Source organism: Populus trichocarpa, chromosome 11 (genome assembly GCF_000002775.5).
Source record: "Populus trichocarpa isolate Nisqually-1 chromosome 11, P.trichocarpa_v4.1, whole genome shotgun sequence".
Lineage (NCBI taxonomy): Eukaryota > Viridiplantae > Streptophyta > Magnoliopsida > Malpighiales > Salicaceae > Populus > Populus trichocarpa.
Genome location: NC_037295.2, coordinates 2,384,404 through 2,501,271, shown reverse-complemented (window position 1 = coordinate 2,501,271; position 116,868 = coordinate 2,384,404). Strand labels below are relative to the sequence as shown.

Below are 116,868 nucleotides of genomic sequence, written 5' to 3'. Positions count from 1 at the left end.
TTTGAGTCTAGAGTCTTCATGTAGATACTGCAGGCCCCTTGCTGTTCCTGATATAATATTTGCACGCTTTGGCCAGTCGAGTTCCCTACTTTTCTCTGGATCTGTCTTCACAAAGGAAATGACAAGGAAACTCCATTCGGTGGTAGAAGTGGATGCATATATTTAGAAAAAAATGGGAAAACTATGAGAGGGATAGAAAGCAAACCAAACAGGAAGGCATCAAGGCTTGTGTTTGCCAGGTACTCATAGACAAGAACCTTTTCATCTCCTTCCAAGCAATATCCCAACAGCCTTACAAGATTTTTGTGCTGAAGTTTAGCGATGACCATCACTTCATTTCTAAATTCTTCAAGACCTTGTTTTGATACCATGGAAAGCCTTTTGACTGCTATTTCTTCTCCAGCAGGAAGAATTCCCTGAAGTTTTGAAGTTCTATTAATAACATTTAGTATTGAGTACTAGAAGATTACAAGAGAAAAATATTGGGATCTGAACCTTGTAAACTGGGCCAAAACCTCCTTCTCCAAGCTTATTTTCGTCAGAGAAATTGTTTGTAGCTAACCTTATGGTCGTCAAATTGAAGTAATGCATTTGTTCACCATTGTCATAACCGGTAATAGGCAATTCTCCTTCATTCAGATAGCAGTGATTTGAATTTCCTCGTAATAGAATTTCTTGGCTTCTTTCCTCCTCTTGATTAACAAGTCAATTTGACACCAAAGATTAAATTAAAATCTTCATTAGTTACACATACATCGTTTAATGACAATTTCATACATTAATCTAATGACAATTTCACACCAAAGATTAAATTAAAAGCTTAATTAGTTACCCATATATTGTTTATCTACCTGTTCGTCTTGGCCCTTTCCAGCATGAAAAATACCAGAACAGCAAGAGAGCAACAGCTACAGCTAATGATGATACAACAGTAGCAATCACAATCATAGTTGTATTGTTCCCTCCATTTCCTCCTGAAATTGCATGATATTATCATTAATAACTAATAACCGACAAAAGGAATGTATTCCTATCATATGAAATAGGAACAGCTAGCTAGTCAATAGCCTATCAGAGTTTCTGATAAAGTGATGTCTATGCTTTGCTGCTGCTGCTAGATATATCTATCCGATTTCCTGGAGCAATGTCTATCTACAAAATTCCAGACCTGAGATATATCTATTAAAATCAACACCACAAATCATAACATAATTTTGGTGTCAGAATTGCAGCCATTATCAGTAGTAAGAACATAGGAAAATTGCAACAGACCATATTAAGAGAAATATCCAGCTCACAGCTGTATTTTTTAGAGGCAGAATTATGCAATGATTGTAAAGAGCAGCGAGTATACATGAACAAATTGTAGAATTCCATCAAAAAGGAATAGCATTATCACTGAATATAATTGCAGTAGATGCCGAACGAGAAAGTTGTTGAAAGTAAACTGATATTTGAAAATTAGTTGAACCGGTCGACTGGTTAGAAATGGTCAACTGATTGAGACATAGCAACCGGATGGAATAAGTTGAAATAGTTGATCGGTTCAGTCTATATAATACAATTGCTATTCAGATTAGGATTTTCTTGTATTAGTTTAATTCCTTGGTTGTCTAGGATTCTACGCCTATAAAAAGACTTGTGATTCAACATTATTAAGAAGTACAAAAGAGAAAGAATAGCTAAAAGAGTTATAATTGCAAAGGTAACCACGACACATAATATAATATTCTTGCTAAACATAAAAATGAATGTGCCTAAATGCCTAAATGTATGTGTGAAGGATGAAACTTGGCTTTGACACATGAGATTTTGGTATGTAAACTTTGATAGCTTGAAGATGATGGCACAAGAGGAGATGTTGAAGGGTCTACCATCCATTATACATCCAAATCAGTTGTGTGGAGGATGTTTAGTAGACAAGCAATTTACAAAGAGCTTTTCGAAAGACTCAACATTAAGAGCATATCAATCCCTATAAGAAATACATGTCAATGTTTGTATCAAACCATGTTTGTTTGGTAAAAATTTATATTTTCTACTTTTTATTGAAGATTATAGTAGAAAAACTTGGATATACTTCTTAAAAAAAAAGTCTAATATGTTTAGTTGTTTTATGAAGTTTAAGGAATTAGTTGAAAAATGTTATTCTATAAAATCACTTGGGATGGATAAGGGAGTGAATTTTGTTATACTAATTTTAATGAGTTTGTGAAGATCATGGTATAAAGAGACTCCTAACAGTGTCTGCCTAGATCCCACAACAAAACAGCATGGTAGAGAGAGAAAGAATAGAAGTATCCTCAACATGACAAGAAGTATGCTCAAAACCAAGAAGATGTCTAAAGAGTTTTGGGTTGAAGTTGTAGATTGTGCTATCTACTTGTCAAATAGGTGTCATATTAAAGGCTTAAATGATATGACTACACAAGAAGCATGAAGTGAAAAAAAGCCAAGTGTCTCTTACTTGCATGTAGATGATCAAGTAAGGACCAAGTTAGATGGTAAAAGCAAAATGATGATCTTTGTAGGCTATAATCAAAAGTCAAAAGGATACAAACTTTACAACCCTAATGAAGAAAAAATGGTGATTAATAGAGATGTTGAGTTCAATGAAGAAGGAGCATGAGATTGGTAGGTAGATGATGATGAGAAATATGACTTCCTACCAATTTTTGATGAAAAAGATGAAAGATATGAAGATCATCAAGAACCTATAGTTACATCTCCACAAACACTAATGAGCTCATCTTCTCCTTTTTCAACTTCTTCTTCTTCTTCTTCTTCTTCTAATTCTTCTTCTTTTTCTAGTGGAAGCTCAAGTAGTGGCACTCCATCGAGTCCACTAAGAAAGATGAGGATTCTCAATGATTTATGTAAGGTAACTAATTCAATTAATAATGATGTAATATTATATTGTCACCTTGCTACATGTGATCCTATAGTGTTTGGAGAAGCAATAATGGATGTCAAATGGAGAATTGTTATGGATAAGGAGATTGCATCAATTGAGAATAATGACACATGAAGATTGGTTCATAGACTAAATGGAAAGAAGACAATTGGTGTCAGGTGAATCTACAAAGAAAAAAAGAATGTGAAATGAAAGGTGGAAAGATAGAAGGCAAGGTTAGTGATAAAAGTCTATAATCAAAAGTATGAGATTGACTATGATGAAGTGTTTGCTCCAGTTGTAAAATTGGAGACCATTCGATTAATCATTGTCATAACTGCCCAACATAGACGAAGAATCCATCAAATGGGTGTCAAATAAGCTTTTCTAAATGGTTTTCTTGAAGAAGAGGTCTACATTAAGCAACCTATGAGATATGAAGTGAAGAGACATGAAGACAAGGTATTAAGGTTGAACAAAGCCTCGTATTGATTGAAGCAAGCCCAGGGGCTTGGTACAGTCACATTGATGGATATTTCTTAAAGAATATATTTGTTAAATGCCCTCATGAATATGCTATATATGTAAAGATCAAAGAGAGTGGTGATACTCTTATTGTATGTATGTATGTATGTGGATGACTTGATTTTTACATGAAATAATCCAAATATGTTTGGAGACTTTAAGCAAACAATGATCAAGGATTTTGAGATGAAGGATATTGGTCTCATGTCCTACTACTTAGGGATTGAGATCAAATAAGGAGAAAATAAAATCTTTAGAATCAAGAGAAGTTTGCAAAGGATGTTCTCCAGAAGTTTAATATGGAGGATTGTGTAAGAGTAAATACTCTGGTTGAATGTGGAGTAAAGATGTCAAAGAATGATGAAGGAGAGAAGATAACCTCTACAACTTTCAAAAGCTTGGTTTAGAGTTTTAGATATTTGACATGCATTCGTTCAAAAAACAATTTAGAGTGGGACTTGTAAGTTGATTTATGGAGACACCTTCTAGACATTGAAGCAAATTCTTTGGTATATCAAAGGTATAGGTTATTTTGGCTTATTCTATGGTTATTCTAATAGCTTTGAACTTGTGGGTTATAATGATAGTGATTTGGCTAAGATGTATGAATGATAGAAAGAGCGTTACGATTTTTGTTTTCTATATGGGAGATGCAACATTCACATGGAGTTCAAATAAGCAATTTATAGTCACTTTTTCAACATGAGAAACTGAATATGTAGCTAGTACATCATGTGTTTGTCATTTCATATGACTAAGAAGATTACTGAAGGAATTGTGAATACCACAAGAGAAGCCTACTGAAATTTATATGGACAACTCATCAGTCATTGCATTAGCAAAGAATCCAATATTTCATGATAGAAGTAAGCATATTGACACAAGATTTCATTATTTACGAGATTGCATTGCAAACAAAGAAGTTGAAGTCAAGTATGCTAAGACACAACACCAAGTTGCAGATATATTCACAAAGTCACTCAAATATGATGTTTTTATTAAGATGAGAGATGTGTTGGGAGTTATGAAGAAATTAAATTTAAGGGGGGATATTGAAAGTAAACTGATTTCTGAAAATTAGTTGAACCGGTCAACTGGTTATAAACGGTCGACTAGTTGAGACAGAGCAACTAGGTGGAATAAGTTGAAACAGTCAATCGGTTTAGTCGGCATAATACAATTCCTATTCAGATTATGATTTTTTTATATTAATTTAATTTATTGATTGTCTAAAACTCTATGCTTATAAAAAAGCTTCTAATTCAGTATTATTAGAAGTACAAAAAAAGAGACTAACTAAGAGAACTTGGAGAGAAACACTTAATAAAAAAATACCCTGCTCAATAATCTTATTCTTGAATTTTTTATTTTATATTACTATTTTTTATCTTCTACCCCACACCACACCCATCATTCTTCCAATAAAAGTATGCAGCTTCTTAAACAGTAAATTATCATAGCCTAACATCATTAGATTTTTTGAAACCACTCAGGATGAATTTAGTCTTCCTTCTTAAAAAGATCTATCCATTTCATTGTACATAATAATTCAGTGGATTAGTTACTCCTAGGTGATGCTAGCTTATGTCCAAAGCTAGCCTGCTAAATTTGAAACAAATAGAGAGAAAAATAGCCTAAACTACCTATTCACCTAATTCTATTTAAACCAGGGTAAGTGTAATACAGTTCAAACGAGAAAAAAAATCTTTCAAATTTTCACAACACGTGAATGGACCAGCAATCTAATTTCTTACCAACAAAGTTTTCGTATTTGACTCACCGGGCACTGGCTCTGGCACTTGGGCAGAAGGAACCGGTACCGGCGTTGATGGCACTGATGGCAGCTGATAGAATGGATATTCCTCATACCTTAAACTACAACTTGGGGCGAAAATACGCCAACCTCTCTTAGCTTGGCAACACTGTGTCACAGCATCCCTTAAGGTTCCCAAACAAGAACTACAATCACCACTATTTATATCTCTACTACACTGCGCCAAAGCATATCTTTTTTGAGACCCATCATGACTCGCTGATTGATTAGTCCCGAACATCATATCTGTATATGGAACAATATCTTCTATCAGCGTGTATATCAAACTGAGCGCACCAAAATTCTGTTCATCTGGTGATGTAGTATTCTCGTTATTCCACATGAACAATCTTGGATAAGTCTGATAAACTCCATGAAAGTTTTTATTCGAGTAACGTAGCATGCACTGATCATCGTACCAAATGATTGCAGTTCCATTAGAAGCACATCGCCGTTGGATTTCTCGAGTAGCATTGTTAATGCAGGTTTGACAGGTATTGCTTGAAACATCACCCCTGCAAAGGTATAGACTGTAAATACCATTAGAACTGTCTGCATAGAAGCTGTTCAGGGAGGCCTTGGAGGATAAAGAACTCAATAGGGCGCTAAGGTTTGAAGTGTAACTAGCATTTTCTGTGATATTTTGAGGATCTGAACAGAAGGGGTAAGTGTTAGCTGGTTGGCTAGCAATTGAGCTTATAAGGGTAATAATTGTGATCAGAACTGAAAGAAAGGATGTGGGATTGAGTAGAAGAAACATAATTTTCATCAGGATTAACTTGAGAGAAAATGGTGAGGCGAGGATCGATATGGTTATGGAATGTATTTGATGAAGTAAAGACAAGATTTTTTTGTTTTCTTTAGATTGGGCCATGGAGGTTAGAAATGAAACATCATCAGTTATTAGTAATATATATTGCAAAAGGTAGATACAACTACCCTTGACAGCTTCCGGCCTTAAAGAGTTTCAAAATTCTGACTAAATACGTAAAGCAGCATGTTGGTGACTTTTCTCCTTGTTGAAATTTTCTTTGCAATATGATGGACTCACATATTGTACTACTATTCAGTTACGTGTTAAACTTCTCCTCCGAGCTAGAAACTTGGCAAAAAAAAATTCACAACTTTTTTTCTTTTATCCAATAATTAGAGATTTTATTGTTGATTAATTAATTCACTTAATTTTTTCCTTTAGCATTTTTTTATATAACAGCATGCATATATCTAAAAACTATATTTGATATGATATGGTAGATATTAAAAGAAAAACAAATTCAGCGTTCATTACCTAATAAAACTAAAATACCTGAAAAAGATCATGGAGCTTCACTGTGAAGAGTAAAACATCTTTTTTATTTTATTTTTCTCAATTCATCCCCTCCCCCCTTTTATTTTCTTTTTTATCCTCTTTTTTTTTTAAAAAAAAATTATCCTTTTTTTTCTCTCTTAATTTCATACTCAAAATGTTTTAATAATTTGTTATTGAACTAACTAAGTTGATTTGATCACGATATGATACATTCGGTACTTCGATACGATTGAACTCAATCTTGGAATTTTTTAATTATCATATGCTTTTCTATTCCTAGGCAGCTTGATTTCCAACCTTTAAACCAAGTCTTGAATGTTTCTTTTGTGTTTTCGAGGTTGCTCATTATATTTCTGTCTAAGTTTCATTTTTTTTTATCAGAAAAGATCAACAGTTAGACCCATTTTTATTAATATTTTACTTTTATCATATTTTTAAATGTTTATGTTTTGGTTTTTAAGCCTAAATTCACACACATATGCATATTTATTTGATTTGTAAAATTACTTTGTGCTTGTTTTTGTGCTTTGGCTTGAGAAGTGTTCCCTTCGTCTAAGTTCATGCTTTTTTTTCTTCTTCTTATATTTAAAAATATATATATATATAAAAAACATAAAATGAAAGGATATGCGTCTCGAACTTGTTTTGTGTGTGTATCTCCTTTGTCTTGCTTTACATTATTGTGTGTTTCAGTCTAGGGTGACTCAAGGACATCAATATTCTAATGAAGGTGAATTTATTTGTTCTTGTTTCTTGTTTATGCGTGTTTTAAGCTTTTTATAGAATGACTTGATTTTTTACAAGTTAATATGAGTTTCGGTGTTAATTATGTTTCTTCTGTTCCATGATCGGAGGATGCTTTCAGAGGGCCTGAGGATTGTTTTCGAGACCATTTATTTGGTTAGATGCAATACATTAATTTTGACCATTTATGTCTATGACTTGATCGGAGGTCCTGATGAATTGATGAGTGATTGTTTTGTAATAAGGTTTGAGGCTTTTTTTATGCATTATCCTTGGGCTAAAGACATGAAGACCTTTTCGGAGCTTGGACCCAACTAATAAGATTTGAGGCCTTTTTATACATTTGCATACATGTTTAGGAAAATTGATATTTTATGACACAATTCCAAATCTATTCATCTTCGGTGATTAATTTTTCTTTAAATATATTCAACACTCAAATGGGACTAGAACCAGATGGATTAATTAGGCTTGTTTAAAGCAAAAAGGATAGAAATGAGATTTCTTAATTTTAAAAGGTAGTTTCTCTACTCATCAAAATCAATTTTAAAATGGATTTTTAATCTTAATAAAAATTCATTTCTTAGAAGATAATATAATTAAATAATGATTTAAACAATCATTAAATCCAATTTTTTTAAAACATTACCAATTTTCATTTATTTTTTTTCTATGTCTATTTTAATTATTATATTAATCTTTCAATAATGATATTTATGTTCTTTCATAATATGAAAAATCTCACTCATTTGGAAAAAAAAAAAAAACTGTATATACATTTTAATAAAAATTACTCTTTAGTTAATTAATTATTCAATTCATAAAAAAATATTTACTCTAATTCATTTATTTTTTAATTATTATAAATTATTAAATTGTATAAAAAAAGTATTTTAAAAAATTTACACACACAAAATTTTGTGTGTGTTATAAAACATAGTTGAAAATCAGTAAAATAAAAAATAGATCAAAATTATAAAATGATTAAAGAGATATTTATAGAAAAAGAAAAAAAATTAACTTGAACCCCGTTTATTTGCTGGAAAATAGTTTACTTTTGGAAAGTAATTTTCTCGGAAAGTGAATTCATGTAAAGTGAATTATTTTTCGATGTTTGACAATGTCATGAAAAATAAATTGAAAAACACCTTCTAGTGTTTGGTTATATTATAGAGAATGAACTAGAAAATAACTTATTAATATTTTTTTCTTTTCAAGTTTATTAAAACAATGAGGAACAAATCTTACAAATTAAAAAGTTGAATGAGAATGAAATTAAAAAAAATCTAATTTCATAAATTATCTCAAATAAAATATATAATAATCAAAATAATAGAAATTAAATCTAACAAATAAAAAAATTGAAAGATGATGAAATTAAAATAATAATAATTACAATTTCATTAATTATTTAAAAAAAGATCAAAATTGATAGATAAAAAATTTCAATTAAAAAAATAATAAGAGAAAAGCAAATAACAATTATAAAAATAAGGACCAAAGTTAATATAAAAATCAAATTAAATCAAATTCTAAGGGATGAAATTGAAAAACAAATTCAAAACAAAATATATAGCAATCAAAAGTTTGAAAATTAAATTTGATATAATCGGCAAATAATATGATATTTCTAAATTTTTCATAATTTCTGGAAAGTTTTTTCCGCCCAAAATAAAAGGAAAATAATTTCTTAGAAATTACCAAGCTAAATTTTTATTTGACTGAAAAATATTTTTTTTGTTGACTAATTTTTCTAATATTAAACAAACACAGGAAAGTTTATAAAAAAATAACAAATAAAACCTTGATTTTGTCTTTTTTTCATGTGAGGACAAAAAAATAGCTAAAAACTTTATAAGAGAGATTAAAAAAACCTTTGTCTGCACAACTAAACACGTATTTATTTTAGTTATCTTTGTTTTTTATACTTCAAGATAGATAATAATCAAATATTATTTAAGATTACAATTCTAAATTATAGAGAAAACTACTAATTTATTCTGAAAAGTCAATATAATTCATGACTTTTGAAATTCTCTGAAAAATAACACAACAATTATCTATATAGTAGGAAAAAAATGGCATAGCTTATATAGAGAAAAAAAAAAAACCGAAACTCACTCGGAAAAATACGTAAAATATAAAAACAACAAAACTGGGTCTATTGTATCTCCTGGAAAAACTTAAGCATAATTCACCAGTCGAATAGAAAATTATTACTACTTTTATTAGACTAAATATTGGACACATTTAAACTTTTTATTGGGCTTTGCTTTTTCTATCCAGTTCATAAGCACATTATCAAGACACTTCGATTCATTGCGTTAGGTCTTTCATATTCGCCCAAATGTTTATGTAAATAGTTGAGCCTGGACTTTAAGTTTTATGGTGGATGACTCTTTCTCAAGTTTATACATTGTTCATCAATGCTCCTCACTTGTAGCCCGTCTCTTGGCCTCTGTCAAGTGACTTGGGCTTCAGAATATTTGCTAGGCCATGAGAACTCATGAAGTTTTGATATCATATTAAAATTAATTATTTATTTTAAATTCCATCCAAACAAAAACTTAAACCTTACTATGGGCGTTCCATTTAAACTTAAACCTCACATTGGCTAGTTTTGTTTGACTTCAATTTTTATATTGCTAAGCATATCCATATGGAGCTTAATTAAGAAAATGATTTCATCCACATCCATTTTCTATTGCTAAGCAAATATGACAAGAACAAGTACAACTAGGTTTCATTGACTTCAATTTTGTAGTGCTAAACAAATATATAATAATGCTTTAACGATATATGAACAAGTACAGCTGGTTTCATTGTCTTCAATCATGTAGTGCTAAACAAATTCTACACGGCATGATTACATTCCACAAAGGCAACGATTTGATAGTTTTGATTATGATATGAACATAAATACAGAACATATCCCATTCATGACCTCTGCCCTTCGTTTCCCTTGGACTCAAAGTATGGAATTGTTAATATTCATTATATTTTCAACTTTTCTGCTGTTATCTAGCCCTTGCCATGCTGACAGTAATTCCGATCCCGGTTCGCAATGTACTGAAGTTGATAATGCTACCAATAGCAGTGAATACCAAGCCAATCTGAGCGAGCTGCAGAATTCACTTGTTGCTAATGCGCCTATCCAAAATGGCTTCTACACGACCGCAGCAGGTAAAGGTGCTAACAAGATTTATGGCCTTACACAATGCAGAGGTGATATTTCTGCCACAGACTGTGCAGCCTGCATCAAGAATGTTACCGTAGTACAAGGCTGCTCAAACAGTAAAAATGCGACGCGTTGGTTTAAGTGGTGTTTCCTAAGGTATTCAGACCGGAGCTTTTTCGGTGAATTGGATCAATCAGGAATGGTGGCAACTTACAATGACACCACTTTTGAAGATGCAAAAGTGGTTTCTGAAGGACTTAACTTCACAAAAACGCTTGCTTCTACAACTCCTAACCAGCCTTCGATGTTCTATACCGCAGTATTGGATGTTGGACAGAGTGGGAAGAGGTATGGCATGGCTCAATGCACTAGAGATCTCAGCAAGAGTGATTGTGGCAAGTGCTTGGATTTCCAATTGGCGACATATTTAAATATTATTGGAAATAAGAGAAGTTGGGATATTTATGGATCTAGTTGTAGCATGTGGTACTATGACTACCAGTTCTACTTCAACTTTTCAACACCTGCAGCAAAGGGAGGTGAGTTTTGTGAATTATTCAAATTGTTGATCTCTGTGTCTCTTTGTTTGTTTGAAATTTGATATTTATTTATATATCTATATTTTTTTGGGAATTGTCAGTCCAATTCCTGATTTGATCGTAAATTGGCATTCAAATATACTTGTCACTTGGCAAAATTGCAGGTTCCACAAGATCCTCACCACATCGAGTTGCAATTGGCATGGCCTTTCCAGTGCTAGTGTTTCTGTTAGTTCTTTAATATGATTTTGAATACCTTTTTTTGTTCATGGAGAAATGGAGATGTTGTTCGTGTTAAAATATGTATTCATTTAACTGTACATTAAATATTATACAGTATTTCTTTCCCTTTTCATTTTTTTTTGGATGAGTTACACTATATGAGTCAGTGAGTTATTATTATTATTATTATTTTAAATTGTGTTTGGTTTTAGATTAACGAGGGATATAGATTAAGCTTCTCTAACCTTGTTTGGTACATTTTTAATCTTTTTTTAAACAATATGAATAAATATAATTACAAAGACAACGATAACGATAACATGAAAATGAGATTATTTTAATACAGTTAAATTACTAAACAACTTATTATTAAATAACTCAAGTCTTCTTAAATGGCAGGATATATATAAATCTTCTCTGTCTACTGAGAGAGAGAGAGAGAGAGAGAGAGAGAGAGAGGAATATATTTTTCACTGCGTTGGTGCGAGAATCTATCGCATCCTTCCCATGATCGAACGAAATAGAGCACAGGCCTTTATCATCGACCATATGATATAAACAACAAAAGTTCACATCACATGAGCAGGTTGGTGATAATCATAGAAACTTAGGGATGGATGTCAGATGTGTTGCAAACAAACCAAGGATTGCACAATCTAATGATTTGTAGTCCAAGAAACAAGAACATGTAAATTCATGATAAACAAAGAGGATTGTGGAGCTTTATAATTATAAATATTGTTCTAGGCTTACAGCCTCCGATCTAGTCCCATGTTAAATGAAAAAACCAACAATTTATGAATTCATCAACAATAGCAGACGTTGATGGACAGCTTTCAACCGGTTGTATAGTCTCCCAGTAGTAGCTCACAGCTTAGGACGCTTGGGGTAGATGTCAGGAGTGAATTTCTGCGCAGCACTCAAACTACCCTTGATCTTCAATGCACCCCTGCAAGCATCAAATGAATCAGTTGAAGTACGCAAATGAAGAACAGACTATGAATTGAATTCGGGCAGTGATAGAATAGAACAGCTAAAGTTTTTAAATTGACAATGGGAGTTTTTTTCTCGGCATATCGGAGTTAGCCTAAGGAGGAGCTTGGTTTGAAGATCTCTTTGGATATGGAAAAGTCGATGATAGTTGGAAAGATTTAGTAATAATTTAAATCAGAATTGAGATAGTTCTTTGGTTTTATGGAGTTTTCCCTTGGATTTTTAGCTTGGTAGTTTAGCTTGGCAGTTCTGTTTGTGTGGAGGCAAAGCTGCATCCTATCGTTGCAGCTCTGTTTTGTGGTTTTCCTCTTCATTTGTTTGATTTGCTAAACCTGAGTGTTATGCAGACTTGTATCTTCTCCTTCCCGCCATCTTTTGGCGTTTTAATGCAATACTTTAGTTATAAGAAAAAAATGGGAGTTTTTTATATTTATAACAAAAGTCATGCTTTTTCTAAGCTTTTTTCCAAGGGTTCATTGAGTTTTTCTAATAAATAGCAGAAAATTGTTGATGGTTACTTACATCTAAAAATGTATGTTTAATAGTATTTTTAAAAAACAAGCTTTCATTTTATTATATTTTTTACAAATCATAAGAAAAAAATTGAATATTTTTAGAGAATCCTTATTTTGTTTTTAAAAAAACTCCTAGTATCTTTGTATAATCTCAAAAGTGTGTTTGCCGTAGTCTAATTAATGACATCTAGTTTTTTCTAATTGATAGAAAATAATAAATATTTAAAGATAGTGTTGTTAACAAAAGATAAATATGGATTGAAAAAACTATAAATCAAGATTTATTGGTATTGTTTATTGAAATAATATAATGATGTATTTGTCCCTTTTATCAAATAACTTAAACCTAATTATTAGAGATTTAAAGTGTTTTTACATTACACATTAGTTATTACCAAAATGATTAGGGGTTAATGTCTTTTTGCATTTCAAAAGTATAGGGAAAAGACTAAAATACCCTTAAAAGCAAAATCTTCAATGTTGTTGTTAAAAGGCAATTTGGTATTTTCAAAATGGTTTTTTGTTATTATCATATAAGATAAGAGACAATTTTTTACTTGACCAAATATAAAATATAATAAAAAAAATCAAAAGCATAGGAAAATTACCAAAATTCCCTTGAAAATAAAAAAAAATGGCTACAAAAGGCTTTTTTGTCTTTTTAAAAAGGCTTTTTCTTGATTATCAAGCCATCTTAAGGGCAATTAAGTCTTTTCATAAAGATAAAAAATAAAAAAATAACAAAAAAGGTTGGGGCACATGAAGCACACTTGTAGGCGCGTGGGAGGCGCCTATGTAGTTCGGGCAACGGCACTCGGCATCCAAAAAATATCTTTCTGCTATGTTATTAGAAGCGTCATCGTGTTCTTAATTTCCTAGTTATGTGGTTCGTATCATTGGTTGTGGTCTGGTTTGTTGCTAGTATGTTTTTTTTTTTTATATCTCCTTCAAAATTTATAGTTTGACTTTTTTGTTGTTGGTAATTTTCTTTCAGTCTTTATTCTTTTGGTTTATAGTTTTTTTTTTCTTTGTCTTTTTATAGAAATTTTATTTGTTTTCAACTTCTTCTTTTAATTTCAATTTACCAAATATTATATTCTCCAATTTAGTTCTTATTCTTTTAAATTTTTAGGCCTTTTGTGAAATTGATTTTTTTTCAATTTCACATTTCAATAAAAAATTTGTTTTTATTTTTTATTTTAATTTTGATTTTCAATATTTTGATTCTTTTTTGGGTTCTTTTATTCAATTGATTTTTCTTTTCAAATACACCTTTCAATCAAAAATAAAATTTGTTTTATATTGCAATTTTGATTCTTGTTTTTTTAATTGTCATTTATTTTTTGTTTTGGATCCTTTTATGCAATTGATATTCTTTTTCCAAGTTCCTTTTATGCAATTGATATTCTTTTTCCAAGTTAATCCTTTACTATTTAATTGGTTGAGAACTGCGTTTCGTAGTTGTTTTAGATAAGATGTTTTTGATCTAATTCTCCGGGTCACGAGTTTGAAAAGTTAATGGATATTGACTTTTTTTATTTTTCTTTTTAGCTTTGTGAATTTTTATGTTTTCTTATCTACCAACTATTTTTTAATCAATAAAACCAATTGCTACGTAGGTTTTCTTTTAATTAACAATTTTAACCCATAATGATTAGTGGAAAGGTGTATAAAATTGCTTCAGCACATCATGCTCTATCATCTCCTTTCTGCAGCAGTTCAAAATTATACCAAAATTCTATAACATGCCTGTAATTAATTAATTAACGGCCTGGTACTGCTTCTCCAACTTTCAATGCTTTAAATTTCCAACAGATTGTAGGTGATAATCTTGTAGGTCCGATTTATCTCAGGAAGTCGACTATTCTAAGTTTCTCCATAAATACACAGCTAGATTTGGCTTTAAGGTCTTGTTGAAGATGCGTTCAAAAGTCTTTAAACCAAACATAGGAGACTGAACCAATTGCCTTTTCTGCCAGGAAAAATGTGTTCAAAAATCCTTTGCAGACTTCTGGGTATGACCGTTCTTATAAATCTAAATTAACGATTGAAAGTGGAGATAATGTGAACGTCCAGATTTTCCAGCAAAGTGGTTGATAAATTTATTTTTCCAACGAAAGCACTCACAAAGTGGGCCGCCAGAAATTTAAGCAATATTCCACAGACTGATACTGCCCATTTCCCACCTACTTGTAGAGCTATAAAAATGGAAGGCAGGCTATTTTCAAAAACACAACATCACAAAGAGAAAACTGAGTTGCTGCAATGGCAATGTTACCATCAAAATTGCTGTTCTTTTTTAGTCCAGTTTTCATTCACCTCCTCGTTCTCACTATGGCACAAACAAATCTGCTTCAGCACTTTTGTATAGAAAATCATGGTAACTTCAGTGCTAATAGTGACTACAAATCAAACCTCGATCGCCTTATCTCCTCCTTCTCTTCTGATACAAATAATGATTATGGATTTTACACTGGCTCCTTTGGCGAAAACATCGACAAAGCTTATGCAATTTCGCTTTGTAGAGGAGATAAAAAGCCTGAAACCTGCCGTAGTTGCATTAAAAATTCCAGCCAAGTGCTCTCACAACTTTGTCCGAACCAAAAGGAGGCCTATATTTGGTATGATGATTGTATGTTGAGGTATGCAAACCATACCATTTTTAACAGTATGGAATTCGGTCCGTACTTTTGGATGTACAACCCGGTTAATGTTACCGACGAAAATGAGTTCAATGAGGTGCTAAATGCCTTGTTAGGCAGACTGATAAATTTTGCAGCGTTAGGTGATTCACGAAGAAAATTTGCAGCAGGAAATGCGACCGCAGAAAAGTCTCAACAAACGATGTATGCACTTGTTCAGTGCACTCCTGATTTGACTCAGCAGCAATGCAGCGATTGCCTGAATCAAGCTATCAAATTGATTCCAACATGCTGTTCTAAGAGGCAAGGAGGGAGGGTGGTTTCACCTAGCTGTCACTTTCGATACGAAAAGGACCCTTTCTATGACCTTGCAAGCACTTCGCCACTGCCACCATAGGCAACAGAACCAGCATTTCCACACCAACATCGTGAGGAAAATAGGTATTTCAGATTTTTTATCAGAATATATTCTGTAAACAAATATGGTAATTTTTTATGTGCTTTCAAATTAATTCAGGAATGATTACGTTGTCTAATCACATATTATGATTTTATGATCCTTTTTGCAGATAAAACACAACCTTAAATAGTTCGAACTGCCATCGCGAATGCCTTGCTAGTGTTATTGTGGTCCTTGCAACATGTGTGAGCCGCCTGACCGCTAGCCCTCTACCTATATAATGTCACTTTTCTTGTTTACAGCACTCAGATTTCTTTGAAAACAATAAATTAAAATAGCTATGATCTGTATGGACATCTATTTCCTCTGAATCTATTTAATAATAGGAGCAGTTTGGACACTATTTTAATTACATATTTGTTCAATGAATATCTCTCTGTTATGAATTTTGATATTATAGTTTCAATAATTGTGCTGTCAAGATATTAAATCAAAGAAATTTGTCTTCATCATAGTGTTCTGGGAATTTATGCCTCTTTTATGCGGAAAATAAAGAGTGTAATAATATTTTTTAAATCACTTTCTCTTTGTTATTTATTTGGAATATCCAGTGTAATTGCTACCTCTCTCAATGGCCTTACTCTTCATTTCCACGATTCTAATTAACATAAAAAAAAAAAAGAGTTTGGATATTTAATTACCCCGCCATGCTTTGTGACAAATGCCAAAAACAGGGCCTAATAATTTTTATGGTTCTTAATACTTAATGTGACTATAGAATATACTAGGATGGTCAAAGATTACATCATATAATTAATTTATTTGATTACTAATGATTTTGTAGGTAAACAAATAAAATGGAAGAAAGGAAAACGTCCTTTCATTTCAATAATTACCAAGTAAAAGTTTCAAAATCTATGTTTAATTTTTCATGATCTAATATGGTGAGCTTCTATTCTATGTGAAAAATAGGGAAAGTATTTTTAAATATTTCCATGAAGAATTTATAAGAAGAGAAGTATTCATCTTATTGCTCCATTACGTTTTCAAGTGATGTATATCAGATGCCTTGAGATGTGCTTGTTAGTTACAGATGCAGATTTGAAAAGATTTAAACATGGCTAACTTTATACTCCTGGATTGATGAGACTTTTCGAGAATATGCATTCGAGAGAGAGAAAGAGAAACGAGGATCCAATTGTGAATAAATTTGAGAAAAAGGGACTGAACTGAATTATATGTACAAAATTGGACTTAAAATACTAGGGTAGACTTCGCCATTGACCAGAGACTCCATTTATTCCATGTTTTGAATTTTCAACTCTGCTGTGGGTCATCTTGTACGTAGTTCCAATTTTTCTGAGGAATTGGACAGGCAATTTTGTGTCTCTCCGTGAATATTAATTCAGGTCGCCAAGTCTTCAAACCAAACAAGGAGTTCCAAGCGACCCAAGTGACATGCGAGTAGAAAAATGCAAACCTACACTACAAGTTAGCTTTGAAAAGTATGTGAAACATTAAAGGCATAGGATGGGCTAATTAGGGAGACATGCAGAGTAAGTTTATTAATTAATATTTAATGTTGCAAGAGGATATACTAGGATGGCCAAAGATTATATCATTTAATTTATTTGATTACTAAATATTGTTGAGGTAGAAGTAAAAGAAGAAATGACCTATAATTTTTAATGATCTAATGGTGAGCTTATATTCCGATAAAATAATTTTGGGCAATCATTACCAGAAATTCGCTAAATACCAACGGATTTACCGACCGATAAAATAATTTTGGGCAATCACTACTAGAAATTCGCTAAATACCAACGGATTTACCGACGGAATATTTCTGTCGGTAATTTGAGGTCGAAATTACCGACGGAAACTTTTCCGTCCGTAATTCAGTCGGTAACTACCGACGGACTATTTTCCGTCTGTAATTCAGTCGGCAACTACCGACGGAAATTTTCCGTCGGTAGTTACCGACTGAATTACGGACGGAAAAGTTTTCGAATTAAAAAAAAAGGCGGGTCGCTTTTCTATCGGTAGTTACCGACTGAATTACGGACGGAAAAGTTTTCGAATTAAAAAAAAAGGCGGGTCGCTGACGTGGAGGTTTTGGCGGGTTATTTTGTTTCCGACGGAATCACCGACGGATTCAAAATGACAGCCCATACAGTGCCCGTACAGTGACGTGACCGGTTCGCCTTTTAAATTACCGACGGACTCTCCGAGGGATTTGAAATGGCAGATCCGTACGGTGACGTGTCTATGTTTCCGTCAGAATCACCGACGTAATCACCGACGGAATGTCCGTCGGTGAAACCGTCGGAAAAAGTTAATATATGACAACTCTGGCGACCCTCTCCTCCCCTATTTCTCCTTCTTCTTCCTAATCCCAACTCTCCCCATCTGCAAACAACCAGCCCCCCCTCCCCCCCCCCAAAAATAAATCTTCCTCATATCAGCACAACAAATTATATTTCTTGAAGTTTTGTGGTCACAGCATCCGTGTTCTGATTTACCGACGGATTTTATCAATTTTTGTAAGTAATTCTATCTTTTTAAATTTTAACAATGAATTAAATGTCAATTTTATTGTTTTTTTAGTATATGTATTTTGGTATTAGATGTACATGTTTTATTGTTATTTCTCAAACAAACTTGTAGTATATGAATGTATAATTCTATACCTGTTATGGTTTGTTTTAGATTTTGTAAGATTGTATTTGTTTGTATATTGTTAAAACTTTATGGAACTACCGAAGTACATGTGCTATTTTGAAATAATTAATAGCTTGCTTAATGGGTCCGTTTAAAGTTTTATCAATGGTATTGCGGAGTGGTAATTTCTGTAAATTTATATATTTTAATTCGTATGGACGTTGATAAATGATAATGAATATTTAATATTTATGAAAAGTTGTGATTGGTTTGTTGGATAATCTCGAGGTAAAGTAATATTTTTGCAAGTTTATTTACCTAACTTAGTTAATTAATACATGATGTCATCATAATTTTATAGAGGTTCGATATAAGTCATGGATGATCGTTCATGGATGTATCGAGATTCACCCCAAGGATTGCGGAGGATGGATTATTGTAACGGGGTTCAGGGTTTTATTAATTTCGCAACATCTATTCCTAGAAATTTTACTGGAGGCGGTATTAGGTGTCCATGCAGGAAGTGTGAAAATAAAAAGTATCTGCATCCAGATGTTGTAATGATGCATCTTCTACACAAAGGGTTTATGGAGAATTACCAGTGTTGGTATGCACATGGAGAAGTATTTGTTAGCGAGAGTGAGAGGAGAATGGAAGAAACGGTGGTTGGGTCTACTTCTAGTGCTAGCAACGTGCATGAAGCGGCAAATAACAACACTAATCCTTACAGAAATATGGTTATGGATGCAATGAGAATGAATCAAGGTAATGACAGTCAATGTCCAATCGTAGAAGAAGAACCTAATGCAGATGCAGCTAGGTTTTTTGATTTGTTGAAAGATTCTGACGAACCATTATGGGATGGCTGCACGAACCACAGTAAATTATCGGCTGTAGCACAGGTGTTCACCATCAAGTCAGATCACGGGTTGAGTGAGGCCGGGTATGACAAGATTATTGAATGGGCAAGAAGCATTTTACCTGAAGGGAACAGGCTGAAAGAGAACTTCTATGCTGCGAAGTCCATGATGAAACCCCTCGGTTTAGGATACCAAAAAATTGACATGTGCCCTAACTTCTGCATGTTATACTACCTTGAAAATGTTGAGATGACCGAGTGCATGACATGCAGGCATTCCCGTTACAAACCTAGAACTGACAGGGGAAAGACTCTAGTGGCATATAAAAAACTTAGATACTTCCCGATCACACCTAGACTGCAGAGGTTATTCATGTCACCAAGGACTGCTGAGCACATGACATGGCACCAAGCACACCATGCGGTTGATGGAGTGATGGTTCATCCTTCTGACTGCGAAGCGTGGAAACGCTTTAACAGTGTTCATCCTCACTTTTCAGCTGAATCAAGGAATGTGCGTCTTGGGTTGTGTACAGACGGATTCAACCCATTTGGGTCATTTGCTGCTCATTCTTGTTGGCCGGTCATACTCACAGTTTATAACTTGCCACCGGGAATGTGTATGAGACCGGAGTTCATGTTTTTATCTACTGTCATACCCGGTCCAAGAAGCCCAGGGCGGAATATAGATGTTTGTCTTCGACCGTTGATTGATGAGTTGTCGCAGTTGTGGTCCTCCGGAGCTTTGACTTATGATATATCGAGGAAACAAAATTTCCTTATGAGGGCGGCATTGATGTGGACTATCAATGATTTTCCAGCTTATGGAATGCTTTCTGGTTGAAGCACGCATGGGAAACTCGCATATCCATACTGCATGGAAAACAACAAGGCATTCACGCTAGCAAACGGAGGTAAAGCTTCTTTTTTTTACTGTCACCGTTGCTTCTTGCCACTTCATCACAGGTACAGAAAGAACAGAAAAGATTTCTTTGTTGGCAGAGTTGAAAAAGATGTTGCATCCCCGCGTCTTTCTGGTAAAGAATTGCATGATGTTGTCTCAGAGTACGGTGACATTGTGTTTGGCCTTCAATCAGGTAAGCAAAAGTTTCCTGGTTTTGGTTTGACCCATAATTGGGTAAAGCGAAGTATCTTTTTTGAGCTTCCTTATTGGAAGACCAATCTGCTCCGCCATAACCTTGACGTCATGCACATCGAAAAGAACATGTTTGAGAACATTTTCAACACCGTCATGGATGTGAAGGGGAAGACAAAGGACAACATCAAGGCTAGATTGGATATAGCTTTATACTATAACCGTAAAAATATGGAGTTGGTTTATGATGAGTCACGGGTTGCAAAACCAAGAGCAAGCTTCATGTTAGAGAAAAACGCACAACTGCTAGTCTACAAATGGCTTAAGAGTCTGCGTTTTCCGGATGGACATGCATCAAACATATCAAGGCTGGTTAATATAGAGGACTGCAGATTGTATGGAATGAAGAGTCATGACTGCCACGTGTTTATGCAAACACTCATCCCATTAGCTTTTCGTGATTTGTTGCCAAAGGGAATATGGGATGCACTCACGGAGATCAGTCATTTCTTCAGAGATATATGCTCTAGCAAGTTGAATGTTGATCACATTGAGAGGCTTCAAACGAATATCGTCGAGACACTATGCAAACTTGAGATGATATTCCCTCCATCATTTTTTGACTCAATGGAGCATCTCCCTATACATCTACCGTTCGAGGCAAAAGCTGGAGGACCGGTCCAATATAGATGGATGTACCCATTCGAACGGTTAGATATTACAGTTGCAATGTAATTCATATATAAAAGTATTTTATATGTTTTTCTTAATTGAAAATACTTGATTAATATTTCAATGCAGGTACTTGTTTAATCTCAAGAAAAAGGTTAAGAACAAGGCGCATGTTGAGGCTTCGATATGTGAGGCCTATATTGTTGAGGAGATCTCAACATTTATCTCGTACTATTTCGAACCTCATCTGAGAACAAGAATCAATCGCGTTCCACGTCATGATGATGGCGGTGAAGTGCCTTCCAGTGGGAACTTGTCAATATTCTCCAATACTGGACGACCCACACCTAAAAATGTCGTAAGAGGAAGATATTTGTCGGAAATAGAGTTCAAACAAGCACACAACTATGTTCTATTTAACTGTGATGAGCTGAGACCTTTTATTCAGTAAGTTTATACTAATTAAACTTTGTTAGTAATATACTGTTAATTATATATTGTAATATCATACACTCATTATCACTTGCAGGCAACATCGTCAATATTTGCTATCCAATAACTCACAGTTGATCGAATCTCAGATCTTTCAATTACAAGATGAGCAGTTTGCCACGTGGTTCAGAACACATGTAAGCACTATCACAAACTCATTCTAACTTGCAAAATTACTGTATGTATGCATGTCATTACAAGATTCTCGTTCATTTACTGTTTATTGATGTACATTACATACAAGGTTTATCAAATGGGAAGGAGTGCACCTAAGTCATTGTCTTCACTAAGCCTGGGGCCTGAAAGAAAATGTAAGTGCTACAACGGGTATTTTGTCAATGGATATGTTTTCCATACTGAAGAATACGGGCAAGGAAGAAAGACATACAACAACGGTGTTTGTGTTAAGGGATCCACTAGTAGTGAGTTAGAAGTTGACTACTATGGTAGATTAGAAGAGGTCGTCGAACTGCAATATCATAACGAGCAGAATATAATGTTTTTATTCAAATGCTATTGGTATGACACGACTGACAGAGGAATCAGAGTTGATCCGCACTATGGTCTGGTCGAAATCAACTCAAAAGCTAGACTCCGCAACATAAACGATGTCTTTGTTTTCGCAAAGCAATGTCAACAAGTTTATTACACATACACCCCTTCATTTAGAAAGGATCGATCAAGAGTGGATTGGTTGTCCGTTTTAAAAATGAAACCCCGGGGTCGTGTTGAGGTTGTTCAGGATGAGAACGAAGACACAAGTATGCGAGATGAAGTCTTTCAAGTTAGTGAGGTGGTTGAACCATATCGAGTTGCTCCTTCGATTGAATTGGAAGAAAATTCAAATTTTTGTGTTTTCGATGATAGTCTTGTTGATGTTGACGCAGAGGAGTTGAATTTTGTTTTGAGCTCTAGCGGACAAGCAAATGTCGATGAAGAAGATGATATTCATATTGAAGATTGCGATGAAGGTGATGACAATTCAATTGATGATGAAGAAGAAGAAAATTCTGACTAACTACCAAAATGAAGCCCTATGTAAAACCCTTTTTTTCATGTAATTTAGATTATGGATGATATATTTTGAAACACAAAATATTTATTACTTGAAATAATTATTTGAAATGCCACAATTACAAAATAATTACTTGAAATGCCACCACATCACCGACGGCCACACTGACGGACGTCCGTCGGCATTTCACAGAGAGTTCGAAAACAATTACTGGTAATGCCACCAAATCCCCGACAGCCACACCGACGGACTTAAGTCCGTCGAAATGTCACAGAGAGTTCGAAAACAATTACTGGTAATGCCACAAACTCCCCGACTGCCACACCGACGAACTTAAGTCCGTCGGCATTTCACAGAGAGTTCGAAAACAATTACTGGTAATGCCACCAAATCACCGACGGCCACACCGACGAACGTAAGTCCGTCGGCATTTCACAGAGAGTTCGAAAACAATTACTGGTAATGCCACCAAATCACCGACGGCCACACCGACGAATTTATAGCCATCGGTAATGTGTCAATTTTACCGACACAATTACCGACAGACTGCGCGAATATCAAAGGGTTGTGCATTAAATGCATCTCTGACCGCGTCATCTTACCGACGGATTTCGAAAAATATGGAGCGCCATTAAAAAATTTGGTACGAAATTCAAAAATTACCGACGGATTTTTAACACCTCACCGACGGAATAAATTAAAATAATAATTAATTTTATATCCATCGGTAAAACTAGCTTTTAACCTACCCCGACCGCCTCTTCAGTTCATTTTCTCTTCTCCTCAGTTTTTCACCATTCTTTTCCTCTCCGTTCTTCACTCCGTTCTTCACTCCGTTCTTCACTCCGATCTCAAGCTCTTTTTATCGTGAATCTCCATCAGATTAAAAGGTTAGTGTTTCCTCTATTTCATTTTACTTTAATGGTTTTTTTTTGCTATTTTTTTGGTTTTTTTTTTGTTTTGGTGTATTTTTTGTAATGTAGATAATTAAAGTCTATAGTTTTTTTTTTTGCATAATTCATTGCTAGAGTCTATAGTTTTTTTTTTGAATTTATTGAATATTTTTTATTGTTGTATTGGCATAATTATTATTAGTTAATTTGTTGAATATTTATTGTTAATGTTGAATTTACCATAGAATTAGTAATTGAATATGTTGGAATAATTATTAATTTTACTTTATTATTGCATGATTTGTGTTTAATTTTTTCCATTTATTTTGATTGTTATTCTAGAGTTTTTTTTTTTAATTTATTGTTTTGTTGTATTGGCATAATTATTGAATAATTACTTGAATTGTAATTCTTAATGTTGAATTTACCTTAGGATTAGTAATTGAATATATTGGAATAATTAGTATAGATTGGGTAAATTGGTTGTGGCTATTGTTAATATGTGCAGGTTTGTGGATTTGGGTAGTATCCGGTATAGGGGAGGTGCTGTCAAATTTTTTTTTTACATTTGAATTTAATTATATAATTATTTGTATCAAATTGTGTAGATGCGTAGAACGAAAACTAGAGCTGGTCGCTCAAGTGCGGTCGCAGCTAGTTCGTCTAGCAGCGAGGATGATATTTCCTTAGGTGCCTCTCAAGAAGAGGCACCTACACCACCTGCGCCGTCAACCGATGCTGCCTCTTCCAGCGGTACTTCACAGCGCAGAGGCGGCGTGCCTTCGCAACGGAATCAATTTACCCGTAAGTACGAGGCACAGTGGAAGGACGACCTTTCAATGTAATTTTGTTAAGGTTTTAGTTTTTTTTTTAAAAAAATTACAACATAATTTATGAAGTAATCACTATTGAATTTATTTCATTTATTTTCAGGTTCACAAACATTGAAGCCGCCCAAGTAATATCATCGGCGTTTAAATCGTCGATGGAGATTCCATTGTTTCAATGGAGTCAGATATCCAAGCATCCTGAATGGATGCCTCAAATCAATGCATGGTTTAACAGGTTTGAGGTTGGTATTAATTTATAATTTTCAGCTTATTAATATAATTGTAAATAACTTATTATTTTTATTTAAACTTGTTTATTTATACACAGCACAAATTCTGCTGGGACATTGAGCATAACACTGTTGTGAGGAGGGTGTGGGAAAATCACGCGGCAACTAGGTAAGATCGAAAACAATACAGGATTTTTTTTAGACAAAAATTTATGTTTCGAAATGTAATTTTTGGTTGCGTGAAGTAGGTTGCGTGATTTTTGGTATGAAGCACATAAAAAGGCAAAAAAAACCGCGAGGGATAGGGGTTTCCAAGGCTGGAACGATGTTGCGGTTTGGAGGGATTTCAAACCGATATACATCCCGGAAGATATATGGCCGCACTATCTTGAGCACGTGACGTCTGAGCGGTTCACACGACGCTCACAGTCCGGTGCTGGCAACCGGAATCGGCCAATTCATGGCGGGGTGACAACGCACACTGGCGGCTCCGTTCCGTTTGCTGCACATGCAAAACGGATGGTAAGATTAATTTAAATGAAATATATCGTTAAATTCAGTTGTTGTTAATATATCTTTTTTCATTATAGGCTGCGTCTCTTGGACGTGAGCCGAGCCCGATGGAGCTGTTTGTGGAGACGCACGTGCGGAGTCAAGACCGCCAGAAGGGGGCGCAACAGTTCGTTGATAACCGTGCTCAGCATTTCATGGTATGTTTGTTCAACCATTTTATTTTGTAAGTTATTATGTTTATTGTATTGAATATGATGATTACTTTTTTTTTTATTTTCAGGAGACCTATAATAATCGGTTGAGGGAGAGATACGGGGACGATATTTTGACCCATCCGGAATTCGATCCGGATTTGTGGATGGAGGTTGGCTCGTCAGGTGGACCCGATAAAAATCGGGTTTACGGGCTCTCCAACACTACGGCCGACAACTTGCGGTCGACCCGTAGTGTTTCAACCGTTGGGAGCTCCCAATCAATATCGAGCTCTCAATCTAAGAAGTTCGTGGCCTTGCAGCAACACACGGCTCAGCTCACCGAGAAATACGATAACCTAAAAGCGGAGTACGCAGAACTCAAAGCGTCTCATGCACAACAAAGAGCGGAACAAAGAGCGGAGTCTGAGCAACTCAAATCGTCTCAAGCACAACAAAAAGCGGAGTATGAAGCGGCTCATGAACAACAAAAAGCGGCTTATGAACAACTTCACGCAATGATTATGAACTTGTCAAATAGTGGAACATGTGCGCCTAATCCTTTTTGGCTGTATAACCACCAGCCTCCGCCAGGATCTCCTCCTCCTCCTCTAGCTCCATCATCTTTATATTAATTTGTAATCAACATTATTTACCTTTAAAACTTCATCTAATATTTTTCTTAAAACATATTCAGTTTGTAATGAATATTATTTAACTTTGTTTTTTTTTTTTATGTTTAATATAAATTTTATTTGCATAATTGGTTTGTATTACAATTAATTTATATAGTTTTATATTATATATCCTAAATAATTTTTTAAAAACAAATTAAGAAAAAAACTATTACCAAGGATTTTACCGACGGATGAATTCGGTCGGTATTTTAAACACTCACCGACAGACTTACCGACGGAATTAATCCGTCGGCATTTAACAGTAGCTTCCACAATTACCGACGAATTTACAAACGGACATATTCTATTGGTATTTCACACACTCACCGACAGATTTACCGACGGTTATTTTCCGTCGGTCAATCACAATATACCGACAGACTAAACATCCGTCGGTATATTTCAAGCGGGAATCTTTTTTTTTTGCGCGCAAATTCCGTCTGTAAAACCATCGGCAAATGGTTTTTTTGTTTTTCCGACCGATATAGCGACGGAAGGGGGAATCACCGACGAAGGGAAAGCCGACGAACGTAATCCGTCGGTGATGATGTCGGTAAAAAAATCATCGACGAACTTCTAATCACACACCGACGGAATTTTTCTGTCGGTAAAACTGTGAAATCTTGTAGTGAATCTTGTCGTTCCAATTTTTTTTCTGAGGAAGTGGACCACCAATTCTGTGTTCCATGTGAACGAGCCTATAGTCTTTATTGTGAAAGGCAATGTGTACATGTCTTCCACAGTCTTTGCAGAGTATTTGAAAAATCCAGATTTTTCTGAAAAAATGTGTACTTTTACCATTTTTTCCATAGAAATTAAGCAGTCAACAAATACACCAACAGAAAATTGCAACTGATTTTCTTTTTTGTCCATTTCCTGACGAAAAAAACATAGGTCGATAGAGTAAAAAGCCAATCTGAAAACTTCTTGGTACAAGAGTCCCACTTGTATTTACTTACGGTATACTTCGTTTTATATTAACAAGTCTCATGAAGTTGATCCTTGAAATGTTTCCACAATTCCACACACTTGTGAAGGAAGGAATATTATTCTAAAACTCATAGTTTTTTTTTTAATATTTGTTTTTTGAAAATATATTAAAATAATATTTATTTAATTTTTAAAAATTTATTTTTAATATCAGTATATTAAAATAATCTAAAAATATAAAAAATATTAAATTTAAAGCAAATATTTTTTAAAAAAATTGCACCACGAATGATTATATCATTTGATTTAATGATATAATCATTTGCATATGATTTAGTAATATACTTGACTTAAAAAAAAAACAATGACGGTAAATTAATTATATCATATGATTTAGTGTTTTTATTTAGAAATGACTTAATTGAAAAATAATAAAAGCATAGAGGAAACATAATTTAACTTTTACATTAAAATAAATTTTTAAACAATTAATTCAAATGGCCTTGAAATAAATCGATATGTATCATAGATATTTTTATTATTGTAAATTCAATAAAAACAAATATGCAATATATATATAATGAAATTTTAAAATACAATATTTCATTTGATATGATAAAAAAAATGTATTGTATAAATATATTTATTCTGGAAAAAAAAATCCAGAATATTGGTGGTCCATTTATTCAATGACTCGGCCAATTCTGTTCAAACCTAGATGTTGACAGCCACCCCAGGTTGGTCGTTCTTTTTTTCTATTCTCTAGTTAAGACTATATGCTCACTCCGCTATTACTTGGACTATCTCGTTCAATAATAAGGAAGATCATTTCCTGATTGCCAAAGTCAAGCAAGGAATTAAATCACCACCAATCCTTGGAAGTGAATCGTCTTCCATTAGTCCATATAAATCTGAATGCGGCTGTAAGTACAATCCTGCATATCATTCTACCAGATACAGAGGCTGGAAACAGAACCCATGGCTTCTTCAAGATTCCTTTTTTCAGTCTGTCTTCTTTTCATGAAAGTTCTGGCTATGGCACAGCAGCCATCAGACCAGCCTGTAATGTTATATAAAGACTGTGTAGGAAAGGGCAACTACACCACTAACAGTACTTACCAGGCAAATCTCAATCAACTCCTCACCTCTATCTACACCAACACTGAAATAAACAATGGCTTTTACAATTTTTCCTACGGCCAAGACGCCGACACAGTGTATTCAATTGCACTTTGTAGACCGGATATCAGTCCTGATGTCTGCCGTGTTTGCATAAGAAATGCTAGTGATTTCTTGGTAAGACTCTGTCCAAACTTTGTGGAGGCAATCGGAGGGTTAGATAACTGTATGGTACGCTACACAAACCGCTCCATATTTAATCGCATGGAGAAAGGACCTTATTTTTGGGTGTATGATGATCGAGTTAATGTCTCTGATGTAGTCGGGTTCAATCAGTCACGGATGACTTTGTTAGGTAGGCTGAGCGATCAAGCAGCCGCAGGTGATTCTCGTTACAAGTATGCAATGGATCAAATAGATGTCCCGAAGAACTTTCAAAAAATATATGCACTTGTACAGTGTACTCCTGATTTATCTGCTTCGGAATGCAGGGATTGCCTGTATAATGCTTCAGGACTTATTCCACAGTGTTGTGATGCAAGACAAGGAGGAAGAGTTATTTATCCAAGCTGTAATTTTAGGTATGAAATAGACCGTTTCTATGACCCTCCGACTAATTCAATCCCGCCACCACCAGATTCAACTTCGAATAATACAGTTCCATCACCACCAGCTTCAACTTCACAAGGTATGGGCACAACTTAAAGCATGACTAGATGAAATACTTTTCTTCAACTATTTTGAAATTGAGTATGTGAGTTAAGGCTGTTAAAGATTCGATTCAATTAATGATCTATTCCCAGCAATTTAGAAGTTAACCTTTTGATATTGACTTAACTTACTATGTTACTACTTGTTACTTATTAGACATATCTATAAATTCATTCTAAACATGTGTAAATCAGATTTCATTTCTGGTTTTTAGGAAAGAAGGGCAAGAAGAGGAATGTCATCATCATCACTGTCATTGTTCCAATAGCTGTTTCTGTGATTCTTATAGTTTGCGTTTGCATCTTCTTAAGAGCCAGGAAGCAGAAGGAGGAAGAGGAAGTTAAAGGTAATTTCAGAGGCTATTTCAAATGTTAAGGACATAAAACCAAGCTTTTTATGGCTTAGCATTCTCAAACTGAAGCTTTAAATTACTTTGTTAGAAAACACCATCTTTTATATGAAGAAATGTTTCAATCAAGCCCTTCGGAGAAGCGGCCTTTTCATTTGCTTATGCGTTAGGATTGCTTTGGTGTAGATTTATATGAAATGGAAGATGTGGAATTGTTCCAACTTGATTTTGGCACTGTCAGAGAAGCAACAGGTAACTTCTCCGAGGATAATAAACTCGGACAAGGAGGATTTGGCACCGTGTACAAAGTAAGGGAAAATCATTCACCTGTCAAATATGATTCCACTTCAGACATTTGGTAATTTTGGACTAGATTCAGTTTGTTCTACACATTGCTGATTTTGACATGATTTCAGGGCACACTTGCTAATGGACAAGATATAGCTGTAAAAAGGTTGTCTAGGACATCTGGACAAGGAGAGCTAGAATTCAAGAACGAGGTCATGTTAGTTGCCAAGCTTCAGCATCGGAATCTGGTAAGACTCCTGGGTTTCTGCTTCGAGAAAGAAGAAAGGATTCTTGTCTATGAGTTTCTCCCCAACTCGAGCCTCAACAACTTGATATTTGGTATATTCGTCATTCGGTTCCTTGATAAAGTTTGAACATGTAATCTCCATGGTCAGTTCAGGTAATTTATCTAGTTCTAGTTGATTTGCAGATCCAGTCAAGCGTGTACTTCTAGATTGGGAAACCCTCTACAAAATCATTGAAGGCATTGCAAGGGGTCTTCTTTATCTACATGAAGACTCTCGACTACGGATTATTCATCGTGATCTCAAAGCTGCTAATATTCTGCTAGATGAGAACATGAATCCAAAAATCTCAGATTTTGGAATGGCAAGAATGTTTGTTATGGATCAAGCTCAAGATAGCACGAGTAGAGTAGTTGGGACCTTGTGAGTATATACTGCCAGTCTGCCACAAATTTTTTAAAATATAATAAATTGGTAGGACAAAAATGAAATAATTTATAGTAGATTTTCTGCAGCCATTGTTTAAACTAGAATTAATCCAATCTGATGATTCCATGCAGCGGGTATATGGCTCCAGAATATGTTATCCGTGGACATTTCTCAGTTAAATCAGATGTATATAGCTTCGGTGTCTTAGTTTTAGAAATTGTTAGTGGTCGAAAGATTGGTGGCAGCGGCATAGGAGACGATGGAGAGGACCTTCTAACCTATGTAAGTATCAACAGTGCTTAATTTTATTGATTCTGTTTGAATAATGTGCATGAACTTTATCTAAATTTTTGCAGTCATGGAGAAAATGGAATGAAGGGACACCTTTAGACATGATAGATCCTACCTTGAATATTGGTCCAAGAAGTGAAATTATGAGATGCATCAACATCGGATTAGTTTGTGTTCAGGAAAATGAAGCCCTCAGACCAACTATGGCTCAAGTTTCTATGATGCTTAGTAACTACTCTGTCACTCTCGCAGCACCCTCAAAACCTGCATTTTTTATGCACGGAGAAACGTCGATTCTGCCATTGGTGAATGCTTCAATGTTAACTGAGTCGGATGAATCCAGAACTAAATCTCCCCAGTGATCTAACAATGAGGTTTCCATCTCTGAGATAGACCCTCGATGACATCCAAAGGTAATGGGCAAGTTACTAAGCATGTTGGTGGTGCAACTTTGCTTCAAATAAATAAAAACTGGCTTGCCCCGTCAAGCTTGTAACCTATATTTTGCGTGCACAATTTTGATGGGTACTTGTTTTAGTCCAGAAGTACATGGACCATCATAACATATATATTTTCATTAGATGGGCCATCCCTGTATTGGACAGCAAGAAACGTTTAGATTTAATTTTGTAAACTTCAATTATATATATATATATATTAAATGATATCGTATTATTTAATTAAAAAAATAATATTTTATAGTTATCCTAGAAAACCATAACTCAAGCCTTAATCTATATACAAAAGCCTTGGCAGGCATGATAACTATGTTACTATAAAAAAATATTTTATAGTAAGCCAGCAGACCTATAGTTTAATTAGAGTCTGCAATGTTCATTTTAAAATTTCTCTAGTTTGAAACCTTCCTTCTAAAATTTAATTTGATCCGATAGAATCAACCTTTTGCTTTTCTATTTATCTAAAATCGAGCTGAAATTCTCTTTTTTTTAATGACATAAAACATTCTCAAGCTAGCTTATGTGCAACCAAAATTAATTTCCATCTCCTAGCAATTTTATAACACTCCCCATGTTCTTGCAGATTGTGGGCTATGAACTTTTTACTTGGTGCGTGTAGGGTAAGACAGAGAGAACTTTCGGTTGAATTGCTAACTTTGGCCCAACTAAATATTCATAGAACTGCAAGGCTTAAATAGCACACACAGCAATATGAAATTGGTGGATCAAGTATTTCCTTAGATTGGGTTTTATTAAACAATTAAAGCTCATTCATACAATTGTCACGCTATTTCCTTCCATTTCTTTTTGCTAGAATTCCTTAACCAAAAAACTAAAGTCCCCTAAAAAATGACATCGCGTTTTCATAAAAATAAAAAATAAAAAAATAAAAAGAACAATTTGGGTGGAATCCATTGCTAAATATAGATGGAAAGGCAAGATTGATAATTCTAAGACTTGAGGGACAAAATTGATACAAAAATTTATGAGAAGACAAGATTCAGACTACATAGTTCGGTGTCATTTTTGAAGTTTGTCCTAAAAGAAATTTCCTTAAAGGAAATCGTGTTAAATTGTGTTGATGTGTCGAGGTTTTGCTGTTCTGTGGCACGAAGCTTTTGTTTTATTGGTGCTAACTGATTCGTCTTGCCCCATGGGTAGAGTGTATGAAATATGCAGGTCTTGATGGTACTGGAAGAATGAAAGAGTTGCTGCTAAGCATCATAATAACTGAATCCATGGTTGGTCTATCTTCCACATTTTCTTGAACACATAGTAATCCAATATGGACATATCTGATAGCCTCATCACTTCTTGAAGAAACCCTTGTCAAAACAGGGTCTAGCAAATTTACAGCTCTTCCTTGATTCCAACTGTCCCATGTCTGCAAGAAATTAATTTAAAATGTGCACATAGAAAAGTAATGCCACAAAAGGCACAATTATGGTTTTCATAACAATAACTGAGACAGTATTTGAACTACTTGAATAATAGGGACTTAAATAGTAAATAGTAAATAATTCAATAATTCAATAAAAGTCTTTTAAAATGGTTTTCATAATCAATAATTCAAGATTTGATGAATCTTTGAAAAAAATAGTAAATAAAATATATGGTAGACAATAAAAATATTGAAAAATAGTCTTTTAAAATGATTGGACAGATGATATAAAAGTCACCTATTGAAAAAGCAAAAACTAATATTTAAATTAAGATATGATGAACTTGCTCTAAAAAAATGTAGAAATTAAGAATATAAAAGAATGTTATAGTTTTATATATTTTATTCAACTCATGTAGAATTTATATTGCCATACAACAATACATATATGTTTCATCATCTTCTTCAAGATGATTGAAATAATTTTGTGATTGTCTTGAATTGTTCAATCCCTTCATTTCTTCCTTTTATTAAGTAGAAAATAATCAAGACTATTAAATTGATTATTTCCTTAACAATAACAAACCCCATTCTTTCGCTATATGATGAGGAAATTATCGAGGATCTAACTCAGTAATTGAAATCTCATTCTTCGATAGTGGGATAATCTTAAGCTGGGATTGCTCCATCGTTGAAGTATAGCTCAATGAAGAAGCTGGTTCAAAAGGTGTTTGTAAAGTAAGAGAGGAGTTGCTTAGCATCTGAACAACTGAAGCCATTGTCGGCCTGTCAGCTACATTTTCTTGAACGCAGAGTAACCCAATGTGGATGCATCTCATCATTGCAGCTGTTGAGTCGTTCCTCAAAATGGGATCTATAAGATCTAAAGCAGTCCCTTCCCTCCAACGTCTCCATGCCTTCAAAATTTATCCGAAGTGAATTCACAATATTGAAGGGTAAATATCCGTGTAAATCTTTCAATGATGTGTTTGATTTGTAGATAGTTGTACTTACATGGCTCGTAAGGTGCTCCATGTCATCTCCATTGCGGAAACTAGGTTTTTGACCGCTCACAATCTCCAAGACTAGCACTCCAAAACTAAACACATCTGACTTGACCGAGAACTGTCCTTTCCATGCATACTCTGGAGCAATATAGCCACTGAAATGGTACATTAACATATCTTAGTTGCAATGGTGCGAATCATAAGCATTCAGTATTCACACCTCTTTCATTATTGCTATAAATTAGACTTACAAGGTTCCAGCGATCCTCGATGTAGCATCATGAGTTTGATCAGTTTTCATTAACTTTGCCATTCCAAAATCTGAAATTTTAGCATTCATGTTTCCATCTAACAGAATGTTGCCAGGCTTGAGATCACGATGAATAATCCAGAGCTGAGAATCTTGATGCAGGTACACAATCCCTCTAGCTATGCCTTCTATGATTTTGTTGCGCTTCTCCCAATCCAGGACTAATCGTTTGTTTGGATCTAAGCGTGCATAAAATGAGAGCTTCAGAAACTTCGGAAAACTTGTCTATAGAATTTGACACTAGTTATAATTCTCTTACAAACATGAATTGATCTTGATAAAAAAAAAATGATGAGGAAAACAAATGTATAAGATAATATGGAATTCAGGATTACCATGTATAAATTGATCAAGACTTGAATTAGGCACAAACTCGTAGATTAGAAGCTTTTCTGTTCCTTCCAAGCAGAACCCCAGTAATCTAACAAGATTCCGGTGAGCAAGTTTGGCTAGTAGCCCTACCTCATTCCTAAATTCTACTGCTCCTTGCCCAGAATTACTTGATAATCTCTTTACAGCTATAGCTTGTCCATCTGCAAGTATACCCTATAGCATATATCCATTGAGAAAAAGAAACAGAGAAAATTAAGTGCATCAATTTGAAATATGAATTAACCTTCAAAGAACTTAATTTTTTTATATAAAAAAATCGATACCGTTTCTTTTGTCAGATAAAGTACCTTGTAAACAGCACCAAAACCACCTTGTCCAAGCTTATTATCATCAGAGAAGTCGTTTGTTGCAAGTTTGATGGTGGCAAATTTGAATTCCCAGCATTTTGTGCTACTGTTTTCATCGAAATCTTCACAAAATGCAAGTTGTTAATGTTTTTGTTTCCAAAGTTAATTTGTAGGATGCTTGGAAGAAAAACAAATTATCTAGTGAATTTGATTCGTATCAATGAACCCAAGCTGTTTATTATGTAAGAACCAATAAGCAATAACTTACTTTTGACCTCTTGCTTTGGCTTCCTAAAACGGAAAATGGTGAGAATGAGGATAACAAGTGCCAAGAAGATAGATGTAGGGACGATGGTAACAATAACTGTCCGAGAAGCAGTATTCTCCTTCCCTGCCAAGCACAGCCATGTTTAAGATAGAAATTACAGAAGCTGAAACTGGAAACCGTGAAACAAGTGAAATAATTTCAGTATAGAAAAAGAAGTTAGCCAACCTTTCCTGATTGTGGTATTGGTTGGCGGAGGAGAACTAATAACAAATGGAGGAGATGGTGGAGATGGAGATGGAGATGGTGGTGGAGATGTTACTTGAGGAAATAAGTCGTAGAAGGGATACAAATCCCACCGAAAAACACAGTTTGGTTTCAGGACAATACCTCCTTGATGCCCGTAGCAACAACTTGTATAGTAATCTACGGATTGTTGTAGGCAAACACTGCAATTACTCGGTGATACATCAGGAGTGCACTGCATAAATACATAAATTTTTTGAGTGGATGGTAGGTCTGCTGTCTCAACTGCTGGCATAAGCCTGGATGAGCCCGTGGAAGCGTTTCTTACCGTTTCTCCCAAACCACTCCAAAATTGATCAAACTGTCTAGAAGTTGCGTCAAGGATACCCGTATTATATAAAGCGCTAGTAGGAGATGGCTCAAGTGATCGAAAAAAATAACGATTCTCATAGCGTACAATACATGGAAGTGGATTCCCTCCCCATGAAATTGCTTCTTTTTGGTTTGGACATGCTGCCATGAGAGTTTGAATAGCATAATTGACGCAGCTGGAACAATTTTCAGCTGATGGGGAAGCCATACAGAGCACAAGACCATAAACTGTGTCATTGCCTAAACCTATTGTAGTATTGTAGAAACCCCCATTGTTTGTGACATTGGAAGCTAGTGAACGGAGAACAAGGTCTCGGTTTTTTGCATAGGTGCTATTAGCTGTAAAGTTTCCTGTGTCATAACAGAATTCAGCATCGGTAAGAGTGATGCTTATGATAATAACATGAAAAAGAAGAGAGACGATAGTTTTAGAACCCATTTCATCAGAGGAAATATTAACTTCTGTTCACAATTTCTTTCTTCGTGAAAGAAATCCCTTGCATAGATGGTATTTTATATACCAAGAGGCTATTGGCCACATTGGCATGGCCAATTTGTCAACGAATTTAGGACAAAAAAAGAGGTAGCAATTTCGATGGTGCCATCTATTGGAAAGTACTATATATCTTGACTTTCCGCGTAAGAATCGATCAAGAAGTTTTGAGGTTAAATCGTGGGATTTTCTTAGAGAAATTCAAGTGATTAATTTTCTTTGTGCCTTTATTATTTATTCATTTTCTATTGCAGTGACTTTACTTGTGGTCCCAATTTTCTTAGAGAAATTCAAGTGATTACTCTTTCTATTTTTTATTTATTTATTTTGTAGTTAGGCTGCATTTTAGTTTTACGGCAAAGGTAGCGGGTGGGAAATGATCTTGAAGGTATGTGATATATTTATAATACCTTCAAGTTATAAATTATTAAATATTTATTTTTAATTGTGTTAGAAAATTATAAGATAGAATTTTGTAACTTCACCAAATAAATCATTATTGTGGCAGTGAATATTGAATGAATATATTTATCGTCGAAAAAATGATTTGTTATCTGGGACCATGCACACACAAATTTCAATTATACATAAAAAAGCATAGCAAATTATAAATTTATATTAGTGAATATTTGAGTAATGCAAGTTCTTTTTCAAAATAGAAACCATCCATTAATTCTATAACTAAAACAGAAATTTGTCTTCAAGTTGCGGGCTGGAAAGCTGATCTTGGCTGGAAGGAGAATTAAGCAGAAACAAGTTTGATGAAGTTTTTCGGGGTTTTAAAGTGTATCTGATTTATTTATTTAAAAATATATTAAAATAATATTTTTTAAAAAATTAAATGATGATTCAATTACTGTGCCAAACGGTCCTAAATGTTTCATCTGAAAGAGCTTTTACGCCTTATACTTCTTGATTTGTTGATAAAAATTAGTCGGGCTTTGAAGCTTGATTTGAAAGAGCTTCAAGATGTTTAAAATGGCGACTTTACTTGTGGCTCCCAATTTCTGACTGCTTAATTGCCTTTAGACTGTTTAAAATTCTTCAAAGACTCCGTGGAAGACATAGACACATTGGCTGTGACACAAAAAAAAAAAAGTCAATAGACTCAGTCACATAGAGCTGTTTTTTTTTTCGTCCCATACTAACTTCTTGTTTGGTTTGAAGACTTACCGGATGTCCCACACTGTGTTAGAATTTCAAAACTTTGACGTTGGAATAGCAAAACAATGTCATTAATTAATCACTATAAACAACACGTTAGCGAATATCGGAATCACTAGCATGGTCGTAGTTAACATTATAAAATTAGTTTTAACTTGTTCGATTTCTAGCGCTTTGTTGTGGGCACCGACTTGAGGTGTCGCTAATCTTCTTGCAAGTTTTTTTGTATTAGTGAACATTAGTTACAATATCATAACGTACAAAGAAAACCTGAGTACAATGTTTTCTCAAACGTAAAAACGAAAAGAAAAGGAGACCAAATTGATTGTGTGGAAATTGATCGAAAATGACCAAATTCATTTATAAGGTCTAAAGGTATCCTAAATGATATAAAAACATGGGTAGGCTTAATTAAAAAAAAAATCAGCATGATATATTTTCTAGTTTTATTTTTAGGTGGAGACCAAGCAAATCATCCCTTGACCAACCAACATGGGCTAAAAGCAAAAATCACGACCCGAGTAAAAGGCATAACCAAGAAGTGTCATCTTAAACATTTCCCCCCCTATTCTTATTCTCTCCTTGGCTAACCCTGCACGAGGCTTGTGTTGGGTTGTATTAGAGTCTAAATTGAAGAGTTGTTAGATAATTAGGACTAAATAAAAAAGAAAGGGCTTAGGCTAAGGTGCCAAGCAATTTTGTGTTGTTCTGGAAATAAAGCAACAATACATCTGGGGGGATTATGTGTATCACTAATAATAACAACTATTGCAATTAATTCAAATAAAAACAATTAACCAACAAATAATTAAAGTGTTTAAAATAAAGAATATAAGGATAGAAATTGCAAACTTATTTTTAACATAGTTGGCCAAGCCTACATCAACTTCTCAAATACCAAACTGTACTTGAGTATTGTATTTTTTCACTAGTTCAAGTTCAAAGAGTACAACAGTCATTTGATGAATACACACCAAAATCTTTACACCAATTGAAGATATTTCCTCTCCAAGATTTTTTTGTCACTTGAAAATATGCACTCTTAAAGATTTTCCATTAGTGACGAAACCTCACCAATGCCAAGAGTTTTATCATAACTCTCAAAGGATTACAAGGATGATTTTGTTTACTGTAAAAAAAAAACAAAAAAAAACAATTGAAGCTTGTATCTCTATAACTCATTTAATATCACTTAGAATACTTGAAAGTGTTTATGTGTAGTGAGTATAAGAATTAATGCTCTAGTGCTAGAATATGAAGATTAAAATTAGCACAACTTAGAGTATGATATGATTTATGATTTCTAGTTTGTTTGAAATAGTCTCTATATCATATTTGTTTGAAATCCTCTTTTATTTTAGCAAGAGCTTTTTATAAGTAATTATATATTGATAATTCTAAACAAGAAATTAAATTGCATTAAAATCTGATAAAATAAGTCGACAATATTATAATCAATGAGTGATCTAAATAAAATGAGAGAGATAGATAGTATGAATCAATAAATTAATGATATGGAGAAATAAAAAGTCTCAAAACAAAATTTCTCAATACATGGGAACCACTAGAAGGTAGGAAGCGTACATAAACCTAGTGACAACCTGGTTGTTCCCATCACAATAAGTCTTAATAGACCCCTTTTGGGTTGCAAGCTAATGAGTTTAAATTAGTAATTAGATAAAATAAATTCAATAATAAAATAAACCCCTAAACAATGTCTAATGCTCTGAAAAAAAATTTAAATTAAAAATAATTATTTAAAAATAAATAAGTAAAATAATAAAAAAGTCTTCATATTAAAATTCCTCCATGTAGCCTGAATCTCCAATTTTTGTATATTCTTGGCAGATTTGAGTCCTGATTTCAAACATGCCGTTCTCTCTTGTTTGGATAAATTATTAGGCCTACGATATATGGTTGAAAAGTTTTAGATGTCTAGTTTCTATCCCAACTTTAATTGAAGCAAAATTGCACTGGTAGCTCTAAATATGTTCCAAACAATACACGAAGGTCTTATTTGATATATTTGACAATATTAGTTTACTAACTGTGATCCTCTGAAATATTATGTTCTTCAACTCCATTTGACCTGAAAATTTACCACAATATATTTTCATGTATCTAATATTTCCCTATAAAATTTCAACTTTATCCAATATATGGTTTGAAAGATATATTCAATCTTGCAAAAACTAGTCAACAAGCATTTTAAGGCCAAATTTGGACCTGACGTGGTTCATTACAAATTTAGTAAACTCGTAAAATCGGACAGAGTTTACCGAGTTTACCAATTTTACCTATTTGGCACGAGTTAAGTCTGATTTTACTGGTTTTGATTTTTTAGTCTAATTTAACACGTTAGATACATGTTGACTCATAAATTCATAAGATTTTACGAGTTAACACGCGATTTTAATAAACTTGATAATAGTAATTGAAATACATATTCCAACATGTAAAAATTACAAAACAGACCCCTAAAAATCCAAGAATTACAGAGGAAGACTTTTGGGAATGCAGGAATAATGGTGGCGCATCTTCTCCATGTGCGGCCATCATTGGCGGCGCGCGGGTTCACGCGCCGCCGCAAGAAAATCCTGAAAAACAAAGGGATCTAGAACGATTTCCTCCTCATATAACCTTCTCTACCGGTGATGAGGAGCAATGTCACCTGCAAAAGCAACAAAATCACAACAAGCAGTCTATTCGTTCGAGTCTGTTTCTTGGTTTGTTATTCTTTCCTTCTTCTTCAGATGGCAGATCTGCTGTGGAGAAATCAACGCTGGGAGGAGGGAGATGGTGATACTGTGATGGGGAAGGAGATGCTGCTGCTTGGGGAGCGAGATGTTGCTGCTGGAGAAAGGAACATTGTGTGGCTACCGCTGGAGGCTGGTTGAAGGAGATGAAGAAGACAGTGGGGGTTGCCATTGTGTTCGGTTTGGGGAAGGAATGATTATGGGGTTGTTAGGAGGAAGCGAGAGGAAGAAGGCAGACATGTCTGGGTTTATAAGGGAGAGGCTCTATGTTGTCTGAGAGAGGAAATGGAGATGGGAGGCGGCTGGTTTAAGTTTGGCCAACGGGATGGAAGAGCTGAGAGGTGAGAGATAAGATATGGGAAGAAGGAGGAAGGTCAGTGTGTAGGGAGGCTGAGAGAAGGCTGGGAGGGAGTAGGTGGTGGCCGGTTGGTTTAATGAGGTTCTCTGGTTTTTTTTTTTTTTTTTGCAAAAGGAGGGGTGCAGCGGCTGGCTTAGAGAAGATGAAAGAGAGGGATTTTTAGGATTTTCTTTTTGTGTCTTCCCTCTAAATTTTTCTCCCCTCTCCCTAGAAATTTTTCTTCCCCCTTATTCTCAAAATTTTCTTCATTGTTTTTTAAAACGAGCAATATCAACGTCGTCTCAACGAGGAAAATCGATAATTTTAAAAATGACGCGTTAAAAGTCGAACGCGTTCAAAAGACCTTTGAAATTTAAATTCTTTTGAGACGACCCTGAAAATGCTAAAATGATATAAATATATAAAGAATGTATTTTTTGGGTTTTCGTTGTTTTTTCTATTTTTTTTGTTTGTTTTTCAAAAATTTATCAAATATTGAGTCAAAAATTGGATAGCAACAGTTGTTATGATTTTATATTTTTCATCTTTTCTTTGGTTTGTTAACAATATATATTATTTTGTTTTTGTATTGAACATAATAAAGTAAGCATTTTTTATTTTTTTGTATTAATTTGTTGCCTATTTTATTGTTATTATTACAATAATGATTGATTTTTTTGTTGAATTATAATTGTTATTGTTGAATTTGCCGTAAAAATATTAATTGAATATATAAGATTAAATTTAATTAATCTCAATATTGTATATATTGCATAATAGAGTGTTTGATTGTTTTGTTGAATTTTAAGTGTTATTGCATATATCTAGTCAATATTTGCAGGTTTGAACAATTTGGGTAGTCTCCAATATAGGGGAGATGTTGCCGAATTATTTTTTAAAAAATCAAATTTGATTATGTAATTATTCATCAAATTTGTGTTGACGCTGTCGCACCCTCGTGAAAGCGCGACGTCACGGCGACCCTTCCCGGAGCGGGGAATGAATGTTGGGGTCTTTATTTTATGAAAAAGGGAGTCGCCACCTAATATTATGGTCAATAGGAACCCTAACTAGTCTTTAGAGATTCTAAGGCAAGGGACTGGTTGCGCAAAGGGAAGGTTTTAGCACCCCTAATACGCCTTACCTAAGGTAAGCTGCTTGGTGTTTGGTTTGTCTTATAATTGCTATGGTGTTGATGTTTTCTAATCCTATCAGTTTTCCTAGGGTAAATTTGCTACGATGAACAAACTCGGGCTCAAAGTCTAAAAAGAAAGAATCATTGGCCAATGTGGATCATAACTTAAAATATGTCTACAAAGTACCAGGGAGAACCAATGCAGATCTCTTGAAATCTGTGTTTGATTCATATTTTCATGGCTCGTAAACTGTGGAGCCAAAAATTGAAATGTCCCCAATTATAATCGAGGCTTCTTTCAAGGATGTGTGATGACTTATTATTCCTAGAAAAATATTTTGGATATTAACCACTTGGTTTTTTTATCCAAACATTAACAGTAAATAATAATAACAAGTTATTCCCAATAATATTTTGGATATTCACCCCTTCGGGATTTTTTTATCCAAATATTAACAGTGAATAATCCAAACATGTTGTAAAATTCAAAATGCAAGAAAATAATTTTTGTGTTTAAGAAATCCATGCTAAAACACATTTTCTTTTAAACTTGGAATATTTGTTTTTTTCTTAACAAAAAAGGAACGCTCAAAACAATGTTAGGGTATTTGTCGTATGCATGAAAACAAAGCGTTATTATTTTTGTTTTGATAACGGGTATTTTAATACCAGATTTTTATTTTTACAAACAAAAAATAAAATAAAAGAACTACACGAAAAAATAATCTCACCCTTTTTGGGGGAGGGTCCAGCTCGGCACATGTGACTGGGCTGGACCCAGCTAACCTAGTCGGGTCACTTGCCCAAACCAGTGACCCGGCTGGGCAAACAAGAGGCACGCATAGGCTTTCCCCCCCCACGCGTTCCTACTTGGTTGTTGTTTAAGAGAATTATAATTCACTTGAATAGTAACAATGCAAAAGGAATAAACATGCATGTATAGAGACGAAGAGAACAAACCTGGGGACAGAACCGATAGGATGAAGGCGATGTGAAGGCTTGCTGGTTGATCTTATAAGTGCTTTCGTCTGTTTAGCCCTCCCTTTTATTGCTTGGTTGTCGTCTGTCTCCTGAGTTTATTTCTGTGTTTTCTCTCTCCACTAGTTATCTCCTTTCTCCCTCTGTCTGTCTCTACTGGTTTCTCTCATTTCTCCCTCTGTCCCCTGTTCTCTCCTTTCTTTTTAGGTAAGCCCACGAGGCTTATATAGCCTCTACGCAGCTTTATTTAGGAAACAAAACACACTAATCTAGGATACAATCTCAGGTGACTTGCAATCAAATAAAGCAAATTAGGAAAACAAAATATTCTGATTGATTCTTTGATCTCAGTAATTATTCTCCACATGTAGAATCCTAGCAATTAAATGATGGTGCGGCTCCCCTCTGCATTCTTCCACAGCTGGCATAGAGGTGTTCAAAGTCGTTGCCTTGGGACCAAAGATGAAAAACTAACGAGAATGGTTTGTAGGGTTCGTTGCGTACAGAACATTGGTTTGTTCTGCATGCGACGTAATTAATTACCTAGGTTTGGGTTACCCTTGACCCGTTTCATATAGGGGCGGGTCGCGACCCAGCTCTTATGGGGTGAGTCGCGATCCATTTAACTTTGGGGTCAGTCTTGACCCATTTTCTCATAGGTCATAACTTGGTCCTTCTCTTCCCAGCTATCGATGATTTATGTTCAACTAAAGACCCCAAAAATTGCCTTTGGGGTCAGCTGAGACCCACTTCTTTGAGGCTGGCATGACCCTTTTCTCCTTGGGTCTAGCATTGGCCCAAATGCCTTTAGGGCTGGCCGAGACCCACTTCTCTGGGGGTGGCAGGACCCATTTGTCCTTGGGTCTACCCTCGGCCCAATTTCCTTTGGGGTCGACCGAGACCCACTCCTTTTAGGGTGGCAGGACACATTTCTCCTTAGGTCGACCTTCGACCCAATTGCCTTTGGGGCCGGCCATGGCTTGGCCCCTTTTAGGGTCGGCCAGGACCCCTCTTCTCTTTGGGTCTGGCCACGGCTTGGCCCCTCTTCTTTGGGCTGGACCCAAAAATGGATAACAATATATGCCCCCTCTTTACAAAACTTGCGAAGCCCGGACTTGTTAAGTGCTTTGCGTAGCAAGTTTTGTAAAGATAAATTGGTTGATAACACATCAAAAATCTATGCTTTCCTAAAGATGTCTCCTAAATTTTTTATTTTCACTGTTTTTTCTAAACAATGGTCCCCATATCGAGTGAACTCCACGTCTTTCTAAACCAATGATCACAATATCGGGTGACTTGCCCATCTTAAAAATTCTTAGAAAATCTCCATGCTTTTCTAAAAAAGATTTCAATATTGGGTGACCTGCCCATCTAAAAACAATTCTTAGAAAAACTCCACACTTTTCTAAAAATAGTCTCAATATTGGGTGACCTGCCTATCTTAAGAATTTTTAGAAAAACTCCACTCTTTTTCTAAAACCAATGGTCACAATATCAGGTGACCTACCCATCTAAAAACATTCTTAGAAAAACTCCACGCTTTTCTAAAAATGGTCTCAATATCGGGTGACCTGCCCATCTTAAGATTTTTAGAAAAACCCCATGTTTTTTCTAAAAAAAATGGTCTCAATATCGGGTGACCTGCCCATCTTAAGATTTTTAGAAAAACCCCACGCTTTTTTCTAAAAAATGGTCTCAATATCGGGTGACCTGCCCATCTTAAGATTTTTAGAAAAACTCCATGTTTTTTCTAAAAAATAGTCTCAATATCGAGTGACCTGCCTGTTTTGAACTTTAAAAGAAAATCATTTTGCCTTGAGGAATGAAGCAGTGCTGGTTCACAATTCATATTTTTTTCCGTAGTTTTGTTGACCTGAGATTCTGCATCTCAGCGGTTCCCAAAAACTTAGAATTATTTTGGCTTTCATCACACCTTTCCTGCCAGGTTAGTGTTATGACAATATAACATGCATGTTTTTGTTACCTATTTTGGAAACATAGGTCCCCCTTTTCGTTGTAGACTTCTTCGAGTTCCTGTTTCCATTTGTTTGCCCGACCTATCCTCTTGAACTGGAACATGCTCCACGCGCTATATTTCCTATCCTTTTTATGCTTGGTGAACAGATCTCTGGTTCCTTACGGGGCCCTTTCTTGCTCCATTGAGTATTGCCTTTTATTATTATTTTAAGAGGAAAACTCAAAAGATTTGGTTTTGTTCATGAAAACTAAAACTTTCAATGCAATCATCATACTTTGTTTTACGCAATTCTCATAAAGGTGTTTCAGAGGTTTTTATGATGATACCCGTTAATGTTGGGCTTTGGTTCACTTTGTATCCCTATGTGCACTTCATGCCCTCAGTGTGGTGTTCAATAAATGTCAAGTTTAGAATTGGTTTGGTTCTCTCCAATTTGGGAATTGATAAAGTCATCTTGAGCATATTATGATTCCTTAGTCATACGTAAAAAAAGTTCTTTAAAGTAAAAAATTTCAAATGCTATGAGATCATGCGCTTTATGAAGAAAAGGTTCTTATAGAGAGAATTCATGGCCGAACTTTATTTTATTGATTGGGAAATTACGGAATCATCAAGCATAGTATTTCTTTACAGAGTCAGGATTCACAGGTCTAACTAGATCTTCTCCATCCATTCTAGATAATTGTAAAGCTCCTCCCGAGAACGCTTTCTTTAACACGTAAAGGCCCTCATAGTTTGGCACCCATTTACTCTAATCTTCTCCTGGTAAACATAATATTTTCTTCAGTATAAGATCTCCTTCGTGGAATTCTCGAGGTCGAACCTTCTTGTCATATGATTTGGCCATCCTTCTTTGGTATAGTTGATGATGACAAATTGCAGCTATCCTCTTTTCACTGATCAAATTCAGCTGTTCATATCTAACTTTTTCCCATTCTACCTCTTCTAGCTCAGAGTCTATCAATACTCTTAATGAGGGGATTTCCACTTTTAAAGGCATCACCGCCTCCATTCCATATACCAAAGTGTACGGGGTGGCTCCTATTGAGGTTCAGACTGCGGTGCGGTACGCGTGAAGGGCAAATGGCAACATCTCATGCCAATCCTTGTAGGTGACTACCATCTTCTGAATAATTTTCTTGACATTCTTGTTAGCAGCTTCTACTGCACCATTCATCTTTGGCTTATACGGTGAGGAATTGGAATGCTTGATTTTCCATCTAGCGCAGAGTTCTATTATCATCTTGCAATTGAAGTTATGGGCATTATCAATTATAATCTTTTCTAGTGGACCATATCGACAGATCAAATCTCCTTCAATAAATTTCTTCACCACTTTTTGCATCACATGAGCAAATGACCTGGCTTCTACCCATTTTGTAAAGTAATCTATAGCTACGAGAATAAACCTATGATCATTGCTGGCTTTTGGGTTGACAAACCCAATCACATCAATTCCCCACATTACGAAGGGCCATGGAGATGTCAAGTTAAACAGAGGCAATGGAGGGGCGTTGATTTTATCATTGTACACTTGGCACTTATGGCATTTTCAGACATAGTCGACGCAATCCTTTTCTAATGTCATCCAAAACTAATCGGCCCTTTGTATTTTTCTAGCCATCATGTGTCTGCTAGCATGGGTTGAGCAAATCCCTTCATGGACTTCCCGTAACGTGTTTTTTGCCTCAACTTCATCTAAACATCTCAACAAAGTCTCGTCAGATGATTTCTTATACAAAATCTCCCCGTTAAGATAACAATCCATTGCCAACCTCCTCAAGGTCTTCTTGTCGATTTTGGATGCCCACATGGGATATGCCTGGTTTTGGATGAAATTCTTGATATCATAGTAACAACGGTTTCCATCTATTTCTCTTTTGACTGAGCAATAATGAACTAGGTTATTTCTGATATCAATGTGTACCGATTGTACCTTGTGCCCAAAGTCTATTCTAGCCAAAGAAGCTAGTGTGGCCAAAGCATCAGCAAACTAGTTTCCTTCCCTTCCTAGATGGGTGAATTCTATTTCCTCAAATTTTCCAGCCAGTTTAGACAGGTATTCTTGGTAAGGCCTTAACTTCTTTTCCTTGGTTTGCCATTCTCTTTTTACTTGGCAAATGATCAGCATTGAGTCTCCATACATATTTATCTTTCTGATATTCAGCTCTAATGTAGCCTCTAAACCGAGAATGCAAACTTCATACTCAGTCGTGTTATTGGTGCGCCTAAACTGCAACTTAACTGAAATCGGATACTGTTTCTTATCAGTAGAGATTATCACTGCACCTGCTTCGTTACCACATACATTTACAGTACCATCAAAGTATATAATCCACCAATCTGATTTCCCTTCCTCGACTGAAAGCACATCTTCATCAAGAAAGTCAAAGTTTAATGGCTCATAATATTCAATAGCATGGTCAGCTAGGTGATCAACAATATCACCCCCTTTCACAGTTTTCCTTGTCATATATACTATCTCATTCTCAGACAATAGAACCTGCCATCTAGTAATTCGACTCGATAAATAGGGCTTTTCACAGATGTACCTCAATGGGGTCTAATTTGAAAATTAACCACGTAGTATGATACAATATATATTGACGCAATCTCTTCGCAGCCTATGCTAGTGCGCAACATAGTTTCTCAATCATGCGGTTGATCGAGTCAACTTAAATTCCAGAATTTGATAGTTTGAACCTGGTGAATCTTCAGTTAATATCAATCCTATATACATATAGAGTGAAGTGTATGAGTTCATTTTAATTATACTATCAATATAAGATATAAATATTTACAAAAGCAGTAAAAATAAACACTTAATTCTAAGTCTTCACTTTGCTTCCTTCTTGAACTTCTTTCCATTATGTTTGTCGATATGTTTTTTAAATAAACCTGTTTGATTCTTATTCTCAACAATGAAAATATTAGTCCAATTTTCATTTAATTTTTATCATTAAAATATAAAGGAATATTAATATGTGACTTAAAGGTCAACAATCATCCTCTTTTTTATGATGACAATTAATATATAAACTTAGATGTAAAAATGAGTCTCCCCTATATTTTTCAATATATTATCTTGGAGACATTAACAAAGAGAATCAATATAAACTTGTACTTTTTCCCCTTTGTATAATAGTTATATTCTCTCCCTCTTATTCATATTGTTTATATCTATATTATCTCCCCCTTCATCCGCAAGTTTTCTCGTGTTATAACATATATATATATATATATATATATATATATAAATGATCAATGGATACCACTTAAATTCCTTCCCACCTAGAAACAATTGGTGGTTTCTTGGCATTTTGATGAGGGGTGAAAATGCCTTAAGATGGCTATTTATTTGATTCACTTAGAAACTTATGGATATTTATATATTTAATTTAATAGAATTGGATTTGTTATTCAGTTTAGCAATATCAAACTAAAGGCAAATATATGATTTGATTTAATTCGAGACAGGTATAGAGATGAATGAGTGTTTCATCCAACCCTATCTCGATTTGGTTTTTTAACTTCTTTATATATATATATATATATATTAACAATACTCTAAAAGACGTGGGGAAAGTACTTTAGCTTTCCCTACGTCTTTTAGACTTTCCCTATTATTAATATATTATATTATTATAATAATAATTATATTATAATATATACTAAAAAGTAAATAAAACGCTGAGTTTTTTTTTAATTTTTTTTTGTTAATGTTAAATTTTTTTTATTTAGTTATTGGACTTTCATGACACGGATTCCGGGTTTGAAAGGTTAACCTGATTTGATGAGTTAACCCGAAATGTTTTTTCTTTTTAATTTATTTTTTTCGTTTAGTTTAATTTGTTAATGTTAAATTTCTTTCTATTTAATTATCAGACTTTCATGACACGTATCCCGGACTTGACGGGTTAACTTGGTTTGACAGGTTAACCCAGTTAATTCTGGGTAAACCTGTCAATTTTTTTTTCTATTTAGTTATCAAACTTTCATGACGCGAATCCCAGGTTTGACGGGTTAACCTGGTTTGAAGGGTTAACCCAGTTAATTCAGATTTTTTTCTTTTTCTTCATTAGTTTTTTTCTTCCTATTGGTTTTTTTCTTTTTAATTAATCTATTTAATTATCACACTTTTATGACACGACCTTATAACCAGACCCACATCCAATGCTCTTAGGTTCGGTGTTGCAACCAGACTCACTTAAACTTAAGCCATGTAAGTTTAATATTATTATTAATATTATAAATATTACTCTTGGGTCAAGCGTTGCAGCTAGACCCAAGGCTTTTGAGTATATCTTTGCAGAAAGACCTAACACTCTTAGATCTTAGTCTTTTTTGATATTTTTTATGCAAGAAAAAAAAATAACCCGTGGCGTATGCCTTTGTTTTTTTTTCCTTTTTAAGTCTTTTACCGTGGACTGCATGGTGCAGTTCACAGTGAAAAAACTTATGCCTTTAGTTTATTTTTTTTTCTATAGTTTCTTAATATTAAATTTTTTCTGTTTAATTATCAGGCTTTCATGACACGGATCCCATGTTTGATGGTTTAACCCAGTTGATTCAGATTTTTTTTTTCTTCATTAGTTTTTTTCTTCCTGTAGGTTTTTTCTCTTTTCTTTTTCCTTTTTAATTAATCATTTTTTTTAAATTTAGTTCATTAATATTAATTTTTTTTTCTATTTAGTTATCACACTTTCATGACACGAATCCCAGGTTTGACGGGTTAACCTAGTTGATTCAGATTTTTTTTCTTCCAATTTCATCTTTTAATATTGTATGCAATCCACAATAAAAAAGACTGATGCCTTTAGTTTTTGTTTTTATTTTTTTTTTCTTTTTATGCCTTTCACTATGGACTGCACAGTGTAGTCCACGGTGAAAAGGCTGATGTCTTCTTTTTTTAATTAATTTTATTTATTTAGTTTGTTGATGTTAAATGTTTTTTTATTTAGTTATCACACTTTTATGACACGGATCTTAGGTTTGACGGGTTAACCCAGTTAATTTAAATTTTTTTTCTTTTTCTTCTTATAAGTTTTTTTTTCTGTTTTTTTTTCTTTTGAATTAATATTTTTTTATTTAATTTAGTTCATTAATATGAAATTATTTTCTATTTAGTTATTGGTTGATGCTTTTTTATTTAATTTAGGTCATGTAACTAGTATATATTTATATGTTGTTGTAATTTTATATTACAGTTTAATGGATGGATTTTTAGTTTCAATTATAAATTTAAATTTTAGACCTTATTTTATTATTTTAAATATTTTGTTTGAAGTGTAACATGTATTTCCTATAAAATAAAATTTAAATTGAAGAATATTATTAAACATTATTTTCAAAATTATTGGACTAAGATTTAAACTTTTTCGAATTTAGGAGTTGTTATAGCACCGCAATTCATGGAAGGAATCATGGAGATGTTTTAGATATTTCAAAACAAAAACGAATGGAGTAAAATCTGGTTCTAATTGACGCGTGACGTCCCTATCGTTATCTCACGATTTTGAAGTCATACCTCTTTTCTTTCTTTTTTTTCAAAACAAAGATGACTTTATCCAGTTGGCGTATACAAGCAACAAAGCAATTCTATGCACAGATAACTTTTCACACCATTCTTTTCACCATATTGTGTCGATGTTCTTTATTAATTTTTGGTTTTACATTTCTCAACAACAAATGCATTTCAAACATTGGGAACTTTTTTTTCTCTCCAATTTCTATGTTTTATCTACTGGGAATTTAAAATTTTTTTAAATTTAAAATTTATATAGACTCACACATTTTATATTTAATTTTTATAAAATAAATAGAAATAACCATTTAATTATTAAGATTTTAATATCATATTAAAAAACTAATTTAACCCAATAGGATGTTCATTGATGTGATACTTAGTGTATTTATATTTATATTTAAAATCAAAATCAAAATGCATTTTCCTTCCCTTAACCAGCTGCAGTGAAGAGCACTCAAGCAATCAATTCGGTCATAAATAGAATAAGAAAACCAAACTTCGAAAGGGACAAAAAAAAAATATATATTAAATAAAAGATCAAAATTAATTAATTAAAATTTTCCAAGCCATAGCCCTGCCCCGAGCATTCGGTTTTGGTTTTCGTGGTGCATGATTTTGTTTATAATAATAATGTTACCGTTAAAATTAATTCGAGAATTACAATGGTAATTTTATTGGAATTTTATATTCTTTCAGTAATTCTATTAATATTATATATAATTTTTTTTAAATAAAACAAACAATGCAATTAAGAAATTAAAACAGAATTAAATTAAAATAAAAAAAATTTATTCTTAATTTCAAAAAAAATATTATTAAATAGAATTTATCTATCTAGTGGATAAAATATAAAGAATGAGACAAAAATGAATCTTTACCAGAAATGAGAGAACAAGGTGGAACATAGATACTAGTGAGATCGATATGCCAACAACTGCTCGAGAATATTCAATTTATTTCTTAGATTGGCTTCTTCAACCCTAAGTTGGGTTGTCTTAGCATGAATTTATTCTTGTACAATTACATGGATGACTGATAATTACAGGCTCGATCGAGGTTATAGGGTCAAAGACACTTCAACCCACTTGTATATCCTTGTTCGTAGTGTTAGAAACTAATACTGTAAACTTGATTTATATACGTACTAGTAGATTCAACATCCAACCATAATTCAAATTGAGTTTTGGATGGGTTGAAGAATCGTCTTCCTATTTCTTATACAATCAAGTATTATATGTTTCTTGAAAAAAAAAAAAAAACTAGTCATAAAATAAATAAAAAATAATAACTAAAAAAATGTTTAAATTGTGAAATGTTTTCATCAAATAACTCATCATTTTTTTTTCATTATATTACACCTATATTATAAAATCAAACTCAATTTCATCAAATAACAAATAAATATAATTTTTTAAAATCACAAACAAACCCTAACAAGTACAAAATTATACCTTTATACCATAAATTTCTCAAGGAAAAAAGATAGGGAAACATAAAAAACAAGTAAATATACAAACAAACTATATATACTACATAAAAATATCAAAAAATTAACATAAAAAAAATGAGTTATAATAAAAAATAAATAAATTTACTTACTTGATGTGATGAGTCTTCAAAAGAATAGAGATACTAACACAATGAATGTTAGAGTGACTGAATTTGTGATAAAAAAAGAAGCTAAATTTGTGATAAAATGGGTTACAACCTATGAAACATTTTTTATTAATTGGTTATTTACCTTGATTATTACTTAACATACCCTGTCAAACCAATGATAATTTAATTTTCATGAGCATATATTAACATCACTTGTATTGTCATGGTAGCCTCGCCTGCTTATTAAAGTGCCATTATCAATAAACAATCATTATTAATCAATAATTAGGTTGAGCTTATTGTATGCTTGCAACCTAAAAATATTACGGGAACAACCGTAAATCAAATTCAAAGTCAAAATTTCATGTTTTCTTCTCGGATATAACAATAAACAAGGAATACTCTAAATAGAAAAGTAATGCCACAAAAGGCACAATTATGGTTTTCATAACAATAACTGATAGAGTATTTGACCTATTTGAATATTTAAATAATAGAGACTTTAAGGAAGATGAATCAATAATTCAAGATTTGATGAATCATTGAAATAAAATAGTAAATAAAATAGAATGCAGACAATAAAAAAAATTAAAAACATAGTGTTTTAAAGTGATTGAATAGACGGTATAAAGTCACTTGCCAAAAAAAAAGTAAATATTTAAAGCAAGATATAATTAACTTGCTCTAATACAATGTAGAAGTTTAGAATATAAAAGAATTTTACAATTTCATAATTTAATTATATATATTTTATTCAACTCATGTAGGAATTATATTGTCATACAACAAAATATATAATGAAATAGAATAGAACACTTTTCCATATCATATTTTTTTACAATATCATAACGTACAAAGAAAACCTGAGTTTTCTTAGACGTAAAAAAAGAGAGAGGAGGACATGGATAACACTTTTCCATTGTTATTAATCTGTCATAGCAGCAGTTAAAGATTAAAATCTCTCCACCTCAGTATTTATATAAGTCAAGTATCAAATCGGTTATGCAGCATGACATAGTTTATTGTTATATTTTTTAAACGAAGACTAAGATAGAAAGCAATTTTATATTGTTCTAGGAATAAAACAATAATACATATAGAAGAGATTATGTATTACACTAATAATAATAAATATTGCAACTAATTAAAATAAAAATAATTAACCGACAATATGACCAGGCTGGCCATTGCTTTTTTACCCGCAGGCGTGCGTGAACTGCTCACGCACGCCTGCTACAGAAACATGTAATTAAAATGCAAATGGGAGGGAAAACGCAGCTTACCTGTCGCCGCAATTGAAGATGAAGATGACGGTGATGGAGGGCTGGCCGGCTGATGCTATTTTCTCCTCCTCTGTTTTCCTCTTGTTCTTCCTCTAGTCTTCTTTCTCTCTGCCCTCTTTTTTTACTTTATGGGTTCCTTCCTCTTCTCTGATCTCTCTCTCTCTCTCTCTACTGTGTTTGCACTGTTTTTTTTTGTCCCCTGTGTTTGTTCCTTTTTTTCCCCCTGGTTTCTTGCTTCTCTGTCTGTGTTTTCTATCCTCCTTTGTTCTATGTGTGTTTCCTCCTCCCTGGTCTTCGTTTTTCTTTTTCTCTGTGTTCGCTCCCTGGTTCTCTGGTTTTTTTTACTTGTCCGTCTTCTCCCCTGTGTTATGTCCTCCAGATCGTTCTCTGTTTTTTGTTCTTTTTCGTTCCTCTATCCTCTGGTTTTCTCCCTGTTCTTCCCCTCTGTTTCTTGGAATTTCCTCTGTTCGCGTCTTCCCCCAGCGTTTTCTCTTCTGTCCCCTCGGTTCTATCCCTCACCCCTTGTGGCTTTTCTCTGGCTTATATAAAGCCAGAGAATGCCATGCGTTGGTAAGGCAAATGAAACGGACTCACAAGACCGTTACAGTGATGATGGAGACGCATCGTGGGGCGCGGGGTGGCTTTTCCTCTTCCAGTTTGGTCTGCTTGAGAAGATGAACAGTGTCCATTGAAGCGGCGCCGTTTTGGGATGGAATAGCCATTTTCAATTTGGTCACTGACGTTCTGACATTTTGTAATCAAGCCCCGAGGTAAATTATAATTAAGCCCTTTAATGTTATCTATATTTACACAATGGTCCTTTACTTTAATTTCTTGCAATTTTAACCCGAATCAGCCCGAAACTTTGATATTTCTTCAATTAAACCTCTCATATCATTATTTAAACTAATTTTAAGTTCAATTAAGTCTCATACTTATCAATTTTTCAATTAAACTCTTGATTTGATTAATTAAACTAATCCAAAGTTTAATTGAGTTTTCAAACTTCCAATTTATATTGTCTTGATTCAAATTTCAATTTACTCTTCATTCATTTCATTTTGTTTTTCTTTTTTCATCATCCTTTTTTTCTATTTTTTCATCATCACTTTTTTCATTTTTTTCATCATTATTTTTTTTATTTTTTTAAATAAAAAAAATAAAAAAAAGTCAAAAATTGGATTATGACAATAAACAAGCAATCAACTGATTCACTTAGTATCACCATGCGATCGATTAAGTCAAGTTAAATTCGAGGATTTGATAATTTGAACCTCGTGAATCTTTAATTGATATCAATCTTAAATGCACACATAATAAAGTGTACGAATTCATTTTAATTGTGCTATCAATATAAGATATAAAGATTTAAATAAGCAGTAAAAATAAACACTTAATTCTAAATCTTCACTTTGAAAATATCTTCTAAATAATAAAAATAATATTTATCTATTGTATTATTTAAAAAAATGGAAAACATTTCAAAATACTAACCTATTAATTATTATTTCAGATTATAGTTTTATAATTACTATTAAATTAATGTTTTATTTGAATTAAATATTCAAGTGATCATTTATAAAATGATTTCAACTCATATAGTGCATATTACTGGCTATATATATATATATATATATATATATATATATATATATATATATATATATATCAATTTCAATACATATTACCTCATGAAAAATAAAAAGGTTTCGTTATATTTTTTTCTCTTATATAAATGATTCCAATATTATACGTCAAATAAGAAAATAGGTAAATCCATGTCCTTTGATTTGATAAACAATTCGAGGGGCTTAATTTTTAATTGTTAAGGGGCATAACCATGAAAACATGTTCTCTTTGTCTCTAATAACTTTATTTTTTCTATTTAAAAATGGTAACAAAATGCTATCTTTTTTTTATAACAATAATACAGACTATTAAAAATATAGTTATGTATGAATAACATAAATGTTGTCAAAAAATTGATGTACGAAACACACAGTCGTCCACTGGGATCTACTTGTCATTCAGCAATATTAATGATGACCAAAAATGATATGAATCGGAAAATGTACAAAAAAGAATATCATTCTCAATTAAAACATTCAAAGGTCATTAATTAAATTTTATGTTTAATTTTATTAATCTAATTAGAGAAAATAAAAGTAATGATATTCTAAGGTCATTAAAACATTGATACGATGTCAAATATTTATCCCAATCCAAACATTCCAATGATTGACTGAAACCGCAAAACTGGTTTTATATTAAATCTCTGCAGCTAAACCATTATCTAGGATACAACTCAGTAATTGAAACCTCATTTTTGGACAAAGGGATAGCTACAGATTCAGATAGCGAGGACTCAGTCACCCTTGAATTATGCTCCATTGAGGATGACAGATCTGATTGATATGTGCTGCTGTTCATAAAAAATGCAGGCTGAGAAGGTATTTGCAATGTGAGGGAAGAGCTGCTTAGCATGAGAACTACTGAAGCCATTGTCGGCCTTTCAGCTACATTTTCTTGAACGCAGAGTAACCCAATGTGGATGCATCTCAACATTTCTGTTGCTGAGCCACTACTCAAAACGGGATCTATAATATCTTGAGCTGTCCCTTCCCTCCAGTTTCTCCATGCCTACAAAATTTATCCAAAGTGAATTCACAATATTGAAGGGCTTGCAGATATCCCTATAAAGCCTTGAATAACGTGTTTGATTTGTGGATTGTTCTATACTTACATGGCTCAAAAGGTGCTCTATGTCATTTCCATTGCGAAAACTATTTTTTTTACCAGTCACAATCTCCAAAACTAGCACGCCGAAACTAAATACGTCTGACTTGACCGAGAAGTGTCCTTGCATTGCATATTCTGGAGCCATATAGCCACTGTTTATCATCAACGAAAAGTTTAATATTATTAGATTCGACAATGTTAACAATGTTTAAATTCTTTTATATTGTTGGGACTTTTCATTTCCTCTTCTTTGATACAATGCAATAAAGGACGAGCTTAATAAATAGTAATTATGCTGTTCATCATGTTCAGATACTTACTAGGTTCCCACAATTCTACTTGTATTGCCTTGAGTTTGATCCACTACGAACAACCTCGCCATGCCAAAATCTGAAATTTTCGGATTCATCTCTTCATCTAACAAAATGTTGCTGGCTTTGAGGTCACGATGAATGATTCGAAGTCGAGAATCCTCGTGAAGGTAAAGGAGCCCTCGAGCAATTCCTCCAATAATCTTGTAACGTCTTTCCCAGTTCAAATGCACACGCTTGATTGGATCTACATTTCAAGGAATCTCATGGCTCAATTTAGTCAAGGGAAAGAGTACGAGAAATATTCATTTGTGCTTCTTATTTCGAAGGAGACTCAATTGCTTATAATACAATTGTAAATTAGCTGGTTCCTAGCCTTACCAAATATGAAGTGATCAAGGCTCGCATTAGGCACAAACTCATAGATAAGAAGCCTTTCAATTCCTTGCAAGCAGAAACCCAGAAGCCTGACTAAATTCCGGTGCTGGAGTCTTGCCACCAATAAGACTTCATTTTTGAATTCCAAATCTCCTTGCCCAGAGTCCTTAGAAAGTCTTTTCACAGCAATCTCTTGTCCGCTAGGAAGTGCTCCCTGAAATCATATCAATCCATTACTCCCTGTATCATCTTGAGCATTGCGATTTAACTATATGTAAGTAGAAGTATATCCTTTACTACCTTGTAAACAGCACCAAATCCACCCTGTCCCAGCTTATTTTTCTCCGAAAAGTCCTCTGTTGCATCTCGAATGGTGCTGAATGCGAATTGCAATGATTCTGCACTTTCTATTTCGTCCCCAGCTTCAAAAGTTGAACAAGTTAGCATGCACGGAAACATAATTGCATTGGAAATTAAGGAAGTAACGTAAATTGTATTTAGTTAGTGTCACGGGATAAAAAAAATAGATTAAAAAATAAAATAAAAAATGTATTTATTTTTAAAATAAAAAAATAAGAGCCCCTCTCATCGTCTATTTCAATACAATTCAACAACCAAATACTATCTTCAGGCAACCAAATTATTACTTACTTTCAATCCTTTCCTTTTCCCTTTGCTTTCGTGTTCTTATGAATAGGCACATGCAGATGACGAGTATCACAGCACCGACAGCTGGGACAACAGTAATGACAATGATCCGAACTGTGTTGCTCTTCTTTCCTGCATAAACCAACGTGGCCCTAAAATGTTGAAGAACTTGAGTCTAGACTTGTGTGTTCTGAATGTGGACAGTCCCAATGATTGAGGCCTTATGACCCAAAGCAAAGTTGTCCCCATGACTCGCAAAAGCTTAACAATCAGCTAATTTTTATTTCTTTTAAAAGAATATATTCAAATCCTATCATGTTCCATAATCTAAACCACAAAAACTAATAAACAGATTTTTAAGGCTAAATTACAATAACTCCTATTATAAAATTATAGAAAACATTTAAAATTTTGAATATATGACAAAACACCTCGACTATATCCAAAATATCTTTAATTGCTGTTATAAAAAATAGTTAAATAAAAAAAATTCCAAAAGTAGATAAAAATATAAAAATAAGAAATAAGAAATGGCTGAAATTAATATTATTGCTGATGTACTAATAAAATAACCAAGTCCCATTTTTTATATTCTTTCTCTAATTTGTTTAATTTTTTAATTTAAATATCTTTTCAAATGCATTTTGGATAAAGTTTCTGTAATATGTTTTTATATATGAAAAATGCTTTTTTCTTGATGATCTCTATAATTTTATAATATCTCAAGAAGGTTATTGTAATTTACTCTACTGTTAATATTAATTAATTAAACATGGTACAAGCACTCCTACTTTTCTTTTTTCTTTTTTTCCCATACCTAATTAAAATTGAATGATTTAAGGATCATTAAACTATAAAATTACTAAATCAAAACATCAAAATCAAAGTGCAGGAGGGAGTTAATAACAATCCAAGGCCTACCTTGTGCTGGTGCCGGAAGAGATGTAGGTGATGATATTTGTGGTGGTGGAGGTGATGGTAATATCTCAAGTGTACCATTAAAAAACTTTCCAATCTCCCACCTCAAATTGCAGCTTGGTCTTATGAGTTTAGCTCCAATCTTCCCTTTTACGTTCCCATCACAACAGTTTGTAATCATCCGAAAAAGGTCAAGCAGGCAACTGGAGCACTGCCCCTCAGACAAGTCAGGCGTGCATTGAACAATAGCATATACTGTTTCAACTCCAGCACTTTGGTTTCCAGTTGCGAACTTCTTTAAAGAGTTCCCTGATGCAGCTTTGGCTCGAAGTCTGGCAAATAATGTTTGTAGTGCCTGATTAAATAGAGTTACATCCAAAACATTCTTTCCATTCGCCTGGTAGATAGATGGTTTTTCATCCACAACACCGAATATAGATGTGTTTGAGTATCGTATCATACAGAGTGCGTAAACTCCAAATGCCCCCATCTTGTTAGGACAAACCTCTAAGATCTTATGAGTAGAGTCATTAACGCAACTTCGACAAACATCAACGGCAACGTCTCCTCTGCATAGTGCAATTGCATTTACTCGGTCAGGAAATTCGCCAACGGATAGATTGTAAAATCCGTAGTCAATTTGAGTGTCGGATGCTAGGGAGGACAGAAGGCTGTTGAGGTTTCTTTGGTACGTGCTATTAGTTGTGTAGTTGCCGACGTTGTTGTAGTTACAGTTATAATAAATGAATTTCGGCTGAGCAGCTGAAAGGGAAGGTTGGTGTAGAAGGATGTAAGAGAACGAAAGGAGAAGCACTAATTTTGAAGAATCCATTGGCACCGTGCTTGCGTACATGGTGAAGTGGTATGGCCTTGTGATATTTAATTGTTGGTATAAGCCCATGGTTTTTATTTTTATTTTTTATTAATGAAACTGTTTTCTTATTTATTTATTAAGGACACCAACTTTGAATTGACCATAAAATATATGGCACTCGGCACCTTGACGAGGATTGGCAACGTGCAAAAAGGGTCTTTTAGAGATCTCTTAACAACTAAAATGATGGGGATAACCTTTACACTCAGCAGCCATCCAAAGTCAGCAACTTTTAAAGATAAAAAATAAAACCCTCATAGAATAGTGAACCCTTGACGGGGCTGGGCTTTTCCTTGCAGATAATAGTGTTCAATGCCTATGCTCAAACCCGATATTTAAAAATCCATAACTATCCTTAATAGAATAGTAAGTTCAATCCTACCACTAATTAAGAAAAACATCAATAGAATAAAATCATTAAAAAGAAATTATTAACACTATATATTAAAACAAAAGAGACATTCCATTATTTATGACTCATCTCTTTCTTCTACAATTTTTTTTTTAATTTTCATCATTTGAATTTATTTAATTTTAATTTTATCATCGCAAATTATGTTGACATTCTTTTATTTATTAGAATTTGTTATATTTTACATGTTCTCGCGTATGTGATATCTCAAAGTTTATTCCAGAGTTATATTAAATATTATTGTTATAAATTAAAATTTTCAATTATAGTAAAAATAACTTATGACTAATCTTTCTCTTTTTCATCACTTTCAATTATTTTCTCTCTTCTCTCTTCAATTTAAAGACTAATAAATAAATAAAATAAACTAAGGAAAAAAATTAAAATTATCTTGAATTTGGAGTGAGTGATGTGTTTTCTACAAGCTTTATTTCTTAGTCATTTATCTTTTAATTTGATTTTTTTCTATAATTTCAAATTCAATTCTATTTAATTAGGCTATAAAAAGATACAATTGCAATTGAGAAAAGAGTTAAAAAATGAAAAACAAAAACTCGGATCTTTTAATATATAGTTAATATCCATTACTTAAAGAATTATGGGATACATAAGAAAGTGATGGAATTATGAATTTGAAGAATATGTGGCCACGTTTCGTTGGAGACATTTGTGGATGATAAAGAGACCCCAAAATGATATATTATTAGGGATGTTGGCATAGAAAGGAAAAATGGATGTTCGAGAGAAGTTTTGCGAAGATAATTTGAAAAGCTACCCAAAATGAAAAAAAATGTTTTATAGGATAGGGTTGTGATTGCATCTTCTTCACAAAAGGTGCTAAAAAAATAAGGAGAAAATAGAGAAGAAACTATATGGAAATATGTGATACTGGGGCGACTCATATCTTTGTTCCAAAGAATAGAGAGAAGATAGAGTTTCAACATTTATTTTCCATGAATGAAGAAAGAAAAACATTAAAAAAATGTACAAATTGGTAGCAAGCAATTGATTGAGAAAGAACATTAACATGGAACAACTTGGACAAGTTGCCTTGAGCGCCAACAGTCTTGGCAAACCAAACGCGGAATTTCTTGTTTTTTTCCATGAATGAAGAAAGACAACTTGATCTAACCCTACAATTCGGACTTATTAACCAACCCACTGTAAGGACTATGGACACCACCTATCTCCACATTGGTATGATATTGTCCACTTTGGGCCTAAGCCCTCATGGATTTGCTCTTGGGCTATACCCAAAAGGCCTCATACCAATGGAGATATTTGTCCATCCTTATATACCCATGATCCTCCCCATTTCTAGCCAATGTGGGACTTTGGTCGTATACCCAACAATCATCCCCTCGAACAAAGGACCACCGAGCCTCCCCTCAAACCGATCATTCATCCGTCCACTCTCTACCAACCAGGATTCTTCATTCTCTACTTCACCGTGTTGGGGGTCAGAACATGTCCATGAAGCATCCGGAGAGCACTACCTGACTTGAGAGTTTTTGCTATTTCTAGGTCAACTCCTCTTCACCGTGTTGGGATCAGGACACGTCCATGAAGCATCTGGAGCACACTGCCTATCCAATAGAGCTGATCCATGGATTACATCGTGATTGGGGGCCCATCACCTTTTGTTCGGCATTCCGAGGATTCATCCATCATGGCTAACTCCGGGGCCTGGCTCTGATACCACTTGTAAGGACTATGTACACCACCTATCTCCACATTGGTATGATATTGTCCACTTTGGGCCTAAGCCCTCATGGATTTGCTCTTGGGCTATACCCAAAAGGCCTCATACCAATGGAGATATTTGTCCATCCTTATATACCCATGATCCTCCCCATTTCTAGCCAATGTGGGACTTTGGTCGTATACCCAACAATCCTCCCCTAAGCCGAGGGAATACCCACACAAATGGCAAAGGGGGTGATTGTTAGGATATTGCCATTTGGTGGCAATACCCCACCACTAAGCAAGTGGTTGCTCCATTAGTGCCACTAATGGTGGCATGGTTTAAAGCCTTCTTGTCCCACCATGATTGACAAGTGTGCTGAAGAGGCTCACCATATTTGCCTATAAAAGAGGCAATTATTTGAGAGCAAAGTGAGAGTGAAGAGAAGGTTGAGAGAGAGTGTGTGAGAACGTGAAGAGAAGAAGAGAAAGAGGAGCTGCTGCCATATGCAGCAGGGTGTGTGAGCTGGGAGTTGAGTGATCCTCCTCCATGTATTTATTGTATCATTTCTCTATCTCTAAATAATATGGACTCTCTCCCGTGGATGTAGGCGGTTTTGCCGAACCACGTAAAAATTGTGTCAGTGTGCTTTACCCTCCGATGAGCAACTATCAGTACACCCCCGGTCCGCGCATGGGAGTGACAGAATTCCCCAACACCCACCACACACTTGTGCTAGCTGAAGCTACCGGCAAACTTCCAAAATGAGAAAAAATTGTGAAATCCCATAAGTTTCTGATTGCTAGGTGTGGTACGAATCTAAACCAAAGTCTGGAAACTATTCAAAATCCTCCTTGTTCTTGAAAGGTTTTCACATATTTAAGTCCTTCTAAAATGGCCACCCCATAACGGAAATGACAGCCTTCAGTTTACTATTTTCAATTGAAACGATGGCCGTTGATTTGTCCAAAGAACTTTGATATTTTATTGTGACTATAACACCAAATTGTTTTGTATAAAAAGGGGAAAAATGCACAATTTGCATCATTATTTGAAATAACCTCACATGAGCATATGGCCATCTATTGATCACATTTGTTAGTTATTTAATTAAAAATTACGAAGTCAAGTTCGGCCATTTTTATTTTCTACTCAAATAACTTCAAAATTACAAAGTCAAGTCGTGTTCTCTCTTTATGTTACTGTCTTCAGCTTTCTCCTGCATCACATACCTTCTGTTAGTGGTGGAGGAGAGTACCTTGGTGATGCTTGTTGTAACCTAAATTTTGATCTATTTGCTTTTTAATCTAATTTTAAAGGGTTAAAATTTTAAATTAAAAGATCAGGGGCTTGAATAAAAAATTTAGAAACTTCAGGGATCAAATTGCAAATGGTCATGCCCTGTCCAAAACGGCACCGCTTCAAGCATACGCAGTTCTTCTTCTTCCTCCTCTGAAACTGCAAATCCGCCTGCAAAGAAGGGAAGAAATTAAAATGCCAGCATCCTAGTCCTATCAAAACACCAAAGATCAATCCTTATCTTCATGGTGATCACAACCAGGGGAGATAAGGATTGAATATCGCGTCCGAGTCCTAGCAGAAACCGACTCCCCAAGCCGTGCTTATCAGGAGGAGAGACGTAGGCTGAGCAGAGAAGGGTGATCCCTATAAATACCAGAGAAATCAACGAGGAGGAAAGAGGGGAGCAAAACGATTGAAGAGAAAACAGAGTAAAACAATTAAGCAAATAACAGAGTAAGGCAATTGAGAGAGAACAGAAGAGGAGACCGAGAGAGAGAACGGAAGAACTAGGAAAGTAACACAGGGGAAAGTAAACCAAAAACAAGAGAGAGAGGGGAGTGAGATTGAAAAGGAAAGGGAAGAGTAGGACGTTCTTCGACCAGAGCTAGGATCATCACCCTCGTCTTCGTCTCTGTTGCTGTCTTCACCGAGGTAAGCATTCTTCCTCCTGCCCTGCAATTCCATTTCCAAGTTTTGTTAAAAAACAGTGCCAAGGTAAAATTAATTACCTTCGCACTATAGAGTGCGCGTGAACCAGTTCACATGTGCATGCTTTTTGGGCTGGTTAATGGCCTGAGCTAGTAACTGGATCGGCCTAACTAGATCCAACCCAACCCGTATGGCTAGACTCAATCTAGCCCAAAAAAATAAAAAATAAAAAATAATAATATTCATAGAAAAAGGCGTAGAAAAATAACTTCATTAAAAATTCAAAAGCTTGCGAAATTATTCACTAACATCAAAGTCAGAAATATCATATTTTTTAGATTTGTGCAATATTTACCAATGCTAGAGTTGGAAATATTCATAGGAATTATTTACTGACGCAAGAGTCAGGAACATGAAAGGAAGAATAAAAAAGAAAAAGGAAAACAAATTCTTAGCAATTTTAGACAAAACAAGCAATGCAGTCTGCCTCAGGTAGAACGCTTAAGGGGTGATAGCATCTTTTTTTTTGCGTAACCAGTCTCGTATCATAGAATCTTTGTTGACCAGTTAGGGTTCCTAGTAACCATAATACTAGGTGGCGACTCCTTAAACTAGATATTTTCCCCCTAAAAGAACAAGATACCAGATATCTATTCCTTTTCCAATCGAGATTATTTTTAATCGGTTGCTGCGATGTCCGGGTATGACAGAATAACGACTCCGCTAGGACCTTTTAGGACTAAGCTTTGCCTTTTTCCAATCGACAATCTTCTGCTCCAATATCTCCTCTGCTAAGTGCAATTGCATTTGCTTGGTCAGGGCCAGTTTGACCAACAGATAGATTATAAAATCCGTAGTCAATTTGGGTATTGGAATCCAGGGAAGACAAGAGACTCTTGAGGTTTCTTTGGAAATTGCTGTTAGTCGTGTAGTTACTGTAAAGATATCAACGGTCCTAATAATGCCAAGTGTCAGAAGATTAGCAATTAATATTGTTACAATGCTGTTAGTATTTTTTATTACAAAAGGAGAATCTGTTAGCATTAATAGTGTGTGTAAAAAGGAAGAATATTCTTCGTATAGTATATTTCCAATACTACATATATAAACTGAGTATGAGTAATGTAAACATCAAGCAAAAGCAAATAATAAAACAGTGCTAGAATTCATCTTCTGCTTCTCTGTGCATAACAGATTCATTCATTCTCTGTTCTTCGTTCTTTTCACTCTCTGCTTTTTTCTTCATTTCTATTTCATTTCTATATAAACATTACTGTCTATCATGGTATTAGAGCGCTGGAACTCTTGATCTTGTGGCCATTAACTTCTGAATTTTGGCTTTATTCTCATCCTCTTCATAAAATTCTTGTGCACTTATTGATGTGCCTATCAGCTATTTGATATATTGCCTCACTGATTCTCTTCTTCAAAACTCCAGTTTTCTATTACTTCACCGAACATTATAATCTTCAATTTTCTGCTTTCTCCTACATTCTAAAATGGTGACTAGCTCTCAACTTCAGATTATTCAATCTCCTATCACTTCTCTGCTTCCTGCAATCTCTACTGCTATAACAGTGAAGCTTGACAATACAAACTACCTAGTCTGGCAATTTCAAATGAAAATTCTTCTTGAAAGTCATGGAATTCTAGGATTTGTTGATGGTTCCAGAAAATGTCCAAGTCGATTTGATACAGATTCCGATATTGAGGGTGTTGAATCTGATGATCATCAGATTTGGAAAATGCATGACAGAGCACTAATGCAGCTACTTATTGCCACTCTTTCTTCTACTGCCATTTCCTATGTCATTGGCTGCATCAGTTCTCATGATATGTGGATTCAATTGCAGGATCATTTTTCTACAGTAACCAAGGCAAGAATCTTTCAAATGAAGAGTGAACTTCAAACTATCAAGAAAGGTTCAAAACCTGTGTCTCAGTATCTGCAGAGAATCAAAGATGCCCGTGATCATCTCTCTGCCGCTGGAGTTTATTTTGAAGATGAGGATATTGTGATCTTGGCTCTTAATGGCCTTTCTTCTGACTATAACATGTTCCGATGTATGGTTCGAGGCAGAGATAATGTGTTATCTCTTAAAGATTTTTGCTCTCAATTGCTTGCTGAAGAAGCTACTATTGAGCAGACCCATTCCTCTTCTCCATTTGTCTCTGCTATGCACGTTCAGAATCAAGTGCCTCAAGGCAAGGCTCTGGTTCTTGATGAAGGTAATTCTAATCCTCTTTCTTCCAACTTCAAGTCAGCTCCATCTTCTCAATTTTCCTCTGGCTTCATGGAGGTTCTAACGGCTATCAGAGTGGTTTCAATGGTCATAACACTGGTGGTTATTTTCACCATCGTGGCTCTCAGTTTAGGGGCCGTGGTAGAGGTCACCATACTTTCCAATCTGGCCAATGACATTATCCTGCTCAACCAAGCTCTAATCCTGGTATTCTTGGTCCTGGAACTGATATGCCTACTTGCCAAATCTGTGGTAAGAGAGGTCATGTTGCTGCTGATTGTTATCAACGTCACAACCAATCCTCAGCCCCTACCTCTTCTGTTCAATGTCAAATTTGCTGGAAATATGGGCATTCTGCCATCCAATGTTATCATAAAGGCAACTTCTCCTATCAAGGCCGTCCTCCTTCCATCAATCTTAGTGCTATGGCTGCTACCTTTCCTCCATCTCCTGAACCATTTTGGGTGGCTGATACTGGCGCCACAGCTCATATGACATCTGATTTGTCTCACCTTCAGGAGGCTACTTCTTACTCTGGTCCTGATGCTATTACCACTGCCGGCGGTTCAGGTTTGAGCATTTCTAGTATTGGCTCTTCTGTTTTGCCTATTCCACAATGCTCATTACAATTACACCAAGTGTTGCATGTTCCTAAGCTATCTCAACATCTGCTGTCAGTTTATAGGCTGTGTAAAGATAATCATTGTCGATTTATTTGTGATGACTTTGGTTTTTGGATTCAGGACAAAATCACGGGGAATGTCCTTCTCAAGGGCCTGTGTAGTAATGGTTTATATCCTATTCCTTTTTCTGTTTCTTCTAGTTCCCACACACCTTTTCACCTTGCATCAGCTTCCCATCGTAATCAGTCTTGCTATCTTGGTCAACAGGTTCAAACCAGTCTTTGGCACAAGCGATTTGGTCATCCCTCTAATAGCATCACGTCCACTCTTCTCACTCAGTCTCAGATTCCCTTCACTTCAGATCCTACCAAGTCTGTTTGTACCACTTGTTTAGCGGGCAAAATTACTAAGCTTCCTTTTCCATATCCAGCAGTTAAGTCTATTCACCCTTTAGAAATCATACATAGTGATGTTTGGGGCCCTGCACCCGTAATGTCTGTTGATGGCTTTAGATATTATGTTAGTTTTGTTGATGAATGTACACGGTACTCTTGGATTTTTCCAATGATCAATAAAGGAGAGGTTTATTCTATTTTTGTCCATTTCCATACATTTCTAGTTACTCAATTTTCTGCTACACTTAGGATCTTTCAAAGTGATGGAGGTGGTGAATATATTAGCACCAACTTCAAAACCTATCTTCATACCAAGGGCATTGTTCATCAAATGTCATGTCCCTATACCCCTGAACAAAATGGTCCTGCTGAGAGAAAGCATAGACATATTGTGGAAACCGCCGTCACTTTGTTACAAACTGCCCATCTCCCTAATAAATTATGGTTTCATGCTTGTGCTACTTCCATCTATTTGATTAATAGATTGCCTTGTCAAATTCTACGGCTGAAATCTCCTTTTTTCTTGCTGTATGGTTCTTCCCCTGTCATCCATCACTTGCGCATCTTTGGTTGTGCTTGTTTCCCTTTACTTCGGCCTTACAACACTAATAAACTACAGCCAAAAACTTCCACATGCATCTTTTTAGGCTATGCTGGCCAATATAAAGGGTATATTTGTTTTTCCCTTCATACCAATCGTATCTTTGTGTCTCGCCATGTCCTCTTTGATGAATCATTGTTTCCTTATATCTCTGTGCCTATGCCTGCAGTCTCTCCTTCTCTGCATGTGTCTGTTGTCTCTCCTTCTTCCCCATCTGTCTCTCTTCATAACTCTGTTTTGCCTCTTGTTTCTTCCTCTCCTTCCTTTTCTTCTACTCCTTCTGCATCATTACCTTCTTTGTCACCTGGTCTGTCTTCACAGCCCTCATCTGACTTGCACTCCCCTGCACATTCTCCTCTCCCCGTGGATCCTGATTTCCACCCTGAGCGCCTATGTGTAGTTCTGCCTCTCTCCCCCATGAATCTTCATCCCATGACTACCAGGTCTAAAAGTGGCATTTCCAAGAAAAAGGCCTATTCTGCCACTGTTCAGTCTCTTGCTCTTTCTCAGGTTGAACCTCGTTCATTCAAGATTGCTTATGCCACTATTGAATGGCAATCAGCCATGCAGGAGGAAATTGAGGCCCTTCATGCCCAGGGTACTTGGGACCTTGTTGCTTTGCCACCTGACAGAAATCTTGTTGGCTGTAAGTGGGTCTATCGGCTGAAGAAGCATGCTGATGGTTCTATAGCTCGCCATAAGGCTCGATTAGTGGCTAAGGGGTTTAGTCAAGAGGAGGGTATTGACTATGGAGAAACCTTCAGTCCTGTGGTGAAACCCACCACTGTTCGTCTAGTTCTTGCCCTTGCAGCTCACTTTAATTGGTCCTTGCGGCAGCTTGATGTGAAGAATGCATTCTTGCATGGCATTCTTCATGAGGAGGTTTATATGACTCAACCTCCGGGCTTTGTTAGTAAGGCTCATCCCTCTGATTTTGTTTGCCGGCTGAGGAAGTCTTTGTATGGTCTTAAGCAGGCTCCTCGTGCCTGGAATGAGCGGTTCACCAGTTTTTTGCCCAGCTTGGGGTTTCAAGCATCTCTTGCTGATTCCTCTTTATTTGTTCAGCACTCTTCTCATGGCACTCTGATCTTGCTACTCTATGTTGACGATATCATTCTTACTGGCAACCATTCCTCTCTTTTTTCGTCTGTTATTGCTGCTCTGTCTCAGGAATTTGACCTCACAGATTTGGGTCCATTGCATCATTTTTTGGGGCTGCAGATTTCCTACATCTTGGCCTTCACTTTCATCCTGGTCCTCTTCATTTGCAGGCCTATCGTGATGCCGACTAGGCTGGAGATCCTAATGACCGCCGGTCTGTCTCTGGTTCTCTTGTCTATTTTGGTTCTAGTCCTATTTCTTGGGCTTCTAAGAAACAACATACTGTTTCTCGTTCGTCTACGGAGGCTGAATATCGCGCTCTCGCTATCACTGTTGCAGAGCTTGCCTGGATTCGTCAACTACTTTGTGACATTCATATTCCTTTACTTCTTCCACCTTTAATTCATTGCGATAATATTTCTGCTATCTCCCTTGCTTCCAATCCAGTGTTCCATTCCAGGATGAAACATCTCCAGATCGATTATCATTTTGTTAGGGAGCGGGTTATCATGGGTGATTTACTGGTCCAGCATGTCTCCTCTAGTGATCAGTTTGCTGATATCCTCACCAAAGGCCTTTCCATTTCTTTATTTCAGCATCATTGCTCCAATCTCATGCTTGGCTCCTCCCAGCCTGCGATTGAGGGGGCATGTAAAGATATCAACGGTCCTAATGATGCCAAGTGTCAGAAGATTAGCAATTAATATTGTTACAATGCTGTTAGTATTTTTGATTACAAAAGGAGAATCTGTTAGCATTAATAGTGTGTGTAAAAAGGAAGAATATTCTTCGTATAATATATTTCCAATACTACATATATAAACTGAGTATGAGTAATGTAAACATCAAGCAAAAGCAAATAATAAAATAGTGCTAGAATTCATCTTCTGCTTCTCTGTGCATAACAGATTCATTCATTCTCTGTTCTTCGTTCTTTTCACTCTCTGCTTTTTTCTTCATTTCTATTTCATTTCTATATAAACATTACTGTCTATTAGTTACCTCCACCATTAGCACATTCATAGTACAAGAAGCTAGGCTGAGCTATGGCCAGAGAAGCTTGTCAAAAACTCCTGGGGCTGTTGTACAGAATTTATCTAAATTTGATGGTGAGCCTATGAAAGATGCTTTTGGTTATCACAGTGTAGTGGGAGCTCTTCAATATCTCACAATTACAAGGCTTGACATCGTCTTCACTGTTAATAAAGCATGTTAGTTTATGTAACAACCAACTTCAGTACATTGGCTTTCTGTCAAACGAATTCTTCGATACCTACGTGGGACTATACATGATGGCTTACTTTTAAGTTCCTCAAATCAGTTGACAATTGAAGGATTCACCGATGCTGATTGGGGGGCTCAACCTGACGATCGAAGAAGTGTCAGTGGCTACCTCATTTATCTAGGGGTAATCTAATTTATTGGTCCTCTACCAAGCAAAAATTAGTCTCTCTCAGCAGTGCAGAATCGAAGTATAGGGGGCTTGTTCTAGCTACTGTGGAAATTATTTGGATCCAAGCCTTGCTGCAAGAACTATGTGTTCCTACCCCTGTTGTCCCCATACTCTAGTACGACAACATTAGTGCCTATCATATGGCCAAACATTTTGTGTTTCATACCCGAACAAAACATATAGAAATTGATCTACACTTCATTCGTTATCAAGTTCTACAAGGGAAAATAGAATTACAATTCGTTCCAACTGAAGGCTAGGCTGCAGATCTCTTGACTAAACATCTCACAAGCTCAAGGTTCTTGTTTCTCAAAACATAGTTGTGCCTCGTTCCAAGACCCTTTCACTTACGGGGGGATGATAAACCAGTAGTAGAAGAAGAAGGATTGGTTACATGAAGAACTAGTTAAGAAGAAGAAGTTGTTACGTCAGGATTGCTGTTAATTATTTTCTTCTTCTTATAACTACCTGTATCAGAATTGTAACCAATTCTAACTACTTCATAACTGCCTTAGCAGCAGTTATTATAACTGTCATGACAGTTACAATCTGTAACTATATATATATATATATATATATATATATATATATATATATATATAGTGCATGCGAATATACAAAACATACAAGTGAAATATAACCTTCAGAAGAGAAGGAATTCTCAATTTCTATCTACTCCAACCTTCAATGCTTTGAATTGCCAACAGATTGTAGGTCATAATCTTGTAGGTCCGATTTATCTTAGGAAGTCAACTATTCTAAGTTTCTCCATAGATACACAGCTAGATTTGGCTTTAAGGTCTTGTTTAAGATGTGTTCAAGTCTTTTGACCAAACAAAGGAGACTGAACCTGTTGCCTTTTTCTGCCAGAACAAATGTGTTTTAAGTCTTCCGCAATCTTTGCAGACTCTTGGGTACGTATGACCGTTCTTATAAATCTAAATTAACGATTGAAAGTGGAGATAATGGGAACGTTCTTACTTGACCAAATATAAAATATAATAAAAAAAATCAAAAGCATAGGGAAATTACCAAAATTCCCTTGAAAATGATAAAACAAAATGGCCACAAAAGGCTTTTTTGTCTTTTTAAAAAGGCGATTATCATGTCATTTTAAGGGCAATTGATTCTTTTTAGAAAGATAAAAATAAAAAAAAACAACAAAAAAGATTAGGGTACATGAAGCACACTTGTAGGCGCGTGGGAGGCACCCACGTAGTTTGGGCGACGCCACTAGACATCTAAAAAATACCTTTCAGCCATGTCATTAGAAGCATCATCGTGTTCTTTTCTAGTTGTGTGGTTCGTGTTAGTGGTTGTGGTCTGGTTTGTTGCTAGTATGCTTTTTTTTTTCTTTTCTTTTATCTCTTCTCCTCCAAAATTTATAGTTTGACCTTCTTTGTTGTTGAGATTTTAGTTTCAATATTTATTCTTTTGATTTATAGTTTTTTTTCTTTGTCTTTTTAAAGAAGTTTTATTTGTTTTCAGCTTCTTCCTTCAATTCCAATTTATCAAATATTATATTTTTCAATTTGGTTCCTTTTCTTTTGATTTTTTGGGTCTTTTGTTAAATCGATTTGTTTTTCAATTTCACTTTTCAAAAAAAAAATTATTTTTATTTTAATTTTGATCTTCATTATTTTGATTCTTTTTTTGGGTCCTTTCATTCAATTGATTTTTCTTTTCAAATACACCCTTCAATCAAAAATAAAATTTGTTTTATATTTTAATTTTAATCCTTGTTTTTTTAATTGTCATTTATTTTTTGTTTTGGATCTTTTTGTGCAATTAACTTTTTTTTTTCCAAGTTAATCTTTTAATATTTAATTAGTTAGGAACTAAGATTTATAGTTTTTTTAGAAGATGTTTTTTATCTAATTCTGTGAGTCATGAGTTTGAAAGTTAATGCATGTTGACTTTTTTTTTTCTTTTTAGCTTTGTGATCTACCAGCTATTTTTTAATCAATGAAACCATTTGCTACGTAGGTTTTCTTTTAATTATCTATTTTAACCCATAATGATTAATGGAAAGGTGTATAAAATTGCTTCAGCACATCATGCTCTATTATCTCCTTTCTCAGCAGCTAAAAATTATACCAAAATTCTATAACATGCCTGTAATTAATTAATTAACGGCCTGGTACTGCTTCTCCAACTTTCAATGCTTTAAATTGCCAACAGAATGTAGGTGATAATCTTGTAGGTCCGATTTATCTCAGGAAGTCGACTATTCTAAGTTTCTCCATAAATACACAGCTGATTTTCCAGAACAGTGGTTGATAAATTTATTTTTCCAACGAAAGCACTCACAAAGTGGGCCGACAGGAATTTAAGCAATATTCCAGAGACTACAAATATTGATTAACCACTGTTCACAAATTCACAAATTCACAAAGTGCTAATAGTGACTACAAATCAAACCTCGATCGCCTTATCTCCTCCTTCTCTTCTGATACAAGTATTGATTATGGGTTTTACACTGGCTCCTTCGGCGAAAACATCGACAAAGCTTATGCAATTTCGCTTTGTAGAGGAGATAAAAAGCCTGAAACCTGCCGTAGTTGCATTAAAAATTCCAGCCAAGTGCTCTCACAACTTTGTCCGAACCAAAAGGAGGCCTATATTTGGTATGATGATTGTATGTTGAGGTATGCAAACCATACCATTTTTAACAGTATGGAATTCGGTCCGTACTTTTGGATGTACAACCCGGTTAATGTTACCGACGAAAATGAGTTCAATGAGGTGCTAAATGCCTTGTTAGGCAGACTGATAAATTTTGCAGCGTTAGGTGATTCACGAAGAAAATTTGCAGCAGGAAATGCGACCGCAGAAAAGTCTCAACAAACGATGTATGCACTTGTTCAGTGCACTCCTGATTTGACTCAGCAGCAATGCAGCGATTGCCTGAATCAAGCTATCAAATTGATTCCAACATGCTGTTCTAAGAGGCAAGGAGGGAGGGTGGTTTCACCTAGCTGTCACTTTCGATACGAAAAGGACCCTTTCTATGACCTTGCAAGCACTTCGCCACTGCCACCATAGGCAACAGAACCAGCATTTCCACACCAACATCGTGAGGAAAATAGGTATTTCAGATTTGTTATCAGAATATGTTCTGTAAGCAAATATGGTAATTTTTTATCTGCTTTCAAATTAATTCAGGAATGATTACGTTGTCTAATCACATATTATGATTTTATGATCCTTTTTGCAGCTATAACGCAACCATACGTAGTTCGAACTGCCATCGCGAATGTCCTTGCAACATGTATGGGCCGCCTGACCGCAAGTCCTCTACCTAATGTCACTTTTCTTGTTTACAGTACTCAGATTTCTTTCAAAACAATAAATTAAAATAGCTATGATCTGTATGGACGTCTATTTCCTCTCAATCTATATAATAATAAGAGCAGTTTGGACACTATTTTAATTACATATTTGTTCAATGAATATCGCTCAGTTATGAATTTTGATATTAAAGTTTCAATAATTGTGCTGTCAAGATATTATAGTTACACTTTTATTATCTTCAAATACTAGGGTAGACTCCGGTCAATGACCAGACTCTATTAATTATCTTCCAACTTTTGAATTTTCAACTCTTTTATGGGCCATCTTGTAGTTCCAACTAGATTGATGTTCTGTGCTGTATTGTTGGCTGGACCAGACTTTTATTCTGTTAATGGAAAAAAAATATTCAAATAATAATAGCATTTTTAAATAAATAAAAGAAATTCGAGAGTCGGATTATTAACTTAATTAAACTGAATCAATATCGCTCTTTTATGAATTTTGAATTTTTTGTTTCAAGGATTGTATTGTAAACATATTATAGTCACACTTTAATTTCTTTAGCTTTCATAAATTTTTTGTCTTGATAGAGTTCTGGGAATTTACGCCTCTGTTATGCGGAAAATAAAGAATGTGTAATTTCTACATCGATCAATGGCCTGACTCTTCATTCCCACGATTCTAATTAACAAATTAAAAAGAGTTTGGATATTTAGAGTGTGTTCGGGAACACGATGCAAATCGTGTTCTCTTAAATTTTAAATTTTTTTATTTTCAAATCATTTTGGTATGCTGATGTTAAAAATGATTTTTTAAAAATGAAAAAACTTTCTTTTGATGCATTTCTAAATGAAAAGCACTTTGAATCATCACCGCTACCACAATCCCAAACACACCTTTTTTTTTGGATAATCATCGAGAGTATATTGAAAAGACCATAAAATCAATAGCCAAACTAAAATACAAGGATATGAAAAAAAAAAAAAAAAACAGACTTAGAAAAAAAAATTGATCTACTACAGCAAACAACAAAAAAACTATCTAAGATTTCTTATTACATCACAATTTAATATTATCAGAAGATCTTAAAAGATCCCAAACACACCTTTAATTACCTCGCCGTGCTTTGTGACAAATGCCAAACAAGTTTTAAAATGGCTCGAAATGTAGAGTATGGTAGCCTGGGAATAGATTTCATTATGACAAGCTTAAAGAAAGATAGAAATTTCTGTGAAGAAAAGGGGACAATGTAATCACTAGCCAAAGATCTCACAGCCAATAGTAGAAGATGAGAAACACAAATAATTTTTATGTGGGCTAAAGGAGGAGTATGGAAGCACTCACAAGTATATATATTAGAAAGAACTTTTATCATAGGAACGAGGTAAAACAAGCTTTGTGCTAGACACTTGCTAAATCTCATGATACAACCTGTATATGTATATGTGACCTTGCAAACAAAAGACAAAAATTGAGAGAATGTGACATACGAGTAGAAAAATGCAAAACTTTACTACAACGTAGCTTCGACAAATATGTGAAACATCAAAGGCATAGGATGGGCTAATTAAGGAGACATGTAGAGTAATATGGTTCTTAATACTTGATGTGACTATAGAATATACTAGGATGGTCAAAGATTACATCATATAATTAATTTATTTGATTACTAATGATTTTGTAGGTAAACAAATAAAATGGAAGAAAGGAAAACGTCCTTTAATTTCAATAATTACCAAGTAAAAGTTTCAAAATCTTGGTTTATTTTTTCATGATCTAATATGGTGAGCTTCTATATATTCCGATAAAATTCTATGTGAAAAATGTTGGGGTATTCTGGCTCCCCATGCGCAGACCGGTGGTGTACTGATATTTGCTCATCGGAGGCTTAAGCACACTGACACAATATTTTACGTGGTTCGGCAAATTGCCTACATCCACGGGAGAGGTCCATTTTATTAGAGATAGAGAAAAGGATACAATAAATACATGGAGGAGGAGAATCACTTCACTCTACTCTACTCCCAGCTCTCTTTGGTGCTCTTACAGCTGCTGCAATGGCAGCAAGGCTGCTGCCATTGCAACTCTCTCTTTTCTCTCTATTCTCACGTTCACTCTCACACACTCTCACAACCATCTCATTTTGCTCTCAACAAATATGCCTCCTTTATAGGCATTTCATGGTCAACATGGAGGGGCCAATAATGCCTTAAAGCATGCCACCATTTGTGGCATTAATGGAGCAACCACTTGCTTAGTGGTGGGGTATTGCCACTAAATGGCAATATCCTAACAATCACCCCCTTTGTCATTTATGTGGGCAATTGTCCTCTTACTTCTTCAGCACAAGCTTGCATTCTGCAGGTCTTCCAAGCTTACCATTCTGAGAGCGTCTTCAACATAACATTCCCCTTCGAGCGTATCAACCATGCTCGGTCCGGAATGATTTTTCAAGCCTTACACCAAGGCTTATAACACCCCCTCAAACGAATATTCCCAAGTGCGACAGTCATTGAGTATTTCAATGTGATCACAAGCTCACCACTCTTCCAAGAGTCTACTCATCCAGGAGTTACGCCTGCCCTCTGTTCCACCTTAGGAACCACGCCTTACTTCTCTGTGAGTCTCTCGCTCTTAGTCGTAAGAGTCCAGGTAGCTCTCCACCTTTAACCATGGGGGCAGCCTATTAAAGGTTGATCCATATCTGTCTTCATACTCTGAGTATTACAATGCCATTATCGAGCTCACCACCTTGACAAGAGTCAACTCGTTCCCGGAACCTGCGCATGCCCTCTGCTCCTTCATAGCAGTCGCGTCTTAATGCTCCACAAGTCACCCACTTATTGTCCAAGGCAAATATCTTCTAGCTCATTGATCTTTAGCATGGGGGCAATATCCATGAAAGTCAATCCTGCATTTGTCTTCATACTCATCATAGCCACTTCATTGGCTATACACCTGTCCACTTATATCTAGCCATCACATTGGCTCTGGGGTTGTTCTGAACTGGGCTCATATCGTGGCCCACACACCTTCTCCTTAGGTGTCTCCGCTCGTCGTCATGCGGCGGTCTGAAATGGGGCTCCTATCGCGGCCCTCACACCTTCTCTAAGGCGTCTTCGCCCGTTGTCATGGGGCGGTCGCATCCTCCTTCAGCTGAGATGCTTTAAAGTGGCTCCAAAATTCTCTACCACCATGTGCACTATGGGAGAGATTACTGCCACTGACTATATAGAAAGAGAAAGTTGCGGTATACTCCTCGCAATCCTCCACCTTGATTTCTATGTTTGGAGCTTCTATGCCTTTCTGCTTGATAGCTCCACCTACACCAACTCTCTTTGGTGTCTTCGCCTTTCATCATAGGCGGTCGCCTTTTATCACAGGCGTTTGCACCCCCTCAATTAGGTGCCTCTGCAACAGCTCTCTTTCCATCCTTGCATGCATTGGAAAGGTCTTCGCCTATTGTCATCATCAAGAGCATAAGAGACTTCCTGTTGTACAAACTTTAACAGTCTCTACTCTGAGCTTCATCTGGGAACACTTCTTCTCCTTGCACCTGTTGTCTCATTACAGTACCTCATTGGATCCTACGAGTACTCTTGCACAATCTCCGCGTGCCCTCGTGCAATTTCTGTTCTCCAGATTTCTCCTTATTCCTTGCTTACGTTTGACAGCAGCTCATCCTGTCATAACACCTGTCCAAGTCAAAATAGGGTGCCAATCTTTATCCCCTTACTGTATTGCTCTTCCATTATCAGGGTCTTCATCAATTCTTCCCTCGAGAAATCACAGTCATCGAATCTAACTTCTTTGGAGAAATCACCACTTCATCAGATCCTTGATCATACGGAACCCAACTGTTCCCTTGTGTCGTCATCCTGCTAGTCTTCAACCGTTTCATTACAAACTGCTATATATACGAAAATAGTACCGTATGGATAATCCTTCCACTAAGCAAGTTCCCAGGAAAGATTGGAGGGGTCACAACGGTCCCGCTTAAAACCCAATCTCCTAGACAGAACTTCTTAGACCATATCTATCCATCGTACTGTCTTTCCGTATATACAACCATTTGCTAGCTTTGTTGCGGCTTTCCTTTACAAGTGATTTGGAATATACTGGTTTAATACATGATTTCTCAATATCTGGCGAGACCACCAGTTCTTAGACTCGTCAAGATTGGTCTTCATCAATTTCTACTCTCCACCTCAAATCGTCCACATGATCGGGTATCCAGAGTGTCCCAATTTTGCCTTCCCTCTAGGCAATTAAAATCTCTCCACTTAGCAGTTCAGCACATGTAATTGGGTAAACATGTGCACCTTCTTCTTCTTCATCTCCATCGACCACCATGATGCCCTTCAGATGCCTTTTAATCGGGCAATCTGTCTTAATAATTCACCACCACCACTTTCGGTCACAAATCTCAATGATCGGACCATACCATTGCATCCAGAACGATCAAATTAGCTGGAAACAAGTCAGAAATCATCCAAATCGCACTTCAGACGGCTAAGATTTGATCAAAACAATTCTGGCCTGATGAGCGGCCCAGATTCAATCTCAGATCCGGTTGCACGTAGACTCTGCTGCACAGAATCATTTCCCTCGGCTCGCGGCTAGCGGCTCGGCTCGGCTCCCAAAAGGCTCGGCTCAACTCGGCTCGGCTCAGCTCGGCTTGCGGCTGATGATGTGGCATGTGGGTCCCACAGTGATGACATGTCTGATGGCTGGATGCTGACATGCATGCTGACTGGACGATGACGTGTTTGCTGACTGGGCGCTGGCATGGCATGCTGACTGTGTATGCTGGCGTCATGAGTACGTCATGATTACGTCATCCTTATCCGGGTCTGGAACGTGGGTCGGGTCGTCTGGTATTCGGGTCGGGTCAACTAATCCGGATGAAGAAGACGCGTGTGACGCGTGGCGCGCGTCTATGCGCGTGGCCAGTCTCCTCGCCGGCGCGTGACGACGCGTGCAGACGTTTCCGACGTCCGATTTCGACGCTGTTTTCAACAGTGGCTTCGTCTCTTCCTCCTCTACATAGTGGTATGGTCAAAACACAATTTTGACAACTTTCATTTTTGAGCAAAATCAAACACCCCTTTAAACCATGTGCTCTGATACCAATCGTTGGGGTATTCGGGCTCCCCATGCGCGGACCGGTGGTGTACTGATATTTGCTCATCGGAGGCTTAAGCACACTGACACAATATTTTACGTGGTTCGGCAAATTGCCTACATCCACGGGAGAGGTCCATTTTATTAGAGATAGAGAAAAGGATACAATAAATACATGGAGGAGGAGAATCACTTCACTCTACTCTACTCCCAGCTCTCTTTGGTGCTCTTACAGCTGCTGCAATGGCAGCAAGGCTGCTGTCATTGCAGCTCTCTCTTTTCTCTCTATTCTCACGTTCACTCTCACACACTCTCACAACCATCTCATTTTGCTCTCAACAAATATGCCTCCTTTATAGGCATTTCATGGTCAACATGGAGGGGCCAATAATGCCTTAAAGCATGCCACCATTTGTGGCATTAATGGAGCAACCACTTGCTTAGTGGTGGGGTATTGCCACTAAATGGCAATATCCTAACAAAAAATAGGGAAAGTATTTTTAAATATTTCCATGAAGAATTTATAAGAAGAGAAGTATTAATCTTATTGCTCCATTACGTTTTCAAGTGATGTATATCAGATGCCTTGAGATGTGCTTGTTAGTTACAGATTCAGATTTGAAAAGATTTAAACATGGCTAACTTTAGACTCCTGGATTGATGAGACTTTTCGAGAATATGCATTCGAGAGAGAGAAAGAGAAACGAGGATCCAATTGTGAATAAATTTGATTTTGAATTTCCAACACTGTGTTTCTTGTCCAAAAAATGGATATACCAACAATTCTGTGTTTCTCCAAGAATATTCATATTCACAAGTCCTCAAACCAAACAACTAGTTCCATGTGAACTAGTCAATAGTCTTTATTGTGAAAGGCAATGTGTATATGTCTTCCACAGTCTTTGCAGAGTATTTAAATAATATCCATTTTTTCCATAGAAATTAAGCAGTCAACAAATACACCAACAGAAAATTTCACACGGAGATAGGAATCATCTCCCTTCCAATATTTGGATATTTATGAAATTAAAAACCGTACTGTGGGTTAATTCAGAATCTGATCGACTCTAATTCTAGATCGGGTTTCACAATTGATATAGAAAGGAGATAACTTGATATTATTTAACCTTGTTCCGATCAATAGAATTAACTACTTGTGCCATGCTTGAATCTTAAATGAATCCTTTTTTCACCCAATAATAATCACAAAGAGAAAGTGAGGTTCTGCAATGGCAATGGCGGCAATTTGCTTATTACCTATATCTATTTCCTGACATCTCGAACTCAAGCTAACTTCCAAAGCATAGGTCGATAGGGTAAAAAGCCAATCTGAAAACTTCTTGGTACAAGAGTCCCACACACTTGTGAAGTTGATCCTTGAAATGTTTCCACAATTCCTCACACTTGTGAAGGAAGGAATGTAATTCTAAAATCTCATTAGATACTGTGATAACAATTGTTTTTAAATATAATTTTTATTTAAAAATATATTAAAATAATAATTATTTAAATTTTTAAAATTTATTTTTAATATCACCATATTAAAATAATCTAAAAACATAAAAAATAATTAATATAAAACTAAAAAAAATATTTTTTTTTAAAATTGCACAGCGAATGATTATACCCTTTGATTTAATGATATAATCATTTGCATATGATTTAGTAATAGACTTGACTTAAAAAAACAATTACTGTAAATTAATTATATCATATGATTTAATGTTTTTATTTAGAAATGACTTAATTGAAAAATAATAAAAGCATAAAGGAAACGTAATTTAACTTTTACATTAAAATAAATTTTTAAACAATTCAAATGGCCTTGAAATAAATCGATATGTGTCAGATATATATATATGAAATGAAATTTTATAATACAATCTTTCATTTGATAAAAAAAAATATTTATTCTGGAAAAACAATTCCCAGAATATTGTTGGTTCATTTATTCAATGACTCGGCCAATTCTGTTCAAACCCAGATGTTGACAGCCACCCGTTCTTTTTTTTCTATTCTCTAGTTAAGACTATATGTTCACACCGTTATTACTTGGACTATCTCGTTCAATAATAAGGAACATTTCCTGATTTGATGCCAAAGTCAAGCAAGGAAATCACCACCAATCCTTGGAAGTGCATGCATTGTCTTCCATTAGTCCATATAAATCTGAATGGGGCTGTAAGTACAATCCTGCATATCATTCTACCAGATACAGAGGCAGGAAACAGAACCTATGGCTTCTTCAAGATTCCTTTTTTCAGTCTGTCTTCTTTTCATGAAAGTTCTGGCTATGGCACAGCAGCCATCAGAGTTCAGACCAGCCTGTAATGTTATATAAAGACTGTGTAGGAAAGGGCAACTACACCACTAACAGTACTTACCAGGAAAATCTCAATCAACTCCTCACCTCTATCTACACCAACACTGAAATAAACAATGGCTTTTACAATTTTTCCTACGGCCAAGACGCCGACACAGTGTATTCAATTGCACTTTGTAGACCGGATATCAGTCCTGATGTCTGCCGTGTTTGCATAAGAAATGCTAGTGATTTCTTGGTAAGACTCTGTCCAAACTTTGTGGAGGCAATCGGAGGGTTAGATAACTGTATGGTACGCTACACAAACCGCTCCATATTTAATCGCATGGAGAAAGGACCTTATTTTTGGGTGTATGATGATCGAGTTAATGTCTCTGATGTAGTCGGGTTCAATCAGTCACGGATGACTTTGTTAGGTAGGCTGAGCGATCAAGCAGCCGCAGGTGATTCTCGTTACAAGTATGCAATGGATCAAATAGATGTCCCGAAGAACTTTCAAAAAATATATGCACTTGTACAGTGTACTCCTGATTTATCTGCTTCGGAATGCAGGGATTGCCTGTATAATGCTTCAGGACTTATTCCACAGTGTTGTGATGCAAGACAAGGAGGAAGAGTTATTTATCCAAGCTGTAATTTTAGGTATGAAATAGACCGTTTCTATGACCCTCCGACTAATTCAATCCCGCCACCACCAGATTCAACTTCGAATAATACAGTTCCATCACCACCAGCTTCAACTTCACAAGGTATGGGCACAACTTAAAGCATGACTAGATGAAATACTTGTCTTCAACTATTTTGAAATTGAGTATGTGAGTTAAGGCTGTTAAAGATTCGATTCAATTAATGATCTATTCCCAGCAATTTAGAAGTTAACCTTTTTATATTGACTTAACTTACTATATATGTTACTACTTGTTACTTATTAGACATATCTATAAATTCATTCTAAACATGTGTAAATCAGATTTCATTTCTGGTTTTTAGGAAAGAAGGGCAAGAAGAGGAATGTCATCATCATCATTGTCATTGTTCCAATAGCTGTTTCTGTGATTCTTATAGTTTGCGTTTGCATCTTCTTAAGAGCCAGGAAGCAGAAGGAGGAAGAGGAAGTTAAAGGTAATTTCAGAGGCTATTTCCAATGTTAAGGACATAAAACCAAGCTTTTTATGGCTTAGCATTCTCAAACTGAAGCTTTAAATTACTTTGTTAGAAAACACCATCTTTTATATGAAGAAATGTTTCAATCAAGCCCTTCGGAGAAGCGGCCTTTTCATTTGCTTATGCGTTAGGATTGCTTTGGTGTAGATTTATATGAAATGGAAGATGTGGAATTGTTCCAACTTGATTTTGGCACTGTCAGAGAAGCAACAGGTAACTTCTCCGAGGATAATAAACTCGGACAAGGAGGATTTGGCACCGTGTACAAAGTAAGGGAAAATCATTCACCTGTCAAATATGATTCCACTTCAGACATTTGGTAATTTTGGACTAGATTCAGTTTGTTCTACACATTGCTGATTTTGACATGATTTCAGGGCACACTTGCTAATGGACAAGATATAGCTGTAAAAAGGTTGTCTAGGACATCTGGACAAGGAGAGCTAGAATTCAAGAACGAGGTCATGTTAGTTGCCAAGCTTCAGCATCGGAATCTGGTTAGACTCCTGGGTTTCTGCTTCGAGAAAGAAGAAAGGATTCTTGTCTATGAGTTTCTCCCCAACTCGAGCCTCAACAACTTGATATTTGGTATATTCGTCATTCGGTTCCTTGATAGAGTTTGAACATGTAATCTCCATGGTCAGTTCAGGTAATTTATCTAGTTCTAGTTGATTTGCAGATCCAGTCAAGCGTGTACTTCTAGATTGGGAAACCCTCTACAAAATCATTGAAGGCATTGCAAGGGGTCTTCTTTATCTACATGAAGACTCTCGACTACGGATTATTCATCGTGATCTCAAAGCTGCTAATATTCTGCTAGATGAGAACATGAATCCAAAAATCTCAGATTTTGGAATGGCAAGAATGTTTGTTATGGATCAAGCTCAAGATAGCACGAGTAGAGTAGTTGGGACCTTGTGAGTATATACTGCCAGTCTGCCACAAATTTTTTAAAATATAATAAATTGGTAGGACAAAAATGAAATAATTTATAGTAGATTTTCTGCAGCCATTTTTTAAACTAGAATTAATCCAATCTGATGATTCCATGCAGCGGGTATATGGCTCCAGAATATGTTATCCGTGGACATTTCTCAGTTAAATCAGATGTATATAGCTTCGGTGTCTTAGTTTTAGAAATTGTTAGTGGTCGAAAGATTGGTGGCAGCGGCATAGGAGACGATGGAGAGGACCTTCTAACCTATGTAAGTATCAACAGTGCTTAATTTTATTGATTCTGTTTGAATAACGTGCATGAACTTTATCTAAATTTTTGCAGTCATGGAGAAAATGGAATGAAGGGACACCTTTAGACATGATAGATCCTACCTTGAATATTGGTCCAAGAAGTGAAATTATGAGATGCATCAACATCGGATTAGTTTGTGTTCAGGAAAATGAAGCCCTCAGACCAACTATGGCTCAAGTTTCTATGATGCTTAGTAACTACTCTGTCACTCTCGCAGCACCCTCAAAACCTGCATTTTTTATGCACGGAGAAACGTCGATTCTGCCATTGATGAATGCTTCAATGTTAACTGAGTCGGATGAATCCAGAACTAAATCTCCCCAGTGGTCTAACAAAGAGGTTTCCATCTCTGAGATAGACCTCGATGACATCCAAAGGTAATGGGCAAGTTACTAAGCATGTTGGTGGTGCAACTTTGCTTCAAATTAAGTCACATCATATTATTCGTTTTGGTGGAAGCAGAAGCTGTGGTTTTTTTGTTGAACTTGAAGCCAAATGCTGTGGTGCAATAAGAAAAGAATAAAAAAGAAGGACCATGTTAGATTTCCGGATTGTTCAATTAGGTCCTTCGTTATATTGCTAATGCCTTATAATTATTGTTCCTTTCTTATTTTAAATTCAACATGGAATACAAATGCGCCAGCTACTTCTTAGATATTTTTGTTAGCAATATTTGCTAAATTTTATAGATTGAACTAGATAGTTGTCGCTATTTGTTAATTGTGAGTTGGGTATTTTTTTTTTTAATGTAATAAAATGATGTTTAGACTATGCTAATGATTTTAAGAAAGCAAGAAATATTTAATACTTGGATCATTAACGTAACCGTATACAATAAATTCAGTTAATTTAATAATATAATTAAAAAAAATATTAATAGTAAAAAAATACAATAAAAAAATAAAGACTAAATCTGATAAGAAAAACACTAAAAAGAGATTAAATCATAAAAAAATAATTTAATTAGAAATAGTTGAATAAACCTTCCATGCATACGTAGGAATAGTTGCTGCTACTGTAAGTTCCTTGTAGACTAAGAAAAAATCTGATTTGATTTGGATTCTTTTACTATCATCCTTTTATTTTTTTAATTAGCTTGAATTTTCTTATATAACTTAGACAAATAATAAACAAATAATAAAGCTATTTTTCTTTTATATTTCTGATTTAATTACTTTTATTGTTTGTTTAAAAAAATAAATTGTTAACTTTCTATTCTTATAACATTAGAAAAAACAAGCATTATAAATTTGTCATAAAACCGAAGACTGATTCGAACTTTTCTTAGATTTGGATTTGATATAAAGGTTATCCTCCTTAACATCCCAAACTCCTCTAGATTAAAAAGGAATGAAATTATAAAAAAATTAATTTAATTAGAAATAGTTGAATAAACCTTTCTTACATACATAGAAATAGTTACAGCCATTATAAGTTCCTTATAGACTAGGAAAATTTTTATCTGATTTGAATTTTTTTACTGTTGTCCTTTTAGTTTCTTGATTAACTTAGATTTTCTTGTATAACTTAAACAAATAATAAAGACAATTTTTTTTTGTATTGCTGATTTAATTATTTTTCTTGTTTGTTTAAAATCTTGAAGATTTGAGATTGTTATAAGATTGAAGACATTAGCCTTTTAATTCACAAGAATTGAACTTTTCTTGAACTTGGATTTGATGAATTAAAGATTATTCTTTATTCTCCCTGAACACCCCAAACTTCTTCTAAATTCATTTTTGTGAAAATCCCCTTCAGTTTCTTTTTAAGCTACCTGTAAAAAACATGTTTTGTCACTTTTTATCACAAAAAAAAAAAAAAAAAAAAAACCCGGTTGATGTGAACTGTTTCATGCCTAGAAGATTTGAGATGAACGAGGGAATCCCATCAGCTACACGAGCTCAAATAAATAAAAACTGGCTTGCCCTGTCAAGCTTGTAACCTATATTTTGCGTGCACAATTTTGATGGGTACTTGATTTAGTCCAGAAGTACATGGACCATCATAACATATATATTTTCATTAGATGGGCCATCCCTATATTGGACAACTAGAAACGTTTAGATTTAATTTTGTAAACTTCAATATATATATATATATATATATATATATATATATATATATATATATATGATATCGTATTATTTAATTAAAAAAATAATATTTTATAGTTATCCTAGAAACCATAACTCAAGCCTTAATCTATATATAAAAGCCTTGGCAGGCATGATAACTATGTTACTATAAAAAATATTTTATAGTAAGCCAGCAGACCTATAGTTTGATTAGAGTCTGCAACTTCCATTTCAAAATTTTTCTAGTTTGAAACCTTCCTACTAAAGTTTAATTTGCTCCGACAGAATCAACCTTTTGCTTTTCTATTTATCTAAAATCGAGCTGAAATTCTCTTTTTTTTAATGACATAAAACATTCTCAAGCTAGCTTATGTGCAACCAAAATTAATTTCCATCTCCTAGCAATTTTATAACACTCCCCATGTTCTTGCCCGGTATATCATGCAGATTGTGGGCTATGCTTATTCAACCACCTAGATGTTCAAAAGATATTTGTGGGCCAAGCTCCCTTACATGCAGATTGCGGGCTATGAACGTTTTACTTGGTGCGTGTAAGGTAAGACGGAGAGAACATTCGGTTGAATTGCTAACTTTGGCCCAACTAAATATTCATAGAATTGCAAGGCTTAAATAGCACACACAGCAATATGAAATTGGTGGATCAAGTATTTCCTTAGATTGGGTTTTATTAAACAATTAAAGCCCATTCATACAATTGTCACGCTATTTCCTTCCATTTCTTTTTGCTAGAATTCCTTAACCAAAAAACTGAAGTCCCCTAAAAAATGACATCGCGTTTTCATAAAAATAAAAAATAAAAAGACAATTTGGGTGGAATCCATTGCCAAATATAGATGGAAAGGCAAGATTGATAATTCTAAGACTTGAGGGACAAAATTGATAAAAACAAATTATGAGAAGACAAGATTCAGACTACATAGTTTGGTGTCATTTTCGAAGTTTGTCCTAAAAGAAATTTCCTCAAAGGAAATCGTGTTAAATCGTGTTGATGTGTCGAGGTTTCGCTGTTCTGCGGCACGAAGCTTTTGTTTTATTGGTGCTAACTCATTCGTCTTGCCCCATGGGTAGAGTGTATGAAATATGCAGGTCTTGATGGTACTGGAAGAATGAAAGAGTTGCTGCTAAGCATCATAATAACTGAATCCATGGTTGGTCTATCTTCCACATTTTCTTGAACACATAGTAATCCAATATGGACATATCTGATAGCCTCATCACTTCTTGAAGAAACCCTTGTCAAAACAGGGTCTAGCAAATTTACAGCTCTTCCTTGATTCCAACTGTCCCATGTCTGCAAGAAATTAATTTAAAATGTGCACATAGAAAAGTAATGCCACAAAAGGCACAATTATGGTTTTCATAACAATAACTGAGACAGTATTTGAACTACTTGAATAATAGGGACTTAAATAGTAAATAGTAAATAATTCAATAAAAGTCTTTTAAAATGGTTTTCATAATCAATAATTCAAGATTTGATGAATCTTTGAAAAAAATAGTAAATAAAATATATGGTAGACAATAAAAATATTGAAAAATAGTCTTTTAAAATGGTTGGACAGATGATATAAAAGTCACCTATTGAAAAAGCAAAAACTAATATTTAAATTAAGATATGATGAACTTGCTCTAAAAAAATGTAGAAATTAAGAATATAAAAGAATGTTATAGTTTTATATATTTTATTCAACTCATGTAGAATTTATATTGCCATACAACAATACATATATGTTTCATCATCTTCTTCAAGATGATTGAAATAATTTTGTGATTGTCTTGAATTGTTCAATCCCTTCATTTCTTCCTTTTATTAAGGAGAAAATAATCAAGACTATTAAATTGATTATTTCCTTAACAATAACAAACCCCATTCTTTCGCTATATGATGAGGAAATTATCGAGGATCTAACTCAGTAATTGAAATCTCATTCTTCGATAGTGGGATAATCTTAAGCTGGGATTGCTCCATCGTTGAAGTATAGCTCAATGAAGAAGCTGGTTCAAAAGGTGTTTGTAAAGTAAGAGAGGAGTTGCTTAGCATCTGAACAACTGAAGCCATTGTCGGCCTGTCAGCTACATTTTCTTGAACGCAGAGTAACCCAATGTGGATGCATCTCATCATTGCAGCTGTTGAGTCGTTCCTCAAAATGGGATCTATAAGATCTAAAGCAGTCCCTTCCCTCCAACGTCTCCATGCCTTCAAAATTTATCCGAAGTGAATTCACAATATTGAAGGGTAAATATCCATGTAAATCTTTCAATGATGTGTTTGATTTGTAGATAGTTGTACTTACATGGCTCGTAAGGTGCTCCATGTCATCTCCATTGCGGAAACTAGGTTTTTGACCGCTCACAATCTCCAAGACTAGCACTCCAAAACTAAACACGTCTGACTTGACCGAGAACTGTCCTTTCCATGCATACTCTGGAGCAATATAGCCACTGAAATGGTACATTAACATATCTTAGTTGCAATGGAGCGAATCATAAGCATTCAGTATTCACACCTCTTTCATTATTGCTATAAATTAGACTTACAAGGTTCCAGCGATCCTCGATGTAGCATCATGAGTTTGATCAGTTTTCATTAACTTTGCCATTCCAGAATCTGAAATTTTAGCATTCATGTTTCCATCTAACAGAATGTTGCCAGGCTTGAGATCACGATGAATAATCCAGAGCTGAGAATCTTGATGCAGGTACAGAATCCCTCTAGCTATGCCTTCTATGATTTTGTAGCGCTTCTCCCAATCCAGGACTAATCGTTTGTTTGGATCTAAGCGTTCATAAAATGAGAGCTTCAGAAACTTCGGAAAACTTGTCTATAGAATTTGACACTAGTTATAATTCTCTTACAAACATGAATTGATCTTGATAAAAAAAAAATGATGAGGAAAACAAATGTATAAGATAATATGGAATTCAGGATTACCATGTATAAATTGATCAAGACTTGAATTAGGCACAAACTCGTAGATTAGAAGCTTTTCTGTTCCTTCCAAGCAGAACCCCAGTAACCTAACAAGATTCCGGTGAGCAAGTTTGGCTAGTAGCCCTACCTCATTCCTAAATTCTACTGCTCCTTGCCCAGAATTACTTGATAATCTCTTTACAGCTATAGCTTGTCCATCTGCAATTATACCCTATAGCATATATCCATTGAGAAAAAGAAACAGAGAAAATTAAGTGCATCAATTTGAAATATGAATTAACCTTCAAAGAACTTAATTTTTTTATATAAAAAAATCGACACCGTTTCTTTTGTCAGATAAAGTACCTTGTAAACAGCACCAAAACCACCTTGTCCAAGCTTATTATCATCAGAGAAGTCGTTTGTTGCAAGTTTGATGGTGGCAAATTTGAATTCCCAGCATTTTGTGCTACTGTTTTCATCGAAATCTTCACAAAATGCAAGTTGTTAATGTTTTTGTTTCCAAAGTTAACTTGTAGGATGTTTGGAAGAAAAACAAATTATCTAGTGAATTTGATTCGTATCAATGAACCCAAGCTGTTTATTATGTAAGAACCAATAAGCAATAACTTACTTTTGACCTCTTGCTTTGGCTTCCTAAAACGGAAAATGGTGAGAATGAGGATAACAAGTGCCAAGAAGATAGATGTAGGGACGATGGTAACAATAACTGTCCGAGAAGCATTATTCTCCTTCCCTGCCAATCCCAGCCATGTTTAAGATAGAAATTACAGAAGCTGAAACTGGAAACCGTGAAACAAGTGAAATAATTTCAGTATAGAAAAAGAAATTAGCCTACCTTTCCTGATTGTGGTATTGGTTGGTGGAGGAGATGATGGAGATGGAGATGTTACTTGAGGAAATAAGTTGTAGAAGGGATACAAATCCCACCGAAAAACACAGTTTGGTTTCTGGGCATAACCTCCTTGATACCCGTTGCAACAACTTTTATAGTAATCTACGGAATGTTGTAGGCAATCTCTGCAATTACTCGGTGATACATCAGGAGTGCACTGCATAAATACATAAATTTTTTGAGTGGATGATAGGTCTGCCGTCTCAGCTGCTAACTTAAACCTGGATGAGCCCGTGGAAGCTATTGTTACTGTGTCTGTCATCAAACCACTCCAAATTTGAAGAAACTGTCTAAAAGATGGGTCAAGGATACCCGTATTATATCCAGCATCAGTAGGAGATAGCTCAAGTGATCCTAAAAAATAACGATTCGCATAATGTACAATACATGGAACTGGATTCCCTCCCCATGAAATTGCTTCTTTTTGGTTTGGACATGCTGCCATGAGAGTTTGAATAGCAGAATTGACGCAGCTGGAACAAATTTCAGCTGATGCGGAAGCCATACAGAACACAAGACCATAAACTGTGTCATTGCCTAAACCTATTGTAGTATTATAGAAACCCCCATTGGCTGTGACATTGGAAGCTAGTGAACGGAGAACAAGGTCTCGGTTTTTTGCATAGGTGCTATTAGCTGTAAAGTTTCCTGTGTTATAACAGACTTCAGCACCGGTAAGAGTGATGCTTATGATAATAACATGAAAAAGAAGAGAGACGATAGTTTTAGAACCCATTTCATCAGAGGAAATATTAACTGCTGTTCACAATTTCTTTCTTCGTGAAAGAAATCCCTTGCATAGATGGTATTTTATATACCTAGAGGCTATTGGCCACATTGGCATGGCCAATTTGTCAACGAATTTAGGACAAAAAAAGAGGTAGCAATTTCGATGGTGCCATCTATTGGAAAGTACTATATATCTTGACTTTCTGCGTAAGAATCGATCAAGAAGTTTTGAGGTTAAATCGTGGGATTTTCTTAGAGAAATTCAAGTGACTAATTTTCTTTGTGCATTTATTATTTATTCATTTTCTATTGCAGTGACTCGATTACTCTTTCTATTATTTATTTATTTATTGTAGTTAGGCTGCATTTTAGTTTTATGGCAAAGGTAGTGGGTGGGAAATGATCGGTAGCACAGTGTGAAATGGCGACTTTACTTGTGGTCCCAATTCCTGACTGCTTAATTGCCTTTAGACTGTTTAAAATTCTTCAAAGACTCCGTGTGAAGACATAGACACGTTGGCTGTGACAAAAAAAAGAGTCAATAGACTCAGTCAATACTAACTTCTTGTTTGGTTTGAAGACTTACCGGATGTCCCACACTGTGTTAGAATTTCAAAACTTTGATGTTGGAATAGCAAAACAATGTCATTAATTAGCGAATATCGGAATCACTAGCATAAATACCCATGCGCATGGTCGCAGTTAACATTAGAAAATTAGTTTTAACTTGTTCCATTTCTAGCGCTTTGTTGTGGGTACCGACTTGAGGTGTCGCAAGTTTTTTTTGCAAGTTTTTTTTTTTTAGTGAACATTACTTACAATATCATAATGTTTTCTCAAACGTAAAAACGAAAAGAAAAGGAGAAGGACATGGAAAACTCTTTTCCATTGTTATTAATCTTGTCCTAGCATGTAAACATTAAAATGTCTCTACCTGGTTATTTGCATAAATCAAGAAGCAAATTGATTGTGTGGAAATTGATCGAAAATGACCAAATTCATTTATAAGGTCTAAAGGTATCCTAAATGATATAAAAAACATGGGTAGGCTTAATTAAAAAAAAAATCAGCATGATATATTTTCTAGTTTTATTTTTAGGTGGAGACCAAGCAAATTATCCCTTGACCAACAAACATGGGCTAAAAGCAAAAATCACGACCCGAGTAAAAGGCATAACCAAGAAGTGTCATCTTAAACATTTTCCCCCCTATCCTTATTCTCTCCTTGGCTAACCCTGCACGAGGCTTGGGTTGGGTTGTATTAGAGTCTAAATTGAAGAGTTGTTAGATAATTACGACTAAATAAAAAGGAAAGGGCTTAGGCTAAGGTGCCAAGCAATTTTGTGTTGTTCTGGAAATAAAACAACAATACATATGGGGGGATTATTGGTATCACTAATAATAACAACTATTGCAATTAATTCAAATAAAAACAATTAACCAACAAATAATTAAAGTGTTTAAAATAAAGAATATAAGGATAGAAATTGCAAACTTATTTTTAATATGGTTGGGCAAGCCTACATCAACTTCTCAAATACCAAACTGTACTTAAGTATTGTATTTTTTCACTAATTCAAGTTCAAAGAGTACAACAGTCATTTGATGAATACACACCAAAATCTTTACACCAATTGAAGATATTTCCTCTCCAAGATTTTTTTGTCACTTGAAAATATGCACTCTTAAAGATTTTCCATTTGTGACGAAACCTCACCAATGCCAAGAGTTTTATCATAACTCTCAAAGGATTACAAGGATGATTTTGTTTACTGTAAAAAAAAACAAAAAAAAAACAATTGGAGCTTGTATCTCTATAACTCATTTAATATCACTTAGAATACTTGAAAGTGTTTATGTGTAGTGAGTATAAGAATTAATGCTCTAGCGCTAGAATATGAAGATTAAAATTAGCACAACTTAGAGTATGATATGATTTATGATTTCTAGTTTGTTTGAAGTAGTCTCTATATCATATTTGTTTGAAATCCTCTTTTATTTTAGCAAGAGCTTTTTATAAGTAATTATATATTGATAATTCTAAACAAGAAATTAAATTGCATTAAAATCTGATAAAATGAGTCGACAATATTATAATCAATGAGTGATCTAAATAAAATGAGAGAGATAGATAGTATGAATCAATAAATTAATGATATGGAGAAATAAAAAGTCTCAAAACAAAATTTCTCAATACAGGGGAATCACTGGAAGGTAGGAAGCGTACATAAACCTAGTGACAACCTGGTTGTTCCCATCACAATAAGTCTTAATAGACCTCTTTTGGGTTGCAAGCTAATGAGTTTAAATTAGCAATTAGATAAAATAAATTCAATAATAAAATAAACCCCTAAACAATGTCTAATGCGCTGAAAAAAATTTTAAATTAAAAATAATTATTTAAAAATAAATAAGTAAAATAATAAAAAATTCTTCATATTAAAATTCCTCCATGTAGCCTGAATCTCCAATTTTTGTATATTCTTGGCAGATTTGAGTCCTGATTTCAAACATGTCGTTCTCTCTTGTTTGGATAAATTATTAGGCCTACGATATATGGTTGAAAAGTTTTAGATATCTAGTTTCTATCCCAACTTTAATTGAAGCAAAATTGCACTGGTAGCTCTAAATATGTTCCAAACAATACACGAAGGTCTTATTTGATATATTTGACAATATTAGTTTACTAACTGTGATCCTCTAAAATATTATGTTCTTCAACTCCATTTGACCTGAAAATTTACCACAATATATTTTCATATATCTAATATTTCCCTGTAAAATTTCAACTTTATCCAATATACGGTTTGAAAGATATATTCAATCTCGCAAAAACTAGTCAACAAGCATTTTAAGGCCAAATTTGGACCTGACGTGGTTCATTACAAATTTAGTAAACTCGTAAAATCGGAATGAGTTTACCGAGTTTACCAATTTTACCTATTTGGCACGAGTTAAGTCTGATTTTACTGGTTTTGAGTTTTTAGTCGGATTTAACACGTTAGATACATGTTGACTCATAAATTCATAAGATTTTACGAGTTAACACGCGATTTTAATAAACTTGATAACAGTAATTTAAATACATATTCCAACATGTAAAAATTACAAAACAGACCCTTAAAAATCCAAGAATTACAGAGGAAGACTTTTGGGAATGCAGGAATAATAGTGGCGCATCTTCTCCATGTGCGGCCACCATTGGTGGCGCGCGGGTTCACGCGCCGCCGCAAGAAAATCTAGAAAAACAAAGGGATCTAGAACGATTTCCTCCTCATATAACCTTCTCTACTGGTGATGAGGAGCAACGTCACCTGCAAAAGCAAAAAAATCACAACAAGCAGCCTATTCGTTCGAGTCTGTTTCTCGGTTTGTTGTTCTTTCCTTCTTCTTCAGATGGCAAATCTGCTGTGGAGAAATCAACGCTGGGAGGAGAGAGATGGTGATACTGTGATGAGGAAGGAGACGCTGCTGTTTAGGCAGCGAGATGTTGCTGCTGGAGAAAGGAACATTGTGTGGCTACCGCTGGAGGATGGTTGAAGGAGATGAAGAAGATAGTGAGGGTTGCAGTTGTGTTCGGTTTGGGGAAGGAATGATTGTGGGGTTGTTAGGAGGAAGCAAGAGGAAGAAGGCAGACAGGTCTGGGTTTATAAGGGAGAGGCTCTATGTTGTCTGAGAGAGGAAATAGAGACAGGAGGCGGCTGGTTTAAGTTTGGCCAATGGGATGGAAGAGCTGAGAGGTGAGAGTTGAGAGATGGGAAGAAGGAGGAAGGTCGGTGTGCAGGGAGGCTGAGAGAAGGCTGGGAGGGAGTAGGTGGTGACCGGTTGGTTTAATGGGGTTCTCTGGTTTTTTTTTTGGCAAAAGGAGGGGTGCAGCGGCTGGCTTAGAGAATATGAAAGAGAGGGATTTTTAGGATTTTCTTTTTGTGTCTTCCCTAGAAATTTTTCTCCCCCCTTATTCTCAAAATTTTCTTCATTGTTTTTTAAAACGAGCAATATCAATGTCGTCTCAACGAGAAAAATTAATAATTTTAAAAATAACGCGTTAAAAGTCGAACGTGTTCAAAAGACCTTTGAAATTTAAATTCTTTTGAAACGACCCTGAAAATGCTAAAACAATATAAATATATAAAGAATGTATTTTTTGGGTTTTCGTTGTTTTTTCTATTTTTTTGTTTGTTTTTAAAAAATTTATCAAATATTGAGTCAAAAATTAAATAGCAACAGTTGTTATGATTTTATATTTTACATCTTTTCTTCGATTTGTTAACAATATATATTATTTTGTTTTTGTATTGAACATAATAAAGTAAGCATTTTTCAATTTTTTGTATTAATCTGTTGCCTATTTTGTTGTTTTTATTACAAAAATGATTGATTGTTTTGTTGAATTTGTCGTAAATATGTCTACAAAGTACCAAGGAGAACCAATGCAGATCTCTTGAAATCTATATTTGATTCATATTTTGACGGCTTGTAAACTGTGGAGCCAAAAATTAAAATGTCCCCAATTATAATCGAGGCTTCTTTCAAGGATGTGTGATGACTTATTATTCCTAGAAAAATATTTTGGATATTAACCACTTGGTTTTTTTATCCAAACATTAACAGTGAATAATAATAACAAGTTATTCCCAATAATATTTTGAATATTCACCCCTTTGGGATTTTTTTATCCAAATATTAATAGTGAATAATCCAAACATGTTGTAAAATTCAAAATGCAAGAAAATAATTTTTGTGTTTAAGAAATCTATGCTAAAACACATTTTCTTTCAAACTTGGAATATTTGTTTTTTTTCTTAACAAAAAAGGAACGTTCGAAACAATGTTAGGGTATTGGTTGTATGCACGAAAACAAAGCGTTATTATTTTTGTTTTGATAACGGGTATTTTAATACCATATTTTTATTTTTACAAACAAAAAATAAAATAAAAGAACTACACGAAAAAATAATCTCACCCTTTTTGGGGGAGGGTCCAGCTCGGCCCATGTGACTGGGTTGGACCCAGCTAACCTAGCCGGGTCACTTGCCCAAACCAGTGACCCGGCTGGGCAAACAAGAGGCACGCATCGGCTTTCCCCCCCACGCGTTCCTACTTGGTTGCTATTTAAGAGAATTATAATTCACTTGAACAGTAACAATGCAAAAGGAATAAACATGCATGCATAGAGACAAAGAGAACAAACCTGGGGACAGAACCGATAGGATGAAGGCGATGTGAAGGCTTGCTAGTTGATCTTATGAGTGCTTTCGTCTGTTTAGCCCTCCCTTTTATTGCTTGGTTTTCGTCTGTCTCCTGAGTTTATTTCTGTCTCCTTTCTCCCTATGTCCCCATTCTCTCCTTTCTTTTTAGGTAAGCCCACGAGGCTTATATAGCCTCTACGTAGCTTTATTTAGGAAACAAAACACATTAATCTAGGATACAATCTCAGGTGACTTGCAATCAAATAAAGCAAATTAGAAAAACAAAATATTTTGATTAATTCTTTGATCTCAGTAATTATTCTCCACATGTAGAATCCTAGCCATTAAATGATGGTGCGGCTCCCCTTTGCATTCTTCCGTAGTTGGCATAGAGGTGTTCAAAGTCGTTGCCTTTGGACCAAAGATGAAAAACTAACGAGAATGGTTTGCAGGGTTCGTTGCATGCAGAACATTGGTTTATTCTGCATGCGACGTAATTAATTACCTAGGTTTGGGTTACCCTTGACCCGTTTCATATAGGGGCGGGTCGCGACCAAGCTCTTATGGGGTGAGTCGCGATCCATTTAACTTTGGGGTCAGTCTTGACCCATTTTCTCATAGGTCATAACTTGGTCCTTCTCTTCCCAGCTATCGACGATTTATGTTCAACTAAAGACCCCTAAATTGCCTTTGGGGTCAGCCGAGACCCACTTCTTTGAGGCTGGCAGGACCCATTTCTCCTTGGGTCTAGCATTGGCCCAAATGCCTTTAGGGCTGACCAAGACCCACTTTTTTGGGGGTGGTAGGACTCATTTGTCCTTGGGTCTACCCTCGGCCCAATTGCCTTTGGGGCCGACCGAGACCCACTCCTTTGAGGCCGGCCAGGACCCCATTTCTTTTGGGTCCGGCCATGGCTTGGCCCCTTTTAGGGTCGGCCAGGACCCCTCTTCTCTTTGGGTCTGGCCATGGCTTGGCCCCTCTTCTTTGGGCTGGACCCAAAAATGGATAACAACATATGCCCCCTCTTTACAAAACTTGCGAAGCCTGGACTTCTCAAGTGCTTTGTGTAGCAAGTTTTGTAAAGATAAATTGGCTGATAACACATCAAAAATCTATGCTTTCCTAAAGATGTCTCCTAAATTTTTTATTTTCACTGTTTTTTCTAAACAATGGTCCCCATATCAAGTGAACTCCACGTCTTTCTAAACCAATGATCACAATATCGGGTGACTTGCCCATTTTAAAAATTCTTAGAAAATCTCCATGCTTTTCTAAAAAAGATTTCAATATCGAGTGACCTGCTCATCTAAAAAAAATTCTTAGAAAAACTCCACACTTTTCTAAAAATAGTCTCAATATGGGGTGACCTGCCTATCTTAAGAATTTTTAGAAAAACTCCACTCTTTTTCTAAAACCAATGGTCACAATATCAGGTGACCTACCCATCTAAAAACATTCTTAGAAAAACTCCATGCTTTTCTAAAAATGGTCTCAATATCGGGTGACCTACCCATTTTAAGATTTTTTAGAAAAACTCCATGTTTTTCTAAAACCAAAGGTCTCAATATCGGGTGACCTGTCTATATTAAGATTTTTTAGAAAAACTCCACGCTTTTACTAAAAAATGGTCTCAATATCGGGTGACCTGCCCATCTCAAAAATTCTTAGATAACTCCACGTTTTTCTACAAAATGGTCTCAATATCGAGTGACCTGCCCATCTTATTTATTTATTTATTTATTTATTATTATTATTTTAGAAAAACTTCATGTTTTTTCTAAAAAATGGTCTCAATATCGGGTGACCTGCCCATCTTAAGATTTTTAGAAAAACCCCATGCTTTTTCTAAAAAATGGTCTCAATATCGAGTGACCTGCCCATCTTAAGAGTTTTAGAAAAACTCCACGCTTTTTCTAAAAAATGGTCTCAATATCGAGTGACCTGCCTGTTTTGAACTTTAAAAGAAAATCATCTTGCCTTGAGGAATGAAGCAGTGCTGGTTCACAATTCATATTCTTTTCCGTAGTTTTGCTGACCTGAGATTCTGCATCTCAGTGGTTCCCAAAAACTTGGAATTATTTTGGCTTTCATCACACCTTTCCTGCCAGGTTAGTGTTATGACAATATAACATGCATGTTTTTGTTACCTATTTTGGAAACATAGGTTCCCTTTTTCGTTGTAGACTTCTTCGAGCTCCTGTTTCCATTTGTTTGCCCGACCTGTCCTCTTGAACTGGAACATGCTCCACGCGCTATATTTTCTATCCTTTTTATGCTTGGTGAACAGATATCTGGTTCCTTACAAGGCCCTTTTTTGCTCCATTGAGTATTGCCTTTTATTATTATTTTAAGAGGAAAACTCAAAAGATTTGGTTTTGTTCATGAAAACTAAAAATTTCAATGCAATCATCATACTTTGTTTTACACAATTCTTATAAAGGTGTTTCAGAGGTTTTTATGATGATACCCATTAATGTTGGGCTTTGGTTCACTTTGTATCCCTATGTGCACTTCATGCACTTCTTGCCCTCACTGTGGTGTTCAATAAATGTCAAGTTTAGAATTGGTTTCTTTCTCTCCAATTTGGGAATTGATGAAGTCATCTTGAGCATATTATGATTCCTTAGTCATACGTAAAAAAAAGTTCTTTAAAGTAAAAAATTTCAAATGTTTTGAGATCATGCACTTTATGAAGAAAAGGTTCTTTATAGAGAGAATTCATGGCCGAACTTTGTTGTATTGATTGGGAAATTACGGAATCATCAAGCATAGTATTTCTTTACAGAGTCAGGATTCACAGGTCTAACTAGATCTTCTCCATCCATTCTAGATAATTGTAAAGCTCCTCCCGAGAACGCTTTCTTTAACACGTAAAGGCCCTCATAGTTTGGCACCCATTTACTCTGATCTTCTCCTAGTAAACATAATATTTTCTTCAGTATAAGATCTCTTTCGTGGAATCCTCAAGGTCGAACCTTCTTGTCATATGATTTAGCCGTCCTTCTTTGGTATAGTTGATGATAACAGATTGCAGCTATCCTCTTTTCACTGATCAAATTTAGCTGTTCATATCTAACTTTTTCTCATTCTACCTCTTCTAGCTCAAAGTCTATCAATACTCTTAATGAGGGGATTTCCACTTTTAAAGGCATCACCGCCTCCATTCCATATACCAAAGTGTACGGGGTGGCTCCTATTAAGGTTCAGACTGCGGTGCGGTACGCGTGAAGGGCAAATGGCAACATCTCATGCCAATCCTTGTAGGTGACTACCATCTTCTGAATAATTTTCTTGACATTCTTGTTAGAAGCTTCTACAACACCATTCATCTTTGGCTTATACGGTGAGGAATTAGAATGCTTGATTTTCCATCTAGCGCAGAGTTCTATTATCATCTTGCAATTGAAGTTATGGGCATTATCAATTATAATCTTTTCTAGTGGACCATATCGACAGATCAAATCTCCTTTAATAAATTTCTTCACCACTTTTTGCGTCACATGAGCAAATGACCCGGCTTCTACCCATTTTGTAAAGTAGTCGATAGCTACAAGAATAAACCTATGATCATTGCTCGCTTTTGGGTTGATTCACCCAATCACATCAATTCCCCACATTATGAAGGGCCATGGAGATGTCAAGTTAAACAGAGGCAATGGAGGGGCGTTGATTTTATCAATGTACACTTGGCACTTATGGCATTTTCAGACATAGTCGACGCAATCCTTTTCTAATGTCATCCAAAACTAACCGGCCCTTTGTATTTTTCTAGCCATCATGTGTCTGCTAGCATGGGTTGAGCAAATCCCTTCATGGACTTCCCGTAACGTGTTTTTTGCCTCAACTTCATCCAAACATCTCAACAAAGTCTCGTCAGATGATTTCTTATACAAAATCTCCCCGTTAAGATAACAATCCATTGCCAACCTCCTCAAGGTCTTCTTGTCGATTTTGGATGCCCACATGGGATATGCCTGGTTTTGAACGAAATTCTTGATATCATAGTAACAAGGGTTTCCATCTATTTCTCTTTTGACTGAGCAATAATGAACTAGGTTATTTCTGATATCAATATGTACCGATTGTACCTTGTGCCCAAAGTCTATTGTAGCCAAAGAAGCTAGTGTGGCCAAAGCATCAGCAAACTAGTTTCCTTCCCTTCCTAGATGGGTGAATTCTATTTCCTCAAATTTTCCAGCCAGTTTAGACAGGTATTCTTGGTAAGGCCTTAACTTCTTTTCCTTGGTTTGCCATTCTCCTTTTACTTGGCAAATGATCAGCATTGAGTCTTCATACATATTTATCTTTCTAATATTCAGCTTTAATGTAGCCTCTAAACCGAGAATGCAAACTTCATACTCAGTCGTGTTATTAGTGTACCTGAACTGCAACTTAACTGAAATCGGATACTGTTTCTTATCAGTAGAGATTATCACTGCACCTGCTCCGTTACCACATACATTTACAGTACCATCAAAGTATATAATCCACCAATCTGATTTCCCTTCCTCGACTGAAAACACATCTTCATCAGGAAAGTCAAAGTTTAATGGCTCATAATATTCCATAGTATGGTCAGCCAGGTGATCAGCAATATCACCCCTTTTCACAGTTTTTCTTGTCATATATACTATCTCATTCTCAACCAATAGAACCTGCCATCTAGTAATTCGGCTCAATAAATAGGGCTTTTCACAGATATACCTCAATGGGGTCTAATTTGAAAATTAACCACGTAGTATGATACAATATATATTGACGCAATCTCTTCGCAGCCCATGCTAGTGCGCAAAATAGTTTCTCAATCATGCGGTTGATCGAGTCAACTTAAATTCCAAAATTTGATAGTTTGAACCCGGTGAATCTTCAATTAATGTCAATCCTATATCCATATAGAGTGAAGTGTATGAGTTCATTTTAATTATACTATCAATATAAGATATAAATATTTACATAAGCAGTAAAAATAAACACTTAATTCTAAGTCTTCACTTTGCTTCCTTCTTGAACTTCTTTCCATTATGTTTGTCGATATGTTTTTTAAATAAACCTGTTTGATTCTTATTCTTAACAATGAAAATATTAGTTCAATTTTCATTTAATTTTTATCATTAAAATATAAAGGAATATTAATATGTGACTTAAATGTCAACAATCACCCTCTTTTTTATGATGACAATTAATATATAATCTTAGATGTAAAAATGAGTCTCCCCTATATTTTTCAATATATTATCTTGGAGACATTAACAAAAAGAATCAATATAAACTTGTACTTTTCCCCCTTTGTATAATAGTTATATTCTCTCCCTCTTATTCATATTGTTTATATCTATATTATCTCCTTCTTTGTCATCCGCAAGTTTTCTCGTGTTAATTATAACATATATATATAAATGATCAATGGATACCTCTTAAATTACTTCCTACCTGGAAACAATTGGTGGTTTCTTGGCATTTTGATGAGGGGTGAAAATGCCTTAAGATGGCTATTTATTTGATTCACTTAGAAACTCATGGATATTTATATATTTAATTTAATAGAATTGGATTTGTTATTCAGTTTAGCAATATCAACCTAAAGGCAAATATATGATTTGATTTAATTCGAGACAGGTATAGAGATGAATGAGTGTTTCATCCAACCCTAGATTTGGTTTTCTAACTTCTTTTTATATATATATATATATATATTAACAATATTCTAAAAGGCCTGGGGAAAGTACTGTAGCTTTCCCCACGCCTTTTAGACTTTCCTCATTATTAATATATTATATTATTATAATATATACTAAAAAGTAAATGAGACGCTGAGTTTTTTTTCTAATTTTTTTTGTTAATGTTAATTTTTTTTTTTAGTTATCGGACTTTCATGACACGGATTCCAGGTTTGATGGGTTAACCTGATTTGACGAGTTAACCCGAAATTTTGTTTCTTTTCAATTTATTTTTTTCGTTTAGTTTAGTTTGTTAATGTTAAATTTCTTTCTATTTAATTATCAGACTTTCATGACACGTATCCCGGACTTGACGGGTTAACCCAGTTAATTCTGGGTAAACCTGTCAATTTTTTTTTCTATTTAGTTATCAAACTTTCATGACGCGAATCCCGGGTTTGACGAATTAACCTGGTTTGAAGGGTTAACCCAGTTAATTCAGATTTTTTTCTTTTTCTTCATTAGTTTTTTTCTTCCTGTTGGTTTTTTTCTTTGTTTTTTTCTTTTTAATTAATCTATTTAATTATCATACTTTTATGACACGACCTTATAACCAGATCCACATCCAATACTCTTAGGTTCGGTGTTGCAACCAGACTCGCTTAAACTTAAGCCATGTAAGTTTAATATTATTATTAATATTATAAATATTACTCTTGGGTCAAGCGTTGCAGCTAGACCCAAGGCTTTTGAGTATATCTTTGCAGAAAGACCTAACATTCTTAGATCTTAGTCTTTTTTATGCAAGAAAAAAAATAACCCGTGGCGTATGTCTTTTTTTTTTTTCCTTTTTCTTTTCCTTTTTAAGCCTTTTACCGTGGACTGCATGGTGCAGTCCACAGTGAAAAAGCTTATGCCTTTAGTTTATTTTTTTTTTCTATAGTTTCTTAATATTAAATTTTTTCTATTTAATTATCAGGCTTTAATGACACGGATCCCATGTTTGATGGTTTAACCCAGTTGATTCAGATTTTTTTTCTTTTTCTTCATTAGTTTTTTTCTTCCTGTAGTTTTTTTTCTCTTTGCTTTTTCCTTTTTAATTAATTTTTTTTTTAATTTAGTTCATTAATATTAAATCTTTTTCTATTTAGTTATCACACTTTCATGACACAAATCCCAGGTTTAACGGGTTAACCTAGTTGATTCAGATTTTTTTTCTTATTTTTTTCTTCCAATTTCATCTTTTAATATTGTATGCAATCCACAATAAAAAAGATTGATGCCTTTAGTTTTTGCTTTTGCTTTTTCTTTCTTTTTATGCCTTTCACTATGGACTGTACAGTGCAGTACACGGTGAAAAGGCTGATGCCTTCTTTTTTTTAATTAATTTTATTTATTTAGTTTGTTGATATTAAATGTTTTTCTATTTAGTTATCAAACTTTCATGACACGGATCTTAGGTTTGACGGGTTAACCCAGTTAATTTATATTTTTTTTCTTTTTCTTCTTATAAGTTTTTTTTTCTGTTATTTTTTCTTTTGAATTAATATTTTTTTATTTAATTTAGTTCATTAATATGAAATTATTTTCTATTTAGTTATTGGTTGATGCCTTTTTTCTATTTAGTTATCTTAGGTTTGGCTAATTAGAGAAATGTTTTTTTTTCTTTTTTGCTTTTTCGTTGTTTCTATGTTTATGATACTACTTTGTAGTTAGACCCACATTCAAGGCTATTGGGTCTGGTATTGTAGTCAAACCCACTTAAACTTGGATCATGCAAGTTTAATGTTGTTATTAATATTATAAATATTACTCTTAGATCAGGCGTTGCAACCAAACCCAAGACTCTTGGGTATAGCTTTGCAGAAAGACCTAACACTTTTAGATCCTAGCTTTTTTTGATATTTTATGCAAAAAAAATTGACCCGCGGCATCACGCGGGTCATGTAACTAGTATATATTTATATGTTGTTGTAATTTTATTTTACAGTTTAATGGATGGATTTTTAGTTTCAATTATAAATTTAAATTTGAGACCTTATTTTATTATTTTAAATATTTTGTTTGAAGTGTAACATGTATTTCCTATAAAATAAAATTTAAATTTAAGAATATTATTAAACATTATTTTCAAAATTATTGGACTAAGATTTAAACTTTTTCGAATTTAGGAGTTGTTGTAGCACCGCAATTCATGGAAGGAATCATGGAGATGTAATTTATTTTTATAAAATTGACAATATATATATATACTAGCTATATGCCCGCGCGTTGCCGCGGGCATTGCTGCGTATATAATATTATATAATAACATTAAAAACGATAAACTTATAATATAAAAGTTTAGAACTACAATATAAAAGAGTTTGTTTTGTAAACATAGGTTACATCTTTTGGTATATACATAGTGTCACAAAAGATGACAAAAGAGTGCTAATTATACAATTTGTACATCAGTGCAAAATAGAGGGATGTTGAGGTGCAGAACGAAGTGAAATCCCTCCTTCGAAATGAGACATATCATTTTGTTGCTAATCTTCCTGAAAAAAATAAAATTCGCAAAGTAATAAATAAAATGATGAAGAAATTAAGTCATGCATTCAAAAATTTCAGCAAATATTATGGAAGAATAAATGCAGCAAATCAGTAAAGAAACAATTAAAAATTAATATCATATGCTGTAAAAATCATTGTAGACATTAGAAAAAAGGAAGAGAAGACTTGGATGTATAGATAAAACATACATACATATATGTACTTGGAGAAAGCGAATGGGATGAATGATAAAACAATTCAAGTAGATGTAACATAAACATTTAGATGAAAACAATGAATATCAGAAAATGAATCATTATCAGTAACAACCCTAAATTTTTTTGTCCTAGGTGTTTAATTTGTTTAATGTTTCCACTTATAAAAAGAGTAGATGAAGTATGGGAATTTTTTTTTCATATCGCCGAAATTTTTAACGAAATTTTGGCAGAGTTTCCCCTATATCGGGAGATCCCAAGTTATTTATAACACAACCTGCACACAATCTGAGTAATATTTCATCCATAATCACATCCATTTTCAATACAATCAATTGCATAATTCAATCTAGAATATGTTAAGGACTATATTCATTCCTAAAGTCCATTATAAGATATAGTAAAACAATTAATACACAATTTTAACAATAATAAAAACAATTTAGGCAATAATGTCAATTGCAGAAGAGAAAAAATCATCAGTGTGCATCTATAAGAAAAAGAAACATCAATCATCAGTGTATTATGCCTTTTTAAGTAAGTTTAATAATAATCATGCATCCTCAGTTGCATTGTTCAAAAAATTCAAAGCTAATCATATAGTATATATATTGAATGTATCATGCATTTTGAATGAACTTCAGTAACAAAAACTAAGAATGCATATGTGTTTCAAGTAACAAAAATTAAGAATGCATAATTGGTGTGCAAAACGACCTTTGATGATGGAGAAAGGTTGTTTTTGTTTCTTTTAGTTGGTGGTTCATCTTCTTCATCGAGAATGATTGATTTCTGTTTTAGATGACTGCAAAATTAAGGAACAGAGAATATTATTTTATAAGGAAGTTTATTTATAGGGAATGCAGGTGATGCATGAAAGTAAAGGCATGAAATTGTTTAGCAATGATTAAAAGTATTGAATATGAGAATATAAATATATGTGTAATAAAACGAAACTTACATTTTTTCTGAATGAGGATCGGTGAAATCTAAACTTTTCTTAGCCTTTAGGCGGTAACTGTCTTCTTGTTGTTGAGATGGTGGAGTGCTGTCAGGTGGTGTTATTGGAGTAAGCGTGTCCGCTTGAACTATTGATGAGTCTTCAATAGTAATGGTTGTAGGAGTGGTTGAGGACCTAGCACCAAATTGTTCTGATTGAATCTCTGAAGACTGTTTGATGCCTTCGTCAAAAACATTTGTAACAAAGATGTCACATCTGTTGATTGCTGATTTATAAGCCCCGAATCGTAGTTGAAAGATTTTCATCTTGTTCAATACTTCAGTCATTTGTGGTGGGACTGTATAAGGATCAACATATTTCTTGTCATAAACCAGATGATGTGCTGAGGCGTTGAAAAAGTTTTCAGCAGTTTTTCCAGATAAGAAGAAGTTTGTGACATCTTTGTCATCAGTTACAATGCAGTTCACTTTAAACCTGCACCAAGACATCAATAGTTATTTGTAATGGAGTAAAATATAAATGTATTAATTTCATGAAGAAATAAATCTATACGAAACAATAATGTAGGCATTGATTTTTTTTACGATGGAATTGGTGCAGAGTCTGGAGTTCCATGTTCAAAGCATCTGAGGTTGTCTGATGGTCCTGAGAGTGTTTTAGTGCATTTTGGGCATGTTTTGGACCACCACCCATTAAAGAGATCATAATCAGTAATAGATGCCATGCAAGTGAATCGCATATTCTGCGTTGATAAAAGCAGAAGTGAGAATAGAAATTAAAAAATACAGTTAAAAGAATACGCATAAGCATCAACAATGAAACCTTATGTTGATGTGGATCCATGCATAAGATCTCTTTAATTGTTTTCCGGTTTTCATTTATTTGTTGATCCAATGACACAACAGCATTCAAAGATGGAGGAAGTTTATGGACATCATGCGGCACCTGGCTATAACTGAATTAAACAGAATTTCAAATAGTTAACAATAAATATTTATTGCTTAAGCAAAAATGAAATGGAAAATTTTTTTAGAGTAAGAGGGGTTTACAATTGCTTATATGGCAGAACTTCTGGAATATTTGGATTGAAATACCAAAGTGATGCAGCAGTCCCAGTTAAATTTGCTGCACCTGAATGCAAGTAAGAGAAAAAGAAGTAACAAATATGAATGAGAAAAAATTACAATTGGGCAACAAAGCCAAAAATGGTTTGATGCCATCGTATTAAAAACAACACAGCAAACCTCGGAATTCTGTAACTCGAAACCCGGCAAAGACAACAATTATGGGAGATTCTTGCGCATTAACGATATTATCATCAAAGCTTCGAGCAACGTCTCCCCATAAAGTAAGTCGGAGATCTTCTCCCCTGTTTGAAACTTGGAATTTTTAGATAAAACAATGGAAAACATAAGTTAGAAATGCAATTTTAGCAGTGGAAATACCTTATATTCTCAATGATGAACTCTTTTTTATCTTCAAGTCTGTGACCTTGAACTAATATCTTTTCAATTGGCTGGATTCCTTTAAGTCGACCCAGAACATCTAGAATAATTGAAAGGTTAGTGAAATAATGCATTTTTTTGCCATTTTCAATAAAAAAATCTTTGTCATACCTGTAAGAACTCTTGATCCTCTGCCTTTGGTTAAGACATGTGCAAAGTCAGTGAGGTTGAAATGGTATCGCGGCACATCATGTTTAACAGAATCAAGATGCATTATCTTGGTATCAGACTTTAAGTCAATAATTGCCTCATGATCAACAACAATATTAGCAGCTCGATTTTCGTAGGTGTAGAAGTCTTTAATCTCAATATAGGAACCTTCGATTATGTTGAGATTGAAAAATTCTGCATCTCTTGCTTTGGATGATCCTTGTATAGCTCCGCTCTACGATGCAAAAATATGTAGAAAAACAATATTAGAATTATTAAGACATGGTTGAAATTGATGAATGCTAATAAGATAGTGTATTTAATGGAAAAAGAAATTATGACAACATGCGAAGAAAATCTAAATACGGATGGTAGCGTATTTAATGTAATTTATACATGGAAAGGAATTAAGATGATCTATATATATATTCTCAAGGAAAATTGTAAGAAAACAAACAAACATACATGCAGAGAAACATATGATTATAAATTATAAATGATATCAAGTTAAAAGTAAATAAGATGGTGAACTTTATAGAGGACATCTAAGTATAAAACAGGAAAAATTGTTGAGTAAATAGTGTGTGAAATTTGAGAACCTGGTGGTCAACCAAAAGACAGTTGAAGCTACTTGTGTGTCCATTTTGCATTGGCATCCAAACACGACAAACTCTGGCTTGGATCAATGGATAAAAAAGATATTTCTTGATATTTTTCAAAGGCACCGCCATCAATCTGCAGAATAAAAGCAAAAATAAGCTGATGTGGATGATGAAGGCAATATTAAAATAATGCGCATACATCTTTAACAAATAACAAATAGGTTGCAAAAATTAAAGAAGATGCACATAAATGAAAACAAATAGCTGAAAAATAGTTGACAATATGGATATAAAAGAATTAAGCTAGAATTGAAGAAATTAGAAATCATTTTGAATGGGAAAAAAACCTTTGGGCAATAAATTGAGGACATCTTTGTAGACAATATTTTTAGCATAATCAAGCTGTTTTCCTTCTTGGTCACATGAAATGATTTTTAAACCTTTTTTAGATGTAACTCTTGAAAGAGCGACATATAGTTGGCCATGTGCAAAAACTTGCTCCTTTAAGAAAACACCAACAAATTTTAATGATTGTCCTTGACTTTTATTGATTGTCATAGCATAGCATAATCGTATTGGAAATTGTCTTCGTTTGATTGTAAATGGGCATTTGTCATCATTAATTGGGAAGATGATCCTTGGTATAAAAACTCGGTCACCAATGTGTGAGCCTGTTATAATTTGAGCTTCAATAACTCTATCAGCAAGTTGTGTGATGATTAGTCGTGTTCCATTACATAAGCCTATCATTGGACTCAGATTCCTCAGCAACATAATTGGCGCTCCTATTTTCAAAGCAAGAATGTGCGAAGGAACACCACTGAACTCAAGTTGGTTTATAAATTCCAATGGATATAATAAGTTTATATTGTCGTTATCACTGGAAGATGCATCAACAGAATCATTGCTAAGATAAATGCGTTGAGGACCATGTGTAACTCCAAGTATGAAATTATTGATTTCAGTAACAGTAATGTTTTTTGGTGTGATAATAGCTCTTTCTTTAAAGTAAGATGGTTCAAGAGCAGGTTGTTCAATGCTGGGATAAATAGCTGAAACCATAGCTTTAATTGGATCACCAGAGGTATGTAGTTGCAAATCACATGGAATTTTAATCAAAGATTCATCAAGTTCATCAAAAAAAGGTATATCACAAAGGTCTCCGTCACCTATTTTAAGAATCCATTTAGCAAATGTTTTAATTTCATTGATTTCATCTGAACTAAGACCAGCAATTGACAATCTCATATTTTGTTTTAGCAACATGATTTCAAATTTTGGCCAGAGTGGTGAACTACTTAAGGAAGCATTAATAATATCTTCTTTTGTTCCTCCAGGTATAACAGGGAGAATTTGACGATAATCCCCACCAAGTAAAATAGATTTCCCACCGAAAGGTTGGTTATGATTGGAATGACCAGTTTGGCCCATTATATCACGTAATGATCTATCCAATGTTTCAAAACAGTAGCGATTATTCATAGGAGCTTCATCCCATACAATAAGTGTTGTCGTTTCAATCAACCTTGAAAGATGAGTATTTTTTTTTATTTCACATGTTGAGTTCTCATTTATAGCAAGAGGAATCTTAAACCTTGAGTGAGCTGTGCGACCACCAGGGAGCAGAATAGATGCGATTCCTGATGATGCAACAGCAAGAACAATTAACCCTTCTGATCTAATACTATTAATAAGTGAATGCCATAAAAAAGTTTTCCCTGTGCCGCCATGCCCGTAAACAAAAATAAGAGATTGTTGATTTTTTGAAATTGATTCCATAACTCGATCATAAATTTTCTTTTGGCATGTGTTAAGTAATGAAATTGATGCTTCATTATTGCTTCGAAGTTCAGAAATATCATAATTGAGTTCTTCTCTAAGGAGATTATTTCTAATTTCAGACATCAAACGATCATTTGGCAGTGGTAAATTATAGTCTTTGAGGGATGTTGCCAAGGCATTGAAAAGTTGTTCAAGTTCATAAAGAACATAATTTTTAAGTTCATTATCACTGAAATGAAGATTATGTGGGGAGAAAGATGATAGCTTGATTCTAATGTCGTCATGCATTGTGTGCCAAAATTGATCAAGCAAATCTTGGGGGCTAGCAATTTGACAAAATAGAGTGACACTGACAAATAGTTGCCTAAGTTGTGAGGAGGAAGCAGTTAAAACAGCTTCTGAAAAAGCTTCAGCCCATTCTTTGCCATCATCAAGGAGACCAAGTGCTTTGCAGGCGAGTTGAAAGGTTGGATAAACAATACCAGAGACACAACGTAGATATTCAAAGCTTGTAGCTCCTTTAACATGATTTAAAAGCATCTTTAAGAAATACAATTCGCCAGCAGCAGGATGCACATATGTTATACGTCCAAGTGAAAAACCTCTTGTTCTGTAAATCCATTCTTTCTGCCTAGCATCCCAAACATATTTGTTTGGAAATTGCGAGTAATATAACTGTGTTGCTTCAACATCTTCTTTGTTCTGATCAAACCATCCTGTGAGCATTGTCTTATTGAGACCATTTTTTCTTAAAACAGAAGATAAGTTTTGATTTCCAAAGAAAACAACAGAATGTTGCATTGGCAAATGTATTTGAAGTCTTTCAACTGCTGGGTTTCTTGAATGGATTGGAAATTGTAAGAGTCGCCATACAGCTTCATAAGGACAAACAAATCTACAATTAAGATAAGCCTGAATCTCATCGTTTGTTTGACCTTGAATAACAGCTCGACACCTATCAGATCCTTTGCTAACATATTTGAAAAGATATTTTATGAGCATTGATTGGCAACAAATTTCAACATTAACATGAGCATTATAACGGATTAGAAGCTCTTTGTTGTATGGGACAACATAGGAATTAGAGAGAGCAATTCCATTTTTCATAACAAATGACGCAGGGAAATTTCGTCGCTTGTAAAACACAAAGCCATTTTCACCGAAAACCGTTGATTGCTTAAACTTTTTAGGGAATTTTTTTGAACATTGATTTCCCTTCATACATTGGGCTTTTGGGCTAGCAATTCCGCATGGACCATGCAGCATAAATTTTAAAACAATTGCATAGCAATGAGGATCATCTGCTCTGTTTGGCAGTTCAGCCTGAAATAACTGAATCGACATCCTGAGGTGATCGAAATTTGTATTCAGAAGCTAGCCAAATCAATAAATGAGTGTGCGGCAAGCCTCTTTTTTGGAATTCAATAGCACAAACATCTACAAAGTGGGAAAAGAAATTTTAAAAAAGACTACATTGAATAAAGACAATAAGAGGAATATAATAAGTACAGAAAAATACCAGCAATTGTTTTCCCGAAGGGCTGTCCTGATTTAATGAATGAAATCATATCATTAAGTTTGTATCGAAATACTCTTGCAATTATGTCAGGTTTGTCTTCAGCTTTATAATTTCGGCTTTTTTTAATTTCTCTTTGAATTTCAGGCCAATTGACATTGCAAGTGAATGTAATAAAAAGGTCAGGATTACCATAATGACGACATATAGCCATTGCATCATGATAATTGTTAATCATGTATCTAGGGCTTCCAGTTAAAGAAGAGGGGAGGATGATTTTTCCAGTACTTGAACCATTAACATCACCTCTTAAAACTGCGTCTTGGACACCTTTATAAGATTCAGTTCTCAGATTTTCTTGGTTTGAGCGAATGAAATCAAGGCGTTCTTGTTCAACATTCATAAATGCATCAACTAAAAATTGTTGATAAAGTCTTCCGCCTTTGGTAAGTGTACTACTATCTCCTAATTTTTCTTGAATGACATAAGCATAATATGCTCGCATTGTAACTTTTTGACGTTTTGAAGGAGTATAATGCTCTTGATTTGTGAATAAAATGTCAGTATGATAACCATCTTCACCATAAGGAAATAAGAGTGGATACTGAAGAGACATAAATTTTGGATGCAATTTAGAGATCCTGCGGAGATTTCTAGAATAACCTTCAATAATAATATCTCTATCAGTTTGTGATTCTCCAATATCGCCAACAATTAAACCACATACATCATTAGAGGAAGGATCATCATATTGCTTTGAGTCACCATCTCTTTTACCAATTAAACGAAGTTTGAAATTCGGGAATTCATCATTGTTAAGTCTATGTCTAACTTGACGAAACAATTTAACCAATGCATTGGAAGAATCAAGCATGTCAATAAGTTTGTTGACAACATTTTCATCTAAAGATGATTGACAATTATCATTATTAAAAGGGTGTAGTCGATTAGCAATTTCATTGTCTGTGTCAAAGATGTATAGTTGTGCAAATCTTGGTGATTCAGCATCAATTGGTACTAATGATCCCATAAGATGATGACATTGTCCATTTATTTTAAATATATATGGCCCTGGTTGAGAATTGACAGTATGATCAATCTGCGCTCCCATTGAAGTGAAAGCAAACATTGAATTATAAGCACGAATGTTATGCCGGAATTTGATGGACAATGAACCTTTGTCAGGATTTAAAAGATCATCTAGAAATTGAGGTGTGTTAGGAGCAGTAGGCAATTGGATTTTGCCATTAGCACAACATGATGTAAAGGAGGGGTTTTTCTTTGATGAACGTGCCAAACGCTCTGCATGCCAAAAAAGAGCATTGCAATGGTGACATTTCCATGATTTATCACCGAAATCAAGGGGTTTAACCAAGGTTCCTGAGGTGAAAAGAAATTTGAAAAAGAAAAAGAGGATTAAAATCAAAAGAATTTAGAAACTAAATCGAATTTAAAGAAAGGATTAAGAATGTTGAAATAGCTCACGTTTTCTTTTTTTTTGATAAGAAGATTGACCGATGATATTATATTGGTCAGGAATCATTGAGGGGACATTAATTGGCTGATCTTTAGCTTGACAGTTTGATACCAGAGAAGACAAATTGTCTGAAGACAAAGGAGTAATAATATTTGCATGTTCAGTTCCATGACTTTTTGATCGTAAACTTGGTCCAGAAGACGATGAGGCAATTGTGGAGGAATCTTCGTAATGAAAGCCAATATGGGCATCACGATGAAAAAGATTTTGGTGGGCACTTTCAATATCCAAAGAGCTAGAAACGCCAACAAAACTCTCATCCATAACAGGATAGATGTCATCCGTAACAGGATAAGAATCATCATAAAAAATAGCCGTTGGATAAGGATAACATTGTATGTGATGGTCGGGTTGTGGACGTTGGCGCCGACTTGTCATGATAAAGCCTTTAAGTGAAAATTGATTTTGAATGCAAATGTTAGAAAGGAAAAAACAATATAGAAAGAATAAACTTGTGCCAAGGTATTTATGAGAAGTTGCGTTAACATTTAAGGGGAAAAATTATGATAAAAGTAAAGCAGGCAATTTGATTTAAAAGTTCAACCTAAACTATAATTGCTACAGAAGAAAAGAAGGTGCAACCCTTATTCAACCAAATCATTCAACAGAATATAAAAAGGTAAGCATAAAAAGAAGAATGAAAGGCATAAGAAGAATGATATTGAAGAAGCGCATGAAAGAAACAAACCTGACTAATAGCCCAGCAAATTTTGTAGGGGAACAGATGAGCGTCGAAGCAAAAATCGTCACAGGCAACAAATGAACCCTTAAAGTAGCTTTGGGAAAACAAATTTGCCTGAAACATATGAAAAGATGCATTAAGAAAAGCGAAATCAACATTCATTTGTAACGAAGATAATACAATGAGGACTTTATATTTGAAGACAAATAACAACGAAAAACGTGTGAAATATGGGTATGTGAAATGTAAAAAGAGTCAAATTAAATGAAGAAAAAGCAAATATATATTAATGTAATAGGAGAAAACAAACAGTGCAAAGGATAAAACAATCAAAGATTATTGAGAAGGAAAACTTAGATGCATGTTCATAGAGAGAGGGAAAAATGAAATAGATAGAACTTGTGGTCTTTGTTAGCTAAAAGTGGAAGAAAGCATATGCAGCAATTGTTTTGATAAATTGACTGAACAAAGACTTGTAACAACAACTAATGAAATCCATAACGATAAACTTTTTTTTTTATATGCCTAACTACTCCCAACAAATTTGATTAAAAAAGATTTCATGGTAAGCATAACCACTCCCAACAAATTCTCCTAGCAAATGGCAGTCTTCCATGAAAGGAAACATAATTATCTTGAAATATATAAGCACCATGTTTGCAGCAAATTGACATTCTAAGCATGATGTTTGTTCTTGTTCTAATGCTGCAGTTTGAAATTAGTTTATTAAAACTTAGTGTGTTTTATGGAAGCTTATCTTCTATTTATCTATCTGCTTTAGAAATTTCATTTTTCTTGCTCTATGTTTGTCGAATTCATCCATGCTATGTCATATTAATCTATTTGTTTAGAAGAATGTGTTTCTTGAAATTGCTATTTGTATTTTGCAATCATTTCTTGTTTAGAAACATTTGGTCCACTTTGTGATATGTCTGACTAAAAACTTCCCCTTATTTTTGGGCTAGAGCATCATTTTAGGAATTTTGTGTTTTTCTGTTTGGACTTTGGACTACTGGATAGGTTCTTGATGTTCTATAACCTTTCTAAGGGATATAGATGAGCTACTTTAGGGTGTTATATTTCTTCCTTGGCCTTCTATTATTTATTTTCTTTATTTGTCACTGTAACAATAACCTGTTAGCAAAGACAAATGGAAATATAAAGGAATTGCTATAGAATTAGTCAAAATGAGGATGCTTGATGAAGGAATCATGCACATGAAACCTCATGGAAGGATTGCAGCCAGTGGAATGATTTTTTTGTTGGTTAATTAACTAAGATGATGGGTTGCTATGAATTTGATTGACCTAAATGAATTTGATTGGTCTGAATTTATGCATTCTTTTCCTCCATGATATAGCTTCCTAATTTCCTATTTGTAGGTACACAGCTTGAAAGTTTTAAAGTATTGCCAAGCTTCTTAGTTTTCCCACATATAGAAACAGCAAGCACAATTTCAGCCTTTCCACTCCTACATAGAACCGTCATATCTGTTGCCCTTTACAGCATCTACAGTGGCGATTAATTCGAGTTCATCCATTTCTTCTGGTGATAGTTTGACAGACAAAGCCCCCATATTCTGGCTGAAGTTTTCGATCTTGGTAGTTTCAGGAATTGGACAGACATCATCACCCTGGTGGTGTACCCAGGTCAATGCTAGTTGTGATGGGGTGCATTGTTTCCTTGCTGCGATTTGATTAACCCGCTTAAATAATTGTCTGTTATGGTCTAGATTTTAAGCTTGGAACCTCGGCTGATGCTGAGGCGATTGAAACACAAATTTCAGATGCTAAGCTTATAACAACTCATCGAAAAGGAAATTATCATTGATGTACGGTTTATGCAAGGCATTCCATATGTACTTGTATCATGTCCTAATTGCTCGCTGTAAGATAATAGGACAAAATTTTCCATAATACAGCAAAATATCAAAAGCCAATATGCATATTCTCTAATTACTCATCATGATAATGTATGCTATGCAGGTTCTATGGGTGCAAACATTGGAAATTGCCTTGGTATAAAGTGTGTGGGCAGACTTTAAGGAGCCAAAAGCATTGAATTCGGACTATCAGAAAAAGAGGTATTCTACCCATGAGCTTGTGTTTCTCCAGACCTCCGTTTAGTGCATAACTGAGAAATCAAAAGATTCGAGCAAAAACATTACGCATGCAAAATTCTTTGTTTGGACTTGGGACAAACAAAAGCCCTTGACTAATTGTTTTATTTGATTGAACCTGTTGCAGGATCTTCAATTACAGCACCTAAATACTATGGTTTGCAAGTTCTAACAGAATTGACAGGTTAGAAAATGGGAAAAGAGGCTTCGGGTGGGTATTAGGGTGTGTATGGATTAAGGTTGTGATTTATAAGCTATCCAGGTGCTATTTGAATCAGAATATTGAATCAATTTAAGGTGGAAAACATATTTGTTGGAATCAAGCAACAATGAAGGAACTGCTAACTAAAATCTCATGATCTCAAAGCGGAACTCTCCAAGTAATTCTTTTTTACAGAGTTTGACTGCAAACCATTCCATAAAATGAAGAGGCAGAGTATTATGAGGCCTGTAAGTTAACCAATATGTAACCCACCAAAGGAGAAGATAAAATTTATCACATTCCTTTTTTTTCCAAACTATAAAAATTTTATGCTGGCACAATTGATTATTTACAGCACATGTATTACAGTGAGCAACTTGGTATTCACAAAGAACAGTAGCAACGTTTCGGAAGTCACCCTCTGAAAGATTCTCAACCAACTTAGGCCCTGATGAAAAGAATCCCCGTCCTAGAGGACTGTACACAACAATTCCAGTGCCAAGTTCTTTGAGAAATTAGAAGATAAAGATCAGAATTTGCATGTCTAAGCATTCAATAATCATTTTAAGGTTTTATTTATTTTGATCTCCAAAAGAAATTAGTTTTTCTGACAACACAAATCAGCCTAGAACTAAGGGTCAAGTTCCTAGTAAGTTAAAATGATCTTGGTTTTTTTTTAATAGCATGGTTGTTAAGTTCATTATGTGTATTAAGAAATTAGCATAATTTGATTTGCTTCTATATGTTATTTCCAGAGAATGAGGAGATTCTATTTGCAATGAAGCAGTTAAAAGATGGAAATTAATTTTTTGTTCAGTATACAATAACTGGTTGCCAAAGGAAAGCTAAAATTCTGAATATGTACGTTGAAATTTCAGAAGGATACAATAAACCTTAAGAAACATGCATGGTGGGAGGTGTTTATCCCATAAAAATCAATGAATGAAATAATTTAGTCTGTTTCTAGCTTAGTTGTGGGTTATGAATTTGGACATTTGTTGTCCAATGGGTTAAAATGATGTTGGTGGTTTTTTGAGAGGATGGTTGTCAATCCTACGATTTGTATTAAGAGATTAGCATTATGTGATTGGTTTCTATATATTTTTTCTCTTGCTGAAATCTCAAACAAAATTTGGGCAGAGTCTCCCCTATATCGGGAGATCTCAAGTTATCCATAACACAACCTGCAGACAATTTGAGTCAGATCTCATCTACAACCATATCTATTTTTAATACAGTCAATTGCATAATTCATTTAAGAATATGCTTAGGACCATATTAATTCCCAAAGTCCATCATAAGATCTAGTAAAACAGCTAAGACGCAATCTTAACAATAATAAAAACAATCTAGGCAACAATATTAATAGTAGAAGCCAAAAAAACATCAGTATGTAATTATAAGAAAAAGAAACATCAATTTTAAAAAAACATCAGTATGTGATTTTAACTTCTTTAACTAAAGCAACGCATAACACTTTTGATTATAGTTGAAATTCAGATTCATTCAATAGTGTAACTATCCAAAGCATCTTTAGAGTTTTTATATTGATGTATTATGGCAACCTATATTTTAACATGCAACAAATTGAATAAAGTAGAAACTAAAACAAAACTTAACAGCAAATGTTTTATACTATATGTCTAACAAATTTCCTAGTTATATATTTTTATACTATATGTTAAAAAAACAGCAATAACTCTAAAGCAATATGGCTATAATACATCAATGAAGTCTAATATGGCAACAAAATGTTCATTAAGAAACAGCTAAGGCGAAAAATGCAAAATCTGACCAAAACATATTCGTAATAGAAATTCCCAGTGCCACAATGAAAAATCAGCAAGCTAACTGTTAAATTTTTCGATTATGAGCACAACAAATTCCAAGCTTTTTCAAGATTCCCGTTTAAAACTTGTTAAATATGGGCATGTGAAATGTAAAGAAAGTGAAATTAAATGCAGATAAAGCAAACATATATAAATATGTACATGCTAACAATCGAAGATAAAGTCTTAATAAATAATGAACCAAAGTCTTTATGTTGATGTATTATGGCAGCAAAGAAAATGTGGGCGGCAAAATGCTTGATGAAATAATAATGCAAATGAAATCTCATGGAAGGATTGAAACCTATGGAATGATTTCTATGTTGATCAATTCGCTAAGATGATGGGTTGCTATGAATTTTATTGATCTAAATGAATTTTATTGTTTTGAAATTATACATCCTTTTCCTCCATCATATAACTTCCTCATCTCCTATTTTAAGGTAAACTTCTTGATCCTATATGTTTAACAAATTTCCTAGTTATAATTATTTATCCTATATGTTAAAAAAAAACAGCAAATCACGCCAAAGCAATATGGCCATAATACATCGATGAAGCTTAATATGGCAACAAATTGTTCATTAAGAACCAGTCAAGGCCAACAATGCAAAATCTCAACCCAAACATATTCCTATTAAAAATTCCCACGGCCATAATAAAAAATCAGCAAGGTAACTGTTAAAATTTTACGCAGCTTGGATTAAAAACTTTTTTCAAGCTATTAGTTAGCTAATGTTTTTATACAGGCTATATTATAAGAAACTGAAATATTTGAAGAAGTTATATTCTAGGTAAGTTTTAAAACATTGATTAATGAAGTGTTGATTCTAGGTTCAAACTTTCTCTAAAAATTGTCCTAGAAAAAGTCTTTTCTATATTATTCTGTGAACCTATAATAATCAACACAACATTAATGTTGTGAAATGTTTTTAAAAAAGATTCACATCGTTGTAGATAAAACCAAATATAACACGGTGGGTTCCTTCCTACCAAACAATACAACAACTAATCAATTTATTATTATTATTAGCTACGGTGGGTTCCTTGCTAGCAATTTCATTCCTAGCAAACAATAATTAATTTATTATTCTTCTTAGCTACTGTAACATTCTCTTTCACATCTCATCTCATAACACAATTCTACTGCGGCTTTATTATTTTCTGAAATCATATACTCTTCTGTGATCTCTGTTTTTTATCCAAAAGTGTCCTAGAAAAAGCCAACTAACCTCAAAAGTAGAATGACCAACACAAAGGGTGAGTCTTTGCAGCAATTTGTGAGATGCAACAGGCCAGAACCTCAAGAAAGAAGAGTAAAAGAAATAGGATCAATTACGCAAGAAATCCAAAGCAGAGCTGAGAAGAAAAATGGAAAGCAAAAGAAGGTACCAGACGAAATGAAACGCAAGAGAAATATGCAGGAGAGGAAACAACACAAAAAGCAAAGATAAACATTAGGATTAGAATGAAAAAATTACTTAACAGAGGAAAGAAGGCGGTGCAGTCTACTGAGGCAAATATCATAAGAGAAGAAGTTAAAAAAAAAGCATGTCACCTTGCAAAATGCACAGACAAATTAATTAATGTGAAGTGACATGGGGCAACAGGAGTAATTGAAGCAACGAAACCAGATTGGAACAGTAACAACTATCGAAGAAAGCAAAGCAACCGGAAAAAAAATTAAGTGATCAGCCGAGAGCAAAAACCAACTCAATAATCAATTCATTTTATGTTAAGCTGTAAACCGAGAGCAATGAGCCCAAATCAACACAAATTAAGCTGTAAACCGAGCAGCCGTGAGCCAAACAGCCCGTCGTTCTCTCTGCCAAAAACAAAGGAACCGAGCAGAGACATGAAATGAAGAGAGTGAGAGGAAGAGACGAAAACAGGCCCAGAGAAGAGATAAAATGCACAGACTCATTAAGGGCAAAATCGCCCGGGCACTGCCACAGTCCACAGTGCATTCAGTCTGTGTGTACAGTGCAAAATGCCACACCATTTATTTGTTTTGTAAT

General features: G+C 34.6%; 7 protein-coding genes and 1 pseudogene across 11 annotated transcripts in view; 4 read left to right on the top strand and 4 right to left on the bottom strand.

The window, feature by feature from the left end:
* Positions 1-6,146, bottom strand: part of LOC7495300 (cysteine-rich receptor-like protein kinase 25) — a 7,184-nt gene extending 1,038 nt beyond the window's left edge. Inside the window, exons 1-5 of the mRNA XM_002317239.3 lie at positions 5,199-6,146; positions 852-974; positions 496-692; positions 206-416; positions 1-101 (exon numbers count right to left, since the gene is read on the bottom strand). The exon at positions 1-101 is cut by the window's left edge and continues 137 nt beyond it. Of these exons, the coding sequence (XP_002317275.3) occupies positions 1-101; positions 206-416; positions 496-692; positions 852-974; positions 5,199-6,105 (1,539 nt within the window). The 5' untranslated portion in view covers positions 6,106-6,146. The remainder of the gene's footprint in view (positions 102-205; positions 417-495; positions 693-851; positions 975-5,198) is intronic.
* Positions 6,147-10,220: 4,074 nt separating this feature from the next.
* On the top strand, positions 10,221-11,354 carry LOC7495302 (cysteine-rich repeat secretory protein 38). Its single transcript, XM_002316671.4, has 2 exons — positions 10,221-11,001; positions 11,166-11,354. Exons 1-2 carry the CDS (start codon positions 10,224-10,226, stop codon positions 11,240-11,242), a joined length of 855 nt encoding a protein of 284 aa, XP_002316707.4. The 5' UTR covers positions 10,221-10,223; the 3' UTR covers positions 11,243-11,354.
* A 3,616-nt stretch (positions 11,355-14,970) lies between these two features.
* LOC18102940 (cysteine-rich repeat secretory protein 38) lies at positions 14,971-16,182 on the top strand. The gene is made up of 2 exons (XM_006377203.2): positions 14,971-15,814; positions 15,943-16,182. The coding sequence occupies exon 1, from the start codon at positions 14,997-14,999 to the stop codon at positions 15,768-15,770; it is 774 nt and encodes a 257-aa protein (XP_006377265.1). The 5' UTR covers positions 14,971-14,996; the 3' UTR covers positions 15,771-15,814; positions 15,943-16,182.
* Positions 16,183-27,789: 11,607 nt separating this feature from the next.
* On the top strand, positions 27,790-30,781 carry LOC127904050 (cysteine-rich receptor-like protein kinase 44; annotated as a pseudogene).
* Positions 30,782-32,530: 1,749 nt separating this feature from the next.
* Positions 32,531-88,415, bottom strand: LOC7485557 (cysteine-rich receptor-like protein kinase 34). Of its 4 annotated transcripts, XM_052445623.1 has the most exons (8): positions 87,862-88,403; positions 34,594-34,910; positions 34,369-34,491; positions 34,101-34,222; positions 33,756-33,966; positions 33,362-33,599; positions 33,118-33,265; positions 32,537-33,020 (listed from the first exon to the last, which is right to left on the bottom strand). In XM_052445623.1, exons 1-8 carry the CDS (start codon positions 88,374-88,376, stop codon positions 32,718-32,720), a joined length of 1,977 nt encoding a protein of 658 aa, XP_052301583.1. In that variant the 5' UTR covers positions 88,377-88,403; the 3' UTR covers positions 32,537-32,717. The 4 variants fall into 4 exon arrangements, with proteins under 4 accessions (XP_002316624.4, XP_052301583.1, XP_052301585.1 ...); XM_002316588.4 differs by lacking the exons at positions 33,118-33,265; positions 33,362-33,599; positions 33,756-33,966; ... (1 more) ...; positions 34,369-34,491; positions 34,594-34,910 and adding exons at positions 86,108-86,255; positions 86,352-86,589; positions 86,746-86,956; positions 87,091-87,212; positions 87,359-87,481 and having other exon boundaries at positions 32,531-33,020; positions 87,584-88,415; XM_052445625.1 differs by lacking the exons at positions 34,594-34,910; positions 87,862-88,403 and adding an exon at positions 87,584-87,846.
* On the bottom strand, positions 54,472-58,086 carry LOC127903896 (cysteine-rich receptor-like protein kinase 44). Of its 2 annotated transcripts, XM_024581265.2 has the most exons (7): positions 57,231-58,086; positions 56,313-56,441; positions 55,962-56,083; positions 55,665-55,875; positions 55,293-55,530; positions 54,977-55,124; positions 54,472-54,873 (listed from the first exon to the last, which is right to left on the bottom strand). In XM_024581265.2, the coding sequence occupies exons 1-7, from the start codon at positions 58,078-58,080 to the stop codon at positions 54,523-54,525; spliced, it is 2,049 nt and encodes a 682-aa protein (XP_024437033.1). In that variant the 5' UTR covers positions 58,081-58,086; the 3' UTR covers positions 54,472-54,522. The 2 variants fall into 2 exon arrangements, with proteins under 2 accessions (XP_024437033.1, XP_024437039.1); XM_024581271.2 differs by lacking the exon at positions 56,313-56,441.
* LOC7485558 (cysteine-rich receptor-like protein kinase 44) lies at positions 79,218-82,334 on the top strand. The gene is given in 8 exon segments (XM_002317181.4): positions 79,218-79,286; positions 79,288-80,053; positions 80,295-80,426; positions 80,616-80,737; positions 80,846-81,056; positions 81,148-81,385; positions 81,523-81,673; positions 81,748-82,334. Coding segments are annotated over 8 exon segments (2,040 nt in total). The 3' UTR covers positions 82,099-82,334.
* A 15,556-nt stretch (positions 88,416-103,971) lies between the features above and the next one.
* Positions 103,972-110,396, bottom strand: LOC127904003 (uncharacterized). The gene is made up of 7 exons (XM_052445396.1): positions 109,997-110,396; positions 108,475-109,783; positions 105,835-108,310; positions 104,543-104,816; positions 104,372-104,471; positions 104,171-104,295; positions 103,972-104,057 (listed from the first exon to the last, which is right to left on the bottom strand). Exons 1-7 carry the CDS (start codon positions 110,394-110,396, stop codon positions 103,972-103,974), a joined length of 4,770 nt encoding a protein of 1,589 aa, XP_052301356.1.
* Between the last annotated feature and the right edge of the window lie 6,472 nt (positions 110,397-116,868).

Coding starts and splice junctions, on each gene's coding strand:
- LOC7495302 (XM_002316671.4), top strand. CDS start 10,224: ATGACCTCTGCCCTTCGTTTCCCTTGGACTCAAAGTATGGAATTGTTA. Junction 11,002..11,165: donor AACACCTGCAGCAAAGGGAG/GTGAGTTTTGTG, acceptor GCAAAATTGCAG/GTTCCACAAGATCCTCACCA.
- LOC18102940 (XM_006377203.2), top strand. CDS start 14,997: ATGGCAATGTTACCATCAAAATTGCTGTTCTTTTTTAGTCCAGTTTTC.
- LOC127903896 (XM_024581265.2), bottom strand. CDS start 58,080: ATGTACGCAAGCACGGTGCCAATGGATTCTTCAAAATTAGTGCTTCTC. Junction 56,084..56,312: donor GGAAAAGGAAAGGATTGAAA/GTAAGTAATAAT, acceptor CAACTTTTGAAG/CTGGGGACGAAATAGAAAGT. Junction 54,874..54,976: donor TAGAGCACCTTTTGAGCCAT/GTAAGTATAGAA, acceptor TAAATTTTGTAG/GCATGGAGAAACTGGAGGGA.
- LOC127904003 (XM_052445396.1), bottom strand. CDS start 110,396: ATGACAAGTCGGCGCCAACGTCCACAACCCGACCATCACATACAATGT. Junction 108,311..108,474: donor ACAATTGCTGGTATTTTTCT/GTACTTATTATA, acceptor CGATCACCTCAG/GATGTCGATTCAGTTATTTC. Junction 104,472..104,542: donor AGGATCAAGAGTTCTTACAG/GTATGACAAAGA, acceptor CAATTATTCTAG/ATGTTCTGGGTCGACTTAAA.
- LOC7485557 (XM_052445623.1), bottom strand. CDS start 88,376: ATGGGTTCTAAAACTATCGTCTCTCTTCTTTTTCATGTTATTATCATA. Junction 34,911..87,861: donor GCTTCCACGGGCTCATCCAG/GTTTAAGTTAGC, acceptor GGGCTCATCCAG/GCTTATGCCAGCAGTTGAGA. Junction 33,967..34,100: donor GTTTTGGTGCTGTTTACAAG/GTACTTTATCTG, acceptor TATATGCTATAG/GGTATACTTGCAGATGGACA.